Here is a 121,896-nt window from a genome sequence, read left to right as displayed (position 1 = left end):
CTTTATTAAAAAGAAGTGGATCTGGCAGCGCTCTGCTGTGTGTGGAGCGCTTTTCTGTCTCCCGGCTCCACAAAAGAGGAAGGAAGGTTAAAACATTGGAGCAGCTCGCGGCGGCCCCGGAGCCAGCGGGGCTGGGAAGCCGGGGTCGTGGGGCTCTGTTGCGTTGTCACCGCCCTGCTGTCACCCCCCTTCCCTGGGGTCCCGACACGGGGCGGGTGGCACTCGGGGCTGCACCGTGCCCGTGGGGTGCAGCGGGTGCTGCGGTCGCACCCCGGAGCCTTTTTGGGTGCCCTCGTTTCTGGGGCTGCACCGAGCACCCCACTGCAGATGCCGCGAGCGTGTCCCTTGCCGGGGACCAGGCTGAGCCCTGGGGATTGCCGGCCGGGGCTGGGAAATCCATTTGCTCCTCTGCAAAGCCGCCGAGAGCCCCGGGGCGGAGGTGGGGGCACTGCTGACCCATTTGTCCCTGCAATAAAGATCTGAGATTGCTGACCTCGGAGATGTTTTCGAATTAATAAATTATCGGAGACACTGAGAGCGTGGGTCACGCGGGCTGACCCCTCTGCCGTTTGCAGCACCTTTTGCCCGTGTTTTTCTCTCTGGAAGCATTTTGCTGCCTCGCTCCCTCTGCGCCCTCCCTCTGCCAGCACTCCAGCTGCTGGGGCTCGAAATCCCTTTGCTGGGGGGAGCAAAGGGGGGCCCTGAGCACGGCCCTCGGGCTGGCAGCCCCCCCATAGCCCTGTCCTGTCCCGATCCCCACACTTGGCCCTCGATCCTGCTCCTGGTGCTGGACGGGGGTCCCGCAGGTGTCAGCACCCAAGGGCACCCCCAGGGACCCGGTCCCGTGTGTCCGGTGAGCCCACGGCACCCCTGCTGTCCCCGGGGGGTGCTGGGGGTGCCGGGGGGGTTGTCAGCAGCCCCTGCGCGGAGCGGGGCCCCTTGGGGCGGGAGGAAGCAGAGGTGCGCGCAGATCGGTACGGTTTACAAGAGTTTATTCAACTGGTTCTGACTTTAGTTCTACCGCGTGGGTGCTGAACAGTTACAAGCTCTTTCGGGTTCAATTACAGCCAATCTAACGAAACAGACAAAGAAAAAAAAAAGAAATAATTCAGAAAAACAATAAGAAAATCCACAACTTTTTTCACGTGTCATTAAATATATTCATATATAATAACCATAATATATTAGTATGCATTGTAAAGAAACATCGCCCAAAGCCGTATGCAATGGTCATAACTAAACAACATTTACAATTCAAGATATTAACAGAAATAACCAAAAACAAACAAACAAAAAAAAAAAACAAAAAAAAAAACAACAACGAACACAGGTTTTGTGACAGGTCTGTGTGACCGGAGAGGAGCGGGTGTGCGGGGGGGACGGACACGACGAGACGAACAAAAACGAGACGAAACAACTCCTGTCGGGTGCTACCGTCGAGTGATGATTGTTTTGGCATTTCAGCTGCTTTCCGATCTCGCGCTGAAGGCGCCGCAGCCCCTTTGCCCCGTCCCAGCCCCTGCTCGTGCCCCCCCGGCTCTTTGTCACCTCCTTGGCTGTGGGACGGGGGCGGTTCGCGGGGGCCGAGACGTGGGGTGCGCAGGGCAGGCAGTGGGTGGGGGCTGCGGTTCCTTGGGGTTATGATGGGATTTCCTTGTTGCCCGCCCTGGCTGCTGCTCCCCTGGCCGAGGCGGTGATGCTTAGGGGTGAGATCTGCTCCCCGCTGGGTGACAACCAGAGGTCCCCCCCCCCCGGGATGTGTCCTGGAGCGGGGGAGGCTGCGGGGAGCAGCTGCATCCCCAGACGCCCCGAAATTGGGGCATTCTGAGGGGAAGCGCGCCAGTTGTACCAGCTGCTCCTGCAGGTCGGGCTTACTGGGAGCACGGATGGAGCGTCTCCGCTCCTGTTGGTGAGCGCAGAACTCCTGCAGCCACCTTGGAGCGGGCTGGCAGGGGGATGGGGACGGGGGCTTGGGATCCCCGAGCTGCTCTCGCCCTGTGCAAGCCCCATTCCCGATCTGCTGGGCTCGGCAGGCAGCGGGCGGGCGGCGTTAATCCCACTGCCTCCCAAACACCAGCGTCAGTGAAAGGGCCGGGGCTTGTCCCCAGGGGGGTGCTGGGGGGCACCCAGTGCTCGCCGGGCTTGGGAAGGGGCTGAGGGAGCACGGGGTGTGCGGCATGGGCAGCCCCGAGTCCCCTGGCCTCACCTTCCCGCTGTGCGGGTGAAGAAGAAATTTGGGGCTGGATCCTGCTGCTTTGGGGCTGTTGGGAGCAACGGGGTCACCTGGCTAAACGGGGACCAGGCTGCCCCGGGCATCCCCCGATGCCGGCTGGAGGGGAGCATCTGGCCCCGCTTTGGGGCTTTAGGCCTCCATTTGGACACTGAAGCTCAGATTTTGTCTTTCTTTGTGGCTTGGGTTCCCTCAGCTGCAAATCTGCTGGCTGTCCTTGAGCCCTGAAGTGAAGAAGACCGAGTCTGCCTGGAGTAAGGGGGGGCAGCTGCGGCTTGGTGGGGTGGGTCGCTTGGTGCCCCTGAATTTCCTGGTACCCCAATTCATTTCTACAGGGCCGCGCGGCTGGGGGGGCTCTGCGGAGCTCGCGCCCTCCCCGCCGTGGCTCCAGCACGTGGCGCTGGCCGGGGCTTCCCTGGGAGCCCTCCCCTTTACACCTATTTACATGGCTGCCTCGCTTTATGGTAGTTTATGTCATTATATAAATATTGTCAATTGCTATAAAACAAGGCAAAACCACTGGAAAATGTCATAAAATGGATGTTTCCAAGTTTCCTAAAAGGAAAAATATCAGGGAGGTTTTGCTTTTCGGAGCAACTTGAATGTTTGCTTCCCCTCCAGGTACCTGGCCTGCCCTCCCCGCCCTTCCACCCCGGCTCTTGCTGGCACAGGGGCTCCGGCTGGGTGCTGAACGGCTCAGCACCCCATCTGCCCACACCCTGCCCCAGGACGGGTGCCCCTGGGGTGGGAGATGGAGATGATGCGGCTACTGCCTGGCTTCAGACATTAGAGGTTAGGTTGGGAACACCATTCCCTCTGGGCTGATCAGCTCCTCTCACCCCGGCGGAAGGGGAAGAGCAACCCGGGGAGCTGTGGTGGGCCAGACCTTGCCCCCCGGTCCCGCGGGGCAGGCAAAGCCTTGGCACCCGCTGTCCTGCCTCCCTGCGTCCCCAGGGGGCACCTGCCGGGGCAGCAGGCTGCTCCCGAGGGAGCGGGGGCAGCGCCGCGGTGCTTTCGGGGGGTGGCTGAGGCCAGAGCCCAGCCGCTGCCAGCCGGGGGCTCTGCTCCCAGCATGTGCCTGAGGGCGGCAGCAGGAAGGGCCAAGCCCATGAAGGTATCGGGGTGGCCGTGGATGGAGACTGCGGTTACACTGGGGTGAGGCTTTTCAGAGCACCTATGGGATGCCAATTTTTCTTTTTTTTTTTTTTTTCTGCGTGTTTCCTTGGGTTATGAACTCCTTGAGTGGGAACCTGTGGCCAGGAGGGGACCAGGCCACCCGAGTGGCAGTCGCTACCTCAGGTGGTGCTCGCTCGGTGCCTGTGGGAGGCTCACCCGGTGCTGCGGGATCAGCACGCAGAGACCTCGTCCTGCCCCAGGCCGTGCGCTGCGGGGGAGCATCATGGCCGAGGAGCCCTGGCACAACCCGCACCGGCCGGTCCTCAGCACTGAGCCTCCTCTTAGGTTCTTCTTAGGTTCAATCTCAGCTCACTGTGTGTATTCTGGGGAGGGGGGCTCATTTCCAGCATTGTTGTTGATTTGTTTCTTGCAGCCTCGGTGTTCCCAGCCTGGGCTTTGGCCGCAGCCGGTGTCAGCAGCTGTAAGCAGTTTGGTGTCTCCGGATCCTCCAGCCAAGGGGCAGCATCAGCAGCGCCGCACACCCGCGTCCCCCCTCCTCTCACGGTGGTGTTAAACTGCCATGTCTGTGATTTTGCCGTTGGTGGTTTGTTGTGTATTTTTTTTTCCTTTTTTTATCCTGGGATGTGAGGCGCCCGCCTGGCACGGCCGTGCCCCACAGCGCACACGGTGCCGCAGCTTTCCCCCGCGCCGGCCCTGCCCGCCCCAGCCCTACACAAAGCAGCATGCACACTCAGACTCTCACTCTCGCGCGCTCCATCGCCTTCTCCTCCTTTAGGCTTTCTTACACTTGCCCTTCTTCTCCCGCTGCTGGAACTTCCTGAGCCGCCGGGCCCACGTATCCCGCCACTGGATCACCAGGCTGGTTTTGTCCGCAATGATGCCGCTCTGGTCGGGAGAGTCCTCGTTGTTGCCCAGCAGCAGGTACTTCTTCATGGGCTTGATTTTGGGGCACTTGCAGGCTATGTCCTTGGAATGGATCCACAGGGTCTGGTCTCCACGCCGTATCCGGTTGCTGCCTTGTTTGTAGACGGAGATGATGTTGACCGTGAACTTCCACCAGTCGGCATTTTTTTCTGCTTTCAGGATGTGGATCTGGACAGCTGGAGAAAAAAAGGCGGGAGGAGAGAGGAAAAGATGTTACAGCTCGTGCCGGTGGGAAGAGAGTGAATTCAGAGTCCTACCTAATGGCGTGTGAGAGGAAAAGGGAGCGACCAACGGGGTGGCTGCGTGGAGACAACCTCTGGCTTGGGAGGTTCACCAAGGGCAGCAGCAGCCAGTACTGGTGGCAGAGGGGCCGCAGCCACCAGGAGCAAGGCCCCCAGGTCCCCCCAGACAGGCACACGACTGCCCTATGGACCATGGAGGCTGGAGAGGGGAGTCTGGGAGCTGCCCTACCCACGGCAGGGGCCTCTTTCTCCTGCTCATGTCCTAGAGAGGTGCCAGGGGCCAGCAGGACGTGGCCACAAAGCACACACGGATGGAGTGGTTTCCCCAGGGCCGCTCGTGCAGTGATGCCTCCACCATCTGCCCCGGCACCTGCAAAGTCTTTAAGTCATCAAAAAAACTCTTTCAGAATTAGGTGCATTCATGTTTGCCAGACTCTGCCTCTTCCCTTGAAGCAACAAGCACGGAAAAAGGGACAAGCACGGAAAAAGGGACGAGCACCAACCCCAGGGATAGCTCCAGGCTGGAGTAGACCCAGACCGATCCCCATCTGGCCACAGGTTTCTGTGCCACCTCTCCAGCCCCTCCGCTCCCCTTCCCAGCCCCAGGGCAACTCAATGCGTCTGCCCCAGGCCCCTAAGGCAGCCCCTGCTTTTAAGAGCAGACGAGCCAAGACCCGGAGCAGTGCGTGGGGACTGGCCCCTGTCTCCGAGCATTCGGCGAAGGGAAGCAGGAGCGAGTTCTCAGCCCCTTTCCGCTCCCTGCCTTTCTCCTTATCAAGGCACACCCTGCGTTACGGCATCCCTCCGGCCACCGGCATCCCCATGGGAGCCACACACCGAGGTGACAACATCCTGACCGAGGCAGGAGAGGGCTCTCCAGGTGTCATCCACCACGGTACTGCAGAGCTCGGGCGGTGGTGGGTGCTGCCTCCTGCTCACACAAAGCTCAGAGCGAAGTGCTCAAGGGTGAGGATCGGGGCTGATTTCAGAAGCCCCTGGAGCCAGTGCGGTTTTGTCCCATGGGGCAGACCCAGGTCATGTCCATGCCTCCCACATGCTTGCAGCCGTGCTGCCGCCCATAAACACGCAGGTTCTGCAGACCGGGGTCCCAGCCACAGGGAAGGACGGGGACGTGTGTCCCCACGAGGCCAGCGGAGTGCTTGGCCCCACCGCCGGTGAGGAAGAGGAGGCGCAAGGCCGGAGGCAGCTCCCGGTGCGCAGCCTCCTGCAGCTGCCCACAAACCTCCGGCCGCTGCCTCCGGCGGGGTTAAACGCGTGCCTCCTCGCTCAGCGTTGGCTTCCAGGAAAATGGCATCATCACCGGGCAGCGGCTACACAGCCCTCGCGTTTATTCACAGATTGTGAGGCGAGGGGGACCGGGAGCAGCGGGGACGGAGGGGACGCCGCCGGCTGAGGCTCCAGCGCTGGCCGGGAGCCGGGGGGGAGGTGGCACCGCTGGGGCTGGTGTGTGCGGGAGGCGCAGCCCTGCTGCATTTTCCCTTTTCCTCTCTAGTCCAACCACAAAACGCTTTTTTGACCCAACCTTTGAGCCTTTCCTCTTTTTTCTGCCTCCCTTCCATCCCTGGCACAGTCTCACCCCCTCTGCCCACCTCTGCCAGAAACTGACCCCATCCCAGGTGGGTGCAGTCCCGAGGGCAAAAATTGCCATAGGGGGAAACAAGCTCAACAAAACAGAAAAAAAAAAAAAAAGAAAAAGGAAAAAAGGTCAGCATCCCCCTTGCTCTAAAGCTGCAGCGTGCAGACTGATTTCCAGCTAGGAAAGGCAGGGGGGCTGCAGGGCTGCACAGCCCAGCAATGCTTTTTAACACATTGCAAAATATATGTGTTTTTTTTTTTTTCTTTCAGAGCATGTCATGGACGCCAGATGCTTTCATTAAAAAAAAAAAAAAAGAGAGAGAAGAAAGAAAACAACCCTAAGCTCTGACCATGTATTTCCCAGTCTGGTGTGAAGGTAACAAAATGTGAAGATTAGCCAATTTTTATTTTTTGGAAACAAATCTTTCCATAAAAGCTTAAACCTTTGACCTGCCTGGGTCCACACTGACAAAATGGAGAAAATGAATGAAAAGGAACCGGAGAGAGGTGGTTACAGGAAACTCCACTCTAACATACACAGTCTGTATTTTTTTGATGTCAGGGCCCCGTCTTTTTTTTCCCCCCCCCCTTTATTAATGAAGTGGACGGAGTGAAAGCTTAGGTGAAGGCTTGGCTGGCACCGCCGCAGCTGCGTTCCCTGACAGCAAGTTTTATGCCCTCAAACTCTGCGTCTAGGACATGCGGCTTGCCCGGAGCTGGAGCCCTCGAGCTGCTGCCTGCAGGACAGCTGAGCTCTGCAGGGCCAGGAGCTGCAGCCCGGGTGGGTTTGGGTCTGACCCCGTGGGCTCAGGGGTTTGCAGCACCCCTGGAGAAGCCTCAGTGGTCTCAGAGCTGAAGCTCGGGGTGAATTGCCTGGGGGTTTTGGAGGATGGGGACTCCATCATCTCCCAAGGGATGTTGGAGATGCCAGGAGGAGGTTTGGCAGCTCCTAGGCTGGCTCCATCCCTCCCCCTGGAAAATCCCGTGGGATTTAGGCATCTGGGGGGCTCACCACCCTGAGGCTGGCTTCGGCCCATGGCGTTGTCCTTCACCTGCTGCCTCCCTCCTATGCAATGCTCTCTGCTCGCTTGGCTTTGCCCACATCACTCTGCGGCAGGCAAACAGCGCTCACAGCGCTGCCATGGGAGTCCTCTGAGGCCAGGGCAGCCCAGGGAAGGTGCCGGGGGTGAGGAGCTGCCTGGCTCTCAAACTTTAGCCCTGCTCTGCCCCATTGCCAGCAGCGACGCTGAGCTGCAAATCCCACCAGGGAGGAACCTCGCAAACCGCATTCCCCAGCATGGTGCACGGGAGGCTGTCCCCACGCCGTGCTTCTTTTCTAAGAAAAGGCACCTGAGGTTCCTGGGGCTGCGGGAAGGGCAGGAGGGTCCCAGTGCCACCGGGCAGTGCCACCGGGCAGTGCCACCAGCATGGCTCAGCCCCAGCCCCGGTGCTGCCCAACGGCTCTGAGCCTTGGCCGGGAGCTGCCAGCCACAAGAAAGCGCCAGGGACCGGCTGCCGCCGATGGAAGCAGGGGGAGGAGGATGCGATGATTTAGGAAACTGACCCCAAACTGTCAAAACTGCACGTCCGAGGACAGCCACATAAAGGCTGAAAGAAAAAACAGCACCCCCAGAGCATTTGCAGACCATGAGTCAGGGGACCAAAATTATGAGTTTGCAGAATAATAGTGAGGCTGAAAATAAAATTTATTATTTTTTTTTCTTAATTTACTTTTAGGGTTTATCTTAAACTTCCTTCTTTCAGGCTTGGCCCTGCCAAAGCAGACCTGGGACTGGGCTATGTGGACAAACCCAGAGCATCCTACATGTAGACACAGGGCACCCCACACACAAGCAGAGCATCCTGCACACAGACCCAGAGCATCCCACACAGACCCATGAGCTGGAGCCTGGCAGAGCCGCCAGTGACCGGGAGCACTGCTGAGCCAGGGCAGAGCCTGAGGGAGCGCAGGGATGGCAGTTTGGGGATGGAAAGCACTGGGTCCTCCCCCACTGGAGCAAAGTGCTATTTTTTTTATTATTTTTTAATTTATTTGGCACGCGGCACTGCGCTTTGCCTGCTCCGGTTGCCAATTTCCTACCGGTTTAATATTGGAGATTTATGACCCTTAATCCCAGCCGGGTGCGTTCCCCTCCTGCGGGGCCGCGGCCGAGCCCAGGGATGCAGTTTTGGGGCAGGATGTCCCAGCCCTTCTCCACCACACCAGGGTCGGGGGATCCATCCCTTACCGTGCTGCAAGCTGGGGGCAGCCAGCACAGCGCATCCCCCGCTGTGGGTTTTTTACACGCACTCGGGTTTCCCCCCGCGTTTCATTTCGGAGCTGCCTTTTGAAAACACATTCTGCTTTTTTCCACCGGTCCCTGCCAAGTTGCCTCTCGACAAAGGGGGTGACTAAGTGGAGTCTCCACGAAAGGAAGGATTTTTTTTCCAAGAAAGGGCGAAGCGAGCAGATGAGCTCACCTTTCAGCCCAGGATGTGTGCCCACCACCCCCAGGCAGGGAGCCGCTGCCCAGCGAAACGCCCTGGCATCGATGGTGCAGGATCTGGCCCCACGGAAGTAAAGGGGTCTGGGGATCGGAGTGGGGGGATATTGGGATTAAGAAGGGCTGGGTTTGCTTACCGCAGCCTCCCACCTGGCTGGGATTAACCACAGAGCCCGGGCAGGGGGAAAGCCCCCAGACGGGGCTGGAAGCAGAGGCACTGAGCGAGCGAGGGATGCTCCCGACAGACACCCAGCAGCAGAGGGGCTGCAGGCAGCAGAGCCAATCACCTTTTCTAATAAAAATAATCCCCTTTCCAGAGCAGAAATAAAAGTGCTTTGGGGTCATGGGGGACATCATCATCCTGCAGCAAAGCTGTGCTGCAGAGGGGCACAGCCACGGTGCACAGCGATGCTCCCCGCTCCCCCAGCTCTCTGCTGGGCTGATTTTTACTGCCCAGAGCAACAGCCCCCTGCCCCCAGCTCCTTGGGAGCCGAGCGACCCCTGTGCTCTGCCAGGCAGCCCAAATAAACCCAGACAGGGATTTTCTGTTTCTGCTGTTGTCTGACGCCCCCCTCCCCGAAATCTCCCAGCCTGCCCTCTCCATGCACTGTTTCACTCCAAATATTTGCACCGAATTCATCTTGCGGGAAAGAGCCCAATTTAAAAAAAGAAAAAGAAAAAAAGAAAAAAGCAACAATACCAAAAACAAACAGATAAGAAAAATAAATAAGGGAAAATATCCCCTTTGAATCCCTGAATGAACGAGGGAGCTAAAAAGCCCCATTGAGGAGCTCGGGGCGGATGATAGCTTCCCGATTGAGCCTGCGGGAGAAGTAACTCTGTTCAAGCTAATTAGGGCCTTTTAGGACATTCAGCGTGGCGATGCTGGCATAACGGTGAGGAAAAGAGCCTCCTAATTGGCTTCCTGCTGGGGTGTCAGTCAGAAAGTCTTTATTATCCCCCCTTGTGCACCTTTTCAACCCTTTCTTCCCTCCTGGCTCTGCCAAAGGCATGGGCTACAGGCACAGCACAGGGGCTGTGCCGCAGCATCACTTATCCTGCAGCATCACACATCCCATGGCATTGCTTATCCCATAGCATCAGTCATCCCATACCATTGCGTACCCTGAAGCACTGCCTATCCCATAGCATCACTTATCCTGCAGCATCGATTGTCCCATAGCATTGCTTATCCCACGGCATTGCTTAGCCCATAGCATCTCTTATCCCATAGCATTGCCTGCCCTGCAGCATTGCTTATCCTGTAGCGTCTCTTATTCCATAGCATCGCTTGTCCCATGGCATCATTTATCCTGCAGCATCGCTTATCCCATAGCACCAATCATCCCGTTACCTCAGTCATCCCATAGCATTGCCTAACCTGCAGCATTGCTTATCCCATACCATTGTTTATCCCATGGCATCACCTATCCTGCAGGATTATTTATCCTGTGGCATCACCTACCCTGCAGCATCACACATCCCCTCCCTGGCCAGACTGCAGCTTTGCTCTCTGCTCTGGAAAAAGTGAATCTGTTGTGGCCATCTCCTGTCTGGGATTATCCCAGTGTCCCCACCTTGCACCCACTCCCCCAGGCAGGCAGTTTTGTCCATTTTTCCTTCTGAAGCAGCATTGCTGCTTGATAACAGACACCAGAAAGCCCCTTTCCAGCACTCTTCTTCCTATGCGCTGCTCTGTGGGTTTTCTCATATCCCATATGGGCTACTGAGACGCCTTCCTCTCCGCAGGTCTCATGGGGCTGCTGAAGCCCAGAGCCCACCTTACAGCCTCAAACAAAACCATCACAACCTTTCACCCAAGCGCAGGAGAGCCAACACAGCTCGGGTGGGAAATGTGGCTCCAGTTCGATGCATTTACCTCTTTTCCTCATCCAAAAACCCGTGGCCGATTTGAATCAGCCCAGCAAAGACAGACTCACTCCCTGCAAATGTCCTCCAGCCAAATGGCTGTAAACACACCAGTGTGAGCTCAACCCCTACAGGACACTGGAGAAGCTGGGTGAGGAAATAAAATAGTGCCAGTGCCATGTGTGGGAAACTTCGTTTTGCCTATCAGCCAGCAGAGAATCCACCTGTGAGCAACCCAATGCCTGTAACAGGGTGGTGCTGAGCATCACTCCTGGCACGGGATTCAGATATTTGCCTCCAAGCCCAGTGTCTTGCCCCAGTTCTTGGGGAGCCCCCGGGGCATCCCTGAGGGCAGGGGCTTGCCCAAGGAAGGCGTGTGGAGGCCGATGAATGGGAATTTGTTCTGCTGGCACCACCGCTCCTCCTGCATGCCGAGCTGCTGCCGTGAGCATGCCCAGGGAGGGAAGAGGAACCTGCACTGCAGGGCTCTGTGATGCTGATGGATGGGGCTTTTTGCATTGTAGCTTGGGGAAAATAATATCTATAGGGATAGCTGCACACCCGCACTTATATACACAGGTATATACATATATAGCATATATTCCTCTTCTCCAGTTTTTCCATGTGGGCACCGTTCCCAGTGCTGGGGATGGGGAGGGGTCATCTGCCCAGGGCCACCCTGACCACCTCCTCCATGGAGCCACCGGTGAGCACTTGAGCCCGACCCCACTGGCAATGAACCAGGAGAACAGGGCTGGGCATCGCCGTAGCCCTGCAGACACCTGAGGGTGAAGATGCCTGGACTGTGACTTGGGGCTGTCCCAACACCTGTGTGGGGCCAAGGGTTTCACATGCAAGGCACTGCTCTGCTGAGCGCTCCCAGCCCAGGCTTCGTCTCCAGACCCAACCAGAGGCAAACCCCAAAGTGCCGCAGCCCGGGAAGGGGCCGGGACGGGTACACAAGTGCTTGGCGAGGGCAACTCACCGTAGTCTTTCTTGCAGTACTTCTTCATGTTGATCTTCAGCTTCCCCTTGGAGGCTTTGCAGTATGAGTCACAGTCTGCAGGGGAGAGAGGGGGAGGGCAAGAAAACATTAACAAAACAAATTAGCCTTAAAATGAAGAAAAGGCTGGGGGAGAGAAGGGGGGGGGTGGCTCAAAGCCGCAGCCTGCAGTGAATGTGCAGCGTGCCTGTGATATCCATCTGCCAGGCCCCCGTTGGGTTGTCTAAGGGGGCTTTGAGAAAACCCTTCCTTTCTAAAGAAAGCTGCTCACAAAGGCAGCGTCCTCCGTGCCTCCCCCAGCCCGGCTTCCCTGGCCGCCTCTGTCTTCCTGGGAGACCCTGGGGCCTCCCTTATTGTGCCACCCAGGGCTTTTGAGAGCCACACAAATTCCCCCTGTTCTCCAGCTCCGTGCTGGAGCCTGCCCGGAGCCCACAGAGGCCCCATTGTCACCCCTAACCCGGGCCGGTGTCAGCCTTTGGCATTCATTGCCGAGAGATTCGGGCTGGGGTCACCCTCTGACAATGCGGGTCAGAGAGGAAATTAGCAGCCCATGAAGCATTAGCAAAGCCTTTTGGTGTCCACTCTAGTGAAGTGTGCAAATAAAATGCCCCAGTAGGAACACTCTGCTCCCAATGGGCCCCACCGCTGTGACACGATGGCTGCACGCAGGCGGCCCGGCAGGAGCTGGCACCGCGGCCTGGATCCGGGCCGCGCGGCGATGGAGGCACCGGGACCCCTGGGGCACTTCTTGGCACGGGGCGAAGTTGGGCAGCATCGCGGTGGTGATGACCCAGTGGCACCGTGGCCTGGCGATGGCGTGGTGACAGGGGATGTGACATGACAGAGTAGGCCCCAGCATCATGGCTGGCCAATGGACGTGCTGTCCGTGTGCAGCCCGTGGCTCCTGGCCACCCATGGGTGCTGCAGGCAGGTCCCCAGCACTAGGGCAAAGCCTATGGTCAGGGGAAAATGGGACACATTGGCCCCAGTGGGACAGCAATGGTGCTCGGGTGCCTCCACCTCTCCTGACTACATGTGGCTTGTCCACTGCCACTGCATGTGGCATGGGACCCTGCTGAGATGCCACCAAGCAGCCCCAAGGCTCAGTGAGCATGACAGGAGCTGTCAGTGGGGCAGGGCTGGCACCCCATGGGCAGTGGGTGCAGGACATACCCACTGTGCCCAACACCACGTCAGCTGTGCCAGAACCAGGCCCATACAACGCCCTGAGCTCCCCAAGGCTGTCCTCCAGCAGGCCGCGATCCACAGCCCCAGGGAGGAGCCGTGCAGTGTCCCCCCGTGTGCCCCCCACCACATGGCTGTGTCACACCGGGCTGCATGCACCCAGGCCCAGCAGAGCTCAGGGCCCCGTTCCTCCTGTCCTGCAGGAGCACAAGCAAGAGGCAGGTCCAAGAGCTGACATGAAGCAGGCTGGGAGGGGAAACTGAGGCATGGAGCCGGAGGTGGCAGCACGGCTGTAGCAGCTGTAGCACTTCTAAGTGCTTCATATATATGGATATTGGCTATTGCATAAGATATGGAATGGGTATTTCATCAACACTGCAGCTGAGGGGTTGGGGATTTGCTAACAAGGGCCTGGCCATGCCTGCCTGTCAGGGTGCTGCTGTGGGCCATGGCTGCCTGGTGTCACCGAGCCCAGGGAACAGAACTGTTCCTGACCCAGCTCACTGGCAAGGTGCCCCCAGCCATAAACATAGAAAGAAAAGACAGTAAAGGAAATAAATGTGAGCGCCACAGCCTAACAACCCGTGAGCCTTTCCCTTGCAGGCTGAGCGGGGACGGACGGGTGACCGGCCACAGGGCGGCTTTGCAGGGCAGCCAGTGCGGTCGGAGCATTGTGGCCGTGGTAATCACAAGGACAAGAGCCTGATTCTCCTCAGGCACAGAAATGGTGCGGCTCTATAAACATTCATCCCTCCTGCTGCATCGCAGAAGGGGACAGTGCAGTACAGCTCTGCAGAGAGAGGGACCTGGGCAGGGACAGCGGCCAGGAGCTGAACAACCCCAAACCTTTTCAGCAGCCTCTTCCCATGGAGGCATCCCCAGCCACACCTGAGCTCCCCCATCCGTCTGCTCCCACCACAATATTCCCACTCTGTCCAAGGATGCAGACCCACACAACACCTCCCCAAAATGGGTGAAACCACCCAGTGCCAGCAGAGCCCTGAACATGCTCTTGCTGGCACCAGCCCTGCTCTGCCTTTCTCCTTCCCCTTCACCCAGCCCCACAGGCTGCTTTAAATTGAGCTTGCTGTGGCCAGAGCCAGCTGGTGTAGATCAGCGTGACTCCCCTAGGGTCGGGGATCTGTCCCGCTTCATTGCCTCCCCGTGGGAGCTGCTCCTGCCTCCTGGGCTATGTGCAGCTCCCCAGGGCCTCTCTGGGACCAAACTGAACATTTAAGTGAAGCCTCCAGTTTGTGTCCCCAGCAGTGCTGCAGGTGGGGGTGATACTGCCTGCTTACTGCTTGCTCAAGGTAGGTGCATGGAGGGGGTGCCACAGGTCATCCCGTCCTAGCCCCTGGCCAAGACCTGCTGTTGCCATCAGGGGACATCTTGGCAGCTGGGGACCTGCCGGCAGAGCAGCCGGTCCCCTGGTGGAAGGGGACAGCAGAGGCTGGGGCAGGGGGGGCTGCTACTAGGGGAGGAGAGGCGTGATGTGCCCGTGGCTGGAGGGCTGCACGTGCTCCTGTGGCAACTCATGCACCTGTACGTGGGGATGCACTTGTTACACGAGACTCCTGCAGGACTTGTCCCCAAATCCTTCCCTGCTTCAAGCCTACAGAGTCCCAGGGCTTCTCTGGGACCCTGATGCCTCTCCATGTCCCTCCTAACCTGTGTCTGGGGGACCGGGACAGCCCCAGCACCTTGGTGCGGGAGCACTGGTGCACTGTGATCCAGGCACCGTCCTGCTCCCAATCCTCTCCTTCCTGCATGGCACAAGTACTTCCATGCAAAACCCTGTTTTAGCGATGCAAACGCAAAGCACAACCAGATATAAATGCTTCAGCAGTGACTTTGGGAACCAAAGCACCTCTCTTCTACATTTAATTCTTGATTATATATATGTTTTTTCAAAAACTGAAGATTGCATCATGTGGCTTTCCTATTCCAGCTCCAAATTTTTGCAACCAAAACCAGAGAGACCCAGAGGCTTAGCAGAGGAGGACACAGCCCTCCCACACCTTGTGGTGTTTCTCCCACCGAGCGATGCTTTTCCTGCACCGCCGAGCGGTGCTGCCGCTCCCGAAGCACCGCAAACCACAGGGGTTGCATCCTGCACCACCCCGCCGGGTCCCCAGGGCTGGGAACAACCAGGCACCTCCCAGCGAGGAAGCCCAAACTTTCTGAGTTTCACAGATAAATAACAAGTGGGGAAAGCGGCTGCAGGCTGCTCGTGAGGGCCGGGAGCAGGTGGCGGGCGGCTGTTTCGTGTCCGTGGCAGCTTAGTAAAACGTGTCAGCAGAGCATTCAGCAGCTTTGCAGCTCGGCCCATCCCCTTGATATAACTAATTCTCTGGCTGAGCAAAGAGTTTTCACAGCTAAACACCTTCGTTTTGCTTAATTCTTTTTTTTTTTTTTTTTTTAAGTTGCATTTATTTTATTTTTTTAAATTTTCTTCCTTTTGAGGGGGTTGCTTTAGCGGTGCAGGGCTGGGGCTGTCTACACAAGACCGAAAGCTGTGGAAGAGCCCAGCACCGGAGTCCTGCTTGCCCCCTGCTATCGCACAGCCCCTGATCGGGTCCGGGCCCACTGGCTGCCCCTGCGGCCGGGTGGGATGAAGGCACCGGGGCTCGGCGCTGCCTGCCCCAGGAGCAGCCGCGTTGGGCTGCAACTTGCTGCGCTTGCAGTTCCCAACCGATCGCTAAGCCTCTGCGAAAGCCACATGTCAGGAACGGAAATGAAAGGCCCCTTGGTTCTGACATGATAGAGCGATTAAAGCCACATTTCTTGGCCCGGGTACCTAACTCGAAACGCAGATATAAGGCTTCGATCCCCCAGGGAATTTGGATTTCTAATCCCAATTTATACAGCTAAATTCCGATTGATTTCCCACAGGTAGGGCCCTAAATACCTTTGCGGGCTGACGTCCAGCGTGGAGGTGTTGTGGCTCAGGAGGGAATCCCCAGCCTTGACAGCCTGGCTGTGACACTTCCGTGGCTTAGGAGGGACACTTGTCCCTCTTCTGCACACTCCCGAGGGGCCGCGGGTCATGTTGGGGCTCTGGGGTGGGCTCACGGTGTCCCCGTGTCCTCTTTGAACCAGGTGGGATGTGAGAGAGAGTGTGCTGTGACCTAGCTTCAAAATGATGGTGTGGATCCAAATGTCAAATCCCAAATCCGGGAGCCCATCGTGGGACAGAGCAGGGCTGGGAAATTTGGAGACCAGCAGAAATTGGCCAGAAATCTTCTGCTGGGTGATGCTGGGGCACTGCAGCACCCCTGCGAGGAGCAGTGCCTGAGCTGCCCCTTGCACTGGGGCTGCTGGTGGCAGTGACCACGGGGAATGTGGCCACATCCCGGTCCTTGCTTCCTCCAGGCCAACCCGTGCTTGGAAAGACCAGCTCTGGTGCAGAATTAAAATTCCCCTCCGCAGATGCCCCAGACCTGCAGCCCAGCACTTGCACTGCTGCTTCCTCCTCTTTTCGACCAGCCCTTGAGGCTGGGGGCTCTCTGCCCACACTTGAGGGATGCGGCTGTCATCTCCGCACTAAAATCCACACCCAGGGATGGACGTAAAACCCTCCCTGCCCAGGGGACAGAGGCGGATGGCTCACTGCCACAGCTCTGTGGGCTCTGGCAGCTGAAGACGCACCCTGGGGGTTGGGGAACCCCAGCACTCGGATGTGGTCCATGCCCAGAGTCGATGAGGACCTCGAGCAAAGCCTTGCTACTGTCTGCGTCAAGATGTTTCCTGAGCCCACCCAGCACCCACAAAACTCTTCAGGTGCTCCAAAGCACTGCTCTGTACCGTGCTCCCATGGGGCACCTGGCCACTCAGCAGGTCTGCAGGGCTTTGCACTGCCATCACCAAGGGCTCCCGCCAGCTCCTCGGCCTGCAGAAATTAATCTCTGGCCCTGCTTGCAGGCAGCAGCTTCAGCTGAAGGATGAGCTTGCTGAGCAGCAGCGTGTGAGCGGGGAGCCAGCCTCTGGGCAGGGGCAGAGGCATCATCCCTGCTCCTTGGCTGGACGTGGGCTCAGGAGGGTGCTTGGTGTGCCTGAAGGGAGGAAAACATTTCTATGAGCCATCTCACAGCATCCCCAAGGCTGGTGGAAGCTGGGCTGTAGGAACTCCGGAGCTCCCAGGTGATGAAGTGCAATCCAAGACCGGCCAGCGGCAGGACAGGAGAAGGTGATGCTGTGCTGGGGCTGGTGCTGAGTGTTTTCGATGCCTTTGGCTCCCGGACTCCTGGACATTTCCCTGAATGACTATGAAATCCTGGTTCGCTTCCTCCAGCTTTGAAGCTGCCCATTGCTTCCATCCCAAATAATTATTTTAACATCTCCTCCATCAGTCTCGGTGAGCGGCTGTTAGAGTCGTTGTGGAGAGTGCCAGTTCTGCCGGCCAAACACACTGGCTCTGAACCAGCTTTGAGCTCCTGGCCTTCGACCACGTGTCCCGAGGGAGGGGAGGCTCTGGAGGAGCCCTCTCCTTGCAGAGGAGCACACATGGGCTCTTCCCTGTGCAACGGGTGGCAGGGGGTTCCCTGAGTGGATCCCACGGTCTGTAACTGGGATGGATGCTGTAATTTAACATGGGCCGGACTGCACTTGGAGTCTTTGTCTCAGAGCTGCCTTCTTTAAAGTAAAGGCAGACTTCAGGCAGAGAGCCCCTCCTGGGTGCTTTAGCATTGGAATCGCCTCTCCTGCGCTCTGCTGCTCTCCTAGTGTGGCCATGGACTGAAGCAGGGGACTCTGTTGTCACCAAGGTGGCTCTTTGTCCCCCACCTGGCAATGACCCTGCTGAGGATGCCCTTGTGAATGCAGCCCGCCAGCGAGTGCTCTTCATTTTGAGGCTGGCAGGGGACAGCTGGGGTCTCTGGCTGGTGTCTCTGGCCACCTCCCCAGCGGTGCTCCTTGCTCTAGCAGCTCCCAGAGGTTTGCAAGCCTCAGATGAGCCGGGACTGGGCTGCTCACATCGCACACATTGTATGGCCTGGGAAGTGGTCCCCAGACCCCAAATCCCCCTCAGCCTGTGCACAGGGACCCCAAGGGCTCGAGCCTGCCCCAAGGGGTCTGCATGAAGCACGCCTCAAGCACAGGATTGCATTTAATCCCACAGTCCTTCTGGCAACAACTGCAGCACCTGCAGTCAGCAGGGGCTGGAGGGCACCGAGGGGAGTGGCGGGGGGCTCGGGCTGAAGATGGGGGCTTGGGGGGTGTCTGTGACCAGTCTGCTCTGTGAGCAAGGGCAGAGGCACCTGTGTGGGCACAGCAGCACCTCCTGGTCCCCAAAGTGGTCTCAGGAACCCTTTGCACCATCACACATGTGCGGGGTGCTGGGACTGTCCCTGTCCCATAATGAGCACAGCACCACAACAGGGAGCTGCGCCAGCCCTAGACAGGCAGGAAAAGTGTGCTGAGCTGTCCAGGATAGCCACATTTTTCTTTCTCTGCACCCTGTTGAAACCTCTGGCAACAGATGTGCGAAGTCTACACTACAGCAGAGCCCCCGAACAACTTGCGACCGACTGGCGGGAGTGACCCGAAACCTACCCCACATCCCTGCCTGCCCAGTGCTGCACACCCCAGCTGGGGCCACCAGCCTGTCCCTGGCTGTGAAGGATCCATCCCCACAAAGCAGCCTCTTTTTACAAGCCAGGCAGCTCCGTAGCCGGGCTGGGGATATGCTGCACTGTGCTGGGGCTGAACGCGCCCGTGCAGCGGGCAGAGCAGCCCCGCACAGGGGGAGTGGGATGTGCGGCCCGCAGGCGCTCCCGGCAAGGATAACTGCCCAGCCTCTCCCTTGGAACAAGAAGGTGCAAATGAGCCCACAGAAGCCTCCTTTCTTCTGGCTGAACAAGATTGATTGGAAAACAAATTGGCGCAAATAAAGCATGTAATTAGATTAAAGCCTCTTGCCTGGAGCAGCCAGGAGGGAAAGCGGGGACCGGGCGCTTTGTAGCACCCACAGCCCTGTTCCCAGCTCCACCACGGGTCCAGCACCCATGGGTCCATGCATGGTACTGCCCCAGTACTGCCCCAGGACCCCCTCCAGGGGCTGGGGATGGTTTGCTCCCTGCTTCTTCAGCTGCCTGCCGCCTGTTTTGGGATGGGAAGGAACAGTCCCGAGCCCTTTTGGGGCATTTTGAGATGGCGCACCTGCCCGTACAGCCTCCTCTCCTCAAGCAGCCACAGCTGGGGCTGGCAGCACCCCGGAGCAACTGGTGCCAGCCCCAGGCTGTGCAGGGGATGCTCTGTCCCCGCTGCAAAGTGCCTCCCTCTGCCCCTGCCTCTGCCGCTGACAAACTCCAGGGTCACCACCCCACTGGCACAGCCCCGCCGAGAGCTGCAGCCGAGATGATTGAAGGCATTAATAGGAAACTGTCTGTCCTCGGCAGCATCAGCCACCCTATAAATTCCCAGCCTGATGGCAGCTCCCTGGCTGGGTGGGTGCTGTGTGGGGCAGGGTGTCACCATGTCACCAGAGCTGGAACAGAGCAGGCTTCGCTCTGGGGGATGTGGCAATGAGGAGCCAGAGCTGGGGACAAGCACTTTGCTTCACCAAGGGGGAGCTTCTGGAAATGTCTCAGGAAGGGGAGAGACACAGTTCATTTCACTTCAAAAATATTATTAATTTAGATGTGTTTCATGCTGAGCTTGCAAGTCCCTGCTCTGAAGCTCGCGGCTTGGCCAAAATGTCTAGCCCTTGTGGGCACCCAGGTGCTGCCCTGGGTCAGGAGGACGGTCCCTGAGGTGGCAGGGTCCCAGAGCTGGGGATGTGGGGGTGCAGGGACATGGGGAAGGAAGGATGAGGGTATAGAGGGATGTCAGGATGCAGGATGTTGGGATGCTGGGATGCAGGGATGCAGGAAGCGCTGTGGTGGAGCTGTAGGAGTACCATGCAGTTGTGCACGAAGCTTCTCTGCATTTCAGCAGTCGCTTTTCTGTTCACAGAGGTTCAGAAATATTTTGAAGTGACCAGAAGTTTCTTCCCTGGAAGCCCCTCGCCCCTCATTGTGCTCAAGGCCATTCACTGCAGATCTCCATGAGAAACCTCTTTTCAGCAAGGCGCTGGATGCTGCAGCCGATCCAGCAGTCAATCAATCACAAAGTCAATCCATCACCTTGCTTACAGCCCAAGACAAGCAAGAGAATACCCACGCAGGGCTGAATTAATTACTCATTTGGACTGCTACAAAGCTGGAGCCCCCCCAGACTGAAGCCAGATTTACACCAGGGCAACCAAAATGAGCATTTTGTCTCCTGAGCCCCGTGCCCTGCTCCGGCCGGTCCCTTGCTCTGCTGATCTTCTCCAGATGTGCGAGCCCATCAATCTTCAGCCAGATCCTTTCACACTGCATTTGTAAGGCGCTGCGTTAGGGTGGTTTTGTTTTCCTTCTGTTTGCCTCTGATAAAGGAGACCTGCCAAGAGCCAGCCTCTGGCAGGAGCCTGCGCTTCTGCTTCCCAGCCCAGAGTCCCGCTCCTGGCACTGTACAGGGGCTGTGGCAGCCTGGCTGCCCTGCCGGGGTGGCACCTTCTGGGCCAAGAACCCAGCGAGTCCCCAGGGACTGAGGGAGATGACTTGAAGGGGACATGGCCACGTGCTGGAGCTCACAGTAGACACTGAGACCTGCTGGAGTGACTACCCAGGGGTGGTGAGCTGAGGTTTGGGAAGGGTTTGATGTAAACTGCAAGGATTTGGGGCCTCCAAAAAGGCAAAATGCACAATTCCAGACTCTGCAGCAAGGCAGGGCAGATGCAAACTTCAGCAAGGGGTGGGAGTTGCTTCCTCCAGCCCCCTCAAAAGCCGTGCCAAGGCCAAGCAGAGAGCAAGGAGCTGGTGCTCATGGACCACACCAACAACACCTGCTGTGTTTGCCCCTGAGGGTCCAGCAGCAGGAGAGCTTTACCAGCTTCTCATGGGGCTGGGGCCAGTCTGGCCATGGGGACAAGTGCTGGGGAAGGGGCCAGGAACAGTACCTTGGCCCTGTGCCCCCTCCTGCCCAGGGGCTTTGTGTGATGTCTGTGGTGTGGCTGCATGCTGGCCCGTCCTGAGTGCCCCTTGCAGATGTATTGGAGGCAGCTGGCAGCTCACGGGGCCTTGACTCCTTCTTTCCAGCTGCTGCAGCTCATTAGAAGGAGCTGTGGTACATTTAATCCTTTCCTAATATCACTTTTCCTCTGAATCTGTTGCCGCAGGGATGATGGCAGTGTTTATGTGACCGTGAGCAGGGGTGGGTGGTCCACAACCTCCGCTTGGGATGGAGATGTTGGACCGAAAAGACCACGTTCCCACGGGGACGGATGGGTACAAACTGACCGGGAGGCTGGAAACGAGGTGGCTCCCAGCAGGCTGAGCCCTGAAAGTCAAATTCACAGCAAATGGCGTGAGTCATCCCCAGGGAGCACCTGGTGGAGATTTGCTGTGGTGATGAGAGTGCTGGTGGCAGCAAGACTGGCTAAAAGTTGGGGATTTCACCCCAAAGCCCAAGTGTGTAAGTAGGGAAAAGCCATGGGAAGGGGTTGGAGGCACCTGGGACGCTCCCAAAGCTGGGACATGATGTGGCTGCTGGTGGGTCCCAGCCATGCAAGGCACACAGCGAGTTCCCCTGGGGAACAAATGCTTTCAAGTCAATGTTTTCTACTATTTCCTATAAAGTTTCTATTTTCCCGGCCCGAAGCCATAACCTTTGCATGTGTTTTTTCCAAGAGAGCCAGAGAAGCAGGAACAGCCTTGAAAGGCTCGGACAGCCGGCGGGATTTGTTGGTGGGTTTTTCTTTTTTTCTTTTTTTTGTTGTTGTTCAGACTATTTCAGCTTGTTCCAGAGCTGGCACCTGGCTGCCCACCTCCCTTCCGCACGAGCATCCCACCCCGGCCCCACCAGCCAGGAACAAGAGCGCCCGGACACCACCTGGAGCCCCAACCACTTTTGGAAAATCCAGCTCTGGTTTTGAAACTGCGGAGGCCGATTTCCAGGGGAAAGCTGTGCAGAGCTGCATCGATCCAATCACCTGGTTTTATTTAAACTCCCTCGCTGAAATCATCCACCTAAGGTAATCATTCCCAAGCCAATCTGGATTAGATTCAGATAAGACAGCGACTGACTGGCAGGTTTGTAAACCTTCCCCCCCATTATTTTTTCACCCTTTCTACATCTCGGAGTGGGACCGGCAGCAGAGGGCAGGGAGGAAGATCTTCCCGCAGCAGCCCCTCCTCATCCTCCGAGCCCCAGCACGGCACAACATGGCTGCGTTTCATCTAAACAAGGCCCTTTTGGACAGTTTCCCTAAATTGATTGGGACCCCTTGGGGCTAAGCGGAACCAGGCAGAACACCCCCCTCCCAAAAGTCAATGCTTCCACCCCCTGTGCCCCGGCCAGCTTTCATCCGTGCTCTTTTAATATTTGCCCCGCATTGCCTCAGATCAGTGGGACGCTGCCTCGGCTCCCAGCGGGGAAGATACTTCCCATCGCGCTCAGCTACCAGCAGGGGAAACAAACGGGCTGCACCCAGAGCCTCCCCCTGCATCCTCCCTGCGTGTCCACCTTTTGCTCCCACACCACAGGTTAGTGGAGGAACCACCAGGGGTTTCGGCAGGATGCTGGGAGCTGGGTGATGCCGAGTGTGTCCATGTTCAGCCTGAAACTGGTCATGTACTGCCTTGTCCTGCTTGAGGGCACTGAGAATGCAGACTCCTTGTGTTCGCCCTGCTCACGGTCACAGCTGGGGAAGGTGCGAGAGGACACAGGACAGGCAGGGAAAAGACCAAGGACCCCCTCTGAAAGCCCCTGGGTAGGACCATGCCCAGATGACCGTGCTCCCACCAGGAGCAAACAGATGCTGGGGATCTCTGTGGCCAGCTCGAGCTCAGGGACGCTGCAGCCCCAAGTGTCCCCTCGCGGCACCGGCCCTGAGGCTGGCAGGGACCCGAGGGAGTATTGCCACTGCGATGATGGGGCTGGCTCTGCTCCTGGCTGCGGTGACGGAACCACAGCGTGGCTCTGTGCACTCAGGGACTCGCCCCAGCAGCCGCTGTCCCTGCAGGAGGGGCTGCAAGAAGCCCTGGCTGCCTCTCCTGGGCTCCTCATTGCCTGTGTTTGTTGGCAGATCCTACAGCAAAGCGATGGTGTTAGGGTCCGAGGGGGATGCCCCACTACCCCTGCGGCAGGCAGGGAGCTGAGCGGGTTTGGGAGGCTGCAGGGGGATGAACAGGCGGCTCCTGGAGTGGAGAACAAAATCTCTGTGTTCCCAGACCAGGATAAGGAACATTCAGTCGGCAATCCTTGCTAGGCAGTGAGAAATACGGCATTTCATCTGATGAGCTTTTGTTTTTAAGCATTGCTTGGATTTAATGCGCTGCCCAGCAGGACGACAAGGGCTGGGGACTGCCTGGCTCCTTTCTCAACACATTCGGGTCAGAAATGGTGATGCCAATTTCCATCCCCTAGGGTGGGGAGGTGAATCGGGCTGGAGAGGCTCAGCTGAACATGATGACATGATGGAGCAGAGCTCGCCCTGGCAGGACCAAGCAAACCCTTCAGAGCCTGCTCTGCTCCCACCCTCCTGGTGCTGCGGGTGGCACTGGTTGGGGTTGGGTCTCTCCTGCAGTGTGCACACAGCAGTGTGATGGGCACGTTCCTCTGGGGGGGTCCTGCTGATCCTCAAACCAGCACCTGATATGCTCTGCCCGCCTGTAAATCCCTGCCTGTAAAATGGGTCTGGGGGAGGAGCTCACTGGGGCTGGAAGATGGTGAGATGCTTTGTGGCTTGTAATTAAGCTCCTGAGGAGCTGAGGAAGATGACTTATGTTGGTAGAAGAGGGTAACTTCGGCTGGTGTTGGGAGATGGTGTTTTAAGGAAGAGAAGACCCACTGCTGCTTGAATTCGGGTAAGGTGGGACAGCCCCTATTGCTAATAGCCCAACACTAGGCTGCGATGGACTCGCCAAACCCCACATCGCACGTTGGCACCTAATTAATAAGCAAAGCAGCAAAGGGGCTCATCACCAGACCCCGAGCTCGAAGCATGCTCCCTAGGCAGAGTTCTGGTGCGCGGCCTCATGCTCCGCTCAGCACTGCAGGTCGGTGGAGACACTTTAAGAAGCACACACAAAGCAAAAGGCACAAACTCAATGCCACGAGATATTTCTTGCTCATACCCGCCTAAGAGAAGATACTGTAATTGCTGCTATTGTGTTTACAGCCCCAGAGGTTGGCTTTAAGTCAGCAGTACAGAAAACCCCGGGGTTCCCCTTCCCTTGGCACTGGGGTCTGAAGACCTTGTCCCTTTGCTGCCTGGTTTCCCGTCCTGGGCATTGCTCCTGAGCACGCTGCCAGCACAGCTTGTGGGAAAAGCCCAGCCACAGGGCTTGGAGTTCAACTTCAGGTGACGTCCACCACTTTTAGTGCAAAAGCTTTAATTTATGAAGCCTCCTGCACTGGTGAGGCAAAAGTAAACAGCCTTCCCTCCCTGCGTCCTTCGCCATCGTGGCACTGTCCAAATATCCCAGGAATCTGCAGGCTGCAGGACAGGAGCTGCTGTGCTCCTCCTGTCATCACCTGCTCAGGCAGGTCCATGGAGGGGACTGGGGACAGGAAAGCCCCTCGGTGACACGAGGTCTGTCCCCCTGGGGTGTGTATCAGGAGGGGAGGGTGCTGGGAACCAGTGCTGTAGTGCTGGTGGAGATGGAGTGAATGAAATGATGGCACTGCACAGGGTAATTGTGGGGCAAGGACAGGGGAGAAGAGATTGGAAGATGCACTTTGGGAGGTGCCAAAGTGTCCCCAGGGTGCCCCCGTACCGACCACAGCCCTGTCCCACCCTGAGAACCTGCAATGCTGGTTTTGAGACACAGTGCCGCAACACATCAGCCACACCTGCCCCTCAGATTGCTTAGCGCAAGAAACACACAGATCTGGATAGAAAAAGGAAAGGCTCACATGCAAGTGTAAGCAACACGTAGGTTTTCTGTTATCTTTTGGTTCTCTGGTCCTCCTCCCCAAGAAAAACTCAGCTGAGATTTCTATTGCCCTCTTTAGGGCTCTCGTACTTGTGCAGCCACTACGTGCATCAGCCAGCGGTGCTCTCCAGTCCTTCCCTGGTTCCCATTAAGGGCCGGTCCCATGCAGTAACCCCCATTTGCTCCGTGATTCTCCCCCTCGGAAACACCTTTCTGCGACTTCCCCGTGCTCCCGCTTGCTCCCAGAAGCTCCCATCTCGGGGTGCTGCACGCGTGTTTTCAGAACTCAGATATTTGGGGCATTAAAGGTCCCAGTACTTGTCCCAGTACAGGCAACAGAATTTATCCGTTAATTTTATGCGTTTTCAAGACCTTTACCTTGGAAGCAGAGAGAAGAGGCTTTAGGAGAGGAGGCAACGTACCTGCAGGTTCCTCCGTGCTGCTGGCGGCGGTGGTGGGGGGAGCGGCGGGGATCTCTGTGCCCGGCAGGGAGGAGCAGGCGGGAGCGGAGAGGGGACAAAAGAAAGCAGCGTTAGTCCCGATCCCGAGGAGCTGAGCCCTGCCCAGTCCTGCCCAGCAGCGCGAGGTGCCCGCAGCCCCCGTGAGAGGCTGCAGGTAAAGCGTTGCATCCCCTCGCTGGGACGCTAGCCTCATCTCACACGTTCAGAGGAAATGCAAACGGATCTGGTGCCAGCGCGGTGCTCCCTGGTTTTGATTTGGGCTTTGTATGCATAGCTGAAACCACATAATGTTCTGGGTCTTCATGCCCAAGTCTGACTGTGTTTGTTGATGTTGAGGAGGCTGGGCTGCAGATGGAGCGCATTATATGGTCCCAGCTTTGGCAAGGCAAGCTCTTTTCCCCAGCGCGCATACGCGGCTCTCATCAGTGACATCTTTTGCGCATTTAGGGCACAGCAATTCCCGAGCGTCCCTGGGAATCCTGCTGGGGGAACACGCTGCTGTCCCGATCCCTCGTCTGGGTCTGAGAGTGGAATTTAGGCAGGAGGGACGCGAAGCTTGGCCACTTGGGTCTGTCTGCATTGCAGCCCCATTAGCGTTAGACAGCTTTTGGAGTCGTTCACCCTCATGCAGCTCAGTGCAGGCACAAGCCCCCGTGAAACACGTGGCGCACACGTGGGTGGTGCACGAGCAGCCAGCACGGCTGTGCCGAGTGGGGACGACGGATGCTCGCCTTGCGTGGGCTGCAGAGCAGACAGACCCTGCCTGGCGCCTTGCTCATTCCCATGGCACGATTTTTGTGTGGATAGAAGTTTTTGGGACAGGGAAAAAACAGTCAGTGGTAAATCAGAGAGTAAGTGTGCTCTTGCAGAGAGGGTGGCCAGACCCTCGCTTGGTGCAGTGACCAGAACAGAGCGGGGTGGATGGGGATGGAGAGCTGGTGCCCTGCACTGTGCATGTATAAAACCTGTGGAATACCCCCCCCCCAAACAATGGATACGCTCACTGACTTTTTTCAGGGATGAAAATGTGCTGCTGTTTTTTTTTTTGTTATTATTATTATTTTATTTTTTAGCATAGGAGAATTGTGAGATGCTCATATACTCATTCTAATTGCTTTGGCCTCTTACAAGCTGATCAAACGCCCAACAACTGCACAACGATTTTGCAGCCAGGCCAGAGTGTTGCTTGAAATGCATCTGGACCAAGCTTTGCAGCCCCCTGGGAGGATGCTCTGCAGTGTCACAGAAGCAAGCAGCTGTCACGGGGCCCGGAGGGTGGCAGGGTGGCAGGGCAGGGGCAGCCGTGATCTCGCCGCTTCGGCAGCTGGCGCAAACACAGCCCGGCTGCGATCGTGTTGAAATTCTGCGTCTGTCTTCATTTAGTGCAGCAAATCCCAGGGGAGGTGATGCAAGGAACAATTTACCCTCTGATTTACCATGGCCCTGGGGAATGATGGATGATAAACCTTTGCGCATACTTGCTGCAAAGCATACCGGAGCCATGACTGTAGCATCTTGGGGAAACAAGCATCTGGTTTGAGCTCTTGCCGTCCCATTGCGACATGGGGAAGAATGAGCCTCAAGTGACCAAAAACCACCCTGGAATGTGTGTTTTCTTCCACAGGAGAAGGTGGAGAAAGGGTGCCTGCCCCGTAATTTGGCAAGAGCAGGCACTGGGAGTGGGCAGCAGACTGTGGGATCCGACAAAGACTTGATTCTTTCAACCTTCATCTGTCTTTTCCCATTTTCCCCCTATTTTTAGCGGCAGGGAGGCAGCCTCGAGGGGAGCAGCCCTCCTCCCCAGCCTGCCCTGGGCACTGTCATTTTGGTGCCTGATGTTAGGGCACGTGGGGAGGTCTCTGGCAAGGTGTGCGAGCACCAAATGATCCAACAGCAGCAAACCCAGGAGGCTCTGTAGAGAAGCACGGGGTGAAACCACACCTTGCCCAGGCATCAGTCAAAAGGGATCGAGTGGGGATGTGGTTCTTGGCAGAGCAAACTCTGCAGTGCCTTTGGGAGCCGTACCTGGAGCTTGCTGCTGTTAAGAGCAGAGGATGAGGGCACCCTTGGGAAGGCAAACCAAAAAGCAGACCCAAGGGACCATGTGGTGAGCCAGCCCATGTTTCTGTGCGCATTGTGTGAGTTGATGGTTGCCTTTAGCAATCCAGGTGCTAAAATCCAGCAGCACAATCAGGCTGTGCTGCTCTGATGGCAGCTCCATCGCACCAGCAGCTCTTTTGATTTGAGCTCTGTACCAGTGCAGCCTGGAGTTTGGAGAGAAAAATCTGCATGTAGCGATTTGCCTGAGCGCCCAGACCCCATGCTGTACCCCAAGGCAGAATCACAGCTTGAGGAAATCGGGCTGTAGCTGCGCTCACACAACACAACTCCCTGTCACGAGGGGTTTGTTTTGGGTAATGTGCCCCACAGCAGGTGATATGTGGGGGCACCGGCAGCTCCATCCCCCAGCCCCAGCCATCAGCACGTATGCTGGGGGGTTAGTGGCTGCCTCGGCCGAGCTCACACGTGTTGTGCTAAGGGTTAATCTCTCTGATCTACAGACAGCGAAAACGCGTTCCACCTACTTATGCAGGGGGCAATGGGAGAGCGGCTTTGCTGGTAGCCCTTGGCGCATCGGTTGCACGTGATGCCGGTGACGCCGTCCTTACAGGGACATTGGCCCGTGGTTTGGTTACAGGTTTGGCCGGCGGCGCCCACGGGATGGCAATCGCACTCTGCGGGGGGAACACACAAGAGGAGGGTGAGGGTACGAGGAGAGCGGAGGCGGGCGAGGCGGCACGGCTCCACCAGCAGCGTTTGGGCGTCCTGCGAGCGTCTCGTCCAGCCGGGGACCGCACTGACCTGAAACAGAGGTGGCGTTTGGCACAGGAGCAGCGGGGACCGGGGGGACGTCTCACATATGCTACGGGTGCTTTGTGCTCCGTGGAGCTGGGGAGCCGAACGGGGTGCCTGAGGTCCTGCTCTAGGACACCCACTGCACTGCTTGGGTGCTGAGATGGAAGAAGGGCTGCAGGGCTCAAAGAGGAGCTGTTGGGCAGCATCGCTGGAGCAGACCCTAACCCTAACCCTAACCTCCCCGGCTCCCTGGAGCACTGCCAGGTTTGTAGGGAAGGGGCACAAAACCAAGGAGTGTTTCATCACCCCTTCAGCACACGAGTTCTCGGGTGGAAGTAATTGCTTTCAGTGACTTTGGGAATTCATTTCACGTGCAATGTAAAAAAATAATAAAAAAACCACACACACAAAAAACTCCTTTCAGTGCCTTTGCTCGAGCCCTTCCCCACTGAGCAGCATCCCCGGCAGCTGGCACGGCGGGCGCAGGAAGGAAATGCCCTTGTGGGTGCAGGCAGCCTGAGGACCTGCTGTTCCCGGCCAGATGGATGGAGGCTTGACGGCAGAGCTGGGCAGATGTGAAGGGTTTGGCAGGGGATGTAAATACTGCACTTGAAATCATTCACCAGCTCATTTCCCACAGTGGGACTTACCGGCGCAGCTGTTGGATAAAAAAAAGCCAAAAAAAAAAAAAAAAAAGAGAAAAAGCATCGGGGCTTGTTATCATCACTGCTCCAAAAGGATTATGGCCTCGCACATTTGTTAACAGCCCTGGTTTCTAAGAGCTGCGAGAGCCGTGCCAGACTGTGGTCTGCCCCTGCTGAGCTGTGGCAGGCAGAGGCAGGAAAGCTTCCTTCTCTAGTGCACATCCTTGGGACGGAGCCAGCCAAAGCCCTGCCCGGGGAGCACGGATCCTGCCTGCCTCGTGCCCCTCAGGGCGCTGCCTGCCAGAAAGGGGGCTTGGGGGAAAGACCTTGCCCCACTGCCCAGAGCCTGGACGGGGCTTCTCTGAGGGGTAGGGAACCAGCCCGGGTGCCCCCAGAGGCTGGGCTTTGCTTTCAAACACCCCCAAACCCCCCAGACTGAGGCTGTCACTCCCATGAGGGACGCTGCGATGCTTCCTGCTTTGTTCTGCCACCTCCTGGCTCTGAGACACCCCAAATCCTCCTCGTTTGGGGACATCCCACATCCATTTGGGTTGGGTTTGCAGGTTCCCATGCCCCTCTCTCCCCCCCCCCAAGCTGGACCATCCTCCACCCCAGCTCCAATTTGCCCCAGTTCGACCTCTGGGGTTTGGATGCTGCCTGGGGCTCTCTGCTCGGGATGTCCCCTTGTTCCTGCACAGGACAGAAAGAGACGAAGTCTTGCCAAAATATGACGATTTTTCAAGGAAAAAAAAATAGCAAAGCATTTACTTCTTTTTCCCTTTCCCTACCACTTCTGACTTGGGGATTTTGGCTAGAAGTCCTGCTCTGCCCCCAGACCTCTGGGAACCAGCTGCTTGCAGACCTGCCTGGAGCAAAAAAAAAAAACCTTCATTTTTTATCAAATCCAGTTTTGATTGGAAATATTTTAACAGCTCTGTTTTAAGGTTAAATCAGCGAGGCTGGTGATGAGCACAGAGAGCTTTAGGTGGGGAACCTGCTCTCGGCAGCCACATGGGATGGCTCCAGTACTGCCAGGGGAGACAGAATAAAAACACATCGAGGAAGTGCAAAAAGGAGCAGGGTGGAAAAGCGTGAAAGTGGAGCAGAGAGGCAGGAGTTAACACGAAAATAAGCAAATCAGGGAAGGGTTACACAAGAAGAGGCAAAGGGCAGGAGGAGCGGGAGGAACATGCCTCATGTTTCAGGCGTCCCCGCTGGGGCTGCGTGTGCTGCTTTCAGCAGCGCCTGCAAACCCCCATCCTGTGAGTAATCCTCCCCCGTGCGAGCGGATCCTGCGGGTTTCGGTGGGACCGCTTGGATGAGAGAGGGGAAAAAGGGAAAAAAGGGAAAACAATTTAAAAGGGAATAAAAAGAAAAATGAAAAAAAGAAAAAGGAAAAGGTAAAGAAAGGTAAAGGGAAAATAAGAAAAAGAGAAAATAAGGAAAAAGAAATAAAAGAAAAAAGAAAAAATGAACAAAGAAAAGGAAAAAGGAAAAAAAGAGAAAAGGAAAAAAGCCTTTGTGATGAGTAAGATTTGCAGAATGGGGTGTGTGGAGGACCGGCTGCAGAGCGTGGGGAGCTGCTTGGGTCCCTCAGACCCCGCGGCAATGCTGCTTCCCCTGACCCCCAGCTCCCAGGGCTGCTGGCCCCCTGCGCCTGCCCGGGGCTCTGGGGTGGCCGTGACAGCCATGTGTGGTGACCGAGGGGATGAGGGTGGAGTGGAGGCCGCCTGCCTCTGCTGCTTCTCCCGGTCGAGGGGTGGATCAGCCCCGTGCTTTGCCCTGGAGCAGGGAGGTGGGAAGGGGCCCAAGCAGCATCTCCAGATGTGCGTTCCCTGTCCCCCAGGAATGGAGCCAGTGCCAGCAATTACGAGCAATTAAAGGCAATTTGCAGTTCCCTGGTCAGTGCAAACACTGCAGCCAGCAGTTACAGGCTCTTCTCCTTCCCGGCATGGCTGGGCCGCTGGCGGCTGACGCTGGCTTGTCCGGTGCAGCTCAGATTCCTCCGGGTCATAGCCCCAAAGTGAGGAAAGACTTCACGAGAATCACGAGGGGAGGTGATTAGGGCAAGCACCTTTCTGGCTTCCTCATCACCTTCCAGTTATCAGCGTTTTGGGTCACGAAGCATGTTTTCATGCCTGGGCTCCCCAGCGTGCAGGTGTCCTCCATCACCCACCAAGATCAGCCGTCCCCAGCTCTGAGCAGAGCCAAGAGCAGGAGGCACAGGAGCAGGGACAACCTCACTAATCACTGCAGGAAGGTGCCTGGATATCGTTAGGGATAGCAAGTAGGGCAACAGCTGGCTTCTGCCCTCTGAGATGGTGCCTTGCTTGGAGAATCACCGCAGTGGAGGTGCGGAGCCGCTGGGAGGGGAGTGCCCTTGGTGGCTGAGCCCCAGGTCCAGCAGCACGGAAAAGGAAGGTGACGGTCACAGTTTGGTTTCTCTTTCAGGAAGTCTTTGAGAAAAAGCTTTGGCAAGCATCCGTGGCAGAGCTGACCGGGAATTACCGGCGAGAAATGAAGTTCTTCTATGCTCAAGGCTGTGGCGCAGACAAGGAGCAGATGGCGAGGCTTAAAGGGGGAATGAGGGAGCAGTGGGGGTGCCTCTGCCCACAAAAGCTGGTTTCTTTTATACGATAGCCCTGGCCTGGAAAGCAAGGAGTTACCTCCACCTCTATGTGACCATCTTCAGCTCGGCTAGCCCAGAGGTGAGCAGACCACATAGGGCTTGTCTGAGACCTGCCCAAAGTGCCCCAACAGGTGTGGGGGCAGCGGATAAACCCCAGCGTGCGGAAGGATGCGCAAGGGGAAGGAGCGCTGAAGGGTCCCGATCAGCTGTAACCACTCCAGGAACAGACCCAGGAGTCAATGAAACATCTGGCTGATTGCAACGGAGCTCAGAAGAGCAACAAGATAGCAGGTTGTGTTCTGAAAGGGGGAGAGAGTGACACTGAATGTCGTATCATGACACTACAGAAATCAATAGCAGGTCCTCAGCTGGGAGCCCGCGGTGAAAGGCAGGGAGAAGCACCCATCGGAGGGAGACGGAGAAGATTAGCGAAGCCCTGCCAAGAGACGGTGGAGGGGTGCCAAGGAACGCGCCGCGCCGAGGAGGTCAGACAGGTGCTCCTCTCCTCTGCTCCTCCAGCCCCGGGAACAAAGGGACATTCAGCACACTCAAAAGGCAACCTTTTTCAGCGATAAAAGGAAATGCTTCTTTGCACTGCACGTAATTAACTTGTAGGACTCGTGCTACGAGACACCATGGCAAAGACCCAACAGGATTAGATGGGCCTGTGAATGAGAACATCTGTAGTTACATTAGCTGGGATTAATATATATACGGATATAAGCACTCCGAGCCAGTTACTAACTGCCTGCAGTTAGGAAGAGATTTCCCCTGGGGGCATGCTGTTGCAAAACTGCCTGTTGTAGAGGTTTGTATCTTTGTCTGAGGCTTCCAGGACAAGCCACTATTACTTGCACGAAGCTGCAGAGGCAGACCATCGTCTGTCAGAGCATGGGCAACGATGCGACTTGGGGCTTTGGCTGCTTTGGGGCTAAGAAAATCGGCAGGCAAAACTTAGGACTGTGCATGAAAGGATGCAAACTGCCCTGGAAAAGTGTTTGGACTTGCTGGTATGTCTCCAGCCCACCAAAGGTGGGCATGTAGCATGACAAAAATGCAAATATTTTTCCACCCCTGAATTTTGGTCAGAGGCATTCCCAGGTGCTAATCTTCCCCCACACACGTGCATCGAAAGGTAAACAGAGGCACAAATCTCCGGGCTTAGCTCTCCTCAGGTGTGACCATTTGTGAGAAGGTACCTGAAAGGACCCGCATTTTTGGAGAATTAGCATCTTCCTGTTTTTGAAGAAGTCCTGGCCTTGGGAGGTTTTCAGAATGATGAAAAGCCCATTTGACCGAAGAACAGAGAAAGGCGTAATTTCGGGGATTGTCCAGGTCTCCCCTCGTCACGCTGTATCTGCAATGATAACATACCTCGCAGGGTTTCCAGATTTCAAAGCCCCAAATGTGGCTGCTTTGCACTGCGCCGTGCAAGGAGCAGTAAAACAGCAAATGAATTAACTGGAAAAACCCTCCTTCCTCGTACTAGCCATCGGCTGGGGCTCCGGTTCACAGAACAAGCCTTCTTCAGGAAATCACGCTCAGGTTTAAGTATGAATCGAAGCCCCATGTAGCCAATGTGCCTCAGGTACACGTTTATATTTAAACATGCTTTTAAGCGCTTTTCCAGAATCGTGGCCAAAATTGCCTCCCTTTGGTTGCTTTCTGTCTTCCCTCCAAAGACTCTGACTAGAATAAAAAAAAATGTGGCTAGAGAAATTTTCTGCTGGAAAAAAAATAAAGCACCAAAGTGAAGCTTCACGTGTGGATGCTTTGACTCCAACAATATTTTAAACAGCGAAACAGCAACTTATATTTGCCTGTTGCTTCAAGAACACAGCCTGTGCCCTCCTGATGCAGTAAATGTATTTCTCTTCGCCTGTTGTTTTAACATTTAGAGGTAGGGCTCGGACAGCGCTGCGCAAGCAAGCTGTTGTGTAGCCACACACTTGCTTTTTCCTGCTCCTGCACCTTTGGCAGCCCAGGTGTTGTGATCCCAATTCCAGCAGAAGTCCTGCAGGCGGTCTGGCTGCACCTCCACCAGGGGTGGCACGGCCAGCAAGTCCCACAGATTTATGCCATGGGCAAGAAAAATCTGTGGCATCTAATGTGTCCGCACCCAGCCCGGCCTCGTCCCTCTCCAGGAAGTTTGCTAACAAGAAGCAGAGGTTGAAACATGCCTGTGTTAACTCTGAACCCTAATGATGGCTCTAAATATTAACTGCTAACTGCTTTGCAATGAGATCATTGGCTTGCCTGCAGTATTGTGAACTGGATTTAGCTCTCCAAAGGATCATGTTCATGCAGCGTGTCCCTCAGCACATTCTCTAGGAGATTTAAAGGTTTTCTTGCCAGCAGAAAATGAATTCCCCCTTTTATCAGGCAAAGACAAATAATCTCTTGGCATTTCACAGCGTCCGTCCTCCTGGGCCGCTTCTCAGGGCTCTCCCATTTCCTCCTCCTGAGCTGGCACTCAGGGAAGCCAAGGGCACAGGCACCCTGCAGTTTGGGCCAAACTTCACAGATTAGACCTGGTCTTTGTCCCCTCTGCACCAAGGAATGGATGGGGCCCCCAGTGCCTCTGCTGAGTGAGAGTCGCCACTAATCCAGGGTGAGGGGCTCTGAATGGCAGCAATAAATCCACTTTTTGGGCAGTCATTAGTGATACAGACAGTGATTATCACAGCGCTTTCCAAAATGCTGGAAAATGCTCTTGTTAAGACCTGCTAGAGATTCCCTCTTGTCTCTGAGCTCCACCGTTTAGGTGTGTCTTGCGTCTTGAAGCGATCGCAGAGGAGCTCTTGGGGACACTGAGACCTCCAGGGACCAAGCATCGCCACCTCCTTCTCCTGGCTTTGCTGACAGAGCCTGGTTTTTTTTGTTTGTTTGTTTGTTTTTTTGCGTGCAGGTGTGGGCAGGCAGAGAGCAGCTGAGCAGGCACAAAGACGTGTCCTCACGGCTCTAAAGCAACATAAGGCTCAACCTGCTCTGAGGGGAGAAATTGCTTCTTGCACAGATCCGGGGCTGCTTGCAGAGAAAAAAAAAAAAAAAAAAGAGCAGATTGGAAAATACTTTCATTGAGGGGGGAAAACAATTCAAACATTTTCTCCTCCTGATGCGTTTTTAGGCTGGCTCCTGAGGAAATGAGGTTCCTGCGGGTGTATTCTCCCACTAATAATATTTCAATCAAATCTGGCAGCACAGCCAGTCTCGGGGCTGATGAACTTGCCACAAGCCTGACGAAATGAGGCAGGAGGGAGCGGGGAGCCCCGCGAGCAGCTCTGCACAGGGGGGGACCTGAACAGACACTGAACCCCCCCCGGGGGGGAGCGAAGGATTGCAATGAGAGCTCCTGGGGAGCAGCTGGCTTGTGATGCCCTGAGAGGTGCAGGTTTAACTGGGCAATATCTGCCGCCTTCTAATGAGGAAAAGGCTTCTAGCTTTAGTATGGTTCAAGTCAGAACAGGGCATGCTAAGGGACCTGGGCTGAGCTTTCTTTTGACATCAGTCTGGAGGATTTTGCACTCTCTAGAAATGATCTGAAGCAGGAAATCAATTCAGATATTTGCAAATATTTATGGGGAAGGCAAATTATTGCTTTTCTTTCCTCTGTCTCAGAGATATGCAAAGGTCTAGCTGCGCAAACGAATTTAGCAACTTCGGCTCTTCTAGTCCTCCAGGTCTCTTGCAGCAACCCGGGACCCAGCCCCAAGCTCTGAGTCCTCCAAAGACTGGGGCAGGGAGGTCTCTGGGCTGCCCTGGGAGGCTCAAGGTGGATTTGGGGGACTTGAGGGTGCTCTGGGGGCCCCTGGCCAAACTCCCCAAGCTCCCAGCACCAGCGGAGCATCCTGTGCCACCTCTGCCAGCCCAGCCAGTGCCAGTATCTTCTGCTGTGGCTTTTGCTCCTTCTAGGGGCTCTTTGCTGGCTCTTCCAGCTCACCCACTGAGGGGGGGTCCAGGCACCTCCCTGGTGCGTGCAGCAGGGGCTGGGGTCGAGCAGTACGCGCAGCTCTCAACTCCCCTGCAGCCTTAAGACAGCCACAGCACAAGGGAACTTTTGGCATGGAGGTGCTTTTGCTCTGCTGTTGTCACCAGGCATGGACAAACCCCTGTCTTTCTTCTTTTCATCTCTCTTTTTTTGCTCACTAAGTTCCTAGGACAATCTCTGGAGGCCACAGAAGATCAGAGCCCTGTCTTGCCCCCAGCCCCTGGCGAGGGGTCCCCACGGACCCCCTGCACTCATTGCTCCCAACATCTGCATTTCAGTCCCTGACCACTCAAAACACATTCTGTTGAAAGCAAATGTCTGTCTAGATGCTGCTGTAATTCAGGAGGTTGTCCCAGCTGAAGAAAGTCAGCGGTGAAGTTGCTGGAAAGAGCCGAGAGCAGGATTTTATCCCTGTCCCTGTTAATTTGCAGGGAAACGTAGAACAAGCCCCGGTACCAGCGATCTCGCCAGTGGTTGCACGCCTGGCACGGGAACGGGACTTCTGTGGTCCCCAGAGGTGCACCCCAGTGCACGGCTCCATCCTTGTGGTGGTGGAGCTGCCCTGTGCTGGGGAAGGGGCTGCGTGCATTCCTCCTGATGCCCACATATGTTGGAGTTTAGAAAGTCCTTGAGTAGAGGGAGAGCAGGGCTGAAGGTGACTGGCTGGAGCCTGCCTGGCTTGGAACAACTCAGAGGTGTCCTCATCGCTGCCCGGAGCTGCAGGAACAGTCGCTGCTGCCCCACGGCAAGTGCTGCTCCCTTGGAAGTGGCTGCTTAATTTGGCGTAGCTGCTTGCATGTCGTTACAATCCTGCAGGTTTAATAGCTGGCACGGCCAGGAAGAGGTGTGGCGTTGGGCCTCAACTTCTATAAAAAAGAGAACCCCTCCTTTTCCATGTTTTCACTCTACTGTCTCAAAGTAATTTCAGAGTTTCTGTAATAACCACGTCCCTTCTGCAGTCTGGGACCAGCTGAAGTGGGTGAATGGTCCCCACGTGCCGTGGCAGGGGTGGCACTTGAGGGCGGTGACACTCAGGGCTCCTGCAGTGCCCCGGGACACCTCCACACTAGTGCCTGAGATGGCTTAAACAGCATTTTTGTACACTTCCTCTGAGTGGTTTGTGTCTGCCTGGGGCTGCTGCTGACAAGTTGTAGATGCAGGAAGCACAAACCAGAGCTCAGCACTTGGAATAGGATCAATACAAGGAACCACGGGGCCTCTGGGAAGAGGGCGTCAGGCAGAGCCACTAAGGAGCGCTGCATAGGATCACAGCTAGAAGGCTGCTCATTCAGCCTGAGCAGAGCTTGCCTCACAGAGGAATTAAAGGCTGTGTTTGGCAGATCAATGCTGTGGAAGCTGTAGCTTTCTCCAGGGATGTGATTTCTCAGAGGTGACCAAGCCCTGGTGCAAGAACTCGATGCAAGCCCTGCTGGCACCAGGCACATCTCCCATTTCCCTGGTGGCTCCAGCCGGTCTTCAGGGAGGAAGGAAATGAGAAAAGGAAGGGAAGAAAGCTGGAAAACTGAAGACAACTCCCTGGGGGGGGGGCGTCACAGAAAGTCTCACTTTGGGCTTGGGCCTGGGCCTGGAAAACCACGAACGAGGTGGGATCAGTGAAAGGCTGCCTGTGGGGCAGGAAGCACCTCTCGTAGGATGCACCCCCTGTCCTGAGATGGACACCAAGGAGGTGATGGGGGAGCCTGTGGAACCTGTCCAGCAGAGGGGACTCGCTGTGGATGAGGAAGGGCTGGGGACAGGAGCCCTGCCAGGAGCTCCCACCGATGGCCTCGGGCATCCCATTGCCTCTGGGAGTTGCCGGCTGCGAGGTGTCCAACCCCAGCCCTGCAGGTCGGCCGCTGTGGTGGCAGGGGACATCTCCAAGGCCAGAGGGTCCTCTTGGCCACCAAAGCCTGCAGAGATGCACCACAGGCACGGCACTGCAAGGAAGGGAAGCCCGGGCTATTCTTCCTGACCTGCAGTGGGCCACAGCCACGGGGACACCAGCGTGGCGCTGGCAGCGAGCCCGTCCTCAGCCCCTGCCCTCCCCTGGGCTTTACCCCGGCTGCCTCCTGCATCCCAACATCTCGCTGGGGCTCGGCAGGAGGCTCATCTCCCCCGGCTTCGGCCACGCAGAGATGAGCTCCGTGCTCTAAGCTGGTCACGCAGCTCCCTCTATAGTCAGTGGAGAGAGACGGGGGACCCGTCCCTCTGTCCTTGTCACCAGGGGCTCTGCTCTCCCCTCCCGTGGCACAGGAGCCGGGGCGGGGTTCTGCTGGGCCAGAACCCCCCGAATGCCTGCGGCCGGCCGGGGACACAACCTGCGCCTGCACACCTAGGGCCAGAGGCTGAGCCCATGGGAGCAGCGATCGCTGCCTCTCCACTTGCCCCCAAACCACCTCCAAAAAGCAAACCCCAAATCCTCGAGCAGCAGGCTGGGAGCACGCACCCACAGATGCCAAGGCAGATGGATGGCGCTGGCACGCCGATGGCAGGAGGGCTGCAGGTGCCAAACCCGGCCCCTCCACCTAGCTGTGCTCTGGCAGCCTCAGCACGATGCTCGTAATGCCCCTCGTTTGTCATCTTTTACTCAAAAAGCGTGTAAATCCCTTCCCCAGGGCGCGGGGCTGTTTTATGGCTGGGCTATAAAACCCTGAGGAATTTCTCTTCTGATAGAGTGACATTAATGCCAATAAACTGGCTAATATCAGGAGTGAATTTAATGACCAGAGCTAACACCAGGACACTGATTTGCAGCAGCCCATGATGGAGAGGAGCGGGCGGAGGCTTCCAGGGTCCAGATGTGGGGTTTTGTTTGCGGCATTGTTTGGAGCAGAGGAAAGCACAAGAAACGGGAAGCGCAGGTTGGGCGCTCTGGGAGCTGTTCACACTCTTGCAAAAATCATCGAGAAAGGAGGGAAAATTCGCACTTGTTCAGAGCTTTGAAAAGATGAATATTTGAGATTTCTTACATGTGGGTTTTTGTTGTTAAAAGGGCAGTGTGGCAGGGTTTTGCTTCGTGCACTATCCCTGCTCCAGCTGTCATCGACTCCTTCCCATGTGGTTTGCAGGCTTCATGCCATGATCTGCCTGTTTCATGGCTCTGGGACATGGCATCTCTGATCACCGCAACTTGGTTTTCTTTTTTTTTTTTTTTCCCCCAGAAAGTAACTGGAAGCTAGCACGCAGGCAAGAAACGTAGCATAGCTGCACAACTCTGCGGTTAGCTACTGTTGGGTTAGAAATCATCCCTAGAGGCAAACTCTTATGCTTTTACCTGTGCTGGTAGGACAGCTTCAGATCTTTAAAATACCTTTTACACAAGTGAGGACAAAGGTGTTACATGTTTGGCTGTTGGAAAAGCTGCCAGCACTCAGCCTGGGTGCTGCCCAGCTTTGCTTTCTGCTCACATTTCATTTCATTGCCATGTCCTGCAAGATGTGCAAAAATCAGTGGCATTTCCTTTTTATCCAAGTTTAAAAAGAAACAAAAACAAAACAAAACAGACATCATGCAAGCATTTCTGCAACATGATATTTCTGCATAAATACATCACCGGAACCAGGTACTGCAAACACCATTTAAAATAACACAACTTTTCCTCTACGGTTTCCTGACGTGTGACATGAGATGTGTTATGGATGGAGATATAGAACCTAGCGCATAGGATGGGGTGAGAGATGAGATGCACAGGGGAGAGGAAGGCGGGCTGGATGTGTCTGTTAGGCTGAATGAATGAGGCTGAATTAACACAAACTGTCTCCAGCGGCTCATTCATGGAATATTTGCTGGGAGTTTGCCCGAGCTCACGCACACTCGCAGGGTGGTTAAACGTGCTGCATGCTCCCCCGGGGGGTCCCTGCCCGTTATATGCACTGCTTTAAATGTGTTACACGTGAAACATGAACGGAGCGATGCGATGGTTGAAAGAATCAAGTCTTATGGAGAAAACATGATGTGCTGCGTGAGATGCAGCGGCAGGCAGGGAGATGGCAGATGCTGCAGGACAGTTAATTCCTTAATTCTAAACACATTGGGTCAAGAGGAGGCTCTGGGAGAGCTTTGCCCATCGGCAGATGGCTTGGTGAGATGATAAATTAATATTGTTATTGATGGAGAAATGGCTGAAGTTGTTAGATGGCATTTTTGTTTTGTTTATTTGTTTTAAATGCTCATTTTTACCAATTATTTCAGAACATTCCCTGAATCGGGGACACAAAACAGGGGGAACATAAAACACACTGTGCCATAAACAGGGCTCAGAAAAAGCCGGTGTTCAAAGGAATGCCTTTGCTGTAGGAAACTTCATTTCGTCTGCTTTTGTATAGGACGGTGGATTATGCCAACAATAAACCATTCCAACTGCTGTGAAATCGTGCTAATAGCCTGCGAGTCGGGGAGCTGCTCATGCACCAGCATATTTATTACAAACCTTTGTATCTGGTAGCTCCAATAGCCACATTTTTGTTATAACCTGTGGGGGGTTTGGAGAAGCATTTAAATGTGGCAATCTCAAGTTTCAAGAGCAGGAGCAGTTGAGAAGGCAGGGGAAGGGGAGAAGAACAATTGCAGAGGGTGTTCGAGGAGCAGATGAGCCTGCGTCTGGGAAGCGTGGGCTTAAAGCAATGCAAAGCGCCTGGCAGAGGCTGGTGGGGCTCTGCCTGGCTGCCTGGGGAAACTGAGGCAGATGCAGGGTGCTGTGGGCTGGAGGATGGGAAATGCCAGAGCGAGGAAAGCCCTGGGAGACACAGGTGAGGGACAGGGAGGTGGGCACCACTCTGGGGCTTCCTTGTGATGGGATACATGGGGAAGTCAGGGATGGGGATGGAAAGGGGAACCCCCCACGTCCCTGGGGTGGAGGGAGCTGGGGTGAGCTGGGACAAATGGAGCCCAAAGGGCGCTCTTCTTGCAGCATGGTGCATGAACAGAGAGGGACTGCACCCCAAAAGCGGGCTTAGGGTGAGTGTGGGACATTGGAGCCCAGCACCCTAAAGTCCCCCCAGTGCACTCCTTAGTGGCCATATAGTGGGGCAGCTCAGAAATCCGTTATTGAAAAAGTTTTTACAAGGTGAAAAAAAAAGAGGGGAGGGCTGTCTGAAGAACTGATTGCTTTTTCTGCTTTGGCAAAGTGTGTCTGTTTTCAGTGGAAAAAAAAAATGTAGAAGCATTTTCATTAAAAAACTGAAAATGCTGAAGACCTGGAGCTTTCCAGCCAAAAATACCCAGCAAGGCCAAAAAGCTTTCCATTTCTTGTTGATATTAGTGCTTTGAGAGAAAAGAGGTGAAGCTTTCTGCAGAAAAGCCTAGCATCTCCTGCTCTGGGTTTGCTTGATCCCTTCAGCAGAGCCACAGGTTTGGGATTTATGCCTCATCCAGCTGAGGGTTAAAAAAGTGTGCTTGTAGGACTTGATCCTATGCAAAGCAATAGAGCTTGGTAAGGTGGGGGCTGCCAGGGGCACCCACCTGTGCCAGAGGGCCACCCCATGCCTTCTGGGGATGGCTGGCCTCAGGTGTGCTGGGAATCCCCCTAAAATACACCCTGCAGAGGCTGGGGGGCTACTCGCCCCTGCCAAAGAGGAGACCTCAGAAAACCCTGTCTGCTGAGCGAAAAAATAAAATTGTTTCCCGTTTTACTGCTCTGGCCTCATCCGGAGGAGGGGAGCGGCTGGTGCATGGGTTTGGTGTTGCCCTGGCTCCTGGGGGTTCGGGGGAGATGAGCGCTGGCTTGCAGACCCCATGTCTGCCCCACAACTGGGGCTTTGCACGAGTCTGCCCTGATGCATGGGAGTGAGAAAACAGCCCTTGTAACCTGGAAACATCTCAAAACTCATCCTCAGCAAGGAGGACCTTTTATATCTTGGAGGCTTTATCCTCACTGGGAGGCTGGGGAGACCGGGGTGGTGAGGGGAGGGGAGAGGAGGAGGTAGGAAAATTCATTTTGGTGGCTTGGCTGGGAGAGGAGCAGGAGGAGGTGGGCATAACAGGAGCGGTGAAAGCAGAAGAGGCAGGCGGAGAAGGGGCCGTGCTGTCCCACCCGTCCCACCCCCCCAAAAAAAAAGGTACCTTTGCAGGCCTTGCGGTGGGAGATGGGCTTGCTGAGGTCGCGGTAGAAGCCCTCCTTGCAGTAGTGGCAGTGCCGGCCGGCTGTGTTGTGCCGGCAGTTGAGGCAGACGCCGCCACTCTTGCGCCCCGACAGCTTGTACAGCTCCATGTTGAAGCGGCAGCGCCGAGCGTGCAGGTTGCAGTTGCAGGCTGCAGAGGGCACAGAGTGCAGCCCGTCAGCACCCCAGGACCCCCAAACACAGGGGGTCCCCCGAGGGTGCCCGCCCCAATACCAGCCCACGCCTCTCCCCAACTGCCACTTTTTGGTGAACCCGGCTTCTTGGAGGGGAAGCTGAGGTCAGCGAGACTTCGTGCTTCACCACCGCAACTTACAATGTACCTTCTGCCTCTCCCCGCTCCTCATGTGATTTAAAAGCCGGGCACGGACAGGGAGCTGGCACGCATGGCTGGGACACGGCCACGCACAGCTTTGCTGCCAGAGCTTTGCCCCTTGTGAGCCCTGCTCTGCTCCCTCCCTTCGGCTCCTGGCACCGCAGGGCTTTGAGCCATGCAGGACACAGCCCCCTTTCTTCTCCCCAGCACCCCTTGATCCCAATCCCTCTGCCCCAGGGGGTTCCAGCAGCCCCATCCCACCCTTCCCAGTATTCTCATTCACATCCATCCCGACAAGCGTGTTTGAGCTCTACACAACATTTCAAAGTCTTCCTCATTATCTTATTCCCTGGTTCTCCTTGCCATGTTTGTATGTGGAGCACAAGGCTCCGTGGTGTGTGTGCAGCCTAAAACACGTCCGCAAGACCTCACCTGCATGCCTCCCATCCCGTCCCGTCCCGTCCCATCCCATCCCATCCCATCCCATCCCATCCCATCCCATCCCATCCCATCCCATCCCATCCCATCCCACCCAGCTGCTCAAACACCGCTCCAGCTGGCTGTGCTGCGACCAAGCCTGCCAGGAGACATCCCATGCCCCCCCCCAAGCACCCTAAAGTCAACACGGGCGCTGCTTTCACAAGGGGCCTTCGCAAAAGGCAACTCGAGGACTTCAAAAGCGTGACCCTTCTCCTGCCGCTCCCCGGGGCTGTCACGGGGCCATCAAGAGGCGGTCTCTAAGGCTGTGCGCTTTGCTGAGGGTTTTATAGCTTGTTTTCTTTTCCCTTTGCTTTTATTTGCTCTTCACCCCTGAACAATGCAGCTGTGCAATGCCAGCCCGCAGCTGGGCCCCCTGCTCAGTGCGAAGGTGTCACGGCCCTGGGCTTGTCACCTTCCTTTCCAGCAGAGACATCTTAATCCTTCATTCCTTCCTGTTTACCTTATGGTGCTTGCCCAGGACAAAGGCATGCTGTATTTGTTTAATTATCAAATTTCAGACCCCAAAATTACAGTGCAGTTCCGGATTATTTATCGGGAACAATCCCCGGTTAACTCGTGATGCAAAATCATAGTGGGGAGCACAACCCTCTGGCCACGTCCGCCCAGCAGGATGCAGAACCGTTTCCCTGCTTTTCCCCACGCAACCCAAACTCCTGCAGCTGCCGTGCCAGGGCCCGGCCTCACGTCCCCACCAGATCCAAATGCCTGCAGAGTTGGAGAAGCAGTCGGATGGTGTGAGGGTGGCCCCAGGGCGCTTTGTCAGCCGTGAGACAGCCCGATTCCCAACGCCACTGCTTCAAACTGTGTTTTGCATCCCCGTAGGTGAGCCCCCAGCCTGCGGGGACATTTGCCATCTCCCAAGACAGGAGAGGAGCATCAGGGTGAGCGGCCCCACAGCTCCTGCGTGCCGAGGGACTCGTGGCTTTGGAGACCCAGCTCGGCCCTGGTTTGCTGATGCAGTGAGCATGGGTAACCAGACTTTGCATCAGAAAGAAGCGCGGGGGCATGCGCCCTTCCTGCTTAACCTCAGCACTGTACACGTGCGACCGGGGGCTCTGCCCTGCAGCGCACAGGAATGGAGCTATTGGGAAGTGGTGGTGGAGTTCATAAAACACCAACCCTTGATTTGCAGTGGGGAGGAGCTGAGATTAAACCCTTCCCATGGGGCATGCAGGGGCAGATGGCGGGGTGAGACCGAGGGCTGGTCCTGCTCCGGCAGCAGAAGACTGGCCAAGATGGGGACAGGAGCTGTGACACAAAGGCACAGCATGGATGTCCTCCGGGCTGTGGCTAACCACCAAGGCACATTACCAGCACCAGCCACATCGCTTGGCTTGGGCAGAGGAGGGGAGATTCAGGTCCCTCCATCTGTCCCCTCTGCCGCAGGCTAGGAATGTGCAGGCACATCTCTGCCACTGAAAGCCTTGAGACTTGCCAGGGACTCTCTCTTTGGTGTTACAAACAGCAAGATTTACACCCAACTGACCAACATGGGGAGGTATTTCTCCAAGGGGTGGCATGGAGAAGACCTCCTTTTTCCTCAAAGCCAGCAGGAATTCATGTTTTCCAAAGAGTGTGCAAGCTCACCTCCTCAAACTAGTGCTTGAGGAAAGCTGGCACTGGTACTCCAGTATTTTGCAAGACTGCATTGGTGAGTCCTTTTCCAAAACCCAAGGCTGAGCCCACCCGGAGAGCAAGTGAAAATCTTTGCATTTCTTTGGGTTACTCGATAAACAGAGACGTGTTTGCAAAGCCAGGGCACGGAGCTCCTGGGGTTTTCTCAAGGTCTGTGCAAATATTTCGGCTGGTCCCACCGGGCAGAGCTGTGTGGGCAAGCGGAGGAGCGAGCAGGGTGCACAGAGCTGCTCACAGCCTGGGATCGATTTCAGGCTTCCAGGAATGCAAAAATCCTATGTCTGGAGGAGGGAAGAAGCTGAACCTCACATGGGGCTGCAGGGGCCACCTCTCTGGTATGATTTCTCGGTGAATCTTGGCTCCAGCAGCATGGCCTGGGCTGTCCCCTCTTTCCACCTGCCCTTCCAGGGCACTGAGGGCATTTGCTGGGCACTGATCACCTCCTAATCCCACCCCTGGATGCTTTGCCATCATCCCCACTTTGGGATGCACCTGTTTGTACAGACAGTGGGGCTAAACCCCCAAAGAGACTGCGTTTTGTGGAAATAGTTGTCCCTGTGCTATCCCAGAGCAGACGGAGCTGTGCTGGGAGCTCCATCTGTACCCTGATGTGCTCAGAGATGCCCGATGGGAGAGGCTTAGACAGAAGAGCCCTCCTCTTTTTTCCCTGACAATAGCACATAGGGACGGAGGAATTAGGGCAATGCAACAAATGGCCCATGCAGGCGTCAGAAAGTCCCTGCTGAGGACGACGGTGGGATCCATCACGCTGGTGCCACAGGCTCGGGGCAAACTGGTGATGGGGGCACGGAGATGCTGAGCAAGGAGGGAGGCACTCAGGAAAGGAGGATCCCGCCCAGCCTCCCCTCGCTGAGGGTCCGTCGCCCGCTGTGCTGAAGCCTCTTGCCTGGTTTTGAACACGCGTTGGCCTGGCTTTAATTTCCAGCCAGTGCTCCTCGGTTTGAATTTCCCTTCTGCAACAAGCGGCTCTTTAGCAACCCATCTTTTCTTTCTATGAACACCTTTGCCGGCTGCAATAAAAAATCACCTCCCAGGGTCAGCACCACCTCTGCTCCTTGTGCTTTGCTTTCACCCGGTGGAGAAGATGCTCCAGCTGAAGACCCTGGAGCAAAGCACGTGCCAGGTGCCACAAGCTCCCCGATGAAGGTTTCGGTTCCAGTTGCTCGGCCTCGCTCAGCGCTGCTGCCTCCTGCTCCTTTCTTTCTCTTACTCTGCCAAGGACCTCCCCAGCCTTTTGTTCGCTGACTTTATTGTGCACAGATGTACACAGCTTCATCAAAGGGCCTCTACCTGGGCTGCCAGGCTCCGACACCAACAACCAGACGTCCCTGAAATGCAGATGTTCAGAAACCTGGAGGAGCTCAGAGCGGAAAAGGGGAAAGTTGTGGTCTGGGGCCAGTCAAATAAACTACAATGGCAGCAGCATCCCCTCCTTAAATACAGCATCTTGGTAGAAAAGCTCTGTCGAAGAAGATCAAGGCAGGCAGGATTTTCCATTTGGGGGAGTGAAAGGAGATATCCAGGTCAGAGGCGCAGGCTGGTTGCGGTCCTTTGTGCTGCCACCGCGTCCCCAGGCCCCGTGTCCCTGCGCCCGGCATCTCCCCGGACGCATTCCTCACTGCGGTTTTCATTCAGCAATGACAATGCTGCCCTTTCAAAACACCCCACCCTTTCCAAACTTATATTTTGGCAATTTTCAAAATGAAAATTGCTTTTTAAACAAACGAAACCCCCAAAACATTTTGTTTTAATTTTTGTGAACAATAATTCAGGGGAAGGGGGGAAGGGACGGGGGAAGAAAGAAGAAGCCAGGGGCTGAAATTAATCTCTAAATTTGACTTGAATTAATGAATAGCCTCAGTCTCCTTAAAATTGTCCCTTTTCCAGATAAGTTTTTTTCTCTTTTTTTCTTTTTTTTTTCCCCCAAAAAACTGCTAGTTCAGCCCAAGCCATTATTTGTCTCTCGCAGGATCAAACCTCACGTGCTTCATGCTGCAAGGGCCACCCTGCCTGTGCCTGGGCCCCAAACCCCTGGAGACATCTTTGGGGATACTTTTTGGGGGGTCCATATGGATGGAAGAACATATATCCCTTAACTCCAAGGGAAGGGATATCGGAGATGGAGCAACCCGAGCTGATGGAGACCTGTCTGCTTGCTGGACCAGAAGGTGAGGAGAAAGCCCTATGGATGGAGCCCTCCAGCATCGCATGCCTTCAAGCCTGCTGCTTCGTTTGAAGTTTTGGAGCAGCTGGGGATGAACCTGGAGATGCTGGTGGAGCTCCTGTACCATGGTGTGGGGCTGCACCTGGGGAACGAGCCCCAGTGGCGGCCCCACATGTCCCTGGGGACCCGGATACTGTCCCCACTGGGACAGGGATTTTCCTTCAGTCTTGTTGCATGAAAATGGTAAAGTGTGGAACGACCCAGTTGTGGTGGCAGTGAAGTCCTCCAGCGTGTGTGGCCCAGGAGCTCAGAGCCATCAGGACACATGGCCAAATCCAGCTCTGCTGGCAGGGCAGGTGGCCCTGTGTCTCCTGCATGGACCAGTGCCCCGTGCCACACCGAGCCAAACCCTTTGTCTGGGAAAAATCCATTTGTGTGCACTAAGCCTGAGGGAGGAGGAGGATGGGAACTTGATTTGGTTTGCTGAAGATGATCCAGCAAAGGAGAAACCCAGGGGAGGCTGTGGCTGAGGGAGACACATGGTCTGTGCCAGGCCCCAGGTTTTCTGACATTTGGCACAAAGAGATGGAGGAAAATGTGTGTACTTGCTACAGAAAATGCATCTACAGCTGGCCTCACTCACAAAACCAGAGCCACAAACCCAGTTTGCAGTACAGGCTGGGCAGAAAGGGAAGAAGCCCCGTCCCTGCTGATGCACCCCAGAGAGAAAGGGACCAGGGAACGGAAGATATCTCCATGTGTGGGAAACCCGAGGAATGGCAATTCTGGGGAAACAACTCTGGAAAAGACGGCATCAGAGTGACTGAGGAGCCCCCAGGAAGCTGCACATCCCAGGGGCCCTCTGCTCCCCACACTGCCCAAACCCCCACGTGCCCGAGGACCAGGAGGTCCTGGAGCTGTTCCCACCCAGCACGGGTTCTGCAGGGTGCAGCCCCAGCCCGTCACAGCAGCAGGTTTCCTGCCCAAGATTTCCAGTGATAAGTCCCCTGCTTTCTTTTACGTTTAAAACGCCAGACTTGCTGTTTGGGCTTAAATGTTTGAGACTGGGTGTCTGACTCAGGCTGAATGTTTTTGGACAAGTTCCTGCTAAAATGATTCAGTTGCTAATGAGAAACGAGGCTAGTGAAAAATCCAGTGTTTTGCCAATGGCAACAAATTCGGGGATTTCTTTCCTTAAAGAAAATCTATTGCCCTTATATTTGAAGCCAAGGCTTAAAAAGAAAAACACTGCTCCCTGGTAGGGATGTGTCTTTTGCTGTCTCTGAGAAGAACTGCTCTAAGACGAACTGCTCCAGCTTGCTTGAATTTGTCATAAGTCACTGAAACTTGAGTAAGTCAAATTTGAATTTGAATAAGTCGCTGAAAAAATGGAAGACAAGTTTGGTCAAAGTTGGAAGAGATTTGCAACTAAATTCCTGAAGAGCTTATTTCCAGTGGCCAAACCAAGCTTAAGGAGCAGGTAGGAGAAGCAAACACTGAACGTCAGAGCCTGATGGATTCAACCCAGGGGTGTTTGGGGGATTTGCCCTCAGCCAAACAGAGGGTAGGGGTGAACCAGGCACGTGCTGCTGCCCATCAGCACCTGTAGCCAGCTCAGATATTGGCTCTCAAAGTGAGCAGCAGATGGCTTGGCAAAGCCCAGAGCCCGGAACCAACGTCTGAAATGGCCGTGGTCACTGGCGTGGGGTTTTGGGAACAAATAGAGAAAGTCTGGAGCTGAACACAGACCAAACCCAAAAGGCAGGAAGACCAAGTCCCATCAGATCCACTACAGAAGGTCACTTTGGCGACACTCGCCATCACCAACCTTTCTCCAGTGCTGTGGGAGCCAAGCTCTGCCCTACACCCGATGTCCCTTTGGGTGCACTGCTGCCAACGGGGCACGATGCCTGCCTGTCCCCATGGCATGGGATCCAGTCCCAGCACCGACAGACACCGCTCGCGACTTAACCTGAAGCATGAGCCTGCCCGACTGATGCACAGTGTTATTAATTTCAGGGAGGGAGATGTTTTCATAACTGCTTCCACATTTATTCCTCCCGGACCGGACTGAAGCACCAGGATCTCCATAGGTATTTCCGGGCTGTCCACGTGGCCCCTCAAGGAGCACCAGGAGGAAGAGCAAGACTTTTCCCTAGGAGATTTACGGCTCTGAGACATTCAGATTATGAGCCAGATTTTATCAGACTCTGAGCAGTCGAGGTCTCCCCGTTGCTCGCCACCACACGTGGCAAGCAGCTGCTTGCATCCAGCGAGGTCCCACTGATTTGTGTATTCCTGCCCCGAATCCTCGGGGACATCTCCAGTGACCTACAATAACTCCTTCAAAGCAACTGGGCAGCTGACGCTCTATCAACAGGCAAAGAGGATGGATGAGAAACCTGTGGGCCTGTTGTGTTGCATTGAAATGTTGAGACTTCTGGCAGCTTCTCACCCAAGGCATTTTAGCCCAAGACAAAAGCAGTCTTACTCAACACAGGATACAAAGCACAAAGCCGAGCCCTGGTGCAGCACACAGGCTTGTACTCCAAGTGCCTGGAAATGTGCTGCAGTTTGCCCTCGCTTCCTCCAGTGAGCATTCTGGCACTGGCTGCCCCAACAGAGACACTTGAGTGGGGTTTTTGTCCATTTAAAACCCCGTGAAAGCTGTCTGGAGATGAAGGCTTGAGCCTTGTAGCCCAGATCCTGGATAAGAAGTGGAGGAGGCACGCCCAAGGGCTGGGAGGAGACCCCCGAGTGGTCCTTTCCTGGAGCCAGTGGGTGCCAGGGGGTGTCCTGTCCTGCACTGAGACTGCAAGCATGGCGTGCCCACCTCGGGTCAGTCTCTGTGATCGGGGATGAACCCTGTTTTCTTCAGTTGCTGCAGGACCTGAGCAGGCAGTTTTCTCTTCCAACCAGATTTTGTGCAGGAAGTCTGCAGTTAAGTTTCATCCTGGAAAGTACTTGATCAAATTATTTTTTTTTTAGAAAGGAAAAGTCAAGAAGAGAACTCTTTACTTTGATCTGGGAGATGATGCCAGGCTGCCATCAGTGTTTTTTATTTAATTGCACCATCCAAACCTTGCCTCCCAAGGTTGCAATACTTTGAAATGAACAGTTTGCATCCCATAACTCATCTGGCTGCCATCTGAGCAGGTGGGGACCTCACCCAGGACCCTGCGGGCACCCAGGCGCAGCAGAGAGCCGCTGGCCATGGGCTGCCCACCGGCTGAGCCCCCAGGTGCCTCGTAAGTGCCAAGCCCAGGGGAATCCGAGTGGGGACAAGTCCTGCACTTAGGCTCTGCCCGTGCGGTTTCCCTCTTAACTGGTGCCGATCTCGGCAGCTTTCCTCCTACCGCCACAGGGCTGTGGTGCAGCAGGGGAAGGCCTTGTGGTGCTCACCTCTCTGGCTGGCGTGGACCGTGGGGGACTTAGTGAGTGGTTTTCAAGGCGCTAATGTCAGCATCCCTGTCCCAAAGCACTTGGTCTCACCAATATTGTTGTATTTCTGTCATAAAATCAGAGCCCCAGAGCTCACAAGGAGGGGATGTGCTGGATCTGAGTGCTGGTGCTCCAGACCAGAGCCAGGGGCAGGATGCAGCACACCCGTCACACAGGGGCATTGCTTTCCCTGCACAGAACAAGACATTTTCCTGAAGGTTTTCCCACACTCCCAGTAAGACGTATGCCACTTGAGAGTTAAAGTCACAGCAGAAAACAATATTGAAAGAATTTGCACATACAGAGCAAAGGTTATTGAAATGCAAAAAGCACAATAATGCAACCAACTCAGCAAGGAGGGAAAAGACTTAAATATCAGTATTAAATCCTCTCAGCCTACAGTGCTACAAACAGCCTCAGCTCCACTCCAGCACTGCCCTGGGGAATGGGGAGACTCGGAACTGGCAGCTGGGGGGTGTCAGCGATGCCAAGCGGAGTGACAGCGATGCCAAACAGGGTGAAAATGATGCCGAGTGGTTTTAAACTTGCAGGAGCGGCGATGCCTCCACAGCAGCCCTGGCTTGAAATCCTGTCCCCGCTGCTCCGCCTGTGCTCACCCAGCTACCTGTGAGGTCGGGCTGTACAGGGCTAGCACTGAAAAGCAAACATAGCATGTGCAGGAGCATGTTGTGTTGTTTTAACCCTAGATCATTTCCCAATCTTGTCTGTATCAGGGCCAGGGGAACTGTTAAACTGTCCCCAGCCAGACCCGTGACCTAAGCTGTGGCTCTGCTCCCATGCACGCTGCATGGCTGGTGGTCACCTCCAAACCCAGCGGTGTCCCCTCTGAGGTGACACGGAGCTGGTGGCACCACCCAGACAACCTCTGTCACTGTGTCACTGTAGGACAGAGCAGCTGCAGTCCCTGACCACTTCTAGCTGGTCAGATCACCTGCAACCAGCCCCACAAAGGGCCCGAGCCCTTGGAAATCTGCAGAGCGCTCAGCAAAGGCAGGCATGCACATGGGAACATCGTTCTGAGGTTGTTTCCCTTGTGCACCCATCACCTCCCTGTTATGTTAATAAACTGTGTTAGATTGGTGCAAATTAATTAAAGTTCCATCGGTCCTGCGTCAGGCAGTGGCTAGGACAGCAAGGACCATCCACCCCTGTGCGTGACAGGGAAGGTGGCAGCCCACCACTGGCACAGGCTGTGTTTGTTCCCACTGCTCTGTCCTTGTTCCTGCTCTGTGAATGTCCCAAAATTCGGCAGCTGTCCTGATACAGGGGCACCCAGCAGCGGGCAGCACCAGCAGCCCACTCGTGCCTCTCCAAAGGCACGTTTGGGTGATGCCTGGGCTCCCCTGGGCCACCACCACTGGTGACAAATGAGCTGCACCGTCCCCTCCCTGCGCTCCTGTGCACCCACAAACTGCAGGTGCAGAGAGGGTCCTGCCTTGGCTTTGCTGCTGATCCCAGTGTGAGCCTGGCCAAGTTACTCAACACCACCTTGCCTCAGTTTCCCATCCTGGCAGACTCAGAGAGACCTGGTTACAGGAAGCCCTCTTTCCTTTCTTCCTCCTCTTTTTTTTTTTTTTTTTTAACACCTCCCAAGGGTGTTAACCTGGACCTTGTATGAGCCTTGTGCTGACTTTCAAGACCCTGTCCAGGTGTGAAAGTCTGGGGATGCCTATGTTTGCTCAGAGATATTCACACCTTCGGGGCTGTGCACAAAGCTCTCTTTTGTGGTGTGCCTGAGTCCAGGTAAATAGAGCTATCTTATCTCCAGCGAGGTTATCGGGGATCTAAGAGAGAAGGAAAACTCTGTCTCATGTGCCTGACCTCCCCAGCAGCATTATCACCGGCGCGGACATGGACCTATTTCGAGGAGGTGTTGGGCTTTCTGCTCCCGTAGCCCAGGCTAGTGCCAGGACTCCCCTGCAAGGCGCTGCTCTGTTTGGTTTTCTTGGAGATTGGGGTTTTATCGGAGCAGACAGGCTTATCCCTCTTATCAGTGCTACTGTTAATGGATTGCTTTCGGCTGCTGCACAGCAGACCAGCAGTGGTTTGCTGGAAGCTCACCCAGAGCCAGTGCTGCCGGGAGTGACGTGCTACAGCCCCGTCCTTCTGCAGCCCCAGAGCTCCTTGGGTGCCAGCATCATGGTCTGTGTGTGCTTATCTGCACCTGCAGCTGCTGTCCACTTAAAAAGGCTTTGGTGTGGGATCCTAGAGGTGGTAGAGGCTCCTAGAGGCTCCTTAGAGAGAGAATGGAGGAGCTGGAGACACAAGCATTTTCGGGGTCGTGGTACCTATGGAATGCACAGCATTGGGAGATGCGAGGCAGGGGCCATTTCCCCCATGGCCATAGCCCAGCAGCACCAGGGGACACCCCTGAAGGATACTCAGCCCAGCCCCAAGGTGGGATGGGGCTGGGAGCTCTGCCTCCAGGCCCAGCCTGGCCCCTACAGCATTACCAAGAATGAAGCAGGCAGACATCTGCTCGATCCTGAAGCAAAGCTACCAAATCTGGACCTACAGAGCCCTCAGACAAGAACAATGTTTCTGGAAATGCCAACGTCACATCATCTGCACCCCCCCAGCTCTCTGCTAGCTATAGGGGTGCTGCTGCAAAGCCCCACCAGCACCCAGCGCCCATCTCCATAACCCCACAGCCACTGTCAGAAACCAGCAGGGATGGAGCAATGACAACAAGAGCGTCCAGGCCCAAGCAGAGGCATTGACAAGCCCTCTGGGAGGAGGTGGACGTCCCGCCGAGCCCAGGGGTCCCAGCCGCCGCCCTCTTCCCTGCTCTCAGGGATGCTGCAGCTGCTGCACGCTCCCGCGCCTGCAAGGCAGATTTTATCAGATGCCTTTAATTAGCTTATCATGGGCAATTAGCTCCACTGCTCAGACTGCTCCAGGCACGGTCTGCAGACCTGGATGGTTACACACCCATTCAGAATGCTCTGAGATGGGCTCAGGCCACTCCATCCCAGGGACGGGCCACTTTGGTCCCAAAATCACCAGCCCCACCATGAGGACTCAGTCTGTCCTGGGCCTGAGCCTGGTTCTGGGTCCCCGGCCATCCCTGTGCTGACAACAAGGAGGGAGCATCACAGAATCCCAGAAGGGTTTGGGTTGGAAGGGACCTTAAAGTCCATTAAGTCCAACCCCTGCCATGGGCAGGGCCCCCTACCCCCAGCCCTGGCTGCCCCCAGCCCCATCCAGCCCGGCCTTGGGCACTGCCAGGGATGGGGCACCCACAGCTCCTGGGGCAGCCTGCATCAGGGCCTCACTGCCCTGTCAGTGAAGAATTTCTTCCTCATATCTAATCTAAACCTCCCCTCTTTTAGTTTAAAGCCCTTCACCCTTGTCCTATCCCCACATCCCGTAACACAGAGTCCCTCTCCAGCTTTCCTGCAGCCCCCTTCAGGCACGGGCAGGCCGCTGTGAGGTCTCCCCAGGGCCTTCTCCTCTCCAGGCTGAACAACCCCAGATCCCTCAGCCTCTCTTCATGTGAGGGGTGAAGAGCACCCAGTGAGAGCACCACAGGGTGCCCACATGGACATGGGGCAGCCTGAGCATGGCCAGGAATTGAGCCACATCCCCATAAACACAGAAGCACTCATGATCATATCCCCATCCCCAAATACCCTGACAATGGGCCTACAGCTTGAACTCAACTTTGCCAGGAGGCTTCGGAGCTCCTACCCAAACCGCCCCCCCCCCGGCTGCTCTCCACCCCCAGTGCCCGCGGAGGGGCCCTGTAGGGATGCCCGGGGAAGGCTGGCAAGGACGGGGGCCGGGCAGGGACCACACAGCTCCGGCGGTGAGGAGGGCCCGGCGAGCGGGTGGCCGCGGCGCGACGGTGCCGCGTGATGCCTCTGCAGCTGGGGTCATGTCTCCCCCTGGGATGGGGTTGGGAAAGCCACTTGCCCTGGGCTGGAAGATTAATGATGTGAAGGGCAGGGTGACAGGTCTAATTTGTTCATTCTGGGTTTCTTTTCCTTTTTTTTTTTTTTTTGAAGTGATCCCCACTTTTCTGCAGTCCCAGATGTGGCGTGAAGCTTACACCGAGCCCATCTCGGTGGGAGACCTGCTCTGGGCTTCAGCTGAAGTTCATGAATTTTTGCCCAAGTGTTGCAGAAAGAAGATTGCGTTTCTTATAAGGAAACTGCATTTCCTCCAGTTCCAACACCCGGCTGGGAGCAACGACTCCTGTATTTCAATCTGGCCTCTGCTGTTGCGTCTTGGACGCTGCTCTGAGCCAAACCTCTGATCCTGCTGTGGTTCATTTTCAGGCGCGTGTGCCCCAGAAACTTTTTTTCTAAATTAATTTTTCATACAGAATTCTTTTGCTTGATGGATGCAGTGAGAAACTATTTCCCAAACAGGAAAGGGGACCTCCCTCCCCCCTCCTCTCTCTCGCGTGGATGTTTTTAATAACAACATCAATTGTCTGCAAAAGACTTATTCCTTTCTGACCTCAAAACAACTCCTGGTTAGTGCATTCCAGCATGGCCACAAAATGAGCCTGGATGAGCCTGGATGACTTCACAGAGCCAGGCGAGAGGCTTCCCACAACCCAACACAGTCAGTGAGGGGCCCGATCCTGGCAGATGGGAACTTGGCTTCGCTGGGGGCTGAGGATGCTGAGTACCTCGGGAGTGGACCTGGATGCCCAGGACAGTGATTTCTCCATCATTCCTACCTTCAGCTTCCCAGCCCTGCCTGTTTCTCCTGAAACCTCCTCCTGCAGAGACATCCCCATTTGTCCTTCATCCCTGAGCCCCTTGCGCGGTTCCTGGTGATGCCAGCTCCACGTGGCATGAGCGAGAGGGGCCACTTGATGCTGGAGGTTTAAGGGACATTAATGCAGACCAGCATCTGCACCGCTGTCTTGCATTCACAGCCCTAAGAGCCCAATTTGCAAATTTGCAGTCCTGCATGGCTGGACCACAGCGATGGTCACAGGACGCAGACCCCAAACCTGTGGCATCCCACTTCAGCCGAGGGGTATTTTCCAGCCAAATTATCAATTGATTACAGCAGCTTGGGACCAGCTGGAGCTGCCTGCAAAGTCCTGGGGCCCGGGCTGTAAAGAAAAACTAGTTTTCCTGTTAGGTCATTGGAAATACCCATCTGGGCATTTTGGAAATACAGCATTTTGGTTTTCCACTGCAAAAGGGCACTGGGAAGCCAAGGCCACCTCAAGGCAGGCAGAGGAGGGAAATCAAGCCACAAACAATCCAACTAAATAAGCGTTTTGGGGGGGATCAGATAAAACATTTCTATGGTCTGAACTACCGGCGGGCCGGGGGAAGGGAAGTGCGCAGGACAGCAGATGCTTTGGCAGGAGAAGGGAAACAAGCTGCAGCTCAAGCCCACCTCCAAGTTCCCAGCTTGGCCGGAGACACCGGTGCTCACCCACTCCCCACGACGGGAGCCCCATGAGCTCCGAAACCCACCCGTCCCACCAGGACCAGGAGAGCCGGAGCAGCCCCAAGCAACCCCTGCCTCTCGCCCCAGAGCAAGCTTGGAGCTGTCGGGCAGACCCAGAAGCACACTAGCTCCGAAACGCCTGACCGCAGTGCAGGCTGACGTGTAAAATCCCTCCCACGGAGGATTTTTGGCTGGGTTTCTGGGACAGCTGCTGCCTGGACCATCAGCCCTGGTGAAGCCCAGCTGTGACGCCCTTGGGTGACGGCAGGCACTGTCCTGCCTGGCCAGGTGTCACCCGCTGTGGCCGAGCGGGATGAGCATCCCCGCACCCGGCCCGGGGCTGCTCCTGGGCACTACCTCACAGTTGTCTTCCTTCAGGCAAGCGCTTTCCCGAGCCAAACCTCTGAAGTGTCTGTGGTTTGCCCATTGCTGCACATAAGGCTTTTAAGTGCTTGTTTGCCACGGTTTGCATCTCTGGCACAAAGCTTGCCGCAGCCCTGGAAATAACCCTGAGCTGAAGCCTGATCCCCACGGCAGGAAATAAACATAATTTTATAAGCGTTAACAGACAGCAGAGCATCGGCAGGAATACGCAGCATTTCCTAGGAACCCAGATGTTTGCAAACCAAAGGGCTACTCCAGCGCGCCGCACTCGCGCGGGTGTCAGGGTACGCTCAGGGCCTCAAGGGATGTTCGTACATTAGGAAACAGTGTCCTTGAAAACCACAAAAACAGGGACTCTGGGGACGACGTGAGGAAAATGAGCCCACAACACCCACCAAAGCGGGTGATGCCACTGCGTCACCAGGGCTGGGGGAGCAGGAGGCATCAGGCACACAGGCAGCCCATAAGGGCAGTAAGGCAAGGGAGGTGGGTGGCAGCCGAGATGCAAGGGGGACTCAGCTCTCAGCCCTGTGTTAGCAGCTGAAGCTCTTTTAGGTTCTTACAGGCTTAAATCTGTCCCTGAGTGCTTTCTGGCTGCCATGCAGGGCGCTGGACTGGGGTCCTGCCGCTCAGCGGTGGGCTGGTTGCTGACTCCCTGGCCTTGTTGTCACCTGAAGGACCTGGGAACCTCCAGTCTCAAGCAAAGAACCAAACGTATCTTCACCAGGGCAAATATTATTTCTCCCTTTCAAAGCAAACTTGGACAATCAGCCCCAAATGCTTTCTGATGTCCCCTCCAGGAGCTGAAATCTTCACCTTTGGCCAAGCATGTTTCCCAGATGGAGAAAACTCTTTTTCTCCCTCTGAAAGCAAGCAAAGCAGATTTTTTCCAGCTGCATCATTTTGGGGAGTGCAAGTGAGAGGGGGTTATTTATTGCTTTTGTTGACAAGCTAAACTAAACTGACACTTGTAATCTGGAATCGGAGTATCTGCTGCAGCCTTGCGCGGAGACATCTGCGGATGAGAGCTGAACCAGGGCCATCAGCAGGGGGCTGGCCTGGGTACGGCTGGCTCAGTGCCGATGCTTTGGGCAGAGGGGCAGCCCCATGGCACACAGGGGTCCTGCCCATGCCCCCTGTGCCCCTCTGGGTGATGGGGAGGGATTTGCATCCCTCGGTGTTGGAGGATGAAGGGGATTTCTCCAGCAGCAGCATGGACACAGAAAGGCACACGGCCACTCTCCATCATCACCCCCTCACCACCAGACTCCAACAAGAGGTCGTGCCCAAAATGGGCCATTTCCCTATGGCCTGAAAGGATCCAGGACTCAGGAGCATCACCCCGGGGAGGTGGTGCTGCTTGCCCTGCTTCCCACCTCACCTGCCCTTGGCAGCAGAGCAGCAAAATTGCAAGCGTATCGCCCTAAGGACATGGGATGAACATTTCTAGTGAGGCTTCATCAACAATAAGCCCTTGAGAACAGCCTTCATATTCACTGTCACTCAGCTCATATGTTTAATAAACCAAAACGCCTATTCTTTCAGGCAATACAGTCCCAAATCAATATTAATCAGGCCAAAGCCCAGGGAGCCCACCTGGATGGAAAAAAAACATTGGTTTCACAGCAGTTGGAGGTGAGAAGCAAGGGCATGTGTCTGGGATGCTGAGCTGCTCTGTGAGAGATGGGGCTTCATGGCCATGGCCCCTTGGGGTGTTCTCCATCTGCCCCAGTGACACTAGGAACATCACCTGCTCCCTGCACCCTGAGCGGCATCCTGCCTTGTAGGACACACAGACACCGTGAGCATAGTCCTTATGCAATGTCCCTCTTTTCCGTCAAAAAATACAAGAGATGGATTCCTTCAGAGGGGTTTTCACCTCCCTTTCATGCCGCTGTCCCGCACTGAGCTGCTTTGCTAACAGAGCTGGGCAGTGCTGTCTGCGGCCCCGTGAACCCAACACATCCCCTGCTCTGGGCAAATGCTCAGCCTGGATCCTGCCCAGCTCATTTTTAACCTTCCACAACTTTGGCTCTGGCAGAACGGAGGCTGCTCTGTGGGTAGCCTATTGGAAGCAGCACTCCCTTGTATTTGCCTCTCCAGGTGGTAACAGGCTGAAAAACACCAGTAATCCCTCTGAATAAACCACACAGCACAGAAACAAAGTCAAACACCATTGCATTGTGCTCGTCTCCTTTTACCACAGGCTGGTTCAGCCACCCAAGATAAAGCAGGCGAGGATCTCACAGCTGGGACCCAAGAGGAAGAGGGAGGAGATGTCCACCAGATCCCCCCTCCCCAGCCCTGGGGGGATTGCCTGCAAGTTTTCCACATCTTATTTCAACTGCACCAAGAAAAAAAGCCTGCTGTCCCATCCCCTCCCACCACTGGTGCCTTTCACCACGTTTTTGGCAAAGCTCCATCTGATTTATTTGCTCCAGCCATTGCTACATTCCCCTTGCAACTCCAGTCGCTCCCAGGATGTGTCCTCACAGGCTTCACCTGGAGGACATCCGTCCTTATCAGCACGCTGCTCTGAGCTCAGCCGTGTCTCTGTAATTTCATCATAAAAACTCTTTTTGAAGAGTTTTCAGCCTTCTGAAGTAGTTCAAACACTCAGTAGCATGTGCAATATATTCCCTATGTCAAGCACCGCGTTTCTGCCTTGTTTCTTCAGTGCAGGTTGCCTACACAGTTTTTGGGCAGCCGGCTCTCAGTAACGCCTTGCTGGTTGATCCAGCCTGGGGAGCAGGCGGCTGCACACACCAGGACTGAAGGCTTCTGGCACACGAGGCCAGGAGGCTGCATCACACCGCAGAGCAGGCAGGGCTGATCCCAGCTCAGGAGCTGGTGTGGGGCTGTGGACAGCTCTGCCCTGCCCTCTGCATCCCTCCCCTTCCCCTGCTGCCCTGCGGACTGACCACAGCTTCGCACCCCTGACCTGGGGCTGCTCGGGCCAAAACGAACAAGACCTCACTGAAGAAGAAGCCATGAGCTATGCTCCGTGCATAGTTCTGTGCAAGTGAAAACAACTGTCCCGTGCCAGGTTAAATACAATTCCCCTTTTCTTACTTATATATCATGGTAACCTTCTTTCAACAAATTCGCTTTATTTCTGGCCCAACAAAGCATTACAGAGCCCTTATGTTTCTTGGCCACAATGGCCAAGACCCTCTGAGAAAACCAAAGCGGCGCGGAGTCAGCGCGGGTACACCTTGCTGGTACATGTCAAGACGGACGTGAAACGCTCGGTGCATTAAGGGCTGCGTGTTTGCTAAGGGCAGGGGAGCCTGGCAGGATGCACAGGCTTTCTTCTGGCAGCTCTCTGCCTTGTGTCACGGTGGAGCTGGGTCCAAGAGGAGAAATGTCAGCACGGCTCAGGCTGCTCAGCATCTCCTGAGCTGGTCTGTCCTTTGTCCAGTGCACTTTGGGTGGTCCCAGGCACATCCTTGCCCCAGTCTGGGATCATCCCTGGCTCTTCCTTTCTCCAGCTGCACAGGGATCCTGGTTTCCAGTAGGGAAGGGAAGAATCAGATTTCAGATTTGGGTCTCCACCACATTAAAACGGGTCCTGCACTGCAGGGACCTTCACCAGAGGTCAGGTTTGACTGAGAAGGAAAGCAGCAGAGAAAGGTTAGGGTGAAGTAGACCTCCCTAGCACCCAACCAAGGTGATGATGAGGAAAGGGAATGACACGAGGTCTTCAGAGATCCGCCTCGCTCCTGTTTGCTGCGGGTCGGCGCCTGCTGATCCAGTGGCCAGCCGGTCCGTTAGGTCAGCTGTTGTTTTGGAAAGGCGTCTCATTAGCCCCGCGTTTTCCAAGAACATCAGAGCTTTGGCAGGGGCCAAGCAGCAGGCTGAGGTTAACAAAACAACCCTGTGCAGACAGGCGCTCTGATGCATCCGAGAAATCTTCAGTCAGCAGCTCAGTACGTGCTGCGGGGATGCGTGCAGACGCCAGGGATGTCCATTCCTCCTCTTTCCGAGCCCTTCCGGAGGCTGGGAACAGCCTGCGTCCGCAGGAGGACACTCCGTGAGATGCATCTGGAGAACAAAGTCTCCTAGGCTTGCCCGAGAGACAGCGACCGCCTGGCTCCTGCAGGCATTTCTCCACTACAAATGAATGCTGCAGCCAAGAGCAACCTTTCCGACGTCCAACACGCTGTCTCCTTCGGCGGGTACTCGGCCTGCAATAGCAGCAGGCGTCTCAGGGGACAAGCCCGGCTGGAAATGTCATTAGCATGTGTCACCTCTGCCTGCTTGGAAGGATTAATCAGAACAAGGAGTTCACTTTTTAATGAGCCTTTTCATGGCGCGTTAGTGGGGGAGAAAAAAAAATAACCCCCCTCAAGCAAAACAGATTTTCCAATAAAATTTATAGAGCATGAAAAGGGCTTCTGGCACTGGGGTTCAGAGGTGGCTGGCCTTGTGCGTGCCGAGCACCACCCTCCTCCTCCTCAGAGGGTGGAAACAAAACAAACAAGCAGAAAAACCCAGGGAGCAGATAAGTGAAGGCACGGCCTTCGCTGGAAGGAGTGAGTTGCCTCTGTTGGCAAGGAACCCTCGGACGGATAAACCGAGTCCTGTGAGGCATCTCCGCTCTGCTCCACGCCCACAGGCACGGCCCCTGGGGCTCAGCTCCATGAGCAGCCCCGGGGTGTCCCCATGCCCCAGAGCAGACCCCTGGGCTTTCCTGGCATTGAGGTAGCCCCTGGGAGCCTCAGCCTGAGTGGGTCCGGAGTGCTCGAGGCTCTGGGTGTGTATTAAGAAGATGCTCACCATGCGGAGCTTGTAGATGAAATGTGCTAAGTGGTAAGCAAACTGTGCATGGGGTGAAAGCTGGGTCCACGTGGTCTCAGTAGCTGTGTGGGGATGTCATGTGGGCTACATCTGAGCTAGGCACACCAAAATACCTTTAAAGTCACAGGGAGAAGCAGCCCCCTCACCCTGGGCAGGTGTCTGAGGCTGCAATGTGCAGAGGCCACTCTCTGCTGTGCCAGGGGAGATGCTCGGACTCGGTATCTCCCTTTCAGCCCTGGGCAAAGTGTCCCCGGGAGGTCAGTCCTGGGGCAGGCAGCAGTAGGGCAGGGGGCTCCCCTGCATCATTGGGCATTTCCCACCCTCTCTGCCCAGCCAGCAGCATGCAGGACGGACCCACCTGGGGAGCCAGCATCCCCTAGTGGGTGAGGGACGGGGGCCAGGGGAGCAGGCTTTCCATGCCCTGTCAAGAGAACAAATTATTCTTGCATAGTCCACCCTTCCCTGCAGTAGAGAGTAATCCTTGCAACCATGACAGCCACTTCTCTTTGCCCCGGAGAACGGTATAAATCAGAGTGGAACAAAAGTCCTCTGCTGGGAGCTGGGCATGTGCACTGCCTTTCAAAGGGTAGGCACATTTCTCTATAGATCCGCATTCTCCGGGGACTGCAGCTCTGACAGCAGAGAGATTAAGCAAAACAACCCACTCAACCTACCCTTCTCCAGGATCTCTCCATGGGTGGAACAAACCCATCACAGTCAAACCACAGGGCAGAGCCATAATTCACACTTGTTACTTTGCTTCTTTAGTTGTTTAATGGCCTATTTTTCCTACTTAATGTTTTCAAAGTTTTGAGTAATAATTACATAGAATACAGGCTCCTTTGGCATTAGAGCTGGAAAACTTAGAAATAATGAGGAAAAGCAAACCAAATGTACCAATTATTAGAATCCCCAGGGAACCTGCAGAACTCCAGTGAGCTGCATCCAGGCATCAGAGCAGCCTTTCAAAGTGCTCCTTGCTGGACTGGCAAACACGCGCACGAGCCCTCGCCCACGCACCCTGAGTGAAAGGCTTAAAATCACCCCAGTGATACCAGGCAAACTTTCTGCAGTTAAAGTAACCACAGCTTGTCTTGTTATCGGCACTGCCATGCATCACAGACCTCCTGCAGGGCAATGCTGCTCACGGTGCCCGTCACACCACGATGGCCAGAGCAGGGTAATGGGGGAGCGAGCACCGATTTCCTCCTGCACCCTTTGCAGAGCAAGATGTGCTTGCTTGCAACTTTACTAAGCACTCAGGGTAGCAAATTCACTTCTTTCCCCCTTGTATTTGCACCAGCAGAAAGCTGGGTTCAAACCAGCTGAATGAGGGACTGAAAATGAGAGTCAAGGGGAGCTTAAGCCCTTCTGCTACCAGGGCTTTCTTAGGAATGGGACATTTTTCTGTGAGCTCCCAGTTACACAGCTATTTGCTTGGACAAGTGTTGGCTTCTGTGTTTTTCTTCCCTGTGCCTTCTATGCTTGGGTATTGGGGAGGGGTAGGTGGTGACCTCTATCACTGCCCAAGGCTGGCAGAACTCTCTTTGCAGACTGTTGCCCCATCCCTGGCCACCCTACATCTCCTGCAGAAGATCCTCCTGGAGCTGGATACCATTCCCCACCTCACTGGAGAGGAGATAAGCACCTCTTAGGTGGCAGCCCTCTGCCAAGGGGACATGCCACTGTGGGTGAGGGGCTCTCCAAGGGCCCCTTGAGCCACCTTGGAGCCACTCCATCACCCTCCATCCCCAGCAGGAGCTCTGCTCTCCGGATACTCTCCCTCCATCTCAGATGAACGTAACTGAAAACCTGGCCTGGAAATGTCTTTAAGGGAAAAGGAAGTATTAAAGAGCAATGAAAGAACAACGACCGCATGTGAATATCATTATTCATACAAAGAAGTGCCATCCCCCAAATCCGTGCCAAGAAACCTACTGCCATGAAGTTCCTCTGCATAGGAAACAACAAGCAGTTGTGCAACTGCGGTTGCTGTCAGATCCTGACAGCAGAGCTAGGAAGTTAAACTGTGGCTTTTGCCAACCTCCCTGGGTGTTAAACTTAAACCTGATTGCATGGTATATGTGCCTGAGACAGAAATCACGGGAGTGACCCTTTTCTTGGAGACTCTTGAGGAAGCATTTTCGTTTTCCAATGAAAAACATCGAAATGTAGTAGAAACATTTTTTGGTTTTATTTCAGATTGAAATGGTTTCATTTGGGGTTTTGAAAGCCAAGCCAAGCCAAAAGTTTGGATTTAAAACAAAAAAAGGGAAATATTTCTGTCCTGTTTTGAATTGCCTTCCATCAGATAATCAAAAACTTCATGGAAAGGGAAGAGTTTTCTCCAAGCATTCACATCCAGTTTGAAACAGTAAATTAAAAGAAGTTGAATGTTTTCAACCAGCTCCTTTATTAGCAGCAATGTAAATTCCTTTGCACCTGCATCAGGACACAACCTGCCCTGCTTTGCCTGCCTCCATCCCGCTAGGGGGTACGCTAATTTTTGGGTGCCTGGTTTGAAGCTGAATTGTTTCCGCGGGGCTCTGGGGGGCTGAGCACCCCCTTGCCTGCCCAACCTTCGCTGAGCATCGCTGGGTCAGGGGCACCCGGGTGGGTTTTTGCCTTTTCTCTCTATCTCACAGCTGCATCCAATGGCTTTGAGATCGCCCCAGAATTTGGGTATAAGCGCCAAGAGCAAAAACAGAAAAGCTGTTCCAAAGAGCCTCCAGCCTGCAAAATGGGACTAAATAATATTTACTCTTTGCAAGCTCTGAGTGCTAAATGATAAAATGAGGCTAAATCTCTGCTTTCTATTTTTTTTCCCCTCTTTAATGTAGGGAAGGTAAGACTCCTGAGCCCTGGGGATTGCCTTTATTTTCTCTTTTATGATATTTACTAAAGACTTAAAGATGGGAAGAGGCAGAAGCCTATGCAGTCTATGGGCTGAGATGAAAAGGTCCCGGATCCCCAGCGGGATAGGAAGGCTTCCAACAGGAGGCACAAGCTGCTCGCCTTTGTTTCTCAATTCAAACATGGTGCCATGCACAAAAGGAGGCGAATAATATCGCTCTCCCAGGCGGCGAGCCCATGCCTCGCTGCTGGCCATAATAGTAATAATTCCAAACAAAAAAAGGGATGCCAGTGAGAAAAATGATTTGGGATTAAGGGTTCCTGTGTCCCACCTGCTGGCTCGGGGCATTCTTCTGCTGAATAGACCTTCAGCTCCCCCAGACCTCAGGCACCCCAGGACGGAGCCTGTCCCTTTCCGGGCCACCATTGACAAGCTGTGGGATCAAAATGCCTATGGAAAGGTTCCTGGGGAGCAAATGGTGTGGATAAAGGGGAAACCTGTCAACAGCTCCGTGCTGGCACTATGGGGTATGGGGAAGAGCAGCTCAGGTTTCCTGCAGCAGAGGCTGGGGGGACCAGCAGCACAAAGAGGGCTCAATGCCACCCCAGGGACTCCCTGTAATCTGCCATTATATCCCCCCTTGAGAGGACTTTCTTCTGCTTAGAGGTCCTCTGAGGGTTTTGTTCACAAGGAACAAGGCCAAGCTGGCCGGCCCTTTCCCCAGTCCCAAGGTGGGAGGACAATGCTCAATTTTCTCCTAACAGCACAAATACAATGAGAGCCCTAAATGTCATTAGAGCAGTTCTGTGATCCACTCTCACTCTATCTCATGCTAAAACCTATCCCTTTTCCCCTGCCGCCCCCCTTGAGGCCACATAAACCTGTCATCCTTGCACTGGAGGACGAGGAGCTCCACAGCTTGCCCACAGTGCTGGAGGAACGATCTCCTTTCATTTGACTTGGATTGAGATTCACTCATCCCCTCCTGCACAAAGCCCCACGCGTTACCACAGAGCGTTCTGCCCCACCAACAGCCCCACGTCCTGCTCGGAGAGGTGGCTCAGGGGGAAAGGGGGAAAGATGCCTTGGGGACACTGTTGTAACCCTTCTCTGTTCCTTCTAGTGAGGATGGAATCGACTGATCGACTGTACTTTTTGTTGGGGGTTTCGCTGTCTTGCTCTAATAAAAGGGCACAAGGAGACCATGAAGCTGAGTTTTTCTCAAAATCAGTGAGGCTTTCACACCCACAATAAAAGATCGAGTAGGAGATGCCACCATGTCCATGCCAGAGGAAACAAGAACAACCTCCTTCCCTGAAAAGCTGTCCCCAGCCTCATGGCCTCTCCCTGATCCATCCACCACACAGGTCAGGCTTTGCTGAGCAGGATCAGGGGCTGTGAAACCTCCCCAGGCTCAAATCCTGCTGCAGAGACAGGATGAGCTCCCCAGCCACAGCCAGAGCCACTGGAGGAGCTCTGCTGCCTGTTCTGGCCAGGCTGGAGGAGTGCTGCCGCCTGCCTTGGCCGTGCTGGGGGAACCTTGGCAGGCTCCACGTGAAGGCCTCTGCCGGCCCAGCCGTGCCAGGAGGTCAGTGGTGCGGGGGAGGCGCCGCAGCGGTGCGGAGAGTAAAAGTTCAGAAGTGACACTGGAGGGGCCTGAGCTCTGACTAAGGCTTCCTTGGAAAATAAAACGGCTCTGTCGTGTCTCCCAGCTGGCTTGGAAGCCTCCATGGGCCACCTGGACAGCCATGCCCTTTGCGGTCTGTGTGCAGGCCTTGCTCAGGCCCGGCGCTGTTTAAAATTGGCACGGGAGGTGGAGGAGCCTTCTCCAGGGCTCAGATAGCTGCGTGCTGGCATTTTCCACTCGGGGCTCTGCCCTACGGCTCCCACTGTGATCAATGGGGATGCTTCAATTAACTCCAGAGAAGAGACTGCCATCAGCCCTCCCGTCAGCTTGGAGCAAGCCCTCAGAAGCCCATAAATAAGTAATGGGATTTTTATATTATTTCGTATAAAAGCTGGTAGGATTTTTAACTCATTAATGCCCAGTTCACCATGTCCTTCGTTTGCTCAGCGTATTTCATGGGTATTGAGCTATGACAAACAGGGCTCACCCCCACACACTCCCCTTGCACATAAATCGGTCCTCCCACAGCTTCCCACCGTGAGACGCTGCTTCTGTGGGGGGAAGCTGCAGGTGACACCCGTGATGTGTCACCTGGCTTTGTCCAGGGATAAAGCACTGCTTGCAGGAAGCTTCAGCCCTGTACAGGGTTTAGGGACACCTTTAGGAAAAATTCACTCTGAGGTAGCATCCGAGTGAATTTTGGCCCCTATTGTATGTTCCTGGGGTTCAGGATGCACCAGCCCAGGCAGCTCTGGGCTCCAAGCTTTGGTTTGCTTGGAAGGATGCGGCCATGGGGATCCCTGGTCCAGAGAGGAGTGGGAAACAGCCGCAGACATGTCACCCTGTTATGGACTGACAGCAACGATGCCGATGAGATTGCCTTCTCCTGCCCTGACCACCATTGCTTTCTTCCAACTCCACTACAAATCTTTACCCTTTTTCATAAACAAACAATGCCAACCAAACCAACCTCACAAAACACAAACCAATGTTTTCCTCTGTCCATTTCCAGACCAAGATATTTGATTCTTCTGTCACTGCTTCAGCGTGACTGCTTGAGCTCTAGGGTTGTCTTTAGACATCTCGGTGTGGTAACACCAAGGTACTGCTCTTGTGGCAAAAACTTTTTAAACAGATACTGAAATGCAGAATCAGAGAGAATACTGAGATGCAGAATCACCACAGAATCTCATCCTTTTTACCCACAAGGGCCTTTTGCAGAAATTCACAGATTGTTGATGGCCAAAGTGGGCTCTGGGACTAAATCAAAGGGCAGAGACTCTCCTGCCACAGTATCTACACCAACCCCCTAAGGTCTAATGGAGTGACAGCAAAACTTTCAGTCAAAAATATCTCCTGCCTCAGTTTAAACACTTTGTATGAAGGAGAATCAACCTCAATGCTACACTTCTTACTATTTGCAAAGACTTTCCTGGTCACCATGACATATGGGAAAGGGCAGGGTCTACAACATATCCTTGAAGAGATACCTCAAAAGGCATTGCTGAAGAAGACAATTTGGGGGCATTACAGTCACAATACACCATTGCATCATTCATCAATTTTGTATCAAAGCCCAGCTGAAATGCAGCTTTCAGTATGAGACCTCCATGAAGTGATAATCCTCCCATGTCTATAAAAAAGTTCTGCACGGCATTTATTTCATTGAGAACTGGGAGTCTCTAGTAATTTTGCTTAATCTTCATACAAGGATTTGAATTTACAAGACATTCAGTCTGGTATATCTGGCCAGAAAGGGAACCCTGGCATCGTTTGTGCCCTTCCATTCTGCACAGTTGTGACAATCTCTACAGCATCCCCTTGGTGTGGTAATTTCAATGCCCAAAAGGGTGTTGAATTTGGAGTTGTCCAAGAGATTTCTGTTCTCCATCTCTCATTACTCCGTCCTGCAGAGTTGTGAATTGCTGTGAATTTTATTTTGTTTTGAAAGAGGGCAGTTCTTGACTCCTGTTTGCTTCAGCGTCCAGCTGCTTCACTCATGGCTTACAACACACGACTTCTACGAGCTTGTGGCACCAGACGTTGGACCTGCTGAAGCCTGGCCACGCTTGGTTGTTGCAATCCCCAACCTGCCCAAATCCAGCCTTGAAAGGAGATACCCGGACTGGAGCAGGGGAAGGGGCAGGGTGGCCTCTCTCTGTGCACTCCCTGTTCCTGCTCTCCCAGTGTTTCTCCTCTAATAGGACATTGCACTTGAGGTTCTGCACTTCATCTCGTTCATAAAACTGATGCTAGGCAGAATACTTGGCTCAGCTTGAGCATGACCCACAGCTATAAATCTGCACTGCTCCCCCTACTTACACCCCCACGGAGATGCTGTCACTGCCCATTTTGAGTTGAAAAACCAAACATGACATTTCCCAGGTGCAGATGTGTTTGTCTCCCCTCCCTTCCAGACTTCCTTGGCTTCTCTTTCTTTTTGAAGAGAGAGATTTAGCAGGCTCTCATCCTGGATGGAAATGGTGAGGCAACAGCCAGCCAGCCTGAGGAGTGGAGCTGGAGGTCTCGCCCTGCCCCAGGAGGACTCGAGAGGAAGCAAGTTGCCCCTGTCCCAGCGCCAAGCATGGCAGGGAGGTCGGGGAAGGATTTCTGGTGCTCACTGGCTGTAAGAAGAGCTTCAGGAGCAGAGACATGGGTTGTGAGAGGGAGGGCAGGAGGACAGAAGATGAGACACGGTGCAAAGCTGATCTTGTGGCCAGACATCAGGATGAGTGCCAGTGCCTCTGCTCTTCCTGCGTGCACCCCATACAAACAGTCTCTGCTGCACAGCACTGAGCTTGATGGCCAACAGTGCTCTTCAGGGAGGTCATATGCTGAGCATAAGCATAATAAGCATATGACCATAGCATAAATGGCTCCTGGGGGACCTTAGAACCTTCTAGTCTTAATGAACAGGTAGGCAAGGCACAGCACAGCTTGGTTAATAGCCATGAAGGGAAGAAGGATTTCCAAGAAGGGAATTTCATGGAGAAATTATGTTCTCTTGGTTTACCTCTGGAAGAATCTGCTTCTCCCACAGGACACATTGCCAAGAGATGATTGGGGCATTCAACCTGCTGCAGTGTTGAGCTTCTTCCCACTTCCATAGTTTGGACTGGAGACCTCAGAGGTCCTTCTCAACCAATGTCTCTGCAACCACATCATGAGCATGGGATGAGGAGTAAAGATGTCAGCATTTAAGGAAGGGTCAGAGGGAGCTGGTAGGCCTGGACAACACACCACTATGAGCTTTCCAGGAGAACATAAAGTAAGAGCCTGCAGCTGCAACAAGGGACTGAACAAGGAACAAGGGACAGCCTGCAGCTGAACAAGGGCTGTTGGGTGAAGGCAGCAGCACCAAGCAGCCATGTCATGTAGTAATGCCCATCCAACACACTCTGGCTGGCCACATGCCCTCCTGATCAGCTCACGGGGACAGCCGTGTTTCCAAGCCTTGCTCCTGCGGCAGCCCCGTGTGATTTTTACAGCTTACTGTCTGTTCAAGAGCCAGCCGCCCTTCTGTCTCTTAGTGTTGTGTGGAGGTGGGTCTTATTTCTGCAGCTGGTGCCAGAAGCCTCCTCTTCAGATTGCACAGTGATAAGAAGTGACTGGGGCTCTTTATGACATTGCTTAACGAGCTGATGACATTTTTACGAATGAAGAAAGCCCCGAGATGATTACACTTGTTGATTCTTTGGAGATGCCAAGACTCTTTCCTGACTAACAAACCCTGTTCACATTCTTCTCATTAGATGCAATCTTTACAGTGCACTTCCTCTTCCTGCCATCCAACAAACTGTCCTCTGCTCACCGGCCTGAAGCCAGAGGTGGGAATAAGCTCCCCATCCTCTGCTGGGAGCCTCAGGCCTCTCTGGCGTTGGAAGGGACAGAGGTGTCCATGGCACTGTGGGTGCCATGGGATGGGCAAGCAGGATCGTCCCAGGCTGGGATGGGCAAGCAGATCTGGGTACTGGCTGATCTTGTCTTCTGTTCTGGAGAGGGATGCAGGATGAGGTGTGCACAAAGGCATTGCTGTGTATGGCTCTGCAAGAGCCAGTCCTGCCTCCTGAGCGGATAACACGGCTTTGAAAGAGTGAGTTAAATGTGCCAGGGTATATGAAGACTTTGTGAGAGGCTTTTCTAAAATCCCACACAAGAGGCTGTTAAGGAAACCTGGTGACCAGAGGATAAGAGGCACATTCCCATCTTAAAACCGAACTCGGGTAGCAGAGACAAAGAGTTCGAACCCCGCAGGATTTGGCATGCGGCGAGGTGAACAGCGCCTGGGGCACCATCATAATTAAAAATAATAACAGTGAGCACTTTCAAAGCACTCGGTAAACATGATTAACTAATTAGTCAACTCTTTACTAATTAACCAGTCACAGGACTGGTGTCGCTCAATATGTTTAATGATCCGGAGAGCGGTTGAATAGCTGGGGGCAACGTCTGCGGAGGCGCGGGAGCTGCTCAGGGGACTGATGGGGAGGCTGTGATGAGCTCAGGACAGGAGGGAATGCTCAGAATGTGCCGAGGACAGGGCTGTCCCCTCCCCACCTCCCCATCGGGAAGGGGACTGGCTGTGCATCTCCCTTAGATGCCCGTGGCTAATGTTTATAACTATTTAGGTGCATTAAGATGCAGACAGAAGATTTTTGATACAGACAGAGGTTTTTAGATATACCTGAAACCAGCCCAGTCTGAGATCTGGTGGAGCAAAGTGTGCATCCCCTGAATGCTGTGCACCCCAGCCTTTGGGTTAATAGTAACCAGCAGAGAAACAGGGACAATGAGCCCCATCCCTCTTCCCTGCCTGTAATGCCAGTGCAGGAGCAGGGAAAAGAAGAGAGAAGCAGGACTGGGGAGCCTCTCTGGTTGTCACTGCACTACCAATTGATTAGTCCTCCCCTCCTTGTGCCTCAGTTTCCCTAGGGCAGGTGCTGCAGTTGTGGTGCAGACCAGATGTCACACTCAGATATTCTAGAATCTGTCTGCTTCTTAATTAGGGCTGCAGCTGGAAATTCCCCAAAAGACACAGGGGGCTGTTTTTAACCCCACTGCTCACGATCACCACACACGTTTCTCCCCGTGCCATCTCCTGCCTCCTTCTGCCTGCAAGCACAAGCCCCAGCAGGTTTTTCTCAAAGGTGCTTCTGGTGGCCCCAGGCTGTTTCTGTGGCCAGTGACAGGTAGCACACCGGCAGGTAGCAGCAAACCAACAGCACACCTACAGGTGGCACTCCCACAGGACGCACAACAAAGGAAAAGCTGCTCCTGCTCCTGGCTGGCAGCTCCAGCACCTCCCAGGGCCCTGCAGGCACCTCCCCACCCCTGCCATGTCCCTGCCCATCAATGTCACCTTTTGGGGCTGACTTTAGGTATCACCTGACTGTAATTTGGGCACAAACTTTCCAGGAGGCTCACGTAATTGCACTTGGCATTGCACAGCATCACAGGCGCATCCAGAACAGATGGGTGCAGCTGTGCCCGTGGCTGTTAATTCAACACCTAGTCACACAGAGCCTTCATCCCACCACCAAAAGGAGTTTTTCTGGATGGGCTTTTCCATCAGACATCCCCAGCAAGTCAGGGAAGGCACCAGGGCAGGACCTGGTGGTTCTGTAGGACATGATGGCACAGGGGGCTCTGCACATGGTGATGGAGCATCCCACCGTCCTGGAGCTGCCGTGCCTGAAAAAAACATCCTCTCCACTTTCTCTTAGCTGGCTTCTGGGCTTCGAGAATGAAGTCCTGCCACTGGGCAAGCGGCTCCCTGCTGAATGACCGCCTCGCCACTGGGGTAGCCAAAGGGTCTGACAGCAAACACTTGATTCTGCAGTTACCAAGAGAGAAAGAAAGAAAATTCTCCCATGCAGAACAGTTTTCTGAGGTCAATAGAGAAAACCCTGTGGCCTGAATACCCAATCTGGGGAGGCTGGGGAGTCTGGCAGGAAGGCTCGGGGTCTGGGTGTCTGTGCTGTCACACTTGTAGCCAGGTTACCATGGCTCATCCGCAGTGCATCCACACCCCGGGGGGCTGCTTCGCGCCCGCATTCAGCCTTTCAGTGGCTCCGCTCGCCCAGCACTGAGGAGGACAGTTGATTTGCAGAAGAAAAGCCAGTCCTTAGTGGTCCTGTCATGTCATCGCCCCTGGGGTTCACAAAGGACCGGGGGTACAGCCCAGAAGGGAGCTGCCCTGGGCATGGTGCCCACTCCCCTCCTGGGCTGGGACACCGCCGGGTCCCCGCGTGTCCCACCGAGGGGACCTGAAGCACGGCAGCAAGCTGTGGCCACATTGCCTTCAATCCACGGGCTCCATGAGCACCACCCTGTGCACAGCAGCATCTGGGTGCCCGGCACAGGTAACACTGGGGACGTGGTGCTTCCAGAGCCACGAGGCAGGAGGGACACGGGCATCCTGATTTTGGGGGTTTTCTTCCTGAATGGAGCTGAGCCCCAGAGCAGGGTGCCCAGCGGGGATGCTTGGGCCATGGGCAGCACCCCACGGCTCTCTTGGGGCTCCCCCCGCCGAGCTGGGACATTGTGGTGGCAGGGCTGCTGCTGGGGGAGGGGACCTGGGCACCCACCCCCCTCCTCCCAGGGGAGGCAAGCAGAAAGAAAAGCTGCATTTCTTTAGAAAGCAAGGCCTGACTATGGGAAGGGTCCCCGTATCCATGCAGCTCTCCCGGCCTCCCGGTCCCCTTTTAGTAATCTCACTTCTGGGCCTGAATTCATTCAGACATTGTGGAGGATTAGCTGACCTTTCTTTCAGCGGTTGGTAAGCTGGCGATGTTAAAGCTTCCCAAAAATTAAGCTCTCAGGGGGCTGTCTCTGAGGAGGGAGCCTGCAGGGCTGCTCAGCCACAGTGGCTGCGTCCCTGGTAGGGACAGACCTCGGGCTGTCCTTCTGTCCCAAAACCAGAGGTTTAGGGAGACTGGGAAAAGCTGTCAGAATGAGTGACACTGTCACAGCTAGCAGGCGGCACGAGCTAGCAGGGACAAGCTGCTTTGGCATAGCGAAGGAGCGTTCACTCTGAAACCTAACAACGACTGGTGGCTTGGCTAGCGTTTTGCGGCAGAAAGGCCTCAAGCTGGGTCTGAGCATGAGGATTTATGTTAAGCTCCCGAGCTCAGACGTGACGGAGTGACACACAAAGTGCTTCCCGCAGAGGGGGGAATGTGCACACGGTGGGGCCGCGCTCCCCTGGCCAAGAGAATCTGATGCTCGGAGCGGCTGCTTGCGAATTCACCAGCGCGAGCAAAGCTCGTGTGCGGCCAAACCCAACCTTCTGCCCAAACCCGGACAGGGAGAACAAATTGCACAGAGGGAGAGCAGGGCTTCATCCAAAGCCCGTGGAAACCAGCAATAGAACTGGTAATCATTTCTCCTCCTCCCACATGCTTTCTCTCTCTATCTAATTTGAACCAAGGCTTTTGGGATGCAGAAATAAACAAACAAACCCAAATGTCACAGCAGAAACCTCCGAGTCTGACTCAAGCAAAGCTGTTGCTGTTCCTCTGCTCCATCCAGCTAAGCTCAGTTATTTTACAGAGGCTGCGATGGGGTCGGGGCGGGGGGATGCCGTTGTTATCCGTTTAAATTGCTCGTTTAAATGGGCAGCCAGCTTCTAACAGGGCTAATTTTATAGGCACCATAACCCGCTGTGAGAAGTTGCTTTTATGACTCTCAACTCCCCCTGTCTCAGGCAGGAACACGGCTGCATCCCTCCCGTGGCACGGGGCTGCTGCTCGCGCACAGCCCACGGCGTCGCTAATTCAGAAAAATAAAACTGTCTTCTGAGATATAAATTAGATTATTGCTCGGGAGACGAGCCGCTGCGCTCACCCACGGGGCTGCCGCCGTCGGAGAGCATCTGTTGCAATTACAGGTTCCTCCAGCCCTGTGCAGCACAAATGACCTCCCGAATATTTCGGCGGCAGCTGAAGCTTGCGCAAGCCCTCCGTGTGCTGCATGTGGCTGAGCAGCGAGTGCCTGCTCTGTGGCCAGCCCTGGGCTGGGGGCCCCCTCGTCCGAGGATGCCGGGGGGACCTGAGCCCCTCCGAGGGGAGCAGGGCCCAGGCTGGCACCTTGCAGCGGGCACCAGAGGCTGAGCTTCTCCCTGTGGGTTTACACGGTGCAAAGTGCACCTCTGGCACTAGAGCAGTGATATTAATTGCCCGTGAGAGGAAGCGTATAATCAGCCTTCAATGCTGTATAATTACACAGAAATTACCAGAAGAAATTAATTCCAAAAGGTGAACATATGGGCTGCGATGCCGGCGCTGGGTTCTGCCTCTGGTTACTGCCACTCATAACTGAGGGCAGAATCTGGGCCAAAAGTGTGTTTTCTTGTTCATGATTTATTGTACCAAAATGTAGCTGGTAATGAAAACCGCGCTCCACTTAGCGCACATGCGACTTCCAGCAGAAATGCCAGCAGGAACTCCTTCTCCTCCTCCCGTTGCAGCTGCCCGTGCAGCAAGGATCCCTGGGCTCAGTGCGCGGTGACACGGAGCTGTCCCCAGGCCCAGTGGCTGTGCCACCCACACCCTGCTCTGCCCTCTCCAGCCCCAGCCTCCCCTCCTGCCCCACAGCAGCAGGGCTGAGCCCTTGTGCCTCCTGGATTTGGGATTATTTCAGCGAGCAAATACAAATCCAGCTCCATCACCGCCCCACTCTGCAGCACCCATGTTCAACCATGTTCATGTCCAGTTCAACCAGAGCACCCAGAGCTGACAGGAGCCATGTAGGTGAGCACTTTGCTCTTTTCGGGTCCAACCTGCTGCTTCCCAGCCTTAAAAATGCCCTTTTTCCTTTTTTTTATTTATTTATTTTTTTTTTTTGCATGCAACTGCCGTGCACCAAGCAGTGGGACGCTGCTGAGATGAGCAGGTGCAAAACATCCTGGGGAGGCCCCACGGTGCCAAAGGGACCCTGCAGCCCTCCCGACCCCCCCTTGCCGACACGGGGCAACCTGTGGGAAAGCGATGGGAGATGGCTGAGTGCCACGGCTGAGCCCCTCCGCCGCAAACGGGAATTCATTTGCATGCCAGCAGTGTAGCTGGGCGCTTTGCAACACGGTGGGAGCATATCAATGGGTCTGGGTCTTCCGTATCGCCAGCAGTGCGCTGCCCGTGGAGAACCCCCCCGGGAGGTAACACAGCAGGTGCCCAAATGAAACCCCGGTCCCGAGGGTGCCAAAAGGACGGCAGGCTGCAGCGCGAGGAATTCAGGCACGTGGTGCACCCGCGGCCAGATGGGGCTGTGGCCTCTCCTCTGCTCTCAGAGTTCCCCAGTGGGTCCCAGGTGACCGTGACCGAGGCCCCGCTCAGGAGCTGCATCCCCGGTTTGTGTGGCCGGCTGGCACTTCCCACTTCTCTTTCAGTTCATGGACACCCACACATTTTCCAGGGACCCTGCAGGCACCTGGGGCGGTACAGGGCAGCTTCCACTGCAGCCACCCCACAGACTCCTTCAAGGTAATGTGTGACCCTGAGAAATTAATTCTGTTAAGCAATTAACGGCACCACATCTGAGCCCATGGGACCTGCTTAGTGCCCAGGACCTGAGCACAAACCACATCACCCCTGGTCAAAGCAAGCTAGCCCAATTATTGGCAATAAATACATTTATTCCAAATGTATACCCACTTTGCATCTCTTTATATTACACAGCTGCTCTGAAGGGCTGCTGGAATAAAGGAAAAATAAAGTCTGCGAGCCTTCATGCCTCCCTGCTTCTCTTAGTGGGGCCGGCTGAATTGCCGTTGCTATTATTGGTGTTGTGATTGTTGTTGTTATTATTATTGTTATGATTATATGCATTTCATTCTCTTTTGGGTTATGAATAATTTATGACTCTGTCTCCAGCCCCTTTCAATGGATTCACTATCCAGGGAGACTTGCTGAATAATTTGGATCATTCGTTTTCAAGTGCATGGGCTGCCGACAAATTGTTCGCTTTTCATTCCTGGGGATATTCATTGGTCACCCAAACCAGGGGATTTCTTTGGTCACCCCGAGCACGTGATGGGCCGTCTGGGGTTTTGTTGGGGTGTTGTTTTTTTTTTTTTTAATTGGGTGAAACTTGGTGAAGTGGAGAGTACCAAATAGCTCATCTGAGGGGCTAGATTTCTGGAGAAATCACTTTGCCACATTTTTGTGAACATTTTGTGGCTTCACGGAGGCTTGTGAAAAGTAAATGCTATGGAGTAGATTAAGCACTGTTTAATGTTTTACAGGCATTTCTATTTGCTGTTTGATTTGATCAAAACTGTGATATGGAGGCTTGTTAAGCTTTTGCTTCCTCGGTGTTAACTAGAGAAATATCGAGATGTAAGACGTGGCTACCTCCTTGCCCAAAATCACATGAACAAGCGGATTTTTGAAAGGCTTGCATTTGAGCATATTTTGGCATTAGCAATCAAGTAAGTGTCGAGGGCCCCTGTAAACCAGGCTCTGACTGCTGTGGCTGGTTTTGGGGCCCAGTGGCAGAGGCATGCCCAGGGTGCTGTGAGGATGAGCCCTGCTCCTCGCCCTGCTGCCAGGGCACGGGATGGAGACATCACCGCCGGTACCCGCAGCTTGTCTGGGCTGTCCCCACCTGGACATCCTGCAGTTTTTACCTCCAGCACCCAGACCACCATGAAAATCATTAGGATACACCACGCTCAGCTGCAGAATGAACTGACAGCAAAGCTGGGTTGGTCCACAGACTTTTATCCCCATCCCTCTAGCCCAAATGATGCTCCGTGCCCCCAAATGCCACGGCTTGAATCTGAGCACAGGTTCACCCGGGAATTAGCAGCCTGTGGGGCACCGCCCCAGCTCAGCCTGCGGCACGGTGTGACTGTGACCCCACGGAGCATCCCACTGCCCGCCCCACGATGGTGCAGGATAACCTCATGGTGCCAGGGCCCCGAGCCGGGGGGGCTCATCAGCTCCCGGCCCCGCACCGCTCGCTGCCTGCTTAGCCCCGATTTACGAGCAGCGTGTAAAGGACAGACACTGGGCCGCTGGGCTGAACAATGCGGGAATATTAGCCGAGTTACAAAAACAAACAAACCAAACCCCGCCGGGAGCCCGTTTCATTTATCTTCTTTTGTCCAGTTTTGCTTCAGCGTGAAAGTCGCCCTTTCAAGTCCAGCAGTTGTGTTCCAGCCCCGGCGGGTAGCTGATCCAAAGCGTTACACTGAGAGCTTCCCAATGGCATGTTTGCACAGTTCAATTCATTTCTAAATATTCAGTGGAGTTTCCCTCCCTCCTACCCTCCCAGGACTTTTTGCCCAAGAGCCGAGGGTGTAAAGTACAGGGCCGGGGATACTGGTGCACAGAGCCTTTGTGTGCAAACACAAGCTGCTGTTTGTATTTGCCTTCACACTGTCAGAGCTCAATTGTGTGCAGAGCAATGCTGGCTACCAGTCTGCTTTCAATATCCGCTCGGCCATCCCCGCTGCCAGAGAGACGCTCCCCCTCCCCGTCCGCTTTGAAGCAAAGTGATTTAATTTCATGAGACTTTCGGTAATCACGTTACGATCTCCAACATTAACCAGAACTGACTCCCTATTGCAAAAGGGCGGGCGAACGACTGAGTAAACAGCCCGGCTGGGGACAGCCTGTGAGGCGAGGGGAAGGCAGAACCCGCCCGGCTGCCCGCCTGGTCCCACACCGCGGGTTGGATGCGGCCGCGAGCAGCAGCCCCTGGCCAGTGCTGCGAGGGAGAAGCCAGCTCTGGCATCCCGACAGTGCTCTGAGGGCAGCTCGGCTTATTCCTCCTGCACCACCATGGCTAGTTTTCAGAACCACCACATTTCCTCCCCTCTGTAACTCTCCCTCTCTTTTACCCTCTTCTTCCCCGTTCCGGTTACAGAAATCTCTGCCACACCCCAGGACTGGATTTGCTCCTGCGACAGGCTCCCTCTGGGCGAGGAACATTGCGGTGCCCAGTGCCCGGCAGAGCCAGGCCCTCACTGGATGGAGACGGGGGTCTGGGGCAGGTCTAGAAAGAAGAAGAGGAGGCAAAGAGCCAGGGATGCTCCGGTATTGCCTGCCGGTGGTGCCTCTCCCCCAGTCCTTCCCACCTCACTGCACGCATGGTGAGAAGAGCATCTCCTGACGGACCCCAGATCATCCACTGGTCCCCAAATGAAAGCATTTCTGGGGCTGCAAGAGCAAACCAAGGTGCTGCATGGGGCTGTTGAGTGATCCCTGGTGGGTGTAAAGAAAATCCCTTTTGCTCATCAAATGTATTGTCCATGCTCTCTGCATCCACTACAGCTCAACTGCCGAAGACTGGACCCTCAATATCCAGATGGCTGACATTAAGGCACATTAATTTGCCACGTGGAGCTGCCATGAAAATAAAGTCATACTCAGTTAAAATGAAGTGGGGATCTCGATGATTCACGCAGTGCTGCAGAACACAGCCTTGTAGGGATCTGGCTGATGGATGGCTCAGAAATAGTAGGGGGAAGATGTCACGGGCTCCTCATCCATCTTTCCATCCCAATCCATGAACTTGGCATACAAAGGCAGGTGTAAAACCAGTGATGGGGTCAGAGTGGCTGAGCAGAGCCCTGCACGCAGCCCGGGGAGCAGCTCTCCTCCTCTGCTGCTTTTCCCCCTCTGATTCCCACCTGGAAGCACTGTGAGAGATAAGAGAGCGCTCTTCTCGCTCTGTCCCACACCATTATTGAACCCATCCCAACAGTTCCCCACAGCAGGTCAAAAAGGATGAATGTGCTGTAAAACAGACCTGCAGAGCCTGGCTGCTTGCAGCCTGCCTCGGTGCCCAGCCGCTCCTGCTCCTCACATCATTTGGGCCCTTTCCAGGTGAAAGTGGGGGTGGTGGGGGTGGGCTGCTGGGTGTCCTTCACCCTCTCTCCCGACGGGTGAGATGCAGCAGCTGTGACCCTCAAGCAGGGAAAATGTTTGTCTCCGAGACACCCAGAGGCTGCTTGCCCCAGGAATCCCGCTTGTGCTGACGTTCCCGTGTGCTGGCTGCACAACCACCTGCTTGCTGCTCATTTTTGGCCCAGGACAGCAAAGATCTCCTGGGCTCATCCGTTGTGCATCACAACAGCTGCTGAGGAGCGGGGCTGGGGCTGCTCTGCCCTGTGCTGGGCTCTCCGGGTGTGCCACAATCCGGTGGCAATGACCAGCGGGCGAAGCAAAAGGTCCCTTCCAGCCCTTAGCCTACTACGAAATACTTTAGGACGACCCTGTGTTACAAGATGAGGGTAAAACTGTTTTTCTTTTGTTTGCTTTTTCTTTTTTTTTTTAATCCCAGCCTATCCAGGTGGGAGATACAGATATAAATTTCAACCCTCTCATCATTTATGAGATGCTTTGAAAAAGTTTGAAACTAAAACTCCCAGCTGCATCCTCCTCACTTTCAGAGCTGTGTGTGGGACATGGAGCCGGGCTCCTTCCCTACCCTCTGCTTTCCTGCTCACTGTGCTCCCAGCGATGCAGCTCCCAGGCAGAGGGAAGGTCACTTTGCACACGAAGGGCACACTGTGCACGGCAGCAATTTTGTGCTAGCTTTGTGCCTTCAATGCAACAGGATTGCCTTTGCCAGTGGGGACCTCGGGTACTCAGCACCATCCCTGGGATGGAGGGGATGGAGCAGTCTCTCTGGCTGTAGCACCCCATTAATTTTTAAACTCTGGAAACCACTAACATAAATCCCCAAATCCAATACCCAGCTGAACTGCATGCTTCTTCTATCCCCAACCCACGCCAACATGGGTGCCTGTGCTGTCCCACATTTCTTTAGTAGCTATCCCAAAAAAGCGACATTTTTCCTTCCCCTGCTCACCCCCTGCATTCTGATGGGCACAGCACAAACTCCAAGCTCAGCACAGACCGCGAGCTGCAGGAGCCGGAGCCGAGGCATGCTCAGCCCCATTGTGCGCTGATCCCTGCTGCAAATGCACTGCCGAGCGCCCACTCCGCTCCCCAGCCCATCTCCTGCAGGATCCCGGCTGCTCAGCTCGAGTAGGAAAAGCCTCCCCATCTCGTTATCAGTCCCCAGGGCATCCTAATCCCCCTATAAATGAAAGCTATTATACAGATATCTTTTTTAAAGCCTGCCTGTCACTTCCCCATCAGGGGATTTTTTTTTGGAGTGCATTCGCAGGGGGGAAGCACCGTCACTGGGCAGAGCCTGGTTTGCACCAGCTGAGGATCTGGCCCCGTTTCCTTACACGATGCACGTGGGCACCTGGTTTTAGGCTGAGCCCAGGCTGAGCACCACGGCCATGAGCTGCCCGGCTCCACGAGGCAGCAGGGAGCTGGCAGCGGCGCTCGGGGTGGGGAGGTCGGGTTGTGCAAAGGAAGTGTCACCCGCTGATTGCAGCGGCTAAGGCCAAACGGCAGCCACCGCTCCGGAGACACCCTGGGGATGGAGCAGATGTGGCTGGCTGAGTGTCCCCGAGTGTCCCTGGCTGCTCCTCACACCTTCTGCGCGATGGGAAGCCCGTCCGAAGCCGCGCCGCGCTGCCTTGGCTGCATCCCTGCCACACAGGGGGAGGCGGGCAGTGCAGCAGGAAGCCCCTGGCAGCACAGCTGGGCTCGTTTTGGGGGTGTTCTTGGTGGCATTGCTCCCCTCAAACACGTCCCCAGACCTGGCAAGGTCCCTGTGATCAGGAGGGTGAGGGTTGCCTGGGGCTGGGATCTGCCTCCGTCAAAGCCACTAATCTGTCCCTGCTGAGCCCTTTCCCCGTGTCCAAGCCACCCGCATGGGCTGATCGCAGCTGCAAACCCTCTCCCAGACCTGCTGCTGCCTGAAAATCTGAGGAGATGCTGCCTGGTGCAATTAGGAAGATGCCTCAGATAAATGGTGTGCATGGGGTCGAGTCCGAGGGCTGCAATCCCTCCGTGTGGCCGGGGCTCAGCCCCGTAGGGATGAGGGCTGCTGAGTCCTGTGCTGCAGGCAGACCCGTCAGTGCTTTCTCGGGAATGCTGACCATGGTATTTGGTGGGTCCTCAGGTTTTCTTGGGTCTGTTTCTGCCATCTGACAGCAACACATGGCTAAATGTTCGGTGCAGCCCTCTGCAGCGCTCTGAAGGTATCTAGCTAGCCTCCAGTCCTCAACACCTCCTTCACCCTGCACGTCCCGCAGGCAAAGCTGGCTGGGGAAGAAGCTCATCACAGCACCCCAAATCCTCCCAAAGGTCCCCAGGAAAGCCCCTGCACTTGCACAGCTCAACCCCAACACAAACTGCCCCGTAAAAATCACGAGAGCTTCCAGAAACACTGCACCAAAAGCCGGGTTTGCCCCTAGGAAAAAGAGGGCAGCAGCCCCCCACAGCCAGAAAGCCCATCCCCCATCCCCAGGGTGAAAGGGACATACATTTAGAATAGAAAGAAGGGCTCACACGTCCCAGCTGCCCCACGTCCCAGCCCGGGTACGAAGGCATGAATGCCAGGGGAGATTTTACAAGGAGAGCCCTGCAGGCAGCGGCCACTCGCGAGCCCTTGCGTGCTTTTTGCTCCGTCCTGGGCAGGAGCACGTCCTCCCGGGCGGTCACAGGGAGTTTGCCGAGGCTAGGACAGTGCTGGCTGAATAAGGATGACATGCTTTGGCCCAGAAAGAGGAGGGCAGAGATTAGCCGTGGACAAGCTCAAGGGAAGGCAAGTGTCCAACCCCGAGTGCCAAGCCTGGTTTTGTTTTAGCCTTAACTGCGCTTTTTTGTTTGTTTGTTTGTTGGTGTAAAAACCTTTCTGTTGGAAATCAGTTTAACTTTAAGCTTCCTGAGAATAAAAGCCTGTGAGAAAGCTCTGCCCATGCAAGGCCCACTTGGGAGGCTACAATGGGAGTCTCAGCAGCTTACGGGCCCATATTTCTATGGCTACAGCACCCATCTGCTCAGCAATACCGTGTTACCCACATCTCGTGCAGTTCCCCATGCAGAACAACCCGCCGGGAGCAGAACCGGGACTGGGGTGCAGCGGATCCACTGCTCCATGGACAGCACACGGCAGCGTGAGGGGTGCAGCCTGGGCAGGCGTTGGTCCAGCTGCTGGGGAAGGTGCCACAGCCGTGGGGTTTGCCTGGGCACCAGGATGCTGTGCTGCTGCTGCTGCTAAACACCTTTCCTGCACCGAGACCAAAGCAGTCTGCACAGCCCCATTTTGGTCTCCGTATAAGAGGATACGGAGGCACGGGGGGACAAGACAAGCCCGGATATAAGAAATGATGAGTATCCTGCATATCCTCCATAGGTACTGCGTGGTATGGGCACCCAGCAGCTCCAAAATCCACCGGTCAGCCTCACCTGACTGCCTCAAGCTGGGCACATTGTCGGGCTGTGCTGTCCCAGCTGGGTGCAGGGGACAACACGGGCACCCCAGGGACCCTGCATGGGCACCCTGGGATCCTCTATGGGGACACTGGGGATCCTGCAGGGGCACCTTGGAAATCCTGCTCAGAGCCTTTTTGTTCAAATAGGAAAAGTCGCTGCTTTACAAGGAGAGAAGGGATGCTCGCAACCTTCCCTCTGGAAGAGCCGCAGCGATACATGGGGTAAATGTTGGGGCAGCTCTGCCCCAACTCACAGGGGCACTTACAGAGCTGCCTCCCAAGCTGGTCTCTGCCAGCCACACTGCTTCTGCCCCAACTCCTCACCTCGAGACTGCTCACAAAGCCCTGAGCCCCCACAGGAGGGAAGAAGGTGGCAGGAGGACATCTCCCACCAGCCCAGCCCTGTCCGCCTGGTGGGTCTGAGCCACCACGAGCCATGATGATTAAGGTGGGCTAAAGAAAAAGGATCACCAAAGTTTCATAAGGGGCACCAGGAATGCCCTGAGAGGAAATCCTACAGTCCCTAGATCCCTCTGCAGGACCGGAACGAGAAGAGCATGCTGCTGCGGCACGGCTGGGGCAGCACGCTGCGGACACAGGAGGATTTGATTTCCCCGGTTGTGATGAGGATGGAGGGGAGCCCAACAGCTGCTATAGTCAGCACTGCCCTGCAAATATCTCCCTGAACTGCCACGGAGACATAAAGGTCCAGCCCCAGGTTTGTCTGGGAGGAAGTTTTTCATTGGGAATGTCTGGCAGCCTGGTCTCTAGTAATTCCTGGACTCCTCTGCCTCGGAGATGAAGTTTCCTCTCAGCTGGAGGAGAGGCTGGCTCGCAAATTGCTCTGACAAGAGACGTATCGCAGCCTGGGAACCCCACCGCAGCGCTCGCCGCGGAGCAGAGCCTGTCTAACACCAGGATTCGCGCGCCTCTTGTGCCAAATCCCCTATCTGAAAACACAATATGTTTCCTTTTTCTCACTGCAATCGCACTTGTTATTGTTAAATGCTCTCTAGGCATAACAGAAGGCCAAAATCCGAGAGGCGCCCGGCACCTGCAAACGCCACTGACGTCAGAGAAATGTGCAGGTGCCGGGCGCATCTCCTGTCCCTGCGGGGAAAACACTGCAGAGCGTCCGAGGCGGCACTGGGAACGGTGTCCGGAGGTTGTTCCCAAAGCGCCTGCAGCCTGTGCTTGTCTGGCAGAGCTTTCTCCGGCCAAGGCAAGTGCAGTGGTATTTTCTCCAAGTGAAAGTGAGATTTCAGAAGTGTTTCACGGCTTTTTTGTCCGCATTCATTTCCAGCACTCAAAATAACACCGCGGTCCATGAGAAATTGTGGGGCGGTGTTGATTGAATTTACTGATGTTGCTAAACCTGGTTGAAGCTGGGTCCCTGGCTGTTTTCGTGCATCCACACAAGCTCACCAGCAGCAGAACTCTGAAGGCGTTTCAGTTCAGCCTTTTCCAGCTGCGTTCTCCTCTCACGGGGGAGCTGGAAGCTTCATCAGGACAACATGGGTTGGACAAAAAGCGGGGCTTGGGCTGGCCGGACACTGAGCTGGCCCGCCGGTGCTGAGCGGTGCTGGGGAGACAGAGGATGGAGAGCAGACCTCCCTGACTTGCTGAGTGATTGCAACAGCTTCCCTCCAAGCTGTGTCCTCCCTGGAGCATGTTAGCTCCCAGGCGCCTGGCCAAAGCCAGACTGTAAGGCCAAGCTCTACGTGGAGGAGTTATTTGCCAGGTAAAGTCGATGGGAACCTGAACCAGAGGGAAGTTCTCCTGGCCGAGCTCCTTCTGCAGGAGCAGGTCCCTGGAGAACATCTCCTGGGGCCATGTCCTGTCCTCTCCCTGCATGGTGCCCGGGCTCTTGCAGGCAGCAAGAATTGATAAAGAAAAATTAGATCTGGCTGGCGAAAAACGTTCCCGTGGGAAATTTTGACTTTTTGTCAGAAACTCCAGTGCGTTTCTTTTTCAGCCCCAAATAAGCATGAATAGGAACAAAGATTAGGTTTTGGCAGGGGGAATGGGCTTACCAAAGAAAACACCCAAATTTTCAGGCAGAGCAGACACATTCTGTCATTTTTCTCTTTGTTTGAAAACCCAACTTTCCCGAAAAAGAGCAAATTCAATGAAAAAGTCAGAACCGCTCCTCACACCCCTGGCTGGTGCAAATTCAGCAAATTTGGCTAATTCACCTGCCCCCTTACCACTGCTGCTCATTCACCTCCTTCTCAACCTCTTCAAGAGGTTGAAGATCCCTCCAGAGCGCGGCCAACAGCATCACCACCACCATCATCTGCAGACTTCCTCACCGCCAGTCCCCGGCCTCTGCCCGGTGAAGGCTGGCACCCGCAGCCTCCAAGTGAACGCAAAGGCTGACTTTATCTCCGGGTTTGGGAGAGAAATCAGGGTGGGCTGATGGTCGTGAGCAAGTGGGTGGGAGCTGAATGGGGTTATTGTGATCTTTATCTAGGGGGATTATTCCGGGCCGTGTGGGCTTGGCAGGGCAATGCAGTTGTTTGGCTGTGGTTGGTGTTGCAAACTGATAGGTATGGCCCCAGGGAATCTGCAGGAGAAACAGACTCAGGAAAATTGTTTTACAGTAGCTTTACCGTTGCAAAACATTCATTTCCCAACAAACTCCGAGGAAGAGGAAAAAGCCTCGGAGATTTTCATTTGCAGAAGTCTGACACGGCTAGAACTGTGCATGGTCTGAAATGCAGAGCCTGGCACAAAGACACACATTTTACTGGAAACCGTGAACTTTATTGGAAGTAAATTGGAAGTAAGAAAGATGGTAGGCACACAGGGCCAGCACGATGACTGAACAGCGGCGTTTACGGGAGCACTTCAGGGCGCTGCAGAGCAGACAAGGATCTGGCAGTGACCCCGGGGCACCCTGAATTTTACGGCACTGCTGATGGAGACAACTTTCTGCGCGCAGGGAACCTGTCCCGGGCTGCGAGATGGGGCAGAGGCCTGGCGGAAGCTGAGCCCCTCCAGCTGCTGGCGGGGATGCTCACCCCGGGGTGCCGCTGGGATCTGTCCCTGCCCGGCAGCCAGGGCGCGGAGCCCCTTCCGCACGCTCAAAGCACTGCCGCACAGAGGAACCCCGCAGAGACAGAAGGAAAACCGGAGATAAATCACGGCTCGGCGCTGTTCGCACGTCCGAGCGGCTCTCCCCGCCCGCCTGCCCCCGGGGCCCGGCCTCTCCCCGCCGCCGCCGCCCCGGAGCCGCCCCGACGTGAGCCGCAGCCCGGCGGGGAGTGGAGGCTCGGCCCGGCCCGGCCCCCCCGGCTCCCCCCCGGGGCTGAGCAGCCCCGCGGCACCGGGGGCACAGCCGGCACCCCCCGGACTCCCCCGGACCCCCCTCGCCCTGCACCTTCCCGGCGGCGGCACCTGGAGCTCCCCGCGGCCGCCCCCGGCGGGTCCCGGTGCCCCCGGCCCCCGCAGCCCCCTGCCCGAGGCCGGTAACCCGCGGCCGCTGCCCGGCTTGGCCGTGCCTCGGTGCTGAAGGCGCCGGCGAAGAAATTGTGCTCTCTGCAAGGGACACATCTGATTGTGATTTGGGAAGAAAAAAAAAAAAGAGGAAAGAAAGCAGAAAAAAAAAAAAAAAGCCAAAGCCCAACCCGGCCGCTCGTTGTTGATTTTTTTTTTTTCCTATCGTCGGAGCTGCAAATGTTTTGGACGACGGGGCCGAGTTTTCCGTGTAAACAAGGCGGCTGCGCGCGGCGGAGAGCCGGAGAAGCGCTCCAGCGCGGAGGGGCGAGCCCTGCCGAGCCGAGCCGAACCGAGCCGAGCCGTGCCGTGCTGTGCCGAGCCGAACCGAGCGGAGCCGAACCGAGCCGAGCCGAGCCCAGACTCCGGGCTAGCTCACCCCGAGACCCCGTCCCACGCAGGACCTGGCACGGCTCCGTAAACCGGACCGAGAAGGGGACCGGCAGCGCAAGGGGAGGCGTCGGCGGGGTGCACAGGGCTGCAGGGGAACTGCCCCCCAAAACCTCACCCCGTGCCAGGGACGCCCCCGTCTTCCCTCGGGTTAGCCCCGGAGCTGGGGCTCGCTTTCAGCCCGGACGGCGAGGGTTTCTCGCCAGGCGCGGAGCGAACCGGCCCGTCCCGGAGCGCTGCTGCCGCTGCCGTTTGCTCTCGGGTCCCGTCCCCGTTCCCGTCCCCGTCCCCGCCGCCTCCCGCTGCCCGCCCGAGGCCGCCCCCACCTCGGGGCAGGACGGGGAGCGGGACTTGGCCGAGCTGCCCCGCGCCCGGCCGCCTTCTCCCCCCGGTCAGGACCGGAGCCGTTCCCGGCCCCGGCCGGGGCTCCCTGCGAGCGCCGGGCCCCGGCACGAAGCCCCCGACCCCAGCCCGGGACAGGGGACACTGCCCCGCCCGCGCCTCTCCGGGCGGCGTCGTGCACGAACGGGGTTTTGCCGTTTTGCTCCGTGTCCCCTCTCCCCGCGCTGATCTCCGCCGTGTCCCCTGTCCTGTCCTTCCGAGCCGCCCGCGGCCCCTGCTCTGCTCTCCAGCGTCCCTCGGTGCCCCCGACCCTCCGGGTGCCTCCGCGTCCCGGGCCTCCCGCATCCCCTGCCCTGCACTCTCGGGTCGCTCGGTGCTCCGTGCCCCCCGCCCTGTCGCAGACCCCTCGCCGTCCCCTGGCCGGCGGTCCCGGGTCCCCCGGGGTCCCCGCTCTGAGCCTCGGGGTCCCCCGGGCTCCTCACCGCTGCGCTCCCGGCCGCCGCTGTGTCCCCTGCCTTGCGCTCCCGGGTGCCTCAGTATCCCCTGCTCCGCGTTTCTGTGTCCCTGGGAGTCCCCCGGGTGTCCCCTCCTTTGCCCTGCGTTTCCGGCTACTCCCGTGTCCTCTCCGCGTCCCGCTCCCCGTGTCCCCGCGTGTCCCCGCGCCGCTCCCCGTGTCCCGGGATGGCCCCGGCTGCCCCCGCGCCTTTCGCTCCCTGTCCCCGCAGGTCCCCGCCGCGGGTTTGGGTGCCCGTGGCTGTCCCCTCCCTCGCCGCGCCCTTTCGGGGGGACCCCAGCGCCCCCTCCCCGGGGTCCCGGCGGTGCCCACGCCGTGCGCTCCCACGCGGGGACTCACCCACGCACTCGTTGGCCTCCCGGGCCGTGGCTCTCTGCCAGGGCCGGTCGTAGTGGAAGGGCTTGCAGCGGTCGCACTCGGGGCCGGCCGTGTTGTGCTTGCAGTCGCACACCAGGTTGTCGTCGCGGTCGCGCACGCAGCGGGACGCGTGGCCGTTGCACTTGCAGCGCCCGCCGACCTGCAGGTCGGACACGGCGTAGAAGTAGGAGTCGCGGGCGAGCTCGGAGTCGTCCTCGTTCTCGTCGCCGAAGGTGTGGAGGCGGCTGAAGGTCACCTTGATGTCGGTGGCCGTCACCCAGTCCTGCAGCACGGGCGAGTTGTCGAAGTCGTGGGCCGTGGGGCGGCCGTCCAGGGTGCTGAAGGCGATGAGGCCGCCGGAGAGGGGCCGCACGTCGGTGTGCGAGTCGGTGCAGATGGCCTCCTGCTCGTTCTGCTTGGTGATGGTGGCGCGGCTGGGCTTGTTGTACATCTTGCGGCACTGCGTGGAGTAGAACTGGAAGGGCACCCAGGTCTTGCCGTAGTCCATGGACTTGTAGATGGCCATGGACTCGGGGCGCGGCGAGCAGAACTGCAGGCTCACGTAGGTCACCTCGAACTTCTTGCCGAGGGAGAGGGTGAGGGTGACGTTGTGCGGGTACTGCACGTAGCTGTCGGACTGCCAGCACGTCAGGTTGTGCGGGTTGTTGAGGTCGGTGAGGAAGGAGGGCGGGTGGGCGCGCTTGGGGTCGGAGGCGTTGCAGAGGTGGCAGGAGCGGACCTGCTCCTCGCCCTTCTCCGTGACCACGCAGTACCGCGACGGCGGCTTCCCGCAGGTGCTCGACACCTTCACCTCCTTGCCGAAGGCCGAGTTGACGAAGTCGGGGATGCAGCGGCGGGGCAGCCCGTGCTCGTCGTAGCAGGGGTCGGGCTGCGCCGTCTGCACGGCGAACATGCTCAGCCCGTGGTAGCCACCGCGCAGCGGCTGCGCCAGCCACGCCGCGGCCAGCAGCAGGGCGAGCGGCGCCTCCGCGCCCCTCCGCGGCATCCTGCGGCCGCCGACCTGCGCGCAGCAGCAGCGAGGGACCCGCCGGGCACCCGCGGGGCCGCGCCGGGCTCTTGCGCGCAGCTCCGCGGGGCGACGCGGCCGAGGGCGGCGGGACGCGGGGGGCGGCTCACGGAGCCCGGAGCATCGCCCGCCCCGCGGCCAGCCCCGCGGAGGAAAGGGGGACGGCGGCGGCGGCGGCACCACAAAAGTGCCGCTGGCGGCGGGGCTGGGTCCCGCCTGCCTCCCGCCCCGGCTCTCGCACGGAGAATGACTGGCGGTCCCAGCCCCCGCCGCGTTTGAGGTCATGCTAAAGGAGTGACATTGCGCTCAAGGAACAGAACAACGACATCCACTGGCGGCTCAGCCAGAGACACGCACAGGCGTCGGGGGGGGAGAGGGGGGAGGGATGGGAGCGGGCCCGCCGAGCCCGGGCTGTGTGGGGGGGGTCCCTCCCGGGGGGGTCCCTCCCCGACGCCGCGGCCACGGGCGCCCCGAGAAGCCGAGGAAAGGCCCGGCTCTGGCCGCCCCCTCCCACCGCCGCGCCGGGGGTCCCCCCGCCCTCGGTTCCTCCTGGCCGCCGCCGTGCCCCGACGGGGTCGGGAGAGCCCAAAGCCGCCGAGGCTCCGTGCGCACCGGGCGGGGAGAGCCCGCGGGGGTCGCGCACACCCGTGAGGATGCCGAGAGGGCCGGGATCGGGCCCCCTCCCAGCCTCTCGCTGCCGGCACCCCCCCCTCTCCCCGCCCCCGAGTCAGGTCGGGCCTGACCCCTCCGCACGGCGGGGGCTGCCCTGAACAGACGGAGCGGTGCCGGGCGCGGCGGGGAGACCCGGGGCAGAGCCCGAGCGCAGGTGCCCGGAGGTGGGGGGGGGGCCCGTCTGTGCCCGGCCCGGTCCCGGGGGACTCCCGGCCCGCCGCGTCCCAGCCCGGGTGATTCTGTGATTCTGTGAGAGAAAACCGGGTGCCGGGAAAGTTGCACTCGGGGAAGTCTCGAGTCCTCGGACACGACTCGGTAGCCCAGGGGCCGGCAGAGCCCGGCAGGTTATTTCAGAGGCCCGGCACAGCCCGGCCCGGCCTCTCCCCTTCGGCTTGCACCTTGTGGCTTCGTCCGCCGACAGGAGGAAGGGGTTGGAGGGCAGCGCTTGTCCCGCACCGGGCCGTGCCCAGCCCCGGGCTCCCCTCCCCGGCCTCCCCAGCCGCCTGCCCCCCGACGGCCGCCTCCCCTCGGGGCGCTGAGCCCCCCGCTGCCCCGACGTGCCGGTGCCGAGACCCCGGGAGCCGCGGAGCCTCCCGGCGAGCGGCCTCCCTGCCGGCCTCCCTGCCTCCTTCAGCCGCTCCCCTTGATTAAAAGGGCACTTTTATTTTTCCAACCGACGTGCCCTTTCTCGGAGCGCTGCCCACGCCGTGTCACTCAAGCGGCCGGGCCCTGGCACGGCGGCGCGACCCCCTCCGCTGCCAGCCCCGACGGGGCGGCCCGAGGGGACGGGGGTGCCCGGGCAGCGGCGAGCCCCGCGCCGGCCTCCGCCCCCTCCCCTCCGCCCGCCCCTCTCCCCGCTTTGAATTCCTTGCCACCGAGCTGAATAAAAGTGGTTGTTGTAAATTGAATTAGTGCCTGATTAATCTGCTCCCGGGCCTGCTAGCCCAGCGGGGCGTCTTTGGCAATGCAACCGCCTTCCCCGCAGGGCAGCGGGGCTCCGCAGCCTCCCTGCCCCCAACGCTCCCCCCGGCCCCCCCCCCGGCAGCCCCGCGGCTGCCGGGATTTGTTAACTCTTCCCCGGGAAGCAGCCCCTCCGCCCTGCTCCCGACGCCCTTGCTGCTCCGGCTGCTCGGCCTTGGCCAGAGGGAGACGCGTGTGGGAAGGATGCGATCGGCTCGGGGGAGTCCCGCTCCTGCTGGTCCCACCCGAGCCGTCCAGAGATGAGGTTGCAGCCCCCCCCGGGGCACACACACGCATCCCGGTGTAAGCCAGCCCCGCTGCACGCCCCAGCACCCCCTCCGCGGAGTTTTACCCCCCTGCAGGGGGCCAGGTCCGGGCTGCGCCCCTCCAGGTGACCGAGCCGTCGGCTCAGCATCGCTTTGCCCAGCCGGGCACCCCAAATCCGGGCCAAGGGACGCCCCCAGGGGTGGTTGCTATCAGCATGCCCCCTCGTCGTGTCCAAGCTCCCCCTCTGCCTTCCCGGCCCTTCTCCGGCCACGCGTGTCCGAGACCAGCCCTTCCCCACGGGGGCCCCGTCCGGGCCCTGTAGCCATGTGCGGGACTCCTCTGCCCGGGGGGGCTCCGTCCGGAGCAGGTGTCTGTCCGGGCCTGTCGTTCTCTCCATTTTTCTTTTTTTTTGGCTCCGGCTGCCCCAGAGCCCGCGGTCCCCTCCCCGGCCCCGCTCTGCCCTGTCCGGACAGGCAGAGGGGGGATTTTTGGAGATTTCTTAAAGACCCACGACTGATCCCAAAAGCGGCTCCTGCGGGCGGGATCGTGGTGCCCACAGCCCCGACGCCGCCCCCCGGACACCTCCCGGCCCCTCCAGCCCAGCCTGGACCAAGGCTTCGTCACCTCGGGGAAAAGAGGGATGAAATAATGCTAAGAAAAAAAAAATAAAAAAAAAGAAAGACGGTCATCGTTGAACTCCCCTGCAACCCCGAGGTGCTGTTCAGTCCCCTCCCCGGGTGTGAATTTAACGACCAGCCGGCGCTGCCCCGGCCGCCGAGCGCAGGCTCTCGCCTCCGTGCTGCCCGTCCTGCAGGCTTTGCTCGGCGTTTCCCAGCCCTCGGCGTTTGCAATGGCTCTTGCGGTCATTAACGTGATTTACTGAGGCTTTCCTCTAATTACCTCTCCCTCGAGCTATTAAACGCGTGGAAGCAGCTCGGCGGGGACCGAAGCGCAGCTCCCCGCGGCCGGTTCCGAGGCTGCCGCCCCTTTGGGGCAGGGGCCGGGGGATGCTCGGGGGGGGCCAAGCCGTGCCCCCCGGCCCAGTCTGGGTTTGTTCTTCCCAGCATTAAGCACCAGCCAGCCCCGCTCTGCTCCCGGGCATCCCCGAGAGCGGGACCGAGAGCCCCGACGGCGAGCCCCGACGGGCCGGGGCAGGGCTGAGCGGCCCCTTTTTGGGGGGAGAATAAGAGGGGCGAAGGGCTTTATTTCGGCCCCGCCGTGGGCAGAGGGAAAACGCGGCCCCGGCTCTCAGAGCCTGTTTTAAAAGTCAAATCGCTTCGGGTCCCCGCAGCTCGTCCACTCCTCGGGAACAATGCGCTCCCCCTGCCATCGCCCGGCCTTGGATTTTGGGGAAGGGAGGGGGAAACCCAACCAGATCTTCCCCTCCTCAAATATCTGGGGGCCGTCCCCCCGGCGGGGACCGGGAGCGGCTGGAAAAGCAGAGAAGACCCGGGTTGAAATAATCAGGAGCGATTTATTCCCCTGGAGTGACAGTTCTTTTGAGCAGTTGCCGAATGGCAGTTTCTGTCTTTCTGAAAGCTTTTCTTCCAGATTCTGTTCAGATTAGGCTGGGGAGATGAATGAGGCCATTATCCAGCCCAGTAGCTATTCTGAAATGCCAAATTAATTACCAAGGGCTAAATCAAGGCGATGGGGGCTGGAGGGGAGGGGGGGGCGGCGGTTCGAGGTGTGAAAATATCTCCGCGGGTTTTAAACCCGGGCACGGGGGCGGCCCCGGGACCCCCCCCCCAAAAAAAAAAAAAAAAGTAAAAAAAAAAAACCTCCTTACGCTGCAGGTGCGGGGGTAGCGACCCCGGGGGGCTCCGCTGCTGTCCCCCCCGTCCCCTCCGCGGGTCCCCGGGCAGGGCAGAGCCCGAGCCGCGGCCGCTCGCCCTCGCCCCGATGCTCCCGCTGCGAGCGGAGCCCGGGGCTGTCCCCCCGGGGCTGGGGCTCCCCTCTGCTCACACGGGTTGCACATTTGCAGGAGCGTGTGGAAACGCGGCTGCAGCGCTGGCAGATAGCAGAATCTGGGAACCTGCCGAGATGTGCCAAGGGAATTAGGCAAGAAAGCACCGCTGGCTCTTCCCGGACTGCTGCCCCTGCCAGCACAGATCACATTTGCACATGACATTTAATTCCCTCCCAAAAGCTCTTTGGCTCCCGGCAGGCAGTTATTGTTATTATTACTCTAATACTTATGGTTCTCTCCCAAGCAAGTATCATTTGCACATAAGCCTCTGATCATTTCGCAGATCCCCAGCCCATAATCCAGTTTTCTCTCCAGTTCCCGGGAAAGCACACCTCTGCCTCTTCTCATTTACACAAAAATTGCTCAGTTTAGCGATCACTAGGTAGACCTTGGCTATCAATTTCAGCACGAGGAGAGCTGGCCATGTGGACGATGCTAAATCTTCCTCAGCAAGCTCACATTGCCAGTGACATCCTGCCTCAGCCTGCTGAAACCCCGGGCAGCAGTGCTGGCAGCAGAAAGATCACAGCTAGGCAAGGCTTTCCCCTAAACTAGACAGTCCTTGCAAACGAAGAATAAGCAACAGGGAGGTTTCCCATGGGCTGAGAAGTGGGCTGTAGAAGGAATCAAGCCTTTAATGTAAATTGGCCGTGGCTGGCAGAGACCACTGAACACTGGGCTATTCAGCATCTCTGTGAACCTCTAATGATCAACTTGGATTTCAATTATTCACCCAGAATTGCCACCAAGTGAGATAAGCCCCTGGAATACTATATTTTCTCCTGCAAAATGTTTGCTTTAGGGCAGGCAGGCTAGAAAGCTCTGTGTGCGATATGCGGTTCGCTTTGAGCAGAGCAGGCTGACACGCAGCAGCTCCCCTCCGTACCGAGCGGGGACAGGCAGGTGGGTTCAGCCCCCACCGGGACCTGCAGCAGCGCAGGTACAAAACCACCCAAACATCCAAGGCACTGCTCCACGGTAAAATTGTTAAATGCCACGATTTAGTTGTGTGCTTCTTGGCAGAAAGAATGGCTTAATTTGGATGGGTGCAAATGTAGCAGAACAAAAAATAATGCAGATTAGCCTGGAAAACGTGTTCATATTCTGGACATTGGACATGTTGTCAAGGTGTCATCGGGGTGAAAAAGTGGATGTTACATGGCATAGCTGCAAAATATACATGGACACTCCTGACTTCATTTGCTCCTGTATCCCAAAGAAGGCTACCCTACATTATTAAGCTATTTCCACAGGAAAATTACTTTTCTGAGCACTACATCACAGGGAGCAGGACGAGAGGAACACAATGACCTTGCAGCAATGTTCTGATCTCAATGTGCAAAACCACCAGAAGTGAAATGGGAGCTCGGTCTGCTGGGAGCGCCCCAGCACAGTTGAAGAAACCTTGCTGGGGCTGGCAGGAACACCCCCACCAGTGGAACGGAAAAACATGGTGCATTTTGGGGCACTGGTGGCATTATCCTGATTTTGTGGAGCTGGAAGACGTGGGGTGCAGAAAGCGGGTTTTGGCTCTGGGGAGGAAAATTCCTGTTCAAAGTTTGCTGAGGAGCAAACACAAGAGATGGGGGACACAAGGGGTAGAGTTATCTGACTCATTCAGTAAAATGTTTTGTCCAGGAAGACTTGTGCCAAGGTTGTGGGGTTTGGGAAGGCACAGTGCAGTAACTGTAGGACAAACAGCAGCAGTGTTTGACCTGCAGAGCTTTAGTGATGCAGAAGCAGCCATTCCCCAAATCTGAACAAAGGATCCTGGATCTCAGGGTACCTGGGGGCAAGTCCACCCTTTGCAAAGGACTTGCTGCTGCTTTTAGGGCTAGCCTCTTCCCATGAAGGTTGTGGCCCTGATTTATGGATGGACACAGGGAACTCACAACCACCCACTGGCCAGCTCCGAACTGCTGTCCCTGGGCTCTGGGGACAGACCTGCCCCAGGACCCCCAGCTCTGTGCCCACCCAAGAAACCTCCCCTTGGTGCTGAGCCAAGGGTCTGGGCAGCCTGTGAAGCTGTTTGGGAGCCACGATAAGCAAATCTGCCCCCACGTACCCAGCTCTGATCTTTAGCACTGATCTCTTCCCTGCAGCTGCCCTTCTGTTCCCCTTGGATGGACGCTTTGGGCATGCCGACCTCCCCCCTTGCTGCCTTCAGACGATGCGGCCTCGGTGGGCACCAGCACGTTCCCAGTGGCTGTGGGCCCTGGCACCCATGGCAGGCACTGGGAGCTGCTGGACATTATTTCGGTAGGAAAACTGAGCTGATTGAGAAGTATCTGCCTCCAGGTCCCATCTGGGGAAAAAAATCAGTGAAGTTTCTTCCTCTTGAGTCTAGGCCAATACTACTCAAATAAAAAATGATCTTTTTTTTCTTGCTGCTTTTACCTTTGTTAACAAAATTGGAGCAGCAAATAAAGCACAAGGTTTCTGGAACCTCGATGGAGAGGGAAACCAGTCGGTGTTACGGCAGTGGCTAAACGCTGTCCAGAGCAAAGGGTGAGCAATGTGCAGCAAGCTCCTTGAAAAACAACAGCTCCTTGAAAACAACAAATGTGCCTTTAACATAGCAAACTGGAGTGGAGGCAGCTCCTCACCTATGTTACAGAAATGTCCTCTGGGCACAACAGACACAATTGACACCAGCCTGGTGTGGGATTTTCTTTGGGTCTGGCACCAGAAAGTGGCCCCGCAGAGGTTTCCTACCTCGACGGAGTCTGTCCAGGACAGCCCGAGACCTTCTTTTCATACAGGACCTGTGAAAGGCCGGGGAGCTGAAGCGCTGAGCTTCTTGTTGGGAATTTTCCTCCCCACTGAGTCAGAATAGAGTCATGAAAAGGAATTTGATCTTCTTAAGCTGATGTTAGGCAAAGATCAGACCTGGGCAGAGAGGGCGGGGAGGAAGGGCACGCGGCTGCGTGGGGCCGGGACAGGCAGAACCAGGGGTACCCCAGCTGCCTCAGGAGCAGGGTTGTTCAAATGCACGTCCCCAGAGCTTCTGAGCCACCTAATAACTCCCTTCACCAAATAATTTACTCCTCTCCAGCATTTACTTTGCAGGGATGAGGGGGCTCTTGGGGTTTAGCTCCATTTGCAATGGTGGCAGTCCTGGGCCGGCTCTGTTTCAGCAGTGCAGGTGATGGGGCTGCTGTCTGTCTTTGTATGTTTAAAAATAATAAAGAAAGGCAGGTTCCAGAAAACACCCTGCTCCCTTAGGCACAGTCACAGCGTGGCAGGGGCTCTGCAGGACTGAGCCAGCAGGGTCTGTCCTTGGGGCTGAGCAGAGGGCATCATGCAAATGGCCATGGGGACTGCGAGCACACGCCTTCCTTAAGCAGAACGCCCTCTTGTCACACGAGGGGGCACGCCGGGTGCCGAGGGACTCCCCAGACCCCAACCCACCTCTGCACGGAGAGGCTGCCGGGAGCAGCGGTGTCCCCACGCGTGGGGCTCGGTGCGGCGAGGGCACGTCACCCGAAGGACAGCAGGACACGGCTTTTTCCTGAGCCTTACCCAGAACGCTTCGCAGCACTCGCTCTCTTTTTGGCAGCCATCCTAACCCAATTATAATTAAGTATGTATTAAGCTGGATGAAGTGGCCTTCGAGTGGCTATAACCTTTTAATAGGGGAACCTGTGGAAAGGCAGCAGGAGCGTGCTCTGGCTGGGCGGTGAGGCACGGGGTCAGCCCCAGGCGCGGGGGCTGGGGAAGGGGCTCTGAGCAGCCTTCGCCTGCCTGCATCGGCTTCCGGGGAGGCAGAGCCTTGCTGATGGGCCCGCAGCCTCCCAAACCCACCCGGCATTCCTCCTGCCCAAAGGCAGGTGGGCGGCTGTGTTCTGGCCTCAGTTTCCCCAGGTGCTCAGCAGGGCAGTGATGTTTGCACTCTGGGCAAAGCTCTCTGCTGCCTGTAGCAGGAAAGGCTGCTACATGCCGGCTGGTCACACTCCCCATCCCTGCCCCCAGATGTCTTAGTAACATGGGGTGGGAAGAGAGAAAAGTTCATTTTTCTGGCCCATCTCTACCCTCTTTGGCATCAATATATATTTTTTAATTTTAAAATTAATTATTTTTTTGCAATTATTTATATAAAATTATTTTTCAGTGTTCATTGTGTGCTAGAGAAAAGCAAACCCATCCTCCCAACACACTGCCTGGTTTTGATTCAGCTGGAGAACAACCCTATCTCCGGGGTCCTGCCTGTCCCTGTCCCCAGCCCACGGGTGGCCGGAAGGATGCACACAGATCCCTCGGAGGAAAAATTCCAGCTGTCACCAGCTCACTGCTACCAAACACTGCACCAGGGTCTCACTGCTCCCTCCTGTCCCTGACACTGGTCTCCTGGTCACTTGGAGGTATCCCCAGGTGTGTGGACACAGACACAGAAAACTATTACTTCTGTGAGATTTGATACACAGCATCGACTGTTCCTGTGCTGCCCCAAAATGCACAGATGAAGGTGCACATCTCTGCACCACCTGAGACCTGGAGAGCACAAAGAGTGACACAGCCACCCCTGCTGGCCTCCTACCGACTGCTAGGCTTGGTTTTACAATCATGTTAAAACACACGAGTTTGCAAATCCGAGCTGAGAAATGCCAATGGGTTTCCCAAGCATGGAGCAGCTTTAAAATAGATGAGAATTAGAGCACCAGGGTGAAACGCACCTCTGGGGGAAGTGGAGTTAATTGAGGTTTGAGGATTTATGCAGGGCAGAGAGGCTGAGGGGGTCTCCTGCCTGGGGGAGAAGGGGGGGTCCTGCACTTGGTCCTCACCCAGGGCTGCCCCCTGCACGTCCCCTTGCCCGGCCTCTCCTGCCCCGTCCTCCCCGTGGGGTGGCCCAGGGGCTGCTCCGGGGCTTTGCTGGGTCACCTGCACCAGCCCTTGGCAGAGATAATTTACTGGTATAAAAAGCTCCCAACTGCTATGTGTTGCCTTGCAATGCGTTTTTTCAGCCTGGGAGAAATGCTGAATAGCGTTTCCTCCAGCTGACAAACAGGTCTTTTGTTCCTTCTCAATTTGGGGGACAAAAGGCTGCTCATGTTGCACCTTCCCCACCCTCCTGACTTGCTTTGCACCTGCCCCTGGGGCCTGAAAGGCAAAGGTTCGACATCCTGACAAACCTCCTAGGAGAGGAGGGCTCGCAGCGACACTTTCCCAGCTGCACACATCTGCCTTTCCCCACCCCGGACCCTGGGCACTGCCACCTTCAGGGGCTGTGCTGGCAGCATGCCCTGTCCCTGTCCCCAACCCTGTCCCTGTCCCCGTCCCCGTCCCCGTCCCTATCCCCATCCCCATCCCCTGCCTTTCCCCACTTCCCTCCCCGTAGTTTCTGCAGCCTGGGGCTGGTGAAGGGGAGCAGCCTTCGGCGGGTACCTCTGAAAGGCCAGGGAGGTGCCGTTGCCATCGCACTTTGCTTTCCCCCAAGCCCCCAGCACCCTTCCATCCACAAAATGCCAAACATTAAATACACTGCTGAGGCATGTTCAAGCGAGCGAGGTTTCAGCAGCAGCTCAGGTGCTTCATCTGGAGGGGAGCTGGAAGGGCTCGCTGCCCGCAGGTTTCCCCAGGACATGTGCTCAGGACACTGTCACCAGCAGTCCCCTGCCTCCTGCAGCCCCTGCGTGCTCCCAGCCGCTCAGGTTGGGCCCTCCCCAAACCTTTGCAAAAATCCCCTCCAGCTGGCGCTGGCAGCAGGGCTTTGTCCTTCCAAGACGAGCGGGATGGCCCCAAAACCTTTCCCATCCCAGGCGGCAGCGACCTCAGATGTCATGGTGCTGGCGTCCCCTCGCAGCCCGGCTGGGGACCCCGGAGCTCCCGGCCCGGTGCCACCGCTGTCACCCCGGGCCCTGCTGCCACCTGCCGGGCACCCAGAGCCCAGCACAGGGAGCGGAACTGCTGGGGAGCCCCGGGAGCCCCTGTCCCCAAAGGCCGGGCTGGCAGAAAGGCTTCGTCACCAGTTGTGGGGAAGGGCAGGAACCACCCGCGGTTCCTGCCCTCTGCTCGGATTTTGCGGCTTCGGATGCCTCGCTCGTCCATCACGAGATGCGGCTTGAAAACGTGCCTTTCCCGCAGGGTGGCCGAGAGGACAGCAGCACCCCAAAGCTGTCCCCGGCCACTGTGCAGGGAGGGGGGCACGGCTGGGTGGCACCGCCTGGGGACCTGGTGGCCCCGGGTGGCAGCCAGGGCGGAGGCAGTGGCTGCAGGGCTCCTGGCACAGTGTGCTCGGGGCTCAGGGCTGCCTTCGCGTGCTGCCACCTCCACGTCTGACCCGGGGGGCTGCTGAGGGCTGCCCTCGGCTCCCCCCAGCCCCGGAGCAGCACACTGCTGCCGATGGACAACCCAGAAGGTTTCTTCAGCCCCATGGCGACATGGAGTGGGGTCAACTGGGTATGGCCTCGGCTCCAGCCGCAGTGCCCGGAGCGTGTTCCCAAATCCAGGCTTTGGCACCCGAAGGCACCGATCGCTGCGGAGGGGCTCGGCAGGAGCGGGGATGCTCCAACACCGAGGTGCTGCGGGCTCAGGCGTGGCTGTGCTGAAGCTCTTCGTGCTCGCAGCTGCCCTGGCACCCCACAGCTCTCCTCCGTGCTGGCCCCATGAAGATGCTGGCGGCAGAGCCCCCCGGGTGGGTGCTAACGGGGGTGCAGGGCCCCGGGTGGCTGCTGTCCAGGGGCGCAGGGCGCGCCCCCGGGTGTTGCTCAGCATCCAGCGCTGCAGTTCTGCGGCAGGACGCAGGGTGGAAGCCTCAGCCCGTGCAAAGCCAGCCCGCTGCCAGCCCCCGGCCTTCCCAGGGCTCTGCCCCTTCCCCCTGCCCCGTCCCGGGGCCAGGATCAGCCCTGCTGCAAAGCCCTGGGGAAGCGGGCACAGGAGGAAGCTCCGAAAGGTCAGGAATAGGGGTTCCAGCTTCGGGAGAGAGTTTTAGGCTCAGGCAAGGCTGGGATAAGGCCGGCTCTCTGCATGCAAGGGGAGGTCTCACAGCAGCATCTTGCCCCAAGGGGTCACGGAGTGAATCCCAGAGGCAGACGATGGGGCAGCAGCTTAGCAGGCACAGCCTGGTGTCAGAGCAGCTCAGCATCTTTACCTGCAAAATGGCAAACATCCAGCAAAGCGAATGGGCAGGAATGGCAGGGAAATACTGTGCAAAGCAACCCTCTGCTCAGCTGCATGCCACAGAAAGCATGGTCCCTTGAGGTCCAGCTGTCTCCTGTAGGTTTCCATGTCAGCCCTGATTTCTGCACCTCTTTGTCTGTAGGAAAAAAGCACCCCATCCTATTTCACACCTCTGTCATTCTGTGCCAGCTGCAAAGCTGGTCCTATAAAGAGCACAGGCTGCTTGCATAGCAGTGCACAGCTCACCTGCAAACCCCGGCCACAGTGCGATGTGGCTGCGGGGGCAGCAGGGGTGTGTGTGTGTGCGTGTCCCTGTGCTCACAATCACCCCTGCGATTGTTAATATCACAGTGGGGAAGATGTTTGATTTCCTGCATCAGACTGCTACCCAGATGGTTCCCCAGGTCTTCCTTCTCCCTGTGACAAGCACGGAGGGCTTCCAGCAAGCACCAGGTTGGCTTTGGGTGTGCTGAAGCCAGAGACTGAAATGGAAATGGTCCTGAGGGCTGCAGGAGGGCCAGGATCAGACCTTCTCTGTGGAAGAAGGGACAGGAGGTGGAAGAAAGCCTGGGTTTAGCAGGGGTTTGCTCCAGGCACCCCACACCCTGACTTAGCCGGCTAAATCCACCTGCACAGGGCAGGAGAGTGTGGGTCAGACAAAATCTGAGTGGGAAGTGTGAATGCTGAGGGTTGCTCTGCAGCCCTCCGCCCCCAGCCCCAAACCTTCATCACTTCGCAGGATCAGGTCGTTTAAAGTCATGTTTTCACCTCCTGCGTGGAAGGCAGAAGGGGAAGGTCTGAGGTCAGGTCTGCCGCCACCAAAGCCTATGGCCCATTTTCGTTTCTCAAGGGTCAGATTCAGGTGGTGTTGAGCAATCTTTCAGTATCCTTTAAATTGCACCAGAGAAATGAAAAACACAAGTCGTGGGAGGAACAAGTGAGAAAAAGCAGGTTCCCTTTTTGCTGGATCCTGCTTCCCCTTCCCTCTGAAGCTGCGCAGGCAGTGGGCATAGGCCTGGGGTGCTGAGCTGGGGCTGTGGGGCTCCGTCATTGTGGGAACAGGCAGAGAAGGAAGCAACGGGCGCACTGAGAGCCTCTGCAGCCACGGGCAGAGCAGCCCTGGGTGCATCTCTGGGAGATGTGAATGGATCCTAAAGAGATGTGAGCCCATCCCGGGGAGATGAGAACACAGCTCTGGGAGATGAGAACATATCCTAAAGAGATGTGAGCACAACCTCGGGAGATGTGCTGGCTGCGGTCTGCAGCCGTTGGACCACGTTCATGGTCAACTCCAGCTTGATGACTTTGTGGCCCTCTTTTGGAGCTAAATTTTTGCATTTCCAGTGTGTGGCTGGGCCTGAATCCATGAAGAACACCCCAGCACCTCTCTGGCTGAGAGGATATCCCATCCCGTAGTCGGCTTTGCTCCCTGTCCTGGTCATTCCCTGGCTAACGTTCAGCTGAGTCCTGCCCTGATGCAGCCCAGGAGCTGCCACCAGGCTCCAGTGCCATTTCTGTGCTGGTGTGACCCATGCAAGGATGATGTGCCAGTGCCTCCTGCACTGGGCTGGGGTGGATTTGGGGTGGGGGAGAGGCTTCAGGGCAGATGTGAGCCAGCATGGGGGAATTTGAGGTGGCAAAGGGAGATCACAGCCTGTGCGGGGAGAGTTTCTGTCTGTGGAGGTGCTGCCCAGGGCAAGGGGACATTCCACCGGGCTTCCTGCAAAGGGTCAGTGGGGCCAGGGACACAGGCGTGCAAAACCCAGTGGAAAGCTGCTGCAGGAAGGGGGAAGCCTGTGTGGGATGTTCGGGCAATTCCCAGCTCCTGAGCCTGCTGCTCCCCCCTTGCTGAGACACAGGGACCCCTCAGCTGGACGTGGATGAGCTGGGCGGTGCATCCATGTGATGGGGGGCAAATCCCTGGGGGGACGGGGGGGCTGTGGAAGGAAATTCCTCCCCTCTGCCTGCTGCAGCACTGGCTCAAGCCACCTGCAGCTGTCACTGCGCCCACAGCGCTCCCTGTCCCTGAGGTCCCCACGTTGGCATCCGCTGGGCAAATGGGAACCACTGCTGTGGGGTGGGGAGACACAGGGGCACGCGGGCACAAGAAAAAATCATCTTTGAAAAGAGGCATTTGCAGAGAGTGTCGTTAATTGCTTGGTTTGTAACTTCGTGTTAAAACCTCTCCTTGTCTTGCTGCAGAAGTGGAGACAGAGAACAGAGTTTGTTAGTGCCCCAACAAAAAGCTCAGCGATTGGTCTTGCCCCACAAGCTCTTTTTCCACCTAGATTTGAAGCATTTTTATCAATAGGACATTCCCAACTGAACTAATTACTCTGACTGGCAGCCATCAAGAATAAATATGCTTAGATGTGGCCTGTAACTACAGTATTCTAAGCAGAAACCGATACTGCAATATTTGAGACAGAAAAACTACCTTCCAGGAATTTCTCACACCGGTCTGGAAATACTCCACGCAGCTCAGCCTGACCCGGCAGCGTGTGGTCGATTCAGGGAAGCACGTACGTGCCTGCTAGAAGTGTGTCGGGCAGAGAGGGGTGGGATGATGAGCCAAATTTCCAAGCACCCCTGCCAGCTAGGGGCGAGCCCATTTTGAGCAGGCAGGTGGTGTCTTGGGGATGGTTTGGAGGATGAGGGATGAAACTAGAAGCTGGGAAAAGGAGATCTGGGTTTGTGAATTCACATTGCTGGAAATGAGAAAGGATTTGATGGAAGCAGACTGACTGGGGACTCTCGCGGGGAGTGTTTACAGCATGTCGCCACTCACACACCCCAGTCCCTTTGCATGCGTCGGAAACCTGATTTGCTTAGAAATGTTCGCTATGGAAATCACTTTCTATCACCAAAGGGGTTTTGTGTGGCAATTGCTCTGCTGAAGGAAGTGTCCTGTTCCAGCCAGGAGATTCCATGAATTGCTTTGAAGTCACTTGTGGAAAGTTTAAGCCCAAATACTTTTATCTTTGAGCTCTGTATCTGCTCTTGAACATCCTTTGGAGCAGAGGTGGTGTCCTGTGGACGTCTGGAAGTGGAGAGGTGGCCGGGTCCCCAGGCGGCACCCAGGCAGCAGCGCGATGGTGGCAAACCTCCACCTGGAGACATGGGTGTGAACACCAGATCTCTGCTCCCTGAATCGATTTGCATGGGTGGGGGCTTTTCTGGCACCTTCGCTGGAACTCGGTGTGGTACCGAGAACCCACATCTCTAGCTCTTGGTGTCGTTGGAGTGCAGCCTCAGCCTCCCCCTCCTGAGACGGGTCTCTGGAGCAGTGGGCAGCTCGAGGGCAGGGGACAGAGCTGTGGGGCTGGGTGACAGCGGCTGAGATGCACGGAGCCGGCTGCCAGCCTGCTCAGCAGTACTGTGCTGATGGCACCAGTGTGCTCTGGAGCTTTGGCATCGCTGTCAGTGGGACCACAGACACCCTGAGCGCAACCCTGCTGTGGACCCACCGGGGGTGCCTCCCCTGCTCCCTGTGAGGACCTGAAAAGCCACCTGGGATCACCCTGGAGCATGGCACAGGTGTCCCCAGGGTCCCCTGACCTCAAATTAGAAAAACTCAGTGATAAGGAGGAGCTCAGCGTTCAGGTCCCTTGGAGGCACCTCTACTCTAGGGTCCCTTCCCCCGGGGTGGCTGCTCCAGCCCGGTGGCCACCATGCTGCTGTTTGTCATCCTTGTCACTGCGCACTGCAGCAGGGGCAGGGCACAGCACCTCCCTGCGCTGCTCTGCTTCCTTCTGCCCGGCACGAGCCCCCTGAGTCACCAGTTTTGGTAACTTCCTCATGCCGCGTGCCCCGAGGAGCAAAACAAGCTGATGAGGGCATGCACAGCGCATGGGGTGGGAGCCGGAGGGACGGGGGGGAGGAGTGGCAGCTCTAACAGCCTGAGCAGTGTGGCCTCTGCTGGTCTAGCCTTCTGACATCCCGATTCCTCTGGCTTGGGGATGAGCATGAAGGGCTGGGGAAGAAATGTGGAGGTGGGATTGGAGCAGAAGGAGTGCCAGAGGTCAGATTGGCATCCCCAAAACCGACACCGGGCTGGTGCCCAGCAGCCTTTCCCCAACCCACTGCCGCCCTTCCCGGCCCTGGCCTTGCAGAGGCAGCAGTGCAGGGAGCTGTGCTGCTCCCACCTCCGCCTGCTCCACCTGGGTGCTGTGCTGTGCAAGGCAGGTGGCACCGTGACAGACACCAGACTTTCCCCTCTCTGTTATTTTTGCTGAATTTCTTCTGAATCGCCGGGGTGGCTCAGCTGGCGAAGGCCGAGCTCCGTCCCCTCACCGCAGGGTTTCACCCGGTGCGAGCCCCAGGGTGCTGCAGGGCGCGGGTGGCATCGGGGGCTCAGAGCACAGCGTCCCGCGCGATGTGTGCCGTGGGCAGTTGTACCGGGGATCAGCACTTACGGGGGATTTTGGCTCTGACTCTGGTTGCTTTTTTTAAAATTCACTGGAATCTCGCTGCGAAACCCACATCTATTTCAGCGCCCGAGCGGTTTTCGAGTCTCACAGCATCCGTAGAAGCGGTCACTCTCTTCTGAAAAATGAAAACCCACAAAGAAACCCAGAGCTGGATCCTTGCCGCTGCCCGCAACATCAGCTGGGCTGGATCTGGCCCCGTGCAGCAGATGCACTGTCGGAAAGACGCTGGGGGAGAGCATTGCCCGTGATCGATGCTGGCACGGGCCCTTTCTTAGGAGCTCCTTTGAAGGCACCAAGGAAAGGCTGTTTCCAGGTGCCACCAGAGCAGAAAGCAGCAGCGTGTCCCCAGCCTGCTGTCACCCAGCCTGGCCATGGGTGGCTTCACAGTGCTGGGGAGGTGCCAAGGGCTTCTCCAGCAGGGAAACAGGGATGAGCAGGGAGGGAAGGAGAACAGGGTCACATAGGGTGGAGGAGTGGAGGGGGGGAGGAATGGGGCAGCAAAGAGGTGGATGGAGGGATGGCTGTAGGGAAGGAGGGAGGGAGAGTTGGAGGGAAGGATGGAGAGATGGAGGAAGGGATGGATGGAAGGATGGATAGAGAGGGATGGAGAAGTGGATGGCTGGAGGGAGAGAAAGGGACTGATAGAGGCAAGGGGAGATGGATGGATGAATGGCTGGATGGTTTGGTGGGTGGATGGATGGAAGAATGAGGTGTCAGAATGGCAGATGGATGAAGGGATGGATAGATGGGTGAAAGGAAGAAGGTTATGAAGGGAGGGGTAGATGAATAGAAGAACAGAGGAATGGAAGAGAAAGTGGTGGGGGGACGGAGGGAGGGAGGAGTGGGTGAGTGGGTGAAGGGAGGGATGGATGGAGAGATGGAGAGGTGGGTGGATGGGTGGATATGTGGGTGGGTGGGTGGATGGATGAGTGCATGGATGGATGGATGGATGGAGGGATGAAGGGATGGATGGAGGGATGGATGGATGTGTGGATGGATGGATGGATGGATGGATGAAGGGATGGATGGATGGATGAGTGGATGGATATGTGGATGGGTAGATGGATGGGTGGATGGATGGATGGGTGGATGGATGGATGGATGGATGGATGGAGGGGTGGATGGATGGAGGGGTGGAGGGACGGATGGATGGGTGGAGGAGTGGATGGAGGGGTGGGTGGCTGAGAGGTTGGGTAGTTGGATGGAGGGGGCGGTGGGCGGGTGGAGGAAGCGGCTGCCGGGCGGGCGGAGGTGCGGGCGGGGCCGGGGCCGGCCGGGCCACACGTGCGGGGCGGGTCCCGCCGCCGGCCCCTCCCGCCCGCCCGCCCGGTGCCGCCGGTGCCGCCCGCGGGGAGCGCAGCGCAGCGGAGCCCGGCGGGGAGCCCGGCGGGGCGCGCCGAGGATGGGCAGGGAGCGCCGGCGGCAGCCGCCCTCCAGGTGGGAACCCCCGGGGCCGGGAGCGGGGGTGCTGCAGCCCCCCGGGGGCGGGGGGGTGTCGGTGTAACCGGGGGGGGCCGTGCCCCCCGCGTGTGACCTGGAGCAGGTTGTAACCGGGGGGCTCTGTCCGCCTGGTGGCTCTAGGGGGGGTCCCTGTAACGGGGGTGCCCGTGTAACCGAGGGGCCAGTGGGTGCTGCAGGGGGCGTGTGATATTGGGGGGTGGGGGGGCTGCTAAGTGGGGTGCCCAAATAACTGCGTGGGGGCGATGATCCTCCATGGAACTGGAGAACTCCCTTCAGCTGGGAGGGGTGTGCGTGCCCTGGGGGAGCCCCTGTGGCTGACCCTGCAGGGGGGTTCCCTGGGGTCCCTGCAACCCCAGGGAGAACCCTGCACCCATTGGTGGGGGTCACCCTATGGCCCCAGGGTGGGGGGTCCCCTTGCAGCCTGGGAAGGGCACACCCCGCACCCTGTCTCCATCTGGCTCCCTTGGCAGCCTGGGGGGGTCCGCGGCCAGGAGCAGCTTGTGCCCGCTGGTGGGGACGGGGCCCCACTGCCGTGACTCATTTCTGGACTGCGTGCTCTTGTTTTTCTCCTGCTGCCCCACAGAGCTGCTGCCTGGGGCCCAGGTGTGGAGCTCAGCCCCCAGGGACCACCCCACAGCGCATGGGTCCCCGGGAAATCCCGGGGGCTCTCCGGCACCTGGCTGGAGTTTTGGCAGAGTCTCTGGCGGGGGTGGCAGTGAGTCACCCGGTGTCACCGGGAGCTCCCCCCGCCAGGCTGGAGGGACTCAAGGCCCCTCGGGTCACTTGCTGCTCCTCTCACCCTCGGGACCTCAGCGTCCCCACAGCCCAGCAGGGCAGAGATGTGACCCTGGCAGGGCTTTGCTGTGGCAACAGGATGTGGTTTGGGATGTGACAAGCCCAGCGGCATGTCATCCCTCCGGCACTGGTGTCCGGACATGCACCAGCCCTGAGATGTCCTCGTGCTGCTTTGTACACCAGCCTGTGCCAATGCTCGTGCCCAGGAAGGAGCATTTTGGTCGGGTGTTTCCGGGGCCTTGTGGTGCCACCAGTGGCCCCCGTTTAGCACTGACCAGGGGGCGCACGGATCCAGTCTGGCCTCCTGCTCTGCTCACTTCTGCAGCAACCTCCACAAAAAGATGTTTAGCTGCTTTGGATGGTGTAAGCCCTAGGGGAGGAAAAGGCCAGGCTGACTCAAATCACTAACGAAAGCGGGAGAAAAGAGATTTCAGACCTTTGTTTTCATGTTTATTAAAATCTCACTGTTACCCCAGCACCCGTTAGCTTTGCTAGTAGCTTGTTTTCGGTGCTGATGTTGCTACTCTGAATGCAGCAAAAACATGCTCAGGCAGCTGCAGGCTGGTGCTGCTTATCCTGTTGTTGAAGGGGCTGAGGCTGAGCAGCTGCAATTTATTTAGGTTTTCGATGTGTAGTAATTTTCTAAATCTTGGTTAGATGCAGAGGCTGCAGACTCAGGTAACGTGCAGGATGTCAGTGCTTTGGTTTTTGTGTGTGTGTGTGTGTGCTGGGGATGGGTCTGTGTTTGGCTGTTTCATGCTCGTAGCAAAAAAATTGGATGGAGTTGCAAATTGTTTCCACAACACAATCGCAAAGTGTTTTGGAACTGCGGGTGTTGCTCAGATTAGAGCTTAAACCTAGAAAGATGAGACGATAAAGGGCGAGAGCCTAGCAGCAGTGGTTGCAGCTGTTGCATCCCTCGGTTACAGCGGCTGCAGGAGGTTGGAGGGCGACGGCCAGGGTGCATCCTCTGGAGCTGTGCTGGAGGATGCCCTGCAGGTATCTGGCCAGTGCAGAGCATGGTTTGCAGCACTGTGAGCTGGAGGCCTACGTGGTCCAGGGCCGGCTTAGCCTCGTGCTGTGGTCCTGCTGACAGGCAAAAGGGATGCTCACTGCTCCATGCCGCGCTGCCAGCGCTCTCCTGCAGCTCCACAGCCCAGTCAGGGCAGGAGGAAAGGGCACTGCTGAAGTGCTGGAGGTGATTTGCAGAGGGAGAAGCTGTCGTGGCAGGGTGGATGGATTTGGGGTAGGGGCTTTTCACCAGTGCTGCAGGTTCTGGTGCTGTAGGATGGTGCAGGTGGCCAGACCCTTCACCCCGCCCCTGCAGATCAGGACACCCCAATTTGGGGAAAAGCAAACCAAAACTGTCACCTTGTGCCTTTTGCTGAACGTGAAAATCAAGATGTGAGTTTTGTACCGAGAAAGAAGAACTGAATCCAGATAAAAGCATCAGAGAGAAGTTCTGTGCACTGCCCCGGCAGAGCGTGCTGCCTGCGCCGCATTGGCCCTTGGGGCTGAGGGATGCGGCGGTGGCTTTGCCGTCAGCACGATGCTCCAGCCGTGATGGGGACCGGGCTGTGACACCCATGTAATGATGCAGGGACTGCTGCAGGCTTGCCATGCCGTAGCTCACCTGGGGCAGTTTCAACTTCTCTTTTTGGGTGACCACTGAGCTGTTCCTGGTTTGGGGCTGCCTGTTTTTGCATTATTATTTTGCAAGTGGAAAATGTGCATGAATTTGCTGGGGGAGAGTTGCTCAGGTGAGTGCCCCAAGGATGTTTTTGAGTGAGGACGGTCTCCTGCTGCTTCTAAACTCCTCTCTTGTCTCTGCTTTGAACTTGTAATGGGCAGTAAGTAAGGGCAAGTTCCCTACGGAAACTGTGTCCCCCATAGGCATTGCATCACAGCCCAACACTTCTTCCCTAGCTGCAGCTTTGCAGCCATGCTCACCTGACGGGGAGGTGTTTGGGGCTGGAAATGGCGCTCCTGACTGCAGAGGAGGAAGATGTGACCTGTGAATGCGACCCAGGTTCTGCCACTCGTGCTCTTTCTCTCCTCTTCTGCTTCCCTAAGAGGCTCAGTATTGCGGGACTCCTGGCATGGCTGGAGGTGGCGTGGGGTCACCTTTGTCCCCTCTCCATTGTCAGCCCTTTCATTGCAAGGTGCCCACGCACCCAAAGCCATCTCTGGAGGTCTCCACAAACCACCCAGGACTGTGTCCATCCCATGTTGTGTGCATCCAAGTGGGGCTGTTTGCTCTCCTGAAGGCACAGCCAGTCGTGGAGCCAACATGCCACAGGCACGATGCACATGAGGGCGTGGGCAGGACCCTCCACCAGCACCCACTCTGGCACCGAGCCCTCTCCATCTGCCTGGGTGGGAGCCCGGGGAGAAGCTCAGCGCCTTTCTCAGCACGGGGACTGAAACCCCCTGAAAACCAGTGTTCCCTTCCTTATGATCTCGTCTTTGGCCGCCAATTAACACAACGTGAGAACTTGTCTCCCCAGTGACACGTCTGTATGACTCCTCGGATGCGTTAATTGCAGGGTTTTCAGCAGCTGGAGCGTGATGAAATGGTAATTGTTGTGATTGTGTGCCATGCGGTAACGAAAAGACGCGGCTCTTTGGCAAAGCTTAATTAGGAAATAGGGACACTGTCAGGAATGGCTCCGAGATGTGATTTTCCTAATGAAAGCTACTGAATGGGCAGCCTTGTAATGAAGAACAGGCTCACGAGGGGTACTGCCAATTGCTCTTCTCTAGTGTTAATTTTGTATTTCCTCCCCATTGTTTCTAATACCCTCTTGGAAAAGCTTGTAGATAAAATGCTTTATTTTCTTACGGCTCGTATCCTGTTTGGCAAGCTGTGATTATAGCGTGTGCATCTGGAATACATGAGTGGACAGGCGTGAGCTCCTTCAGACTCGTTCATCTCTGATTTCAAGCCCTGCCATTGAAGGAAAAGGATAAAAAAAAAGCCACCTCGGCTTGTGGTCGGGCGATCTGCTCCCTCGCTGCGGCCCGGCCGTGCTGCAGGAGGCGGAGATGCTCAGCCGCCTTTGCAGAAGGCAGCAGGAGGAGAGCTGGCTCTGAGGGGCATGAAGGCAGTGCGACGCTGCGGGTGTTTGGTGGGGTTTCGTGTCCGAGGCTTGCCTGTTTTCGGCTCAGATGTGCTCCCCTCTCAAGTGTGATTGCTGTATTTAACCTGCCCTATCTGAGAGTTCACCCAGGTTCCAGTCTCCTGCTGGTAAGAAAGAGCCCAGAGGCCGGATCCTGCCCGAGACAGCTGCGTGGTTCAGCGCCCCCACCTGCGCTGTGCCCTTCCCGTAACGGGGCCGGGCGAGCCCCTGGGTGCTGGAGCAGGCTCCAACGCTGCCTCCCAGCTGTGCCGGCCAGTAAAAAGTGCTGCAGATGGTTTTGGCCAACAGATGTGAGCACAACCCCACTGCTGAGTTAAAAGCAGAATTAGAAAATGCTACCTGGCTGGGTGACACTGTCCCGTGGGGCTGTGACAATTCTTAATGACTCCATGCTGCTGGGAACCATCCCCTGCTCGATGGGAATGGGGCTTGGTTTTCCCTCAAATGCTTCGGTTCTTTGCCTAAAATTCCCGTAGTGCTTGGGGTGAAAGCAGCTCCTGAAATGCTGCTGGTCCTCATTTCGGGTGGCGGTAAGCAGAAGTGAGCAGCTCACGTGACGAGGGCGCCTGGGAATGCAGGGCGTGCTGGAGCATTGTCCCCCCGCGGTCATGATGTCAGCTTTGAGCCTGATCTTGTGACTGTCCTTAGCAGTGCTGCGATAGGGAATCTGTCTCCCTTTTTATCTTGTGTCGGAGGGTTTGGGGCTGTAACATCAAGGCATTTAAAATATTCATCCTAAAGCTGTGTTAATGTTCAAACGCAGCACATGGGTGTACGTCTGGTGTGTGCACACTTAGGAAGGACAGTATTGTCTTGAACTTGCAAAAGTGTTTTTCATCTCTTCCACAAAGGCCTATTCTTTTCTTTTTTGTCTCAAATTAGGATGAAACGCTTCCCCTTTCAGCTGCTTCCCCCAACGCTGTGTCTATTTAAACCCTCGGCTCAGAGGCTTCTCTGCAAACAAGCTCTTGTCCTTTCAGGTGGCATTTCCCTTTTCTCATTGTTTCTCGCAATCTGTACATGTGAAACTTCACAAATGTTTCTTCATTCTTGGTGTCTTTGTGTTGATAAACCTTGCAAATCGGTGCACGCACGTGGCTGTGCGTATGCACCGGTTACGGTGGCGCTCGGGTGCGGGTGCTTGGTGTGTGACCGAGCGGTCTCCAGCCCTGCAGACCCAGCCCTGGGTGACCTCACTGTTGCTCCTTGGCCATGGCTGTGAGTCCTCCTCATCTCGGAGGGCTTCTGCTTGAGGTTTGCCTCCCTGGATCAATTAGCGGGATTGCAATCCATCCCACCAAGCCTGAAGTCCCCAAAGGACTGCTCTTTAGATGCAAATTACTCTCAGGTTGATCTGGTCTGAATGCTGGGGGGTGTTTGATCCTTTAGGGAACTTGGGCAGAGTCAAGAAGTGTCTGTGTGGGTTTAAGTCCATGTTTGCTGGGGACCTTGCTCGTGGTGGCCCCTGACCTGCTGGCTCACAGCACTGGGCACTGGCGAGTGTTCAACAGCCTCCCATGGGGGGTCTCCAACCAGGACACTACCAGCAGCTGTAGAATGATGCTGTAGGGTGAAGGGGGAAGCCAAGCTCTGTGGAAACTGCATTTAGGAGTCTCCATCAGGCCACTTCCCAGGAACTCAGCTCCTTGTGAAGAGCCGGCATGAGGGCCCTGTGATGCCACCACCCATCCTGGGAGGAACCAAGGGCTGGAAGGCGTTCAGGATGCATGTGCCGCATGAGTTTGTGCACCCTTTGCTCCTGTGGCGTGTCACTGGGAGGATCTGGTGACTTGTCTTGCACGTGGGAGCTGGTCAGGGCTGTGCCTACCTGGCTGGAGGCGATTTGGGGATGGATGGGGTGCTCAGTGCCCCTTGTGGTGGCATGTCACCTTCAAATATAGTCAGTGAGCCAGGGAGAAGGGATACAGAGTGGTGGATAGGGCCTTCATGTGGAGAAGAGGATGCCTCTTGGCTTGTCTTCTCCATGGCTTTTTGGGCTGGTGAAGATGTTGCTCTGGTGGCCATACTAGGCCAGACCAAAGGATGGTCCAGCTTGGGGTCCTGCCCTCAGTGAGGGAGAGCTCAGGGGCTTGGACCTCGCCCACTGCTACAGGGCTGCCCCAAGCGTTCCGGTCCCATCGCCTTCCCTTTGTGCAGCCCTTCCTTCTCCAGACCTTCAGGGTTTGGTACATCTGGGGTGCTGTGGTGCCTTCCAGCACAGCTTGGGCCTGCTTCTTCCCAGAGGTGAACACAAGGCTTGAAAAGGCTTTGTGCCACGGGCTTGTCGCTTCCCTCTACAGTGGCAAATGCAGAAGCTGATGTGGTGTTTCAGTGCTTTGAGGAGCTTGAAGATGTTCAGGGCTGAACAACATGGTGGGGCTGGCATCCTGCTGCCGGCTGGACACCCAGCCCTCCGTGGTCTATCTCCTCACCTGGAGCTTCCCTTTCTTCTCATGACTGTGATGGTGCTGCAGTGGTACCGGTGGTTCCTCTGGTCAAAGTGGGGCTCAGACTTCTCCATGAGCTTTGGAAGCAGGTGTCAGTCACTGCCTCGCTGCCCCAGGGTGATGGGGAATGGCCAAAGCCGTCCTCGCCATCATCTGTCTTTTGTGGAGTTGCAGCCAGCGGTGCTGGAAGCGAATCTGAAGTTTTTGGGCAACCAAGCCAGGGACTGAAAAGGCTCCTGGGTTCCCAGCAGGGCCTCCACAATGGCAGGAAGTAACTTCTAAAGCTTCCTTTGGATACACAGGGCCTTGGGGGAAAGATTTACTTGCTTGTTTATGCTGTAAGTTAATCTATTTAGTGGGCTTGGCATTAAAGCTCACAAAAAGCCCTCTGAAATGGTCATGCTGCTTGTGTGTAGTGCTTTGTCTCTCACTTGCTTTGTTTCACAGCTGGAGTAGTTAAGTAGAGACAGAGCCAATTGAAATCTCATGTGTAAACTTGTTTTTCCAAACAGGCTGAAGAAATTAGCATCAGCTCTCGCTGTGGCACAGGGGGAAGGCAGCGTGGGGCAGAGGTTGGGGTCTCCACCGTGGGGGACTCCTGGTTGTGTGGGCTCTGTGCTGCCTTGCTCAGCTGGGGGATGGGGACAGTCCTGGACCCGACTGGGGATAAAGATGCTTTTGGAATGTTAAAAAGTATGCAAAAGGAAACCCCAAGAAATACTGAGCCAGCGTAGCAGAGTAATGTCATGTTTTTTTGGGGGTGGACAAGAAGTCTTAGGAAGAGTTTGGAGAGGCAGAAGAAAGTGCCGAGTCAGTGGAACAACAAATAGCTGACGGTGATTTTTTGTGATAAGGCGGTATCACTGTTTCCACTTGTTTGATGCTATTCTAAATGCGATAGTGTACCCATATGTAACCTTCCACAGTAAAAGTGTTTGTTTTCCCCAAGGGTCATGCCTGAAGAAGCCCCATGTGCCCAGCGGCGGCCCAAGGCAGCACGTGGGACACCTGGGGTTGAGGCTCATGCCCAGAGGTAGCCGGCACCAGGCTCCCTCCCAGGCTGGAGACGTGGTTGCATGGTTTTGGGAGGGTCTCTTTGCTAGGCATGGGAGCACCTGGAGTCTTGTCCCCTCTGCCCCATGTGAGTGGCCACCAGAACTCTCCCAAAGGGACCTGTTGTGTTGTCCCACTGGCTTGCAGCCACACCAGTGAGCGTCAGGAGGAACGGAACCACTTGATGCTCTCAGTCGTGTCCTTCCGTTCCTTCTTGGCAAGGGCAGCTTGGGCTGCCACCCTTTTTTTTTTTTTTTTTTTTCCTCTGTGGGAAGCACCTTTTTCCTCTAAATTCTGCGTTTGCTGAATTTTTCCCTCCCTCAGTTGTTTCCTGTGACACACAGACACAGCTCTCCCACCTTCCACATCCCCACAGAGCAGCCTCGGCACTCCCGAGGTGCACGCTGCTGGCACTCAGTGCCCAGCCGGGCTGTGCCGAAGACCATCCCTGTCTCCAGCCTAAATCTTCCTGGGGCTTCGCTTGTCACCGAGCTTGTAATCGGCTGTGGTGTTGGGTGAAACTTCAGCCTTCGCTCTCGGGATAAGGGGTGATAGGAACTAAAATTAACTCTTGCATCATGTGGTGAGGGGTTTTCATAATCGATGCCAGGAACGAGCACGTTTCCTCTCTGAGGAGTGAGTATGTCTAACTGGCCTTTTCTTACTCAGATCAGATGTGTGTCATTTCTGGTGATTTTTAATGAGAAGAAGAGGCTTCTCTTACCCCTGCTGAGTTTTGCCAAGCCCATGCAGTCCTTTGAGTGGTCGTGGATGGGGCTGGGGTTGCTGATGCCTTGGGGCAGCCATCTGTGCCCAGCAGAGGCTGGTCGAGAGCAGCGTTCGGGTGCCAGGGAGGTGCAGGCACCGCGGGTGGCAGAGCTGCTATTGCCAGCACGTGAGAGAGGAGAGGTCAGCTTGGCCTCTGAGAGAGAAGCTCGAGGTGCTGACACCCGCTGGCCTTGGTCTGGTGTTTTGGAAGGTGAGGAAAGCGTTGACAGAAGAGATAAAAGGAAGCATAGGGTAAGGCTGGATTTTTAATTTTTTTTTTAATTATTTTTTAGGAAGTTACTTTTTGGTGTCGAGATATACTTTACAATGGTGAAATCCAAGAAATTCCACAGACTTCTGGGTCCTCACCTGCCTACAGGCAGGAGGATTGAAAAGGCGATGGGGATGAAAGGCTGCAGGACTGGCAGGGCCACTGGGGGTCTCTCCCTGGCCTTGGGCAGGGGCCACTCTGCTCATGTCACTTGAATCAAGTCTGTTGCTGCTTTTTCTGCCCTTGAGGGCATGGGCACAGATAATTCTCTTCCCCTTTACAGCAGCCTTTTTTGTGATTGCATTTATCCCATTTTCCGCTCCCAGCAGGGCGTGTTTTCTCCCTGTCCTGCAATTTGAAGCTTGTCTTTCAGCATCTCCAGGAGTGGGACTTCTGCAGTTTCCTTCAGAAATCACTGCCAGAAGTAATTGACCTAATTCAAAGAACAGTGGGGAGACATGTTGCTCCCCATGCCTCTCACTTCCCAAAAGCTGGAGACTCAAGCAGTTCACGAGCACTCTTACAGGAGCTGAAAATAATGGTGTATGGAGATGAAGAGTGCAGCCCATGGTTCGAGCTGGAGGTGAAGGCAGCGTCTTGCCAGTGGTAAGAACATCTCTGATTGAAAGGACCTGCGGTGAGTCACTGAGGCTGCATGAAGAGAAATGTCTTTTAGGAGAAAGGGGGAAGGCACCATCACAACTGTTCTTCTCGGTGATGGCTTGGTGGGACTAATTTAGAGATTCTTATTTTTCGGCATCTAAATACATCATGTCTTCAAAGGGGCAGCAAGTGGAATTCCCCCATTATCTGTTTGTTAAGAATGCATGAGATCCTGTCTTGAAAAGTGGTAATTGCAAAAAAGAACATTTTAAAAATAAGCCAAGAGGAAGTCTCAGTTTGCAGAACAGTTGGTAGGGAGATCTGCAGACAATTCTGCACTGGACACTGTCTCACTTTTGTGGTTTCAGTTTCCTGTCAGCATTACTGCTGGAGCCAGGGCCTGATGGGCCTCTGGTCTCTGTGCCCTGTTCACATCGCTAACTTCGCAGCGAGGGAATCACTTGCTTACAGAAAGTCCCAGGATAATTTGTGAATCTCTTCAGTGTGTATGAGTCTGCCACGCATCTCAGGCTATTTCTGTTTCTGAAGGAAATCCATAGTTGCTCTCAAGTGCAGGCCTGAACATGGAAGCAACAAACCTCCAAGTGACTGGTCTGAGCCCTGGTCAAGACGCGAAGTTGGTGCGAAATGCTGCAATCCTCTCTCAATTACTGTTGAATTCTGTCTCTGGGAGGTCCCTTGGCTTCCTAAAAGCTACTGCTGGTCTGCTCGGTGTCCAGTGTTAAAGAGGTTGGGTGCTGTGCCCCCACTGCAAATTGAAGGTGCCCAGAGGGCTGAAACCAGCACCCACATCTGTGGCTGCTGTTTGTGTGCCTCCCATCAGCTCCTCCGAGACCCCAGGGCTGGAAAAGGGCTCTCCTTTATTTCCACCCCATATCTTCGCTTGCTGCCAGCACTGCTGATGGGGAAGGTGGTAGTGATGCTGCGAAACCAGCTTGTACTTGCTTCTGTGATCATCTTACTTCTCCTAACTAGCTGAGAATTGCCCAGAAGCTGCTGGCAATGCCTTCAGCCCTGCTACCTCTGTGGCTGCTAGTCTACGTTCAGGTTTTGGGTGTCTGCTGTGACTTTCTCACTACCAGCATGTTCCTCTGGGTGTGTCCTGGTGTGGCAGCTAGCTGAGCCTGCCTGCGAACTCAGCCCACATCCAGCTCTTGCACCATGTATATAGCAGTATGCTATACCTTGGTATCTCTGGTAAGGCTTAGGAGGAGACGGCTTTTTCTGCTCCATGAAGTGGAAATAAACTCTTGGTGCAGCTCTCTGGATCTGGAGTCTAGTCAGTTACACTGCGATGGGAAGCTCATCATCAGGAGACGTGGTGGTTTCACTCTGAAATCACTAAAATTTTGCTGTGGTTCCATTTTGTACACTTACAGGGTAGGCCCACCAATTTTTTTTTTTTTAAACTCAAAAAATGACTGAACTGTTCTCTTGAGAAGAGGAGTGAGCCTTGTGCTGTGACAGCCCCGCAGGGCAGTGCTACCCAGTGAGCCCCCTGTGGTGGCTGGGTGCTGGAGCCTTCCTCGCTCCTTTGCAGTGGGTTCAGACCCTGCTTGTGTCAGTCAGCCTGGGAGGTCGGGGAACAGACTGCATCCACCGCTCTAGGAGAGGTGAATGGGGGCTTGGCTGCAGCACAGTTAAGATCTCTTAAATAGCCCCAGGGAGGGCCCCGACTGGCCCTGACACAGCTGATGGGCCTTTTGCTACTGACTTCAGTAGCGTCTTGTGGCTCTATCTGAAAGCTAACGCATCCTTGGGTGGAAACCACACCTTTGCTGCCTTGAACCATGCATGCAGCCTCTTGGTGTCTGTGACTATCTGTTGCTAGCCTTCATGTGCTCCAAATAATTACGCATTTATTTGTTCTTATTTGTCTGTGTTTTCTGGATGATCAGTATTCTAATGCCATTCATCGGTGAACTGGCTCCATTAAATGGACTGCAAGCAGCTTTAAAGCACAAGGTCTGTCTTTCAAGGTGGAAATAAAAGTCTCTGCTGTAAAAACAGAAAATTAAGTGGACAGAAAGTAATGCTTGTAAAGTTTTCTTGGGTCAGTAATTTATTGAGAGCTACTCCGTCTAGCCTCTGGCACTCTTCCTCAGAGCTTACACCTGGCTGCCCAGCGGTGGAAGTCTGGTGAGGAGGCCTGGAGGTCTCGAGTGGATAAAGTCACTTGCAGAAGCATTGGCTTCTGCTTTTATTTGTTATGAATCAAGTTTGGGGGTGAAAGAAGTGAAAGCTAAACTGAGTGACTCTACTGCAATTTCCATGTTCCCATTATTGTGTTGTCTGAGGTTGTTACAGGCTCTGAAACATTTGGTCATGCAACTGCTGGGTGAGGAAGGAAGTGTGGTTATTCCTGCTTTGCATGTGGGAAACAGCTTTGGGGAACAAGGATGGGAGTCGTCTTGCATAAGGATGCCTGCCTAAAAATGTGGGCTTCTAATGTACCTTAGTCTGCTGGCTGCCTGTGGAGGGGTTCAAGCTGGTTGGGATGAGCTGACGTCTACATCAGGTGCCCTCGCTGTTTGTAGATGTTGGTCTGCTTAGAAATTCACCTTATTTTTGTATAGGTGAAGTTGAAGGAGATGAATCCTACCCCTGGGGTGGACTCAGTATCACTTCAGAGCTTTATAATAGAGCAGACAGTAGATGTGGATTCTCCAAAGTCGCCAGATGATCTTCTTTCTTTTTTCCTCAGTTATCTTGCTTCATGCCTTGGATTCCATTGTTTTTTGACTGGATGGTAATCCTGAAGTCATCAGCCTTAAATACCTTGATGGAAGAAACAAGACACCGAGAATTTTTGCTGGTCTTCCTTGCCTTGATATGTTGGGTGTGCAGCAGGTTCATAAAGGTATTATTCATGGCTTTCTTTGTTCACTGTGTGCTTCAGTGTGTTGGTAAGAGCCTTTATAGGGCTGCCAGCAGGGCTGCTGGTGTTCAGAGGAGAAGGTGGATACCGTTCTGGCAGAAAGGGAGTCTGACTGAGCAGCTGTGCATAGGAATAAACCACTTCTGGACCTGACCTAGCCATCAGCCAGCTCTGGATGACTTAATTTCATCTGAATCCTTGTCATGGTCAAGCATTTTATGAGCAAATAATGGCACAGTTGTTTGTTTTGATGGTGGTGAGTATTGACTCGGTCAGTCTTGCATCCCACAGCAGTTCTGTCTGTTGTAGCAGCTGTGCTATGGGGATTTTTTGGAGGGGAACCAAGCTATCGTACTCAATCCACTCTTCTAGCAGGGTTGTCCTGCCCAGTGGTGGTGAAACCTGTGTGATACCTTTTCTTGGTCCAATGCTCTGAGGTTGCAGCTGGTTATCGCAGCTGATGGTCTCAGTGCAGGCAGCAGGGAAGCGCAGGAGGTCCTGTCACAGCCTGAGTTACTCTAACGCTTCCTTGCCAGTAACTTTTACCTGGTGGAGGAAGCTTGGGAAGAAGAGAGGGTGGGGAGGGTGAAGTCAGGCTATGAACTTCTTGAGGAACAGTCAAAATAGCTGAGGAAAGTGAATCTGCCCATCTGTATTACTGATCAATGTAAAACTTTCTCTAGTCCTAACTAGCCATGAAGGCGATGGCTCCAGCTCTCAGATTTAAAGTACCCCAGGCATCCAAAAAGCTGAAGCTGTGTATGTCTGTTGGGGAGCATGAGTGGCCACTAGTACTAAAACATAAACGTGTTTCCATAGTGGTTTATCCTGAGGAGAGCAAATGTTGATCACCCATTATTTTTCTTTTTTCCCTGAGCCATCAGACTGCTGCATTACGGTCTTGTAATCCCATGAATTTCTTTCTAGGGACTGACTCAACATGGCCAAGGAACCCCCATTGAGTTTTGCAGTCCTTGAGGATTTGGGCCATCTGAGAAATTAAATTTGCTAATGTTTGTTTTGGGGAAATGTGAACCTCTGTGCTCGGAACTCTTCAAGATGTGAGATCTTGTGATGGCTCTCGTATGTCCTGTTTTCTCAGTAACTCCCAAGGAAGTGTAAATTATGGATGTTGCTTTGTGACCTTGTGACTGTCAGTATGTGCCTCTCTGCTAATTAATGCACTGTAATTCCTGTGCCAGCAGATATTACCTCTAAAAATATCTAAAGGTGCCTCTCTGGTGATAAGGTTACAGCAGTAAGTTTAAAGCAGGGAATATGTTAAGCCTTCTCTTTCTGTGCTGTAGGAAGCTTCTGATGCTGGGGCTTAGCAAACTCCTTCAGAGAAGGGAGACCGGAGATTTTGTCCTCTAAAGATGATGATTCTGTTGTTGTCAGCAGACCCCCAAACTCTTATGACTGTAATGAGTCTTTTCCATATAACTGTTGGAGTGATCCTTGGATCTGCTGACCAGATTAAAGGAAAGACCTAAGCTTTGTGGGAGGTGTGCGTGTATCCTGGCCTTGGCACCTATGCTGAGCAAGTGGGTGGAAACCCTGGAGATAAGTGGAGGCAAGAGTCTTGCCTTCAGGTGTCTGTCAGTGGTGGTTGGTTTGTCTCTTTCCTGGGGATTGTGTGAGCCCAACCAAGCCGTGCGTGCTGCAGTTTTGGGGGAGTTTTGCAGTTTTGGACACTCTCTGAGTGTCAATGCACGGACCCGGGCTGTGGCCTTCCCGTGTGGTTCCAGGCCCAGCCTGTCCGCTGCCCAGCTGCGCACCTGCCTTGGTGTCACCCGGCCTAGCAAGTGCCAAGGGGCAGCGCGGTTACTTCTGGCTGGGTCATTTGCCTGTGGTCTTTGTTTTCATATTTTGTTAAAAGCCACTGTTCGGCTTCCTGGAACTGCCAGGCCCAAACCAGAGGTCTTTGCATGTTAACAGCCGCGCAGCTCGCTGGCGCGGCGTGGCGGGTGCCACATGTGGCTCTCGGATGTGGCAGGAGAGTGAAATCATCATCCAGAGTAGGAAATGGTGGCACAACTTCCCCCGGCGCCAGGGCACTTCTCCTTTTGGCACCAGCGCGCGCAGGAAGGTGAAGTAAGAAGATCTCCGTAGAAAATGCAGAAGTGTGGGTTGCTCTTGGAAACCATCTCGATGGGTGAGCCCCGAGCTTCAGCCGGCGGGGAGGGGAATGTTTTTGTGCTGAGGGGTTCAGCCGCACGCCTTGCGGCTTCCTCTTCAGACGGGAAGTCTGCTCGGTGTGTAATGAGAGGTGGGGGCCGGGTGGGCTGCAGCCACGACAACCTTTGCTCTGGAGAGCTGCTCTCGGCAGTTCTTCTGCCCTTGGGGACTGGAAGTCCACGTCCTTGCTTGTGCTGGGCTGGCTTAGACGTCAGCCCTGCCTGTGGCCTGTCGCTTGGTCCCATGGGGTTACTCCTGCTGCCTGTGCTGCTGGAGGAGGGACAGGGAACATCCACACCCGGACTATGCTCGTTCGGATGCCGGCGGCTGCTGCTGGGGAAAGACTGAGGCTGCTGGGGTTTTGGTTGGAATTTTCTTTGACCTCATTTGATTACCAGGTCCTACGTGCTCAGTGGTGGGGAGAAAACACCACAGGGAAAGTAGCTTATGCAAAAAATACATAAAGCCAATACATTTCCAGATACACAAATGACTTCCCAAGGCCACAAGGCAGATCCTGCAGTAGACCCTGAGCATCATCCACAAAATCCTTGAGAATGACTCAGCTGTGGCATAAGGCAGCTGGTGGGATGTGTGAGGCCATCAGGAGAAAGTTGGTGTGAACACATGGGGGAAAGCAGACGTGTTTAGGGGCATGCTATGGCTGAAGATGACTGAGGGTAAGTCACTGCGCAGCTGTGGGTTCCTGGTCCATGTACAGCCACAGAGGACCTGTCCTCCTCCACACTGGGCATGAGTGCCACCACCATGGAAGCACCAGGGGCTTTGTGGGGCTGGGTGGAGGAAGAGCATGTGTCCGTGCTGAGGAGAGAGTGGGCTTTGCATCCTTTACCCCAGCCCTGCTACTGGAGCATTATGATGTTCTTGGGCTATTTGGGGTTAGGAGGGGATGGAAGGAAAGCTGTGTGCTGGGAGTGCTGTCTGTAGATCAGGTGCCATCACTAGGGATGTGTCTGTGCCTGCTGGCAGTGAGGGCAGGCAGAGGGACTGGCTGTGAGTCCAGCACCACGGCTGGTACAAGACCTTGGTGGTCTCTTCCAGGTCTACCAGGGGCCTGCCCTAACACCTTGGGTGAGTCACTTTTTCTTCTCTCAGCTCTTCTCAACCCTTTTTCTTACCAAGAGCATGCTGGACCAGCAAGTCTGAATGTTCAGGGCCATGTCATGGTCTGCCACCACCATTTCTGCTGAGGGAGGTGAAGGGGGACAATGTATTGCTGACAGTACCAGGCTGCAGGTTGTCCTAGTGCGGATGTGTTATTCCCATAACTTGTGCTTTCCCTACTTGAGCTTCTCTGTAAGAGAAGGACTGGACTAGATATAAGATTATGGACCATGTATATACACATACACTGGATATAAGTTTGTAATCTCAGTTAGAAGCGTCTGGCCAGTCCTGCTGGTATCATCGACACCATCCAACACACAAAAAGCCCTGATCTTGATCAGCTGCTGCTGGAGGACTAAGCTACCCATAGGGCTGGTCTGCTTGGCTGCAAGCTGAAACAGTCAAGCCCAGGCTACAGACTGGAATGTTAGATTAGGGCAGATCATAGAGTACTTTCAGTTTTTGCCTCTTTCAGGGTTGCTAATTTGAGAAGGCATGGTTCGGCTCCTACCACTTGCTTGGTTGGGTTGTGAATCTCAAGCCAAGACGTGACTGCAGCTTTGTCTGAGAGGTAAGGGTCAGCTCCAGCACATGGAGCACCTCCCTGATGATGTTTGAACTTGAACTGGAACTTTTGTCCTTGAAAATCAAAGCACAGCCAGCAGAGCCACCTCCAACCTATCGTGACAGAGAAGTCCATGCGAGTGCTGCTGCAGGAGTGTCTGCAGAGCCAGGTTTTCCAGCTCTTGGTGTAGCCACAGCACAGTTTATGCTGAGCTGCTGTCCTGGGTTTTGGTTTGCAAATAGGCAGAGCAGTCCAAATAAACACTTTTTTTTTTTTGGATTGTTTAGCCATTCCTTCTCAGTGTGCAGATTACTGCTGAAACTGCTGACCCTCTAAGAGGATGTCTTCATTTATGACAATATGAAGGGTAATGGTCTTAGGAATAAGTGTTGCCCAATCATTGGGTCACTTTGATAACAGCAGATAGATTTAAACCCAAATCTCTGGTATCCCCATAGGCAGCTTAGTCTGCAAGCTATTCTGTCCTTGCTGGGGATGCTGCAATGGTGAGGAGAGGTCCTACAAGTTGAGAACATCACGGAGATGGAGCAAAGGCTTCTTTTGACACCAAAGCTTTCAATGGTGGTGTGGGGAAAGGTTTCATGCGTACAGGGCTGAGCTTTCATCCCAAAGGCAGGAAGCAGATGCATGAAAGTGCCCGCAGGGGTGGTGCAGCCTGGAGCCAGTCCTGCCTGCATCTACCTCGGGTGAGCTCCTGCATGCCAGGGGATGGCTGTTATGGAGTGAGAAGCACTCCCAGCCTGGGGGTGTTTGAAAGCTCAAGGTTTCAAAGGTATTTTCTTCCCCGGCTCTAATTTTAACAGCCGCACTTGGGATAAGCACTTTGAAGCCTTAATTGCAATTATGAATCTTCCTCTGTTCCCAGGTTTCCCCTAATTGGCTTCCTGTGAGAATTTACAAAGCTGGTAAAAACAAAACCGCTGTTTTTGTGAGGGAGTTGGTGGCGTGAGATTCCTGAGCCCAAATAAAACGCGGCTCAGCCGGGACTTCTGCACTGCGACGCGGTGCCGTAAGCAGACCCGCAGCCAGACGCTCACAACGGTGGCATTATACAAAGCGTAAGCTGATTTACATGCTTGCATTTGGAAAGCGCTAATCTATTTTGATTTTTTTTTCCTCCTCTTTTTTCCTTTCACCCTTCTCTAATCTTCTGCGATCCCTGCCAGGTTCCCAGCTCCTTTGGCTGGAATAGGGCCCCAGCTAAATCCTTTATCTGTCTATTTGGCAATCCTGGGTGAAGTAGTTAGCAAACGAATGACACTTTTTTTTTTTCCTGGCTCATTAATTAGATTTACAGAGCTGAGTGGCTGCTGCAATAGTCTGGGCAAGGCAGTTCTCTATTTTGTTTCTTAGGAATTTGGATTTTAAAAAACAGCTTTGAGGCAGTTCTGGTGCTAGCGGTCAGACCTGCAGCTCCCCTGCGTGTGCTGCTGTTGAGAATGTGTCCCTCTCACGTGCAGCTTAATTTCTCTGATTTGCTGCTGCCTGAGCTGCTCTGATTGTGCATCGTTGTTTTTACTGCTGGAGAGGTTCGAGGATGGGTATCTGGGTGCTGTGCTTCTGAGGTGCCCATGGCAGGATATCTTGGTTAAGGCAAGTGGTTCTTGTGGGTTAGAAATAATATCTGTGAAATTATATATATACATATATATATATTTAATATGCTTTTTGATATGGCCTGTTTTGCCAGCCTTACCTGCCAGGGTCATAAATGGGATTGGGAAGGCTACGTCAGGAATTAATAAGGGGATGGCAGGAGAATAATGCTGTCACTTCCATCTGCTGGCGCTTCGCACACGGGCTGTTGGGGCGTGCTGCGGCGGGGGCCTTGCCTCTGCAATCAGAGGAGGAAACTGAGGCACGGAGAGGTCACTCGCCATGCCATGGCACCGGGGCTCTTGGTTTCTATTGCAGGCTTTCGGTTCCTTTTGTAACCACCAGACGCCGTCTTTTCTCGGCTCGAGGGCTGAGCGGTCTGGCAGGGAGGCGAGCGCCCACGGTTGCTGATGCCCAGAGCTGGGGCACCCCGCAGGTACTGCTTGATGCTCATGATGCTGCTGTTGCTCTCATCCCATTTATAAATGGGCATTTGGGATATGCAGAGGCTGGTGCGGCCACTCAGCTTATGTTGGAGACCAGGAGGAGGGTCTCTCTGGAGGAGGGTGATCCTGTGCATCGCCCACAGTGATGGAG

The 121,896-nt window shown here is 55.7% G+C and overlaps 1 protein-coding gene and 1 long non-coding RNA gene across 3 annotated transcripts; one reads left to right on the top strand and one right to left on the bottom strand.

The window, feature by feature from the left end:
* Positions 1-975: 975 nt before the first annotated feature.
* On the bottom strand, positions 976-87,146 carry NTN1 (netrin 1). Of its 2 annotated transcripts, XM_035561802.1 has the most exons (6): positions 85,916-87,146; positions 41,286-41,474; positions 27,694-27,843; positions 25,070-25,123; positions 11,488-11,562; positions 976-4,467 (listed from the first exon to the last, which is right to left on the bottom strand). In XM_035561802.1, exons 1-6 carry the CDS (start codon positions 86,937-86,939, stop codon positions 4,139-4,141), a joined length of 1,821 nt encoding a protein of 606 aa, XP_035417695.1. In that variant the 5' UTR covers positions 86,940-87,146; the 3' UTR covers positions 976-4,138. The 2 variants fall into 2 exon arrangements, with proteins under 2 accessions (XP_035417695.1, XP_035417696.1); XM_035561803.1 differs by lacking the exon at positions 27,694-27,843 and having other exon boundaries at positions 85,916-87,078.
* LOC118255539 (uncharacterized) lies at positions 6,401-10,678 on the top strand. Its single transcript, XR_004780989.1, has 2 exons — positions 6,401-6,505; positions 10,383-10,678. It is a non-coding gene; the product is annotated as an uncharacterized LOC118255539 (long non-coding RNA).
* Positions 87,147-121,896: the final 34,750 nt, after the last annotated feature.

The sequence above is a fragment of the Cygnus atratus genome, chromosome 18 (genome assembly GCF_013377495.2).
Source record: "Cygnus atratus isolate AKBS03 ecotype Queensland, Australia chromosome 18, CAtr_DNAZoo_HiC_assembly, whole genome shotgun sequence".
In the NCBI taxonomy this organism is placed as follows: domain Eukaryota; kingdom Metazoa; phylum Chordata; class Aves; order Anseriformes; family Anatidae; genus Cygnus; species Cygnus atratus.
Note: the sequence above shows the minus strand (reverse complement) of the source record. Positions and strands in the feature narration are given on the sequence as shown.

What these genes read in the sequence shown, in the direction of transcription:
- NTN1 (XM_035561802.1), bottom strand. Translation starts at nt 86,939, where the DNA reads ATGCCGCGGAGGGGCGCGGAGGCGCCGCTCGCCCTGCTGCTGGCCGCG. An exon ending in CAGCACGGAGGAACCTGCAG is followed by an intron (nt 11,563 to 25,069) that starts GTACGTTGCCTC and finishes TCTCCCCTGCAG; the next exon opens with ACTGTGACTCATACTGCAAA. An exon ending in GTACTGCAAGAAAGACTACG is followed by an intron (nt 4,468 to 11,487) that starts GTGAGTTGCCCT and finishes TTTTTTCTCCAG; the next exon opens with CTGTCCAGATCCACATCCTG.